Consider the following 144,179-nt stretch of genomic DNA (forward strand, 5'->3'; position numbering starts at 1 on the left):
TCGATGACGTCATGCAACGTGAACGACAACGTGGTTGCCTAGTTACGGTACGCACACCAAACGCAGGTCGTTTGTGAGGCGGCTGGTTATGATGTTCATGTGCAACAATGTGTGTAACGAAAGCTACTTATTTTAAAGTCAAAATAGTTAAAGTTTATAGTATAACTATTGTTTAAAGTATTTTATGCTTATTTTATACTTATGTATGCAAATCAAAAATACCGCGATGAAAATGAACCATGCTTTTACTATAGTAAAAGTTTTGTAACCATATTTCTTAATAAAGTTAACATTTGTACAGCCACAGTATTACTACAAATAAGTCAGTGTGGTTAAACTATGATTAGTGTAGTAAAAGGTGTTTATTGTCATAAGGGTTTAAGGTATAAATCTAAGACAGAAACATAAAAAGAAATACATAAAAAGACACATGCATGACACAGTACTACAGCCATGGTACTTTATTTTCACAACATCAACCGAATATTACGAGACAATGAAAGATAACTTTAATTACGGTTAAACATTTGAATTCTTACACTTAAAAGGTGAGGGCGCATCTCGGCTGCTGCCAGTGCCGGTCTTTCCTATACGCAAACTAGGCAATTTGCATAGGGCCCCGCACCACTAGAGGGCCCCCTTGATCTCAGAATTATTTAAAACCATTATATCAAAGAAAAATTATTATTATGTTTAATGAAAACAAGGCGCTATAATTTAAATAATTTGCAAACTTCCGAATTTATGCGGGTTTTTAAAAATACTTAATGATTTCTTAAATCAGTGATATACTCGGACAACATGCAGGCAGTCTCTCAATCCGAAGGCTGCAGCCTTCAGAGGTCACATTTGTAGGCTGCATATGCGTCATAAAAACGTATTTCAGAATATTAACAATTATAATGTTGACTATTATTCTTAGTTAATGGTTAATTGTTATATTATGTTTATGACTTGCAAATGAAATGCTCATTTAACTCAAATAAATCAGGCTTGATGACGTATGCAGCGCGCATATGCGACATCCGGAGGTTGCAGCCAAGGCCGCCTTAATGCACGGGCTTACCTGGGCTGAAGCCCAGGGGCCTCCCAAGTTCAAGGGCCTCCCAAGTTTGCGTTCATGACGAGCTGAAAATGTCATATTGTTTTGTAACTTGTCGGGTTTTCTGTCAATCACTCTAATTGCACGTTACATGGCTGCTGATTGGTCCGTTGTAACTTAACGTGAAATAAAATGTTAGACGTAACATTTTTTATTCCGCGTAATGTAATTAAGTGCACGTTGTCAAACTTGACATTCCTGCACGTTAGACTGAGTGTGACAGAGAAACAGGAAATAATCCACCAACAAATGAAAGAGTAATTTCTGAAATTTCATAATACTAGTGATGCAGGTCTCTCTCTCTTTCGTGCGTGCGCTCGCTCGTTCGCTCTCTGTGCTCGTTCAGCTGAGTCTCTGGCATGCAGAAGTCTCTCCCACCGTGCACAAGATACTGTGGCGCTAAATTAAGAAAGGAGTTCCCGCAAATAATGCTGTTAGTTGTTATAAAGTTTAAGTTTACTCGCGTTTATATCAGTGACGCGTGTGCAGCTGGAGTGATGTAGTTTGACGCGACGTCAGCTCACAGTACACACACATCTGTTGGTAGAAAGACGAGAAAGAGACGCAACGGTAAGGTGCAAGTCTAAAGCAAAGAGCGACAAAACCATCTCAAATGATCATCCCCTGATAGCACCATTATAATCTCACTATCTAAAGATCTTATATACAGGTATGTTCCCTGTCTGTCTTGTGGATATTCATACTTGGTCGTTTTACATGCTTATGTATGCATAAATACTAAATACAATGCATACTATATCTTCAATAGCCTACAAAATAAATAAATGATTAAAAAACAAGATTCTGTCTATAAAGACTTATCTTTTGTTATCATTAATGCATTTAACAAGATTCTGTCTATAAAGACTTATCTTTTGTTATCATTAATGCATTTTCACTTTAAAACTAACTTTAACTTATTATATTTTTAAAACTGTGGTGAGCATTTAGTTAGTGAGTGGCAATTTTCTGCAAATTATATTCCAAAAACTATATAAACATAAAGCTTATAAACATATAAACTTTCACACATTTTGGTTTTATTATCACCACAAGTTGCTGTGTGTGGTTGTTAAATAAAGTCTTGTGTTTATGCTCAAGTGGGCTCAGTGATATGTTAATAACAATATTATGGTGTTTTCTGGGTCAAAGAGGGAAAACTCACTGTTGTCTTGAAAGAAACTAATGCATTTTGTGATGTAGATTACCTAGATATTACACTTAAAAAAAGAGACTATAAATCGAGGGGAAGGGGGGCCTACAAAACAACTTAGCCCCGGGGCCTCACATTAGGTTAAGGCGGCCCTGGTTGCAGCCTTCAAATTTAGAAACGGCCGCGTGGATGATGCAGAAGAGTGATTTGGTAACGATGCGCATATTATATGCCCACCATTGATTTAAAACAAAGCTATCCGTCTGGGGCAGAATAAAGGGGAAAAAACGTGAAGCAAGGAAACAAGATAAAGGATTTGCGCGAGCAGATTACATATATAGTTAATGCAAAGACGCATCCACATGCGTCCTAGCATGGGGCGATGCAAATGACGCGAATTGGGTGACGCAATTGCCGCGAAAACACGCGCTTTTCCCTTTGAACTTCAAGAACGCGCTCTCGCGCAGGATAATTTGACATCATGAGAGAGAGAGAGAGAGAGAGAGAGAGGTAAGAATGGTGCCCACCTCGAGAAAACTTATTAGAAGACTTGAAATTTGTAAAGGATTAAAGTATATGTCACTCGTTTAATTAGTATGTTAACTGGATAACACTAAATATAACTCATTGTATAGTTTAACAAAATAATGTATTTTGATTACACAAATCAAACCTAACTATATGATTGTTTTCAGCTGCTGACCAGCATAGGGAATCTCTATGGCTAATTTATAAGACATGTTGCTGATACAGTACTGTGTGTTGTACCTTATCTTGTTAATTGAGTCTTTTTGGGCATCTTATGCCTAGAATTATTTAAGGAGATTGATTCTTTTAACTTCCTTTAAAGTTTGATCAATTGTGCATAATGACATGTGCAACAAATGGATATAGAGTGTCAAACTCATAGATTTGCAATATTTAAAATCAGACACTCTTTTAAAAATATTTGGGGTCAACCTCTATGACAGCTTTAAAGGGACACTTCATCATTTTGCATCATTGAAAGAAGGAAGTGCAATATCTTTGTTGAGGGAGTGAGACTACAAACACCCCTTTTCTTTGTAAAATAGGCACCAAATTCTAAATGTATGTTACATTTCCACTACAAATATAACACTTTCAATAAAGATTAATGTTTCTACGGGTGAAATGCTCTTTTAAAGCTGAAACTTATCAAATCCTATCAGAGGTCCAGAATGTCATTGAAACACACCAGTGGCTTTACTGTCATCAGTATTAAACATGTTACCCCTCGAAGTACCCCTCCCCACAGAGCCCCCCCCCCCCCCCCCACACATAACAAATCCCAATTTAACCCCTGTGTATTAACAGTATGTATTTATATGTAATTTAATTTGATTCATTACATTTATTTAGATCAGGTTAATTTTTTAGTGCTTCTCACAGCACATTTTAAATCAAAACAACTTATCAGCAAATACATGTTTCATGTTATAATCAGCAAGTTTATCAGTCAGGGTTTCAAAGTAATGTGCATATGGGAATAATATACAGCTATAAGATAATACACTATGTGGTTAGTTAACAACTAACTAACAGCAACATTGACTGGGTTTTACCCAGATAGCACAGGTACGTCTGTGAGATGTCTGGTAAAGATCTGAAGATCTGGAATACATCTGGTGTGTAAAAACATCTTATAAAGGAAAAGAGCTGCTTTACATACATTCTAAATCAAAAACGTCTTGCAGACATCTTCAATATGTCTATATGACATCTTTTAGGAGACGTCTCACAGACGTATTGCAGATGAGAAAACAATCTAAATAAGACATCTTGCAGATGTAAACGCAGACATCAAATAGACGTCTCCGAGATGTATGTGTGCTATCAGGGTCTGAATGCACTGACAGAGGGCCCCTCACAAAGCTTTGCTTAGGGCCCCCCAGCATCTAGGACCGGCACTGGCTGCTGCGTCTGGCTGCCATATTTACATCACCACAAAGCTCCTCCCTCCCGCACGCAATGGGTTGTGGGCAATATTAGCCGTTAGAGTGTGGATCGATCTGCACTTCGAAATCTAACCGGAAATAGTAGACCATCTGGGTATCTTTGGGATACTCATTTCAACATACTACGTTTTGGGACGTACTAATTCTAGTTTCAAATACTATTTAGGACGGATAGTATGCGAATTGGGACTCAGCATGTATGATTTTCAAACTAGTCGGGTCACCTGTGGTTTCACACTGCGTGATTATCTGGGGAAGGGTTCAGTCGCTGCTGTTTCAGACTGCATGATGGATTGGCGACAGGGGTTTTCATACTGCATGACTTTACCGTAAGAAGAATCGCCGTTAACTTTTTCCCGGTCCGCAAACTACGTCTCACAACCAAACGCACGCGAGAAGTGACGCGAAGGAAACAACGCGAGGTCACGCGTGCAAGACCGGAGTTCTCACGTGAGACTGGGATTATTATTAAAAATGGTCACCCGCAAGAAGTTTACCATACAAATTGCATGTGCGCTCATTTGCAGCAGAAAGAAGAAGAAATAAAAATTATGAAGGAGGAAATGTTTTGAGAGACTCCTCCCCGAACTTCCAGCTGTCCTGTATGTTGCTCTCTCATTGGATGTAGGTCATCGCCGATGTTATTGTCAGTCAAAACACATTTCACACGGCATGATTTTGAATAGCCGACCGGTCCAGATATTTAGCATTCCAAATATATCACGGGTGTCGGCGACTCTTCGGCGATCCTCTCAGAACGCGTCTTTTATAATTAACACTGTGTGATTATCACTCGCGTGCACGAGCATCGATTTGCCTGTGATTTCGGCCATTTGTCGGCGATTTCTCAAAACCTGTCGGCGAGTCAAAATCAGGGCTAAAATCGTGCAGTCTGAACTCGGCATAAGACTCTACTTCAGACCAAAGTGAGAGACATTTCACACAAACCACTGAGAGGAAGTCATCATGAAACACTCCCTTTAGCATCCTCATGTGTTGGGTTTTGTATTTATATTCATCAATCTAAGCTACAGTCAAACAATAACACTGACAGAGTCACAGAAACTGATGTTTAGTTTGATCTGCCAAAATAAAGTCTGCATAGGTTTTATCCTAAACCACTGACCCACATAGTGTTATGAAGACATTTTGTCCAACATAATTTCTCACTATGAAGCCATAAAATGTCAATCATGTTGGTTCTGCTATAGGCCACAAGGCACGGGCAGCTCTGAAGGCCTCGTCTATATGTCGATCACGCTTATACAAACATAACCTTTGTTTTTGAGGAGTCATGTATTGTTTATTGGTCTCTCTGTTGTGTGGCGCCCTCTACTGGAAAACTTAAGCTTGAAATCTATTTAAAGAAATCAGAAATCTATTTGAAGAGTGCTGGTGACAAAAGGTTTATAAGGCAGAGTTCTCCAGATAATGGTGGAGACACCAAGGATAAAGTGGTTCCACTCATGATAGCATGAATAACTTTACTAATGTCCAAACAAGGTGGAGTTAAGTACATGAAAGAATATGATAAGAATTGAAGGTCAGCTTGGTAATGTACGGGGATACGATGATGCACTTAATCTGGAGTACTTTTGTGCCATCCGATGGCAGGGGTATCTCAGTCCTTTGTATGTTCATTGTTTCTGCTAAACCAGATTTCTCTGCATCATAGCAAGCAAATTATGTATTTCTGTGGTGGGTTGCGTCCCACTGGGTCTGAATTGATGCGGTGACAGATGTGCAACAGACCATAAAACCATGCATTGTTTTGATGCTGCAAAAAGAAATATGCTTAATGCAGGAAGCATGTATAGACTGTATGTTTTGTATTTGATCCAACAGTCCAGTCGAACCATACAATATTTTGCTGGAAATGTATCTGACTCTCAGTAGAAGCTGTACTCGTAGGAAACATGGCACAGCTGTGGACAGGTGGTGACACACCTTGTTTTTTAACCCTTAAACAAATCAATGCAAAGTGCATGGGGGTAAACAAAAAGCCAAGTTTACATTTGATAAACTAGAAACAGAAACTGAATTACTATAATGTGAACGTTATGCTTTTTATTTTAATAATGTTTTGATGTTTATTATTAGCTTATATTACACATTTTCCAAATAAATTTTTTTTTAAATTCAAACCACAGTCCCTTGAACACCCATTAAACACAAATGGTCTAGAAAGTAAATGATTTTTCAGATTTGTTCTTCAGTTCACGATTTGGGATTGCTGCAGGAATTCAAATAAAGAGTTTATGAATGTTAATCTTATAATGAGAGGTTATCATGTAGAAATGACCCTGTTATTCTGAAAACATTCATTTCAATTTTGACCATGGGTGGCATGCAGAAGCAAACAGTGCCAGTCTTTTTTTTGCTTGCGATTCTTTTTGCGGGCAAAGCATTTTCAGACAATAGTTTCAGTCTCAAACATTGTGGCCACAGTCCATTCATTCATTTCAGCCCATGCATCACATTTTACGTTAAAGTCAGGCCATAGAGGGTTTTATAAGCAATCCACATGAATACAGTCATGTTTATAAGGTACTGGACTGACATGAGTGCATTTGAAAATTAAAACATTAACTTTTCATCAAACAGTGCATTATGCGCATTTAATTTTGTCAAAACAACAGCAGGTACAAGTTACAACAACAACAAGTTTAAATCACTCAACACAAAATTTTTACATTTTAGGAGACTGTCTTTAAACAAACTAAAAAATTAAATAAAATAAAATATCAATAAATATTTAAAGTATACAAGCAAGTAAATAAATAAAAATAAATAATAGGGCTGGGATTCACTCATTTGCCGATTCAATACATATTGCGATTGTGTGGGTATTGGGATTTGTTGTTTCAATCTGATTTTTGTTTGCCTAATAAAGGCTAAATAATTGAAAATACTTAATCATTTGTTTAAACAGACTGTATATGAGTCATATTAACAAAAACAAAGCATTAGGCCTACATCTTTCTGAATTTAATTTCAGGAGCAGACCACATACATAGTGCATATTTTAAAGTACCTTAAATCATAAAACTATACCAAAACCCTGGACTTGAATATAATATTCAAATGTGCAACAAAATGAGTATAACTAATCTCTGAAATAAAATAAAGTGCTATGTTAAACTGTTCCAATAAATAAATAAGCCACTGAAAAATGTATTTAAAATTTAACAACCAGTGTTAATTTTGAAAGCAAATTCTGATATAGTCTTAGTTTTTTGAATAACACACCATTTAGTGTTAGTCTTATTTTAGTCATGTGAAATCTTTTTGTCTTAATCTAGTTTTAGTCGACTAAATATCATAAGACTTTTAGTTTTAGTCATTGGAAGTATCCTCAGTCTGTTATGGAATGGCATTAAGGTTTGAATATGCAATACAGACACAGATTTAATGGTTGTTAAAACATGCATTTTATTTTATTCTTAATGTCAAAAACACGGACCATGGCTTTTCACAAAAGATAATCTCACATAAAATAAGCATAAGGCCCGCTCTACCTAAAAAATATACATGGTCCCTGAAAAAGATATGCATTCTCCCTGAATGACATCAGACACAGACAGACACACAGAGAGAGAGAGAGAGAGAGAGAGAGAGAGAGAGAGAGAGAGAGAGAGAGAGAGACACACACTCACTCACACACACACACACACACACACACACACACACACACACACACGTCATATAACAGCACAACATCTACTATAATAGTAATGTTGCACATTTAATTCAATTTAAGGACATTGAATATTTATACTCAGTATTAATTCAGACAATACAATCAATACAGTTCAAGAGTGTAGTCCTTTAGTTTCATTCTAACTTTAGCGAAAACACAGTGGTTTATCTAAAAAAAAATAACCTTAGCGTGTATGTTTATCTCATAGACTGTAAAAAAGATGGACGTAGTGTCCGTGACGTCACCCATAGGTTTCTGAAGGTCGTTTTTGAAGCTTAAAGTAGGCGATGCCTGATGTCGCCATCTTGGCCACGCGTCACCACGCATCACTCGCGGATATCCGAAAATGGGTCTCGACTCTTGCTCGACTCTAATGACGGCAGTGTTTAACCGTCACTCAAGTGGCCACACCCTTAATTATGCAGAACTTTAAGGCTTAATATAATTTAAACGGATGACTTACAAAAAAATTCACCCCCGTTATCATGAAGGGCAAAATTAGCTATACAGACCAAAACACTTTTTGTACAAGGCGGTAAACATTATTTTCTACTGTAAAGGTGGCCATTTTAACATGAAGGGAAGCGCGCTGTACTAGCCCTGAAAAGTGAAGCCAAAACGTCTCGATCGCCCCCAAGTAACTGGTCCCAATATAGGTCATAAACCCCGCCTCCCCATATTATTCAATGGGACTTGAGACCAACTAAAAAATTTTAATTACACTTCAATTATCTTTTTTCCGAAGCTGGTTTCTGTCATTTACTGTAGTTTGTATCACGCTGATGTAAATTCAAATGTTTGTTTTAAAAATAAGTTTGTGTTTAGTTTGATCACGTCATGATTTACAGCTTTGATATCGTGTGATGTGCGCATTCTGCGACAGCGGGGTCTTGATTTCGCGGCTTTACTTCCTGCTCACTACGGCGCAGGACTGGTCACGAAATCGCTACTGCGCAAACTTAAGATCCAAGATGTCAGCACCTTATTGGGACACTGGCGGCTTCACTTTTCACCAATGTAAGAAAGCGAACAGGCGTCGTCCATCTTTTTTACAGTCTATGCATGGAGGTCTATGGGAATTGACTCCCTTTTGGAGCCTGCCTCTGGAGGCCAGTCGATGAATTGCAGTTTAAATCACTTCTGTATTGGCTTCATCAGAGAGATCGGAAGGTTGCCCCTCAGTTTACCTTCGCATGCATTTTTGGATGAGTCGTCTTTACAGGCAGCCTTGTTGTCCTTTTTGTAAAGTGTGACCAGATTAGACATTACCTTTGACATTTTAGTTGTCAATGAGACATGTCTTCGGACAGGGTGCACTGCAAAACGTTAGCGTTGTGCTAACAAGCGAAGTGAACTGAAATCAGCCAAAGCTGGGTAACTAAGACTGTACAACTAAATATAATGTAAACAACCTGTTGTGAAAACAAACATTGCCGCGGTTTTTAAAATGGCTCTGCTGCAGTGCTGCTTCTGCATAGATACTACAGCAAGGTCCTGATTGGTTAACGCAGCACGGAAATCTGCCGAAGTTAAGATTTTTCAACTTGAGCGTTTCCCGCGGCAACGCTGAATTCGCTCGTACCGCGCCGCAGGATAATAATCAGCGTGTAATTGCGTCTTTGCATTGACTTAACATGTAAATCACCCGTGCTTGCTGCCTCTACCGTGGCTGGTGTAAACGCAGCATAACATTTTCGTCTTATATTTATTTGTTGACTAAACTGCCAGTTATATTTCGTTACAGTTTTCGTCATCATATCTGACTCTTATTTAGTTTTTATTTAGTTTTCGTCCGTGAAAAAGGTTCGTTGATGAATATTTTTCGTTATCGTCTTCGTCAAAGGGCGCACTTTTATCCAAACCAAACCATGCCTCAGCACGATTGTCACCCCTCCCTTCTCCCCGAGATGCACGCACTCACACTGTACTTTTATCGATCCGGGCGCGCTTTCGTTATTAAGATGCGGTTGTTTTGATAAAAGCAGGGAGGTAAAGCGCTGTCTTAATGCCGGAACCCACAGTAATGATAAGTCTGGGTTTTTTATTATTAAAAGTAAAATAATTAAATATATATCAATTCTGAGGTAAACAAATCGATTCCAAAATCGTTTTATAAATAAACCCGATACTTTGGTGAATCGATTTTTTCTCCCACCCCTAATAAATAATTTAATAAAGTATTAATAAATATATAAATTAGCAAGCAAGCACACAAATTAGTGATGCACCGATGTATTGGCCGCCGATATTAATCGGCCGATATTTGATGAATTTGAAACCATCGGCATATCGGCAATAGCACGAGAAAGGCTGATACCGATTGTTTAATAATTAACTGCATAAAGAAATCCATTATATGTAAAAAAAAATTGTTAATGTTGTTAATAAAATAAATGCTGAATAGCAAAAACCACCTTTGAAGGTTGTCATGCTGTCTTATTATATTTGTTTTAGCTTAATTTGTGCCTCTCTTATTATGTTGGTCAGTTGAATGTTAATTAGATCCAATCCATGTTCAGTAAAAATAATTTGATGCAGAAATAAACTAGCTAATAGACCAACTCTATAGTATTGTATACAAGTGTTAAATATGGGTATCGGCATCGGTATCGGCCAGAAGTTGTCTGTTTAAATCGGTATCGGCCCAAAAAAATCCTATCGGTGCATCCCTAACACAAATAAATAAATAAGTAAACAAACAAGAATAAATAAGCAACTGTCAACAAATGTGTAACTAAAGAGCATCAGAAAAGCTATTCACAACTTTTAAACAAGTACCTAGTATAGATATTACATATAGCATTATGGACAGCACTGCATCTTATAAAACATGATGCTTAATATACACGCAACAAACCACAACCCTATTTAATGCTATTGAAAACAAAGCTTTTGGGGGATGATGGAGGTAAAGTCTAGTCAAATTGTTGCACCATCTTCATGCCATTTTTATTAAAAAAAATATTTTCAGTGTGTTGTTGGCTGAACAATCAACACAAAGGTGCAACATATAACACAAACTTTTATATCTCCTAAAGCCTTGTTTTGTGTTTAATATACAATGGTATATGTCTAAAAGAGGTTATATATGTTAAATTCACTGTGAACATGCTCTAGATCTCTATTATTACTACTTGGTCTAGTGAGAACAATAAGAAGAACATCAACATTGCTAAAGAGTTAAACATGTAAACAAACAATCTGATTCACTTTCAAATGCAACATTGAATATTTATAGTTATGAAAAGAATTAAGAGTAACAGAAGTTTGTTTGCCTTTTTTTCAGGTGTTTGGTTTCTGGGTTCTGCTTGTCCTGCTTGATATTGACGAGGTTTCACTGCAACAGCTGTTGATGAAAAGAGAGAATAATGCAGACACACAAATACATAACTGAACTACAAAACAGAAACATTTTAAGAAATACACTCTTAATAGCCACAAGAAGATTATTTTAACAATATGAATTATAAAAGAAATTGATCATACCTTTAACCTGAAGCGTTATGTATTGCTGTACATTTTTGGGATCAGGACTGTCAGGGATGAAGCAGCAGTAGACTCCTTCATCACTTTGTTTAAGATTTGTAAGCTTGAGGGTGAAGTTACCTTTTATGAACTCTTTAGGAAACATTTGGGTTCTGCCACTGTAGTCAAAATCTTGCTCTTTAGTGGACTCTTTGCCGTTTTGTATGTCATAAACATTCTTGATGTCATTATATCTCCAGTGTACTGTAAGGACTTGTGATGATGAATGGCAGGGCAACAGTGCTGAACTTCCAACGAAACCCTGAACTGTTTCTTGAGGAGATGCTGAAAAAACACATAAACAAGTGTCACTTTAAAAGTTACATTTATTTAGCAAAATGTCTGAGTGAAAAAATATATTCATTGCACTTGATTTTATTCAACAGGATTTGACTGAACAGTGTGAAGTACACTCACTGTCAAAAAAAAGTAATCGGTCAGTGTGCAAAACCCTTTAAAAAGGTCCAGATATGTACCTTTTCAGGTACAGATATGTATCTGATACCAATATGTACCTCTGAGGTATGCACTTTCAACCCAGTCTCACGTTGATGCGTATAAATAGCACGAAGTGTAAAAATCGTGCAATACATACGCCAAATTCCACTTTGGCGTGCATATGATACGCCAGTCCTTCCCATTCACTTAAACGGTGCATCTTTTTTTGTCGTTTTATTTATTGGTTTCTCAATTTTTTTCTGTTTTTTAAACCATTTTCGCTTGGGTTTAGGGTTAGATTTCAGATTTGCTTAATGAGGTTATTTAATATACAGGTTTCTCCATGTTTTTGTCCATATTTAAGCCATGGTCAATTGGAGTTGGGGTTAGAGTTGGGGTTTGGGTTAGGATGTCATTTTTATTTAAAAAAAAAAGTTGTTCTAATCCTACACCCAAGCGAAAATTGTAAAAAAGCAAAAAATGTGAGAAACCAATAAATAAAACGACAAAAAAAGATGCACCGTTCACCCCGGATTTGCACCGCACGAGTCTGCGGCGCGTTGCGGCTCCGAGGAGGCAACCGTAACTGATCGCGGTCATTCTAGTCAATGCTTGTGTTTACATCAGATGCACCGTGGCACGTTTCAAGAGTGTCCCAGAAGCTGCTCTACGCGCCGCTTCGCTAAAGATAGGTGCCTAGTCTATTTTTGACGTGCGCCGCGTTGAAGCCGCACCGTAAATATAAAATAAAAGTCAAAAATCCTGTCAATTTCAAAATAAACATCTCGTGCAGACTCCCGTATTTCACATCATCTTGCTCACAGGCACTGTATGTGAAATAAACATAATTGAGGATGTGTTTTAGACGAATATGCATAGCTAAATACTTTAATATTTGTCCATCCTAACTGAATTTTTATGTTTATTCACTTTTTTACTACAGAACAACAAAATAGGACAATGCAAAAAACTAAACAATATACAGAATGAATCCTAACAAAACATTAACATTTAACCAACTTATCCATGTTATAACGTCTGACAGGAAAATCACGTGACGTTCTACTGCTGCTCTTCTGATCCACTTCTTGTGTGAGTTGGCACCGCGTAGAAGACGAAACAAAGCCACCTTGGAGCCGTAACGGGCCGCAAACTCGTGCGGTGTAAATCAGGGGTTAAGTGAATGGGAAGGACTTGCGTATCATATGCACGCCAAAGTGAAATTTGGCGTATGTATTGCACGATTTTTACACTTCGTGCTATAAATACGCAACTCCGTGAGACTGGGCTGCAAGTTAAGTGAATAAGCTGGTTCAAAACGCAGACACACTGAATCAGATTAAAGGCTTATCTCTTTAAACACCACATCTAATTCAGCTCCAAAACATATGACACAATGCATGTAGTTAGCTTGATTATTGCTATTATACTGTATGGATTGTTTATGGCTTTTGTAATTTGTGCTGGCTTTATGGAAAGTACAATTTTGTTTTGCATACACATGTATAACTTAAAAAATAAATACTTTTAGGTGCTTACCCTTATTAATAAACAGCACAATGAAACAAATGCACTGCAGACTGCAAAACAAACACCAAGGATTGGCATAAGATAACAATACAAGCATTAACGATGTGTAAATCATTTAATTTGTCCCTGTGGGACTGACAGACTTTAATAACAAGTGCCGTACAGAGACATAGATGACAAACATGGATGATGAAACTTCTGGTTACCAAAGACTATATAACGTTATATTAACAAACAAAACCAGCAAAAGTGTGATCATAGTAAGTATAAATTTGAAGCAATCTGCCATTCTTAATTCAAAGTCAAAGTGCTGCTTACAAATGCAGTCAAAATTGCCAATATGATATTCTGGTCCTGACATACATGTAAATATATTTGATATTTTACGAGTTTTAATCGTAAACATAAGCTTAATTATTTAAAATATAAACGTGCATTTACTGTGTACCACAAATAACACACAATTTTATGTAGGCTAGCTTATCAATAAAACACAATGATGAATATGTGATACAGGCCTCTTAGGCCATATGACACCCCTGCACAGGTGCTGATAAAATATTGATATTGCTCGACAGTATTGACCTCAATATTGTTGTTTTCTCGCTTCAGTTTTAAAGCGTTTATCATATATATACGAAACATGAATTAATATCAAATTAAATAAATTTGTGTTATGCAACAGGCGGGCAGTTTGAATTCAGTTAATATCATGTTTTGTTGTATAATGCAGTTCAAATTAGGCGATAAATATGTGAAAAATATATACAAACCGAATGTAAGTAAAACCAATCAAAATACAGTAGTACCCTGGCAAATATTTCAGCAAAGCATACCTTTTCGTCGTGATGTACATATTTATAATCATATAAACAGATGTTGAATATGTTGAAGCCGTGGGTGGATGTGCGACATGAATGTGTGGGCTAATCCCAGGTCAGTGTTGCCAGGGTTGCGGTTTTCACGCACAATTGGGCTATTGAGAAAATACATTCGCGGGAAAAAATTCGGAGCCGTGTTTTTTGGGGGGTGATAGTTTTATAATGTGCCACGGCCGCGAAAATGTTTATTTGTAGATTTATAAAAGGATCATTCATTCGTTTTCTAATTTACATTAATTCCAGTATGCAATACTTGGCAACCTTGGTTTAGCTAGTGTGTGCTGTGCACTTAATATCACGTTAGAAACAAGACATTACCTTACATGCGGAGTTACGTCTATACTTGGAGTTTTGATGCGGTGGTAAATTATAATCTCCATGTTTGTTTGTTTGTTTGTTTGTTTGTTTCTTAACGCCATGCATCTTATATTCTTGAGAGAACTGCTTCCACACAGTTTATCCAAAGACTGTGCCAACCTATAGTCCGCAGATAAAGCAATAAACAAGTATAACTAATGCCAGTGAATTAGGACAACAGTGAATCTGGAGAGAAAAGAAAAATTAAGTATTTTTTAACAAATATGCAAGCATTTGTAATGTCTTTGTCTTTGTGAAGAATCGGAACATGTTCTTGTTTTTTTGTTTATTCATATTTACTGATCATATATTAAAGAATTTATAATTCAAAATGCTTCAAAAATATCAATTTATCATTCATCCATCCATATACAATGCCCTCTAGGTTAGGCTACAGTATAAAGACAAAACCGCCCGGTTTGCTGTGGAGGCAAGACATTCATAAGAAGAGGCAAATTATACATTTAATTATAGGCACATATGCTTTACCAACACATACATGCTTTATCAACAAACAACAACATTTTATACTGTCTTTGGTTGTCTTCAAATCCTCATTATGACATCAGCTCATCACTTAACACTCCAATGGTCTCAACATAAATTGTATATGTTAAAACATGAAAAATAAAATGTGACATTGTTGCCATTAGCTATATTGAGCATAGCACATACTATTTTCAATGGGTATATATGCGGCTGAAACAGATAGCCTGGTGCTTTCCAAATTTTTCAACATTAACATTTTAATAACACATTACAGCCATGGCCTTTAGAAAAAAATATTTTTGAGGAATTGAGTAATGAATGTGAATACTTTTGACACCAGTGTTAATTGGCCACAAATTGCTTTACTCCTTCTAGAGTTTTTATTATGTTTTTTATTAGATAGTAGCTTAAAGAATATGGTGAACTGAACAACAAATCAGAAAACAGAAAGAGAAAGGAAGAAGAGCAGGGCTTCAAGTATAGCTAACCCTTATGTTTTTTTCTGGTAAAACTGTAGTAACCATGTTTTTTTTGTTTATTGCTTACTATTAGCAAAACCGTAGTTTTACTACACTAACCATGGTTTACTTATGGTTTTTGAAAGCCATGTTTTTATGGTTTTTTTTTTTTATAATTGTAGTAAAACTATGATCAATTTCCGTAAGGGAAACGATACATAACAATACATAGCTCTGAATTTAGAAAATAATAATACAAAATTATACAAGAACACCAAAAGGTGAGCATAGATTTATAGTTTTAGTAGCTTGTAAACGTGCAATTCTTTCAACTGTCTACATACCATAGGAGAAAATTAGCTTTGGTTTAAATACAATGTTTTGTAGTAAAAGTAACCACAGATTATATTTGCTAAAACTATAGTTTACCATGGTATTTGTAATAAAAGTGTGGTTTTACAGATAATTATCAATCTGCCAAAAAAAACCTATAATAAAACCATGGTTATTTTTGTATTATAACCACTTTAAAAATCAAAATTGTTAACCCAGTTTTAATTTTTTAAGTTATTAAAATGTGAAACCAAAACTAAATAGGCCTACCCTTTACAGTGGCGCCAAAAGCTTCACATATAAGCTAAACTGAAAATGTCTGAATATTGTTGCTAAGATAAGGACATATCAAGCCCAGTGACTTCTGCAGAGCAATGATAACAAACCTTTTCTCAGAAATACCCTTTCTGTGCCATTTTACAGTTTAACCAACGGTTTTAAGTTGATTTTATATAATCTAGTCTTTTCTTAAGTTCACATGCTCAAGCTACAGTATAATCTTATATCCAATAAAATATACAATGTTTCACTATTGCCTGACAATTTCAATGCCTCTTTCTAAGTATTGTGCTCCTGCTTGTATTATAGCTTTCTTTAAATAAGTGATATTTTGTTATACAGGGGATTTTAACATTGATAATGCTGAGGATCCCAAAATATGATGATTCTTTTGTGAGGGACTGCTTAAATATCCATCTATATTTTTGGCATAATAAAACATTTAAACTATATAAGATAAATGGTAATATTGTTTTTTTTTTAATAAAGACAACATATTGTTTAGAAACCTAAATAACTGGCTACACTTGTGATGTTGACTATATAAGCCTGAAACATTTCCATGGAAAAATACAAGAGACTGATGTTTTATAGCACTTTTATACTATTATTATTATTATTATTATTATTATTATTATTATTATTATTATTATTATTATGGTCATATATTCAAAGTTTTAACATTCTAATCATTTGAAAATTGTTAACATTCTGATAATAGTAAACAATAACCTCTAAATACAGTATAAATGTGTAAAAATGACGTGATTGACATGAATGCGAACTTCATTTAACAAAACGAAAGATTATTGAAATAAATAATAATAATACAATTAAAATATTTAAATACGCTTAAAAATGATTATCTCGCCACGCTAGTGGGCGCTACAGTTTTTAGAATATTTACCCGCCGCAGCAGCAGAAGAAGAAGAGAAACAGGAAGAAGACGGAAGAGCAGTGTTGTGTTATAAACAAAGATGCTCACTTCTTATTGCACATATTGGTAGTTTGCTGAACAGCATGATTTATTCGCAACTTTATCAGTCTAAATCTCATGCCTGATATTTATAAAGCGAGTCCAAGGCAGATGTGTGCTGTAAGTATTTAATTTGTGAAGTTTATAAGACAGATACTGTACTGTAATATTGTTGTCCCATGAGTGCAAATCTGCCAGATTAAACATGCAGACATCTGCTCGATCGCGTTTCACGTCATATTATCTCTTCAGGATCTAGACTAATTTTGTATGATTTTATATTAAATGCATGCATCTGTAGTGACTGTCATGTTGTCATTTAAACGACGTCACAAAAATCACAGCCCAATATAGAAAGAGAGAGAGAGTAGCAGTTTGTGCTATAGTTGTAATAAATTATTTTTGTGTATTTCAAAGTTTTGATCTAATCTGATATAAGAATGATTCAAGATATTAGTAATGACAATGACATTCTTTTGAAGCATTATAAATATATATATATATATATCATATATACTTAGTCTGTGAAAATCCATTTAAATTTATTTTTGTACTTTACTGTTTTCTACATTAAATCATTTTACGTGATGTAAAGAAGAACATTGTGTGAAAATATAACATTGACATTTATATTAATAATGTATTTGCACTTGTATTGCTTATATTTTTGTCAGATGGCAGTCCCATTCAGAATCCCCAAGAAGAAGCAGCCATCAGATGCATCCAGTTTTGATATGCAGTCACCACTGTCTCGACTGCAGGATAGCAGCTCACCGAAGGTAAAATGATGTTGTGTTTTGTGATGATGTCATCGTGCACTAACAGTAAAAGACTCGGATGTAAATTCAGTCATGTCTGGTGAATCGTGTTAGCTTTTACAAGTGACACAGTCTTATTTTATGTAATGTCTCTTTTGTTTGCCAACACATGTCTTATTCACAGAAACTGTGGGGATCTGTCACTCACAATGGAAGAACAAATCATAAATCCAGTTTTTATAATGGAAATATGCATTCAAAACAAAGCCAGAGGGGTGAAACTGTGAGGTAAGATGTTGTTTGTGATATCTTTAACTAATAGTTATTCATGTTTATAAACTCTGCTAGTGGTTTAAACTGAAATCGCCACTAGATGGAGTTATTGGTTCAGTTTGTAATGACTGGTGTTTGCTAAAGCAAGCATCACTATTTCTCATCCTCTTATTGTTCATAGGTTTTGAATGAGACCTTGAGAAATCGCATTGGGTTAAATTAAGGGAGACATACTATAATTTATTTTTATCTATTTATGCATTTGTTAAACACTTTAATGACTTACAGTGCATTCAAGTTACACATTTTGGGTCAGGTTTTAGATTAATCCAGAACTAGGTCTTAGCTATATTAGGACATTTAAGTAGTTTTTACAAACCTTATACCTTACTGGTGTGCATCTTGAGACAAAATAATGGCACTGATATGTTAAAGGTGGTGTGTGTAAATTTTAGCAGCATCTAGTGGTGAGATTGCGAATTGCAACCAACATCTCCCTTAATTTCAAAATGCATACAGGACAGACATGTTGTAGTCTAAAACAACGTAATGATGACTTGAGCTCTATAGGAGTATAAACATGACAGTGACTTCCATGTTAGAAGACCCGTGGTGTATGTAGATAAAAACGGCTCATTGTAAGGTAATAAAAACGGTACAGTTCATTATGTAAGGTCTTTATACACCACTGATAATATAGTTACGTATATCATATTGCATTTCCATCAAGAGACCTTTTAAGATATGGCAGGGCAAGATGTTTTTAAAGTAGGACAGCTCAAACATGCATTTTAATCTGGGACTCGGATAAGCCCTGTTCGGGAAACCGCCCCTATATCAGTATGTGTGTTTACTGGGATCGAACCCATGACCTTTGTGTGGCTAACGCAATGCTCTACCTATTAAGCTACAGGAGGAACACATCTGATATGACTGGACTGTATAATGCACATGTGCTTACAATTTCGCTTGCATAATAAATTGAATGTCCCTGTTTATGTGACTTACTCCAGAGCCCACTGTGGTGGTTTAAATGCCTTGAAGAAATCAGGCTTATTTTCTTCAGCTCACACTTAAGGGTCTTAAGGGTCATCCATCCAATCTCCAAACCCGCTCGTCCTGAGCAGGGTTGAGGGGGTTGGAGCTTATCCCAGCATCTCGCCCTGGACGGTTTCAGTCTAGATTGAATTTTTATCAGATAAAAAAATCATAGATTTTTCACTAGACCTTTTTTCACATCTTAACTCTTTCCCGCAAGCATTTTAAAAAAAAGTTGCCAGCTAGCCCAGCATTTTTTATGATTTTTACAAAAGTTTAATGCCTTCCAGAAAATGTTCTTCTTAAAAAATATATATATATATATATATATATATATATATAAGCATACAATATATCAAATGAAAGAACTGATCTTCAGTTTCCAATATGGGTAGGTTTCTTCAAAAATACAACATTTTGAGGAAAAACCTGAGATAAATGCATTCAGAGCGATTGTCAAAACATACACAGAGTTTAAACTGTTTGCCCTAAGGGGATACTTCTGGGTTTTATAAGTTGGTTAAGGCCACCTGGTGGATAATAGCGGTAATACGGATTGCCAGAAAATCTCGTCAATGGCGGGGAAAGCGTTAATTCATAAACACACACAATTTGTGAACTTGGAATTCGTCAACATGATTTTTAAAGCATTTTATATGTAAGGCACATAAACATTTATCATTACCTTATTTAAATAATGGCACTTTGTATCTGAATATACATCATCTTTCTGTTACAGGTCTCCGGAAACACGCACTTGCTCAGATAACATTCACAGAGGACCTGCACGTGAAAAAATCCGCTTTGCACTAAACAGGCAGCCTATAAAGGTCAATCCTGGTAGATTCAACGGGACGCCATGCAAGGTGTCCGAAACAGCCAGCTCAAGGGTCCAATGTCAAACCCCCACCACAGGCAAAGAATTCACAGGAAATAACAGGTGAGGGCCTGAACCCCGGGCACAGCAGATATGCCCATGAAATTTAATTTAGATTTGAGGCTTTGCTATAAAGTCTCATAATTTAAGTATGATATTTAAAGCATCACAGTTTGACATGACCTTACTCAGTCAATATTGAAGATATCAAGGCTATATTTTCACAGAAAACAGGAATAGTTTACCAAAAATGAATGTAAGCATAACCCTCAGCCTTAATCCCTACAACTGTCACTGAATGTGAAAGAGCAACAATATCCTTCTCTTGTTGTGTTATATTGAAGAAAGAAAGTTATATGGGTTTGTAACAACATCAATTGTGGACCGCAGACTTTTGAATGTGCTGTGTTTTAGTATCTAGCGGGTTTTATAACACATACTGTATGTTTTTCAGATGGAGACCCAAGAGAGCGTCAGACACTCTATGCCATGATGAGAACCATATGCGGGCCTCTGAAACCCCCTCCTTCAAGATTCGTAGGGGTATGTTCATGCCAGATCTGAACTGCATCAGATGCTTTGTGTCTGGGACGTTATATAAGCAATGCTTACTTGGTTTATTTACAAGCAATCCTAAAACCACATTAAAAAAGGTTTGAGATAAATACATATAACACACTATAAATGTAGCATTTTTATGTGCAACTCACTAGCCATCTATTCCTGGAGGCTAACTGCTCTGCACATTTTATGTCTCTCTTATTTAACACACCTGATTCAAATCATCAGCTCATTAGTAGAGATCCCTATGAACTAAACTGAGTCTGTCAGATATTAGAGACAAACAAAATGTGCAGAGCAATGGGCCTCCAGGAACGGAGTTGAGAACCAGTGATCTAGAACACCCTATCTAGAACTACACAGCATCATCCTCACAAGCGCTTAAACCACAATAGCAATGCCCCAACTACCCAAAATATCATATCAACGTGCTAGCAAACCCTAAAAGCACTGTATAGCAATGCTGTAAGCAACCAGAACACAGTAGAAAACAAATAGCAACATGCTAACAAGTCCTCATAACACCTTAGCAACTCTGTAGCAACAACTTAGGGACCACCTGAAGTACCCCGGCAACTAGCAACTGCATACCAACATGCTAACAAGCCATCAGAACACCTCAGCAACTCTGTAGCAACATCTCAGAGACCCCAGAACCATAGCAACACTCAAAGAACCCCCAAAAATAAAGAAAAGCCCCAGTATCCATCCAGAACACACTAACATTACACCCTTAAAACACCTTAGCAACTGTAAAGCGGTGTCATAAATACTCAGAACACCATATAAACTACATAGCAACATGCTACCGAGCCTGTAAAGCAACTCCATGAACACCCCAAACACACTAGAAACCACATAGTAACATGCTAACAATTCCTCATAACACCCTAGCAAATGCAAAGCAACATACTACCGAGCCTAGCAACACCCTAACCAACCTTGACACGCAAGCAGTGGCATAGCAACGTCCATACAAGCCCTCAAAACACTGTAGCAACTGTAAAGCAATGCTATGAACACCCAAAACACACTAGAAACCACATGGTAACATGCTAACAAGTTCTCATAACACCCAAGCAACTGCATAGCAGCACACTACCAAGCCAACTGCAGCTTGACAATATATAGCAACACCCTAACCATCCTTGACACCCCAGCAGTGGCATAGCAACGTCCAAACAAGCCCTCAAAACGCTGCAATGCCATGAACACCCAGAACACACTAGAAACCACATCATAACATGCTAACAGTTCCTTACAACACCCCACCAACTGCATAGCAACATACTACCGAGCCTAGCAACGCCTTAAACCAACCTTGACACCCAAGCAGTGGCATAGCAACGTCCAAACAAACCCTCAAAACGCTGTAGCAACTGTAAAGCTACTCCATGAACACCCAAAACACACTAGAAACCACATAGTAACATGGTAACAATTCCTCATAACACCCTAGCAACTGCATAGCAACACACTACCAAGCCTATAGCAGCTTAACAATATATAGCAACACCCACCCCAGCAGTGGCAAAGCAACGTCCAAACAAGCCCTCAAAACGCTGTAGCAATTGTAAAGCTACTCCATGAACACCCAAAACACACTAGAAACCACGCAGTAACATGCTAACAATTCCTCATAACACCTTAGCAACTGCATAGCAACATACTACCGAGCCTAGCAACACCCTAATCAACCTTGACACTCAAGCAGTGTATAGCAACCTCCAAACAAGCCCTCAAAACACTGTAGCAACTGTAAAGCAATGCTATGAACACCCAAAACACACAAGAAACCACATAGTAACATGCTAACAATTACTCATAACACCCTAGCAACTGCATAGCAACATACTACCGAGCCTAGCAACACCCTAACCAACCTTGACACCCCAGCAGTGGCATAGCAACGTCCATACAAGCCCTCAAAACAATGTAGTAACTGTAAAGCAACTCCATGAACACCCAAAACACACTACAAACCACATAGTAACATGCTAACAATTCCTCCTAACACCCTAGCAACTGCATAGCAACACACTACCAAGCCTATAGCAGCTTAACAATATATAGCAACACCCACCCCAGCAGTGTAATGGCAACGTCCAAACAAGCCCTCAAAACGCTGTAGCAACTGTAAATGCAACTCCATGAACACCCAAAACACACTACAAACCACATAGTAACATGCTAACAATTCCTCATAACACCCTAGCAACTGCATAGCAACATACTACCAAGCCTAGCAACACACTAACCAACCTTGACACCCCAGCAGTGGCATAGCACGTCCAAACAAGCCCTCAAAACGCTGTAGCAACTGTAAAGCAATGCTTTGAACACCCAAAACACACAAGAAACCACATAGTAACATGCTAACAATTCCTCATAACACCCTAGCAACTGCATAGCAACATACTACCAAGCCTACCAACACCCTAACCAACCTTGACACCCCAGAAGTGGCATAGCAACGTCCAAACAAGCCCTCAAAACGCTGTAGCAATTGTAAAGCAACTCCATGAACACCCAAAACACACTAGAAACCAAATAGTAACATGCTAACAATTTCACATAACACCCTAGCAACTTCATAGCAACATACTACCGAGCCTAGCAACACCCTAACCAACCTTGACACCTAAGCAGTGGCATAGCAACGTCCAAACAAGCCCTCAACACGCTGTAGCAACTGTAAAGCAATGCTATGAACATCCAAAACACACTAGAAACCACATAGTAACATGCTAACAATTTCTCATAACACTCTAGCAACTGCATAGCAGCACACTACCAAGCCAACTGCAGCTTGACAATATATAGCAACACCCTAACCATCCTTGACACCCCAGCAGTGGCATAGCAACGTCCAAACAAGCCCTTAAAACGCTGCAATGCCATGAACACCTAGAACACACTAGAAATCAGATCATAACATGCTAACGATTCCTTAGAACACCCTACCAACTGCATAGCAACATACTACCAAGCCTAGCAAGACCCTAACTAACCTTGACACCCCAGCAGTGGCATAGCAACGTCCAAACAAACCCTCAAAACGCTGCAGCAACTGTAAAGCAATGCTATGAACACCCAAAACACACAAGAAACCACATACTGTAGTAACATGCTAACAATTTCTCATAACACCCTAGCAACTGCATAGTAATACACACCCAAGCCTACAGCGGCTTAACAATATATAGCAACACCCTAACCAACCTTGACACCCAAGCAGTGGCATAGCAACGTCCAAACAAGCCCTCAAAACGCTGTAGCAACTGTAAAGCTACTCCATGAACACCCAAAACACACTAGAAACCACGTAGTAACATGCTAACAATTCCTCATAACACCCTAGCAACTGCATAGCAACACACTACCAAGCCTACAGCAGCTTAACAATATATAGCAACACCCTAACCATCATTGGGACCCCAGCAGTGGCATAGCAACTTCCAAACAAGCCCTCAAAACGCTGTAGCAATTATAAAGCTACTCCATGAACACCCAAAACACACTAGAAACCACATAGTAACATGCTAACAATTCCTCATAACACCCTAGCAACTGCATAGCAACATACTACCAAGCCTACCAACAGCTTAACAACAAATAGCAACACCCTAACCATCCTTGACACCCCAGAAGTGGCATAGAAACGTCCAAATAAGCCCTCAAAACGCTGTAGCAACTGTAAAGCAATGCCGTGGCAGCACACTACCAAGCCCTCTCAACAGCTTAACAATATATAGCAAGTTAGCAACCCCCTAACCATCCGGAACACCCTAACAACTGCATGGCAACACACTACCAGGCCCTCTCAACAGCTTAACAATATATAGCAACACCCTAACCATCCAGAACACTTTAACAACTGCATGGCAACATCATAATTAGCTCCCAAACACCTTAGCAACTTAGCAGTATAGCAATGGGACCACACAGAACGCATAGCATCATGATGGTGCCTTTGGCACAACAAACACAGAAAAATAGAAAAATTTGGTTATCGCGTTCTCTTGGCGGCATTCTAAGTTTTGCCAACGACACAAACACTATGTGGCATGAGTGTTTCTGCAGGAACCAGAAAGAGTCTTGGGTTTCTTCTTTATAAGTTGGATCATTACACTAAGTAAGCAGTTAAAGTAAATTGTAAACTTTGGCTGGGATTAGTAATGTAGACTACTAATAAGGGAAAAAGACCAATTTTTAGGCCATATCGTCTCAAATTAGGCACCTTAATGATCAGCGTGTCTATTCCTTTAGTCTGTCTCTCCATAACGCTTCAGGCGGTACGTTTTAACATCTCGCAGCTGTCTCCCATGACCCTTATTCACTCCCGCTCTACATAATATTGGACGCCATCAGGGTTTTCCTGGCTTAGGATCGCTGATAAATAAACAAATGCTTAGCTTTATGGATCTGTTAAAGTGGTCCTCCTGCTCTTTTTCTCAAAAACTGGCTTACTCTATCGCACCGTGTCCACTTCTGCCCTTGAGGATTAAAGCTATTAACCCTGTTTCATGGCTGGTGTGACCTCTGTCAAGGTGGAGAAACGATACTTGGTCAGCAAGGCCATTTTATTCAGTATGTACCGGGGACTGCATAAAGAGGAAAACAGCTGATAGAAGTTTATGTGCTGCTTGTAAAAGTGGTACGTTTCTGTTTTTTTAACAATGAACTACGTCATTCATCTATGACAGACGCAGATTCAGGGAAAACGGAGACGAGTGGGTTTTTCCGTAAGGAAGAGGATATTGAAGAAACACAAGGGCCATCTCAAGTGACGGAGACGCAGCAGCCGTCCAATACCGAGGACATGTTGCAGATATCAAAGACTGACCGCAGATTAAAATCTACAGCTTCTGTTTCTTCTGCGGAGGTGAGGTGATATTCAGGTTAAACACTCCAGCAGTTGCACTATTAAATATATCCACTATAAGAGTTTTTGCAGTCTTACCAATACACACAGTTTTTTTTGTGACCCTGTCTGCGAAATCCAGGTTAAGTCTTATATTTTAATTATTAAGAGCATCAAGTTCAATTTTGCTTTAAATTCAATCTTTGTCATGACCTTATTAAGTCAATATTGAAGATATCATGTTTATATTTTCACACATTGTTCTTTACATTATGTAGGATTATTTTATGTAGAAAACAGTAAGTCACAAAAATTACTTTAGCTGGGTTTTCATAGATGCGGTCATATGCATTTCCCAGTAGCAGTTTAAACATAAAGTGGCATGGCATCTTAACTACATACAGAAGCCATTGGGACGTGCCACTTTATTTAGTTTCTTGTTTACAGTGGCTAGTCAAGCGGCACTTCTGGTGTCATGTGGCTCATGCCACTGTGTTTAGTGGCTTGTCAAGTGACACTTCCTGTGTCTGGTGGCCAGTACCACTGTGTTTAGTGGCTCATTGAAGGCACTTCCGTTGTCCGGTGGCCCGTGCCACTGTGTTAAGTGGCTCATTGAAGGCACTTCCGGTGTCATGTGGGTCATGCCACTGTGTTTAGTGGCTCGTCGAGTGGAACTAACAAAGTACGGTGGCTCATGCCACTGTGTTAAGTGGCTCGTTGAAGGCACTTCCGGTGTCATGTGGCTCATGCCACTGTGTTTAGTGGCTTGTCGAGCTGCATTTCCGGTGTCCAGTGGCCCATGCCACTGTGTTTAGTGGGTCGTCAAGCCTTATTTCCGGTGGCTCGTGCCACTGTGTATAGTGGCTCGTCGAGCTGCACTTCTGGTGTCCGGTGGCTCATGTCATTGTGTTTAGTGGTTCGTCGAGTAGCACTTCCGGTATCCGGTGGCTCATGCCACTTTGTTTAGTGGTTAGTCGAGTGGCACTTCCAGTGTCTAGTGGCTCATGCCACTGTGTTAAGTGGCTCGTCAAGCTGCATTTCCGGTGGCCGGTGGCTCATGCCACTTTGTTTAGTGGTTTGTCGAGTGGCACTTCCAGTGTCTAGTGGCTCATGCCACTGTGTTAAGTGGCTCGTCAAGCTGCACTTCCAGTGTTCGGTGGCTCATGCCACTGTTTGTAATGGCTCGTCAAGCGGCACTTCCAGTGTCTGGTGGCACGTGCCACTGTGTTTAGTGGCCTGTTGAGTGCCACTTCTGGTATCCGGAGGCTCATGCCATTGTGTGTAGTGGTTCGTCGAGTAGCACTTCTGGTATCCGGTGGCTCATGCCACTTTGTTTAGTGGTTTGTCGAGTGGCACTTCCAGTGTCTAGTGGCTCATGCCACTGTGTTAAGTGGCTCGTCAAGCTGCACTTCCAGTGTTCGGTGGCTCATGCCACTGTTTGTAGTGGCTCGTCAAGCGGCACTTCCAGTGTGTTTAGTGGCTCATCGAGTGCCACTTCTGGTGTCCGGTGGCTCGTGCCACTGTGTTTCGTGGCTCATTGAGTGCCACTTCCGGTGTTCGGTGGCTCGTGCCACTGTGGCACTTTTTATTATATTTTTTTATGTAGTCATTTAAAATGTAGTCTGTGTGGCATGATTTTATATAACCAGTGCCAATGTGTTGTATTTAATAAAAATGTATAAGAAATTTATAAGAAACTCACAAATATCACAGAATATTTTATAATATTCGATGAACCACTAAACACAGTGGCATGAGCCACTTGTCACCGGAAGTGCCACTAGACGTAGTGGCACGTGCCAATGGCTTCTGTGTGTAAGATGCCATGCCACTTTATTTTAAAACCTCTTCTCTGTATTTCAATACATCTGTACATTTGGTCTTATCTGTGTTTTTTTCTTTTTACTCCAGAGCACAACAAAGCACTGTAAGAATGGAAAAGTGTCGAATGAAGTGTCCACGTTCAAACCGTCCAATCATGAAGCCAAGTCTAGCGCAGGCCGTCACGCTCAGGAAGAGGAATCTGGTTTAAGGACCTCTAAAGAGAGAGCTGCCCTTCCTCCTTTGCCTGTCCGAAAAGACCCGCTGGTTTCACCTCCAGGCGCCGCCAAAAGCGAAGACCCCTTTACATCATTTTATAAGAACAGATTGAGCAGGAAGTCCCGGGTTCTTGTCAAGACCTACAAGAGAACTAAGCCCAGCTCCACCGAGCCAAGTATGTCCTTCTGTGTTTCGTACAGTATATTGTTTTTCAAAACTTCTCGCTCTTGTTATATATACTTTTATATAGGGCTGCACGATAATCGCGGAAGAATCGCCTCCGATAATAAATGGGATTTTGCCTAGCTTTTCAGTGAAAAATGGCTTTGTGTAGTAAATGCTGCTCCATCTGAAAGCAGGTGATGGCGATTTACTACTTATCAAGGCTTTACTGACGAGATACGCATGACAATCGCATGCGATTTATTGTGCAGCCGTACTTTTATACACTCCAGAGTGATAAGCAGTGTATTTAACAGGCACTACTTCTCGCACACCCAAAAGCAGGTCTTGTTAGATGAATTGCTATATAGGGCATTTGGCGTGAAACTTCAGACACATTTTGGATACGCCTGAAACTAATATTACATCTTAAAAGTTTGAAAATAGCCTGTTTTGAGTCTACACATGAGTCACATTGTTCAGATAGGCGTGGTCTATTTTGAGCTGTTGTTAGAGAAGGGTGACCTCATAAAGATTAATGTCTTGAAGTGTGAAGCCTGCAGAATAGCATCATTCACCCTTACAATCTAGATTAAAGCAATCCTGACCTCAAGGTCCGGGTAAAGCCCCTTAAACCTCTGTCTGCTGAAGAGAGACAAAGATACAAATACCTTTCATCTCATCATGTTTAGGACGGCAGTTTCACTCTTCTTAAACATTTAACTCTATGCTTAAAGTTGCTGTTATCTGCTTATCTTATGTATTTGTTGGTTTCTGTATTTTTACTTGCTTAGCAAAATATATAAAATGTGTTAGTGGCTTCAGATGGATGGATTGATTGATTGGTGGAAAGGAAAAGGATGGAAGTGGAGAGACGGAAAACAAGAGTTGAATTTAAAGAGAGGATTACACGTGTCCCCATGTCCCGCTCAAAGCCCATTATGGTACCCAGCCAAGACTTTCAGTACAGAGATAAAAACAAAATGAATATTCTACAAATACCAAAATGGCTTAGGCGATTAAAGCTTCAATCCTTAACTTTTTTGGGGGTCAAAATAAACAAAAAAAACTTGAGCAAGCACATTAAAAGTTAGTGATCGAAACTTTCTCTTTATTTTACCATTTATTTATTTATTTGTTTTATCTTATTTATCGATTTTGTGTGACATAAATTTTTAGCAAGAAAAATAAGGTTAAATAAACACTTGAGTTAGAAAGCACATTGAGAAGCACCCATAAAAAACAGGGAGTCTTCAGTGCATGGTTTGTGGCTAGAAGGGTCACAGCTATGGCCAAAATTTTGTGAACAGCAAAAAGTGTCTGTTTTCATTCTGATCCTACCCCCAAACCTAACCATAAACCCAACATTTTACAGGATTTAGGCCGTAGTTGTATCCTATCTAGCCAGAACCGCTGTTTTTCACCCCAATCCTACCCGTAAACCGAACATCTTGCAAGATTTGGCCGTAGCTGTATCCTCTCTAGCCAGAACCCAGTACAACCACAGCTCACATGGGTAATTAAATTCAATGAGATTTTAAACCTTTTAGTCTTCATTTTAAATAGCCTTGACAAGAAAAACGTGAACGTTTTGGAATACAAATATCCAATGTCTTTTAATCAACATGAGGTCATAAAAACGTGTAATATAATAGAATTAGCACATATAAACTGTTTACTAGAGGATACGTCTCACAACTCGTGCATCTTTTAACAATGTTTTCCTCAGTGGAAAATTTCCCATCAGATGTTTATCTAAGAAGCGAGTTTGTTTTTTGCCCTCTATAATTCCATGTTTCAACACATGCGCGATTTTCCTTGCATTAGGACATGTGCTAATGCGGCTCGTGTTCCTGTAGCTAATTGGTAAATCAATGCATTAGCAACACAAAGATTGTCGGTTCGAATCCCAGGGAACACACATACTGATAAAAATCTGTATCTTCATTGTACTGTAAGTTACTTTGGATAAACCGGCCTAATTTTGCATAAATGTAACATAATGGTCATAAGGATCATAACAACCCTTACTGTTAAAGATTGGTGGTCAAGCCTGTTAGCTTAACAATGAAATAGCAAGGATCACAATGGTTAAAGGACTAACTTCAGTATATCCTTCTCTTCCCAGTTGTGTTATCCAGTGATGACGACGGATCAGATGAAGTCAATGAAGCACCACGAAGCTTGCGAGAGCAGCAGGTATCGGATGCTCTCAGGGATGCCCAGGTAACGGACCAAGCCTTTGTGTATTCAAGAATTTGCCTAATTTGTGTGTTTTATACTACATTCACACCAGCCGTGGTAGAGGCATCAAGCGCGAGTGATTTCAATGTTAAGTCAAGACGCGTCTGGAACTCTTGTGGCGCGAATTAGGCGTTTAGCGCGGCGCAGTAGACGCGATTCTGCCTCATTTGCGCGTCTAGTTCTCGTGAAAGGCACGATTTTGAACATTTTGCATTTCACGCAAATTTGCGTCTGATGCCCGAGCACTTGCCCCTCCCACAAGAAGCGTATTTTGCTCTGACGCGCATCAAATGCTTGCTTTTTCCGCGTGTCTACTTTGCTCTAGATGCGCGAATGCATTCAAAATGTTCAAGCGGCAAATTAGATGCAGTAGACGTGATTTTGATGCCTCAAATGCGGCTGGTGTGAACCCACGGTAAGGAAGTCCCAAGACGTAGCCAATAAGTTAAGACTGTGTGTTAAGGACTAGTCTGACCAACTAGCAATTAGTTAGGTCCAAACCATAGACCGTAAAAAAAATGGATGAAGCAACATCGCTTCCTTCCATGGTAATGAATTGAAACCAGGAATGTCTGACCATGAGCGCTGCCATGTGGCGTGAAAACATCATTGGAGCCATTGCATATGTAGAAGGGATCGTCCATGAATCCAGAGGCGGAGCCGCGATATCAAACTTCCACCCAAACACTCACGCACCCAATTCAACGACGGCAATCATAACGATATATGATTATAACATATATCAGCCTGATAACAACTACCTTAAAGAACCCAAACCATCTTTTAGAAAATTTTATTGGAAGTGTAAATATTTTTTATTTGGAGCCGAGTCCCGTTTGTTTGCATGGAGAGGGTGGGGTTTATAACTTGTACTGCAGCCAGCCACCAGGGGGTGATCAAAGAGCCAGCGGCTTCTCCAAAACGCTATAAATCCATTACAATAGTTTTCAGAAAAAGTATTTTTTTTACCTAGACCCAAACATTTTGTGAATATTCAATTTATTCTGTTAAATTTATTTATTTTTTTGTCAGTCTGAACATGTTAAATAATGATTATTAAATCAAACAACAATATTGTTGATTATATATTCAAACTTTTTTTTTTCAAAACGCTATAAATCCATAAATTTTTTCCATAAATTGATGGTTGGTCTTTAAAAAACAAAAAACACAAATAAGAGAACATGCAACATTTAATGCAGAGGCCGAGGCGCGATATTTCAAATTTCCCCCCAAACGCTTGTGCGCCCAATTCAACCACGTCAATCATAGCGATATATGATTATTACGAGAACCAAAACCATCTTTTAGAAAATTTTATTGGAAGTGTAAATATTTTTTTATTTGGAGTCGAGTCTCGTTTGTTTGCAAGTAGAGGATGGGGTTTATGACTTATTCTGTAGCCAGCCACCAGGGGGCTTCTCCAAAACGCTATAAATCCATTACAATAGTTTTTAGGAAAAGTAAATTTTTTACCTAGACCCACACATTGTGTCAATATTCAATTTATTCTGTTAAATTTATTATTATTTTTTTGTCAGACTGAACATGTTAAATAATGATTATTAAATCAAACAACAATATTGTTGATTATATCTTCAAAGATATATTTTTTTCAAAACGCTATAAATGCCATCCATTTTTTTCCCATAAATTGATGGTTGGTCTTTAAAAAACAAAAAACACAAATAAGAGAACATGCAACATTTAATGCAGAGGCCGAGCCGCGATATTTCAAATATAATCCCCCCAAACGCTTGTGCGCCAAATTCAACCACGTCAATCATAGCCATATATGATTATTACGAGAACCAAAACCATCTTTCAGAAAATTTTATTGGAATTATAAATATTTTTTTTATTTGGATCCAAGTCTCGTTTGTTTGCATGGAGAGAATGGGGTTTATGACTTGTACTGCAGCCAGCCACCAGGGGGCGATCAAATAGCCAGTTGCTTCACTTTTCAAGATGTATGAGGCACATCCGGTCTAAACATTCTTACTTTTCGGATTGAAGATCAATCTACATTTTTATATAACTGATTTGACTCTTTCCTCGCCAGCGATTGCCTTAAAAACTCGGCATTGTCAGGGAAGCGTTTGGCGGGGAAAGAGTTAAAACAGTTATGATCTGTTTTGAAGAAAAATTATTGTAATACTAGTCTATGCAGCCGGCCACAGAAGGCAACCAGACAAACATACTCAGACTTATATTAACCATTCATAATGTTTACTAGTCTTTTGAAGTTTTTTTTATTTGACCTTGTTTACAAATATTCATGCAAAGCCTTTAAACATGTTTATCAGAATTGCTATTCCTTGGCCGAGCTGGAAACAGCTTCATTCTTGCATGTTCTGTTTTGTGATGGGCGGACAAATCAGTTATGGCAAAATGGCATAAAAGTGTTGTGACATTTGAAATGCAACATATTGGATTTGCCCTCGATTTCATCACTGAAAGTGACCCCTGGCTCTCAATCAAAGAGTGGGGACGTTTGAGGTGGATTAGGACAATACGACTCAAGTGTTTGTCAACATAAGCTGGCGTGCATATACAAAGTTCGACATGTGGCTGAAATGAGAAACTCATCAATAACATCTTTGTCTCTCTCTCTCTCACTCGATTAAAAAAAGAAGAATTTTGTTTATTTTTAATTCTGTCCAAGGAAAATGAAAACCACAAACTCGGACGAGCCCGGGTCAGTCACCACATGACTGGAGAGCATATTGAGATGAATCGAGGCTGATTGAAATAAATTGGCTTACTCGTGTCCGTCACTTTCCGTTGCAGTTTTGGCAAGGCTTTTAAAAACATTTCGAAGCTCGCGTATGAAATGTTGAGAGATATTTTTGGCTTTTTCGGTTTTCACGAACTATCATGTAACCGATCAATCTTGGGGTCATTGGGTTGTTTTTCATCTCTGTTTTTTCTCATGTTTCAGACTGAGAATCAAAAGAAGACAAACACAGGAAGCGAGAAGTCAATGAGCAAAGTAGAAGTGCCCTCCATCATGGAGTTGCCCTTCTCCACCCTTCATTATGATACAGTAGAGGCGCAGTCTAACGGGACCATTGTGGTAAGAAAATGTTTAAATGTATGAAAGTTACACGGCCAGTTGATCATAATAGTTTCCATTATACTTTTCTACATCACACTGGGTAGCTCCACCCACCATTAAATCTCATTGGTCCAGCCTCAGCTGGCTTTGTGTTAGGTTGAATTGGTGATGCCAAATTGTCTTTTTCCCAACTTGTGTTTACTTTAATTGCTTCTCATCATGAATATAGCCATAGATGCTGGAATGGCGTTAAATATAAATATGAAATCTCATTGGTTCAAAATCCTGCTCTACACAACTGTACAGTAAACATCAACGTTGCACTTTGATTCATTTTAAGAATTTAAATGATGTTTGATCACTGAGCGGGGAGTGTGCAATATCAGTATATTGTATAGGGAATAGCTATAAATGCGTCTTATCCAATCATATATTTCAGTTTTAAGTTGGTTACTTTGTGAATCTGTTTTTCCACCAATGCCAATACAGAAAATAAAAAATAGGGATGCACCGATATGGAAATTTTGGCTGATAACCGATAACTCTTTATATTTTGGGGCCGATAACCAATATATATATAGGCCGATAAATATTCATATTCATTTCACAATGAAAAACTCCCAGGCCGCGGACATCTTGTCTTTGCGCTAGACTAGCACTCTTCTTAAGCCCGCAACATGTGTCATCTTCGTGCTATGTCACAGAAAGCACCAATCAAAACTCCACATGGCCAGCAATGAGCAAGTAAGTGGTTCAACAAACCAAAATAATCTATAATTTATCGTCTTTCATTTATCGGCCTAATTTTGCTATCAGACCGATAACCGATAATATTAAAAATAAGCAGTAATCGGCCGATAACGATATGATGGCCGATATATCGTGCATCCCTAATAAAAAATTTAGCAGCCTTGAATATTTAAGTTTATATAAATTGGATGTGCAAATCATTTTTACTTACTATTTAATATTTACACTTACAATTATTTTTTTTTACTGTGCATGAGTTGCTGTAACTTATAAAAATGAAATTGCTTCATTTGGTAAGTTAAAGTGTTGTCAACATTTTGAAATTGTAAGTTAAAATTACTTATTAGAGATGATATTAAAAAATTCCACCGATATCAATAGCCGATTATTAATTTTTATCTGCCGATAAAATTTTTATCTGCCGATAGTTCGGTGGTTATATTAACTTGTGTTACCTCAATTCTAAAATTTACTTGATGTTATTCATTCATATAATATATTGAAAATTAAACTGGTGATAAATTCATTGCATTTTCCTGTTCTCTTTTGATTGACAGGATATATAATCCATTACTATCGTCTGTTTTATCGGTACCGATTATTTGCCAATATACCGTTGCATCTCTAAAACTTATACTTTTATAAAAATATAAAATAATTTTTAAAATATAAATATAAAAATTTAAGGCAGCTAAACGTTTTTACAGTGTATGTTTTATTTGTAAATGTTTTAATTCACTTGACTGTCCATTATGTACTATAAAAACACTGTCAGAATTTTCACAAACAATAACTATTATTGACATACCTGTATTGTTATTGTTACTGATATATTTTCATATATAATATTACTGCAATGTGCAATTTTACCCCTTGACAATTACCTTTTAAAACTAACCCATTAGCTTGGTAAAAATAGTAATAGTGAAATAATTCAATTAAAAAATTAAGTTTTATTTTTATATACATTGAAAATAGTAAGCTACAAAATACATTTTTATTTTGCAAATCCTCCAGCAACAATAAACATAAATGACACAATATAAGCATAAATATAAAGACAAATAATTAACTACTCTTCTGGACAAATAATCAACTATAAAAAAGAATGTATGTATTTTGCATCAACTCGGAGATGTTAATTCAATTATACCTGTTTCTTTTGTAAATGAAGGGCACATTAGATTAGGCCTGTTGGTTCTCCTGGGTTTTCTCTTCTTGTTCTCCTCGATCTGCTTGGATTATTTTCCAACACTTGCTTCCAGGTCATTCTCTCAGTACACTGGCCAATCACGCGTTTCAATTTTTGTTGTTGTTTTTTTAATAAAGGACATCTGTTATTGTAGTAAGTATTTTAATTGGCTGTCCCAGCTACAAACCGCAAAACAACAGTGAGCCAACATCAGAATGCAGATGTGATTAGAGACCATTTGCACAGAACCAATGTTCACGTGCCAGTAAAATCCCAACTATTTCTGAAACACTGCAAAGCGCCAGAGACCCGAAGGTCGCGTGTTCATTAGCACAACAACTGTCTGTATCCTAAATTGGCCTTGGTAGTGGTATACGGCACAGATTATTACTGTTGATCCTAAATACTTCAAAAGAATATTACAGTGAGGTATTTAGTTTTTTCATCACAAAATTAAAGGGATAGTTTACACAAAAAAATCTTAATTTTTGTCATAATCTTCTCATCCTCATGTTGTTTTAAACCTGTATACATTTCTTTCTTTTTTTAATGAACACAAAAAACATATTTTAATAAATGATGGTATTGGAATTGAATTCCAATGGACACATGTGTAACTTAGGTCAATGTGTCATGCATTTGTTGTCTTTATCATTATTAGCACATCTTATGAGTGAATGCAAGTTTATTGAACACTGTTTTATGTGACTGCGTACTTGTTTGCTGTTCCAGCTGTGGCAGTATAATGACACAGTTTTATTTGTTCAGTCTGTTCAATATCTCGCGGTGTATGCTCTTTGCAGTTACAAGTTCAAGATACTGCCAGTTCTTTGTGAGCCATGTTTGTCTTTTCTTTTAATTGTGATGTTTTCTCTGTCTTTCTCTTTTATAGATCACAGATGAAGTCATTTCAATACCACTGAAAGGTATTTACAACTAGAATCAGTTTTTTTGTATTTTGAAAAGAAAATTTAAAGGGACAGTTCACCCAAAACAGCTACAGTCATTTTAGTAAGGGAAAAATAAAAATCCCAAAGGAACATGCATGCTATGCTATGAAGTATGCTTTGAATAAGCCGCTTTACATAAGAGTAACTACCAAATTCATAAATGTAATGTATGTAATACAATGTAAATGCAGCTTGGGAGACTTGAAACAAGCAGTTACTGTGCGTTCACACTGCTGCCGGCGAGAGCGTCAGAGTGGCCGGAAGTCATTTCTTTTTTTAACGAGAGCTGGCGGCAAGCTTCAGCGAGCAGCTGCGCAGCATGACTTGGACAGTGTGAGCGTCGAGGAGAGTGAAATCAGCATGGTAATGTGCTATTGCGCGGTTCGGCAGAAACCAATGGGAAGACAGAAACCATCGGGGCAACCAATGGGAAAACGGCAACCGTTAAAGGCGACCAATGGGAAGGACGAAACCGTCTGCAGCAACCCATCGGAAGGTGGAACCCATCGGCGGCAACCCATCGGAAGGCGGAACCCGTCAGCGGCAACCCATCGGAAGGCGGAACCCATCGGCGGCAAACCATCGGAAGGCGGAAACCGGTCTGCGCCATCCAGTTGGAAGGCAGTAACCGGTCTGTGCCATCCAATCGTAAGGCGAAAACCATCGTAATCTGAAGGTGGAAACCGTTGGTGCCATCCAATCGGAAGGTGGAAACCGTCGGCGCCATCCAATCGGAAGGCGAAAACCATCGGAATCTGAAGGTGGAAACCGTCGGTGCCATCCAATCGTAAGGCAGAAACCGCCGGCGCCATCCAATCGTAAGGCCGGAACAGACTGCGCCATCCAATTGGAAAGCGTAAGGCGGAAACCGTCGGTGCCATCCAAACGGAAGGCGTAAGGTGGAAACTGTCGGCGGCATCCAATTGAAAGGTGGAAACCGTCTGAGCCATCAAATTGGAAGGCATACGGCGGAAACCGTCGGCGCCATTCAATCGGAAGCCGGAAACCGTCGGAGGCATCCAATCGGAAGGCAGAAACCGTCTGTGCCATCCAATCAGAAGGCGTAAGGTGGAAACCGTCGGTGGCATCAAACCGGAAGGCGTAAGGCGGAAACCGTCGGCGGCATTCAATCACAAGGGCGTTAGGCGGAAACCGTCGGCGCCATTCAATCGAAAGGCGTTAGGCGGAAACCGGCGGCGCCATTCAATCAAAAGGCATTAGGCGGAAACCGGCGGCGCCATTCAATCGAAAGGCGTTAGGCAGAAACCGTAGGCGCCATTCAATCGAAAGGCGTTAGGCGGAAACTGGCGGCGCCATTCAATCGAAAGGCGTTAGCCGAAAACCGTCGGCGCCATCCAATCGGAAGGCGGAAACCGTCGGTGTTTAATTTGGACTGTATTTTTGTTTCTAGTGAGCATTACTAAATGATTTGGTAACCAGCATGCAAATTTTTTGCAAATTAGCGAATAAAATTATGAAAAATGATGACCAAAGAATAGTTGAATCTTTTTAAACTATCAAAAGACACAATAGCAGTTTGGTGGTTGTGTGTGTGGTGCTGCCCCTTGTGGTGAAGCAGTGTAATTACACACAGATTAGATTGGTGCACAGGCTAAAGTTCTTTGACCCTTTCACCTATTTTATCGTGTGACAGCTGTCCTCAACTGTCTATGACCCTCTCTCTTTCAGCATTAAGACGGCTCAGATTAAAGCTCTATTTATGGATGCGAGACAGAGGAGGTGCAGTGAACGTATTTGCTTGACTTTAGTCACCCCCGCATTACCGTGTTCAATAGTTCACCTGTGAGCGTGTGTAAGATGCTTATGTTGGTTTCAGACGGCGCTCTGTTCAGAGCTTTTTTGTATGCAAACTGCCCTCTCAAAATAAAGTAAATAAAAAGCAAGTCATCGCAAACAAATTGTGCAAACAAAGTCATCTTGTTTCAATAGCAAGTACAGAGTTTTATGAGGCTGTTGTTAGTGAGCGGTTCTTAAAGGATTAGTTCACCCAAACAGTGCACGTCATGCAATTACGTTCAATTTAATGGGGACTGGATCTCATAAGCTAGTTAACGGACGAAACTGCATTGTTTACATTTATTGGCAGACTTTTCTTTTAAAGACCCTGTGAAGTCAAATTAAGTCTCTTCATGTTTATCAAGGGGGTTGATAGGATTTTGTCCAATAAAAATGCTCACTAGAATGATTAAGTTTCTCCCCATTACGAAAGTCTGTATATGTTACTTCAAGATCGATTCGAATGATTGTACAGTCATCAGATCTCGAAGTTAATTTTATGCCATACACCAATCAATCTGCGTGAAGTTGATGGATCAAAGCTGCACAATATCGTGTCATACACAACCATACATTATTGTTAAGATAACTCAATGCTCATTCTTTCAGGTGCAGGTGAAGAAGGGGAGATAGCCATAAGTGTGGCATGCCTAGAGCTACGTTTGTTTGGCGTTTGGGATGGTGGCCTGGCTCACGATGGCAGTTTGTTTTCGAGTACCGAAGAGCCCGCCCCCTCTCTCCTGTTCCTCGTAGTATCGGACGCTCAAGCCAGACTCATTCAGAAAGAGCTATCTGTGATACACTCTGTACATATCTCAGGTCAGGACAGCACTGGACCATACTGGGTTAACCTTAGATGTTTTTCATTTATGAGCCTCTTTGGGATAGCTGGGGTAGTACGGATTCTTTATGGAAAACGGGGTTCCTACGGGTCCTTGAAAGTTTGTGAATCTGGGGGAAAATTTCAAGGCCCTGTGAAGTTTTTCAAAAATATACATACATAGATACAGGTCATTGAAAATGCTTGAATCTATTTTATGCAAGAAGTTTTCTGAAAAAAAAAATCCATATAATCATAAAAATTCTAGACTTTTTAAGCAGACGTGCTAAACTGTTCGCTTTAAATGCTTATATCTTCTGTATGCAAATGTTGATACCAAAATGCTTTTTTGCATAGTTGTGTTTGACACATGAAAACGTCTCGGGTTACGTATGTAACTGTTGTTCCCTGAGAAGGGAACGAGACGCTGCGTCTCCCTTGCCATACTTCCTGCGTCCCTGTAACGCCGTCTTTGGCAATATTTTAGATAGTGATATACTTCCTGGCTCCCACATCACCCTGTCTTTGTCGTCAAGCCTCACCATTGGTTGAATTTGATATACACATTCAGACGCACTTACCCCTGAAGGCGTCCCCAAAGTCCCTCGAAAGGGAACTGTAACAATGTATCTTAAAAGGTAACACGATGTAACCTCGCTCTCACTTACAGTACAATGTGTCCCCATATTTAGTCCTTGAATTTGAGGGTATTGGTCCTGGAAAGTCCTTGAAAGGTCCTTGAAGTTAACTAAGATGTGGGAAACCTTTGAAAAGGCCATTTTTAAAAAGCAAACATTTTAACATATTATTAATGTATTGGGCATTTTACTAGCTGTTAGCTTAGCAACATACTAACAGCAGTGTCTATTGAAATCAATTTTGAGTTGATTTTACTGTGTCTGTGTCAAACGTTTTTATACATTATTGATAATAATCATAATAAACAATCTTTCCAACGTATAATGGTGGAAGTATTCACATAAATCAGTTGGTAAAGTGTTGTGTTAGCAACTCAAACGGCCCAGGTTCGATCCCCACATATAATGCAAGACCTGGAATGGGACATCAACTAGTAGCTGCATGTTAATACATTTACCACAAGTTTCTTTAAACGGAGAACAGGTGTGTGTTTGGTCGAAGTATTGGCCATTTAAAGGATTAATTCATTCAATCTGTTTCTAATACTGTTAGCATTGGAAACTTATCTAAACAGGTGTTGTTGGTTTCATACTGAAACCATTGTGGCCGCCCACTGAGCATTTATGGATGGATCAACAACCATCTGATTCATATTAAATGTTGTGTATAAACTAATAAATAAAGTGAAAGTAGGAAATGGGTCAACTAAATTAATTAAAAAATGAATGTGGGAAATGTTTTTCTCTGTCTCTCCTCAGGTCAGGCTTGTCCTTTCTTGTTGTTTGTGTTGGCCGACCATTTGGGAGATCTTCAGACGGCCATGTTGGAATCTCAAATGGACATGATTGGTCTAAAATACGGTCAAACCGCTTTGAGTAACCCCCTGAATTGGGCAGATGGCCTGAATCGGCTTCATTGCCACCCGCAGGGCGTAAACCTTCTCTCTCTACTGGGACAAAATGTGGAGGATGCGGGACAGGACACTGCAAAGGTAGGTTTTTTACATTTAAATAAATCATTTTTTAAATCGGACATTGGGAAATTGACATTCTTGAACATGCCAAGGACTGCTAGGGTGGATATCACATGTGGCCTCAGATGTGTGCCAATCACATGGATGCATTGCTCTTCATCCAGTCATAGATCTGTTCATCTTCAATAGCTTGGCCAGATACTGTCAGGAACCTGAGCACAGATGTGATAGAGGCACCAGAGACATTTTTAGGGCCCCATATAAGTGCAGGAATGAGGTTAGCCATGGTCCATAGAGCCCGTGTTGCTTGAGGTATGAAATAAAGTTGGCTGGTTTAGTGTTAGTAGCTCCCTGCACTATGGAAGTGTCCGTTCTGTCACTTTCTCCAGAGTGTTTATGAGCTGGTTGAGGAGTCATGGCTCTACTCGGAGGTACTAGGACTACGGTGCGTGTGGGCGCCTGTGCCTCTGGGGTACGGGCCGTTTCTTTTTCGTTTGCCGAGCGCGCCAGCTGGCAGAGGTGGAAGTAGGCCACCTCGCTTTCTCCTTTATGTCTTTTACGAGCTGGCTCGGAGATTAACAGAGATCGAGCGTAGCAATCCGGCCCAAACGTGCGGCACGTGGCATTTTTGTTCTCTCTGCTTCTCATTTCTGCACATTTTCTTGATCAGCTTTGGCTGGATTTACACTGCAGATCTTGGTGCCCAATTCTGATCCACATTTGCCAGCGTTGCATTTTTAATGACTCACAACACGTCTTGACATGCGATATCATATCTGATCTGTCCGCTTACATTACAGATGCAAATGCATGTATCCAATTCATATCCAAATTATTTTCACATATGAATGAGGCCTGAAATTGTTTCGGAGAATTTCGGAATCTGTGAGCTTTTTTTCCTGCTTACACATTCGCGGGTCATATCCGATGGAGGGGGAAATCTAAATTGAATCACTTCAAACAGGCATTGTTAATTCAGCCTATTATGTTGGGTGTCATAAGCTAAATTTTTCCTGTCTGCGACCTTCGAAAACGACTGTTGCATTTCGCCCCCTAGTGGCAGTCGCACTGCATTTTCAGTGTTTGCCGTAGGTCAACACTGCACACAAATCAGATTTGCATCTCTTATTAGACCCGGTGGGTTAATATATGTCTTCTGAAGCCAAACAGTATGTTTAATAGTTTCTTATATTTAGTGATTGATCTGTTACATTTAGTTTCTATACACTAGATCTGTTTTGTTCTGACCTGCTTCACTTATTCCCAACAGATGAGCGCAGGTGAAACTAGCAAAGATCCAGCGGTCAGGAGACCTCTCCGCAGTCACAGCCGTCTGCAGAGCTTGCCACGCAGGTACAGACAGAAACAGTCATGGTCAAAACCTGGCTTTTGTCTTTTAAATCAGGTCTCGTAGCCAGAATAAGTTCATCTTTTAGCCAACCAGATGAGCTGTACATGTCATGTGACGTATCATTCTATACTAGACTAAAAAAATAAGTTTAATTCATATGGGGCTGCCACTAAAGATTTATTGATTATTGAAAAATTAATCAATAATTTTTCAGATTAACCATTTAATGGGATAAAAAACTAAAACAATTCTTACATTTATTTTTACTAAGGTCTAGTCCACACATACAAGGGATTTTTTTATAACCGTGTTGTCCCCTACCTCAAAACAAATCTCATCGTCCACATAAACATGCAAAAAAACAGTATGAAGCAAGCACTGTCAAAAGCATGTCAAACCAACAGTTGACGATATATCCCTAACCTTAGAGACATTTTGGCCAATCAGAAGTCATTGCAGAGTCTCACCTCGGCACGAACAACAGAGTCACAGGCCAAAAACTCTGGTTTCACTGGCAACACGACAATAAGTTTCTGAAAATCTTCACCCTAGCAGTTCATAAAAGTACGTTTTCAGTCACCCGATACTGCATTTGCGTGTGGACGAACGGCCAAACCGCATAGAAAAAGTTATGTTTTTGAAAATACACATGGAAGTGTGGATAGGTGCTAAATTAACCCTAAATAAAAGTTTGTGTGTTAAAATGTAAACTTTACTGACATATTATGTTGAGTTTTGCCCTGAGAAACACAAATTACAAAATTATTGGCTAAATTACAATAATGTAATTTCCGTAATGACGAACGCAATCTACCGAGAACATCGCAAATTAGCATATGCTTTTTTTAGCTGTGACAAAAACGGTTTGGCAAGAGGAAAAATTCAAAAATCTTATTAAAAAACTTGTTTTAAAAGCATTCTTCAGGTATATTTCAATGCATATAATGTATTTACCGGTATGTTGATTTTATGCAGTACAAAATGTAAAAATATTATGAAAGTTAAGACTGAATGGACCTGAAAATGTCAAATGGTGTAACTGCTTAATGTGCCAAAGAATGAGAAATATTAAATATTTTATACACCTTGATGGCATGTAAGCATAATCATCAAAAAAAATTAAAATCATTTTAAAATATTACAGGAAAATACATTTCATTAGTTATTTCTAAATGTAAATTTTAATGCGTTTTTGTCAGATTTTTCGGGACATATGCTGAAAACAGCTCTGTTTTCTGAATAATCTTTGACTAAATTTATGTAAAAAAATCATATTTATTACACTAAACTAGATGATTATATTTTATTCCCCATTTATTATGATTACATTTATATTTTCATGTAAAAAATACCAGTTACACCAATTGACACAGATGGTTACACCACATTGACATTTTTGCAATTATCCGCCAAATATTCTTTCAAAATAAAATAAAACCAGAAATTTTAGACTTGGTCCTCAAAAAAGAGAATTAGTAATCTGTAATCTGCAAATTTATTTAGAAATTTTAACCCCTTGACATTTAATTGAACCATACGGACACAAAATAATTAACGTCACGTCATTGATCCTAACACTCTCCTCCCATAAATTTAGACCAAATTTAGAAGGGAAAATCCTACAAATGTATAAGCAATAAGGTCAGTCGCAAATATAATTATCTCCACGTCTTTCCAGTGCTAATTTTTCATTGCATAAATCCAAATAGTAATTTTTAACGACGAAAACGCTTGCAAATAATCTGGAAAAAAATCTTTAATTTTTACATAACATTCAACGAAACACAAATATTTGTTTAGTTTTTAAGCAGTATAACTTCTTTAAATATCCATAAAACAAGTACCGAGATGTAAACACTCTTAAGGGGATCGCACACCGGCCGCGCAGCTCAGCGCCGCGCAGCGTCGAGTCGCGTCCAGGACAACTCGGAGGTATTGTAAACCGGAAGTGCACATTAAATAGCGTGAGCTTTGTCAGATAGCGTCTACTTCAAAATGAAAAAATATACGTTAGCAGCCAATGTTAATCGTTAATGATTTGGGACAAATATGATGTTATTTAATGTTAAACTATGTGAGTGGCGCTGTGTGGCGCGACAGGGATTTGAGCAACTTCCTGAGTCACAGCTGGGCGGCGTGGACAGGCGCCACCTGGCGGCACCGGTGTGCGTACACTCATAGAAAACAATGTGTTCGATTTTTTTTAGAACGGCGCTGAGCTGCGCGGCCGGTGTGCGATCCCCTTTAGTGTTGTACACAACTTAATCAATAGTGACATTTGTTGGCGATGATTTTCATAGTCGGTTATTATCAAATTTATCAATTAGTTGTTGCAGCCATACTTGATACTGTTTGTAGCTCTTCAAAAAGACATTGACTGGTAAAACATCTGTTACAATATGGTGAAATTATAGTAAAGTACTATTGAATGGAACTCACTAGCAAAACATCCTTTTTGGTCTTTAAACTCCTATTTTATATTAATGCAATAATTCGTACTTCAGCCATAACTTAGGAACCAAAAGAAATATGAAACTTCTCATAATTACTCGCCCTCATGCCATCCCAGATTTATATGACTTTCTTTCCTCACTGTTTTTCGGAGAGGAAAGGTTAACATACCACTGACATAAACCTTTCCGTTGAATTGTTGAAGTTTCCATAAGCTTAAGCAATTGAATTTGTAAGGCATAATTGATGCATCACAATTAGCACAGAGGGTTATATTGTTGGAACTTCATTTTTTTGGCCAAAGCTGAAGTTACAGTAGACATTTTCCACGCAGACTGATCCAGTACCCACCTCCCCCCTCCAAGGGCGGCATAACTGTCACAGCCGAAGACCTGGAGTGCCTTAAAGATGGCGAGTTTCTCAATGATGTCATCATCGACTTCTACCTCAAGTGAGAGCTCACCGAAATACTCATGGGTTGCCTGTTTGATTTGTTTTGGGGCTGTACCAAACACACTTAAAGGAGTACCGATAGGATATCAAATTTGAGCTCTTCATATGTCCTCTAACATGTTTTTTGAAGGTACTTGATGTTGGAGAGAGCCGACAAAGATGTTGCAGAAAGATCTCACATCTTTAGCAGTTTCTTCTACAAACAACTTACTCGAAAAGACAACAGCTGCCTAGAAGAAAACGGCAAAACGTAAGAAATTGCTAGAATATTTGTTAAACTTTTCATTTCTTCAAAATGAAAGAAATTTATTTTTGTGTTTTTGGGTGAACTGTACCTTTTATTAGATTAGAGATCTTGTAAGTTTCACGCTGTTGGTTCCACAGGGTTCGGCACAGACGACATCATCGAGTCAGAACTTGGACCCGTCATGTGGACATCTTCAGCAAGGACTTCCTCTTCATACCTGTTAACCAGGAGTAAGTGCCATCTGAACCACACACATGTACAAGCCAAACTTAACTTAAGTCAGGAGAAGCCCCAAACTATATCACACATGAACTCCTCTGTGAGTACAAAGTACAGGTTTTCCCCTTTCCCAGTTTTTCCTCTCATTACAAGGAAACGAGGCAGAAGATGACACAAAACGTGCCAGGAGGCCACCAGCCGAGCGTGCCTTCAACGTCAGACCGTTTCATAAATAGTTACGGCGTCCCGAGCGCACTTTACAGGCTGTTCTTTAGGTTTCAATAGGAAAGAGGTAGCGAGGTTTAGTGTCCTGCTGTGTTTGTTTCCTGAGAACAGTGAGAGATGTTGGATCGAGGTTTAAAAACGAGGGAATAAATCTGTGCAATGAGGTCAAGCGACGCCAAACTGGGAGAAAACGGCGAATTCTCGCATGGTACTCGGCGTTCTCGTAAAACCTAACGGCCGCTTAAAGACGCACATGCTTGCGTGCTTCCGGACGCTCTCACGCACACGTGGTACAACATGGCACAGAACAACACAGCTGCTTCACAAGTTTGGGAATGTCCTTTATTTCGGTGGAGCTTTGGGAAACTGTCAGCGGCACACATTTAGACTGTTAGCTGTACGAGGGCTGGGAAATGGATTAAGTATTTACAATTTGGAATGACGTATTGCATTTACAAGATGCGCAATTCCTGTAGCACAAATGTTGCAGGTTCAGTTCATTTCTATAAATCAGTGTCCGACTGAAAGAGTCGAATCTCAAACTGTGTGCATATGGAAGTCCCCTTGCGACATTTTTTTACTTATTAAATTGTTTTTTTTTAGTAAACGTATTTGCTATATAGGTAAATATTGCATTTTATAACTATAAATTATACAATTATTACCTATAAAGTTGTCTGACTGTTTCTACCGTAAATGTTTTGAAAAACCGAGCGCTTAACGTTTTTGTTGTATAACCGTTCTAACAATGATTGCAAAAGCAATACGTTTATAAATGAAAACTAATCATATTTTAAACGTATTTATCTAAATGAAAATGTAAACAAGCAGATCTACGTGATCTGGCTAAATCTAGATCTAAATCTGGCTACATCTAGATCTAAATCTGGCTACATGTCGATAACTTGTGACAAAACATGCATATGACAACTAACGACAGTACATGCGAAAATAAATTAAATTTATGCAGTTATTAATGTGGTGCCATATTTAAATGTTAATTTGGCTAACAAAAATATTTTTGTTTAACTGAAGAAAATAATAGACGTCTTAAATTATGAGTAAATTTTATTTTTGGGTGAACTAGTCCTTTAATAATAGTTAAAATAATTGTTAATATAATTTTAATTGGATTGCCGTCAATGCAACCCAAGGTTCGCTCACAAAACACTGATGCTACGTATACACCAAACGCGGGGCATCACGTTACTCGCTATTGATTTTTTGCGGAATTTAACTTTGTGTCATGCAAATTTCTCGCTCGAGTTGAATATTTTCAACTTGGGCGAAAGACGCGTTTGGGTGCGAATATCGGGTTTTTCGCAGCAAACGCGGTGCCCATATCGTGTCATTCGCATCGCCCCACGCAAGGACTCATCTGATCGCATCTTTGCATTGACTTTGTATGTAATCTACTCACGCAAATCGTTGAACTCGCGTCTGGTGTGAACCCACAGTAACGTTACATTCACACGTGGCGAAAGCGTTGACGCTTGACGAAATTCTTGTCTGAAGCGTGGCCAACAGCCAATCACAGTGGCCGCAACACATGCTCCAGTCTTGCATAAACGTAATTGGCTGGCTCGCACTAGGTTATTTGCATAAGGCGATCTGATTGGCTGACGCATGCGTTGGTGCTTGAAAAGTTGAGAAATGTTCAACTTTTGCTGCGAGCAACGGCAGTGACACGAATTTGACGGATTTACAATTCAGTTCGGCAACGCATAACGTCCCTCATTCATAGTTAATGAAAGCGCTAACGCTTTCGCCCCGTGTAAATGTACTGTAAGTTTTACTTCCGTTAGGGTTAGTCTTTATCCGTTTTGTTTTTCTCCTTGTCCAGGGCCCACTGGTATCTGGTGGTGATCTGTTTTCCTGGTCTGGAAGGGCCCCGGTATGTACAGTGGGGAGGCAAAGCTGCGTCCCAGGCTGGAGGCCAAACAGTGAATGTGAGCTCAGCAGGAGAATGTCAAACAGGTGTGTCATACACACACATACACATCACTACACAAACAAAGACACACTGTTATTCATCAGTTTTGGCATTGTCAACTCATGCATTTAGTCTTCATGGGAAGAAAAATGTTACAGTAATGCCAACTTTTTTGTTATAATCAATGTTGTTTACTAACTTCAATTGTGCAGTTTTGCAATGGCATGCATGCTTTTAATACCCCAAGAAGTTATAAACCAAGTTTTAATCCAGGTTTTAGGTTAACACGGATAGCAGCAAAGACTGGCAAGACACAGAGAGCAATGTTTTTTCCAGAAAGACTGTATGTTCACTAAAAAATGCTGGGTTGTTTTTAACCCATGCAGTGTAAATATTGGACAGAACACACAGCTGGGTTAAAAATTACCCAAATGGTTTATTTTAACCCAATCGATGGGTTATCAACTCATGGCTGGGTAACAGCAACCCAGCTATGGGTGATTTTTAACTCGGCGGTGTCCCTACTGAAAGCATAAGCTGGTTGCTGGTTTAAGGTGGCAGTAGCTGGTCGAAGCTGGTCCTTTCAGCCTGGCAAACCAGCAAAGTCCAGCTAGACCAGCTTAAAAAGTGACCAAAACACAGCTAGACCAGCTTGATACACCAGCAATACCAGCTAAAACTAAGCTGGTAGATTTTTCAGTAGGGGTTCTGTCCAATATTTACTCAGCATGAGTTAAAAACAACCTGCAATGTTTGTTTATGATTTATATAGCTTTTAAATGTACCTTTTTATAATTAGAATTTATTTTACAAACTCAAAGCCATAATTATATCACAAATCCAGCTGAGACCGACATAATCTGGTAGCTGGTTTAAGGTGGCAGTAAATGTTCGTCCCAGCCTGGCAAAGCTAGTGACTCAACTGGTGTTTTGGCCAGACCAGCTAAGTCCAAGTAGACCAGCTTAAAAAGTGACCAAAACCAAGCTGGGAGACCAGCTGAAACCAGCTTACCAGCTTATGCTGCTTTTGGCTGGATTTTTTTATTAGGGATATCACCTTATTTACAGACTTATCGCATTTGTTTTCAATACCATGCAGCCCTTGAACTGAAATATGTTTTTGTTTATGTGTTTTGGGGGCGTGGCTTTAGAAGAAGCACAGAAGGGAGGGGTGGGTTGAATGGAAATAATTAGCTGTGTTTAAAACAGTCGTGAAAGGTCTACAGACACTCAATTTTTATACTCTCTTTTTCAGAGTACTTACATTTTAATTATGTGTTGGTATATAAAGACAGTTTAAACACATTTGAAAAAAAAGTTTTTTAGAATTTATTAGACTTAAACCTGCATACTCTGCCTTTAACATTTGTTTGACATTGTTTCTGTTCTGTATATCTAGGTAGTTCACATCAACCAAAGAGCAAAAGTTCAAAAGCCAACAATCAACCGGTAATGCCTTCTCTACACACCCACATTTACTTGGCTATACAAATAAATAAATGTTTATATATACTTAAGCCTAACCCACATAGTTACCCTAACAGCAAACTTCATTATATATTAATATATATAATATGCAATATTTTTATAGGTTTTTTTTCAAATGAGGATGTCACCAAAAGGCAGTTTTTAGTTCAGGCTTCATCATCTGCAGAAAAATTAAATAAAATTTAAATGAATACAGCATAACAACTCCAATATACTTTAAATAGAAGTTGCATTATGGGCTTCACAATTGTGACAAAAATCATAATTACCGATTATTAACCTTGATATTGTAATTGTGATTAATGTAATCGATTAACAGATTTTACATTGAAGTTTTGAAATGTTTTATCCATTTCTGTGAAGCAACTGCATGGTAAATTTGCAACATCCCAAACTAAATAATATGGTGTAAATCACAATGAATTATGGGTACGAAAATCCAAACCGATGGCTATAGGACTTATCAATTTTAAAATATCAAATTGACGGCTGTAATTAAGGCTTTTGGTGATTTATGTAATTGTTTCACACATAATTGTGCAACCCTATGATCCAAATTTGGTCTTTTGTGTATATATTTAGGGAGTGTTGGGATCACTGTGCCGTACACGGCACACCCCCTCCCTCGGACGTGAGGCTGGATAAACGTCATTGTAACTTTGAAGCATTAAATCTTCAAAATGTTTGGACATTCGGTACATCGTTTGAAAGCTTAGACTCTCAGGATTCCATTAAGCCCACACACTAAGCATAAGATGATTTATAGCAGTCATAAAACTGTAATGTAGTTATTAGTTACCTGAACCCGAGCGGGCCGATTTAGGTTATTTACTTACCTTCAAATTCTTCCCTTTAGCCGCTTTGGTGAAATTGTCCAAAACAAATTGTTCATAAATCCCCAAAAGTCCAAGGAAATGGAATATCCAAGCCTTTTTATACAAAACGATTTGTTCGCCCAGGTTTTTGACCGAATTACGATGTAAATACTGTAAACAATTAGTTCACTACCAGAAAATCGTTCGACTCTCACTTCTCATTTAAGACTTACACGGCGTTTATTTTGCAACGTCTGAGGAACAAATACGCCCCCTTGTGGATTTTTTTGCCGTTTCATAAGCGGTTAATGTTTTTTCTGTGTTTTTAGGACTGCACAGTACTCCGCTGCACAAGAGAGACCGTCTGCAGGAGGTAAGAGACTAATCTTGCATCACTACACTTTTGCCATCCAGCCGCCACGTTTGGATCTATGTCTGGTTTATCCATCATGGCAATCATTTAATTAAATTACGGATCATCAATAAAATGTGTACAAACAGCTCTTTTAATAAAATAAGAAAGCTGCCGGCCTTGCAGGGGCGGTGATGGATAAGTGCCATACACAAACATGACATGTTTTTGCAGGGCCGCATGCAAAACATCCATTTCTTTTAAAGGTTTAACTGAAAAGGTTAACTCATCTCTCTCTTTGTCTCTCTTTCTGGTTCAACTTCAGGCCATGTATTCTGGTAATGGACTCTCTAAAGCTCTCATCCCACCAACGCGTCTACGCGCTGCTACGCGAGTGAGTCATTTATTTAATCGTCCATAACTTTATTGATCTTTGTTTCCGTTGATGTGTTTGGGCAAGTTTGATGCCAAATGTGTAAGTAAGAGAGCGCTTGCCCTTTGATTTACCTGTGTGTGATGTACCGTCTCTCAGGTACCTGCAGGTAGAATGGGAGGTTCGGAAAGCCACCCCTCGAGATTTTACAAATGAAAACATAGGAGGGAATCTCTGCAAGGTCCCTTTGCAAGACAACAGCAGCGACTGCGGCCTGTATTTGCTGCAGTATGTGGAGAGCTTTCTGCAGGTACTTATGTAGCTCTGTACAACAACACCAACGCATTTTAAACTATAAATTAAGAGTTTTGTTGCAAAACGAGATAAATCCATTTTTTAACATTTTTGTCAAAACGTGTTTATTATTATGTTATCATGTTATTATTTTGTTTTATGGTGCTACTTAGCTGCATTTTTTAAGTTATGAAGGTTTAAATCAAAACAAACCAACTCCAGTTGAATTGAAATTAATTGGAATGCACAACCAAAAAACGAGATTTCTGAACAATTAAAAAAATGGTGGTTATCTCGTTTTGCAGCGAAACTCTTCAAATATTACCTGTGCAAACTCCGAACTATACAAAAGTCAGTAAATTAGATGCCAGAACTAAACTTTCCTTTATGTACCGCAATGCTTTTGTTGTACCAGTATACCGTGCAACCCAAATCTGAACTCACACGCTCCAATTTCAACACTGAACCCATTTTGTTCCAACAATACAGACTTTTTTTAAACATAACTGTGGTCTTAGTCGCCTTAATGCTTAATGCTGTCTAACCTTTGACTACTAAAGAAACATTAGTTATCCAGGTTACTTGACATTTATTGTTAAATAACGGACACAGGTTGTGATCACAAGAACATTTTCTGGGTTTTCATTGGCAACTTTGTGCTAAATCCCAATTTGCATAGCTCTACTATGCACATACAATGCTAGTAATGATAAAGTATATACTTTTAAATACAATTTAAACCCAGTATGTTGTGAAAACATGAGAATGGTTAAAGCATGCACACTGCAAAATGTTGTTATAAACCGGTAGGAATTTTTTATTTTGATAAATGATGAAAAGCACACACTGCAAAAAATTATTTTCAAGAAAAAAAAATTATTTTCTTAAAAATCTTAAATTAATATGCTTTTCCTTCATGAGCAAAACGACTCAAGAAAATAAGTCTAGTCTTTAGACCAAAATTAGCAAATTTATGTGATTTTGTGAATAAAACAAGCAAAGAAATCTGCCAATGGGGTAAGCCAATTTTTCTTGATTTTTTCTTGAATTTAGTGTTTAAGAAAAATTTTCAAGATTTTTTTGCTTACCCCATTGGCTGATTTTTATTTTATTTATTTTTTTGCTTGTTTTATGCACAAAATCACTTAAATTTTATATAATTGGTCTAAAAACTAGACTTATTTTCTTAAACCATTTTGCTCAAGAAAAAACATCATAATTTAAGATTTTTTAGATATTTTTACTGAAAACAAGACAAAAATACTAAAAAAATATTTTCTAAAATCATTTTTTGTAGTAGGAGTTTTTATTTTGATAAGATATTTTGATAAATGATGAAAAGCAGACACTGCAAAAAACAAAAAACATATCTTAGTATTTTTGTCTTGTTTTCAGTAAAAATATCTAAAAAAAATCATAAATTAAGATGTTTTTTCTTGAGCAAAATGATTCAAGAAAATAAGTCTAGTTTTTAGACCAAAAATATCAAATTTAAGTGATTTTGCGCATAAAACAAGCAAAAAATCTGCCAATGGGGTAACCAAAAAAATCTTGAACATTTTTCTTAAACACTAAATTCAAGAAAAATTTGCTTACCCCATTGGCAGATTTTTATGCGCAAAATCACTTAAATTTGACTTATTTTCTTAAATCATTTTGCTCAAGAAAAAACATCTTAATATAAGAATGTTTAGATATTTTTACTGAAAACAAGACAAAAATACTTAAATTTTTTTCTTGAAAACTTTTTTTGCAGTGTCCCGTCAACTCTGTGCTTTCCATCATTTATCAAAATATCTTCCTTTGTATTCAACAAAAGAAAGAAATTACACAACCTTACACTTTGTACGTTTATTTAGCATAATCGGTGTAATGTGGCATTTACACAAGACGCAGAATAGGGGGCATGCGCTAGTGATTTACATGTTAAGTCAATGCAAAGATGCAAATAGGCATCCTGTGGCAGCGTACGCGCGAATGGCACAGTGCGAATTGGACGGAAGGCGCGGTGCAGAGCGCACAGCGCGAATTGTGTGCGTTCCGCACGATTTGAGCGTTGCCGCTGGAAACGCGCGAGTTAAAAAACTGAACTTTGGTGGATATTTGCAACGTGTTAACCAATCAGGAGCTTGCTCTAGTACTGACACGATTACAGGGAGCGAGCGGAGTCGCAGAAGCCCCTCCCATGACGCGCATTTCCGCAGGAATGTCTCAAATGACTAGAATTTCATGCGCAAATGAAGTGAGTAAACTCAAAATGTTCAAGTGTCCAAGTACGCGGAAATAGCAAGTTTTTGCTGCCTCTACCGCGGCTGGTGTGAACGCCACATCAGACATATGCATGTAAACACACTAACTTTTAGCAAAAAAATGCATACTTAGAAAGACAGTTACACTAATCCTTATCTACAGTAGCATGCTTGTGAATTTTTTAAACTTTGGTGCAGCTGACAACTGTATTAGTTCAATGTCAACTTTAGTGCATTAACATATTAATGTATTTTATGCCTTTCTGTGTCTATTTCTACCTAGAATCCAGTGGTGCACTTTGAACTCCCGCTGCGATTGGAGCACTGGTTTCCACGGAATCAGGTTCGCAGGAAAAGGGAGGAGATACGGGACCTGGTGCTACAGCTGTACCGCAGGCAAGGGGGCGAGGCTGAAAAGAGCATCCAATAAAAACAGCAGGATGAATCTGTTTTTTTGTTTTGTTTTTATTAGTTAATGTAACAAAGAATATATTTATAATTTAAGTTTGTATTTATTTTTATTAAAATGGCTTTTAAAGTGTTTAAACGTTAGAATACTTTAATAAAAAAGGAGCTGGATATTTTGAATCGATCTTGATTTGCTTTACTTATTTTAATAACAATGACAGTGGTTATGATAGAAATATAACTAAATAGAAATTTTAAGTAAATACAATGATCCAGGATTTTTTGCAGACATGCACTGCAAAAAATGGCTTTCTTACTTAGTCTTGTTTTAAGTACAAATATATAAACATTCTCAAGTCAAGATGCAAAATGACCTGAGAAAATAAGTCTAGTTTTAAGACAAAAAAATAAGGGTAAGATATTTTTTTCTTGATTTTTTTCTTGAATTTATTGTTTAAGAAAAATTTTCAAGATTTGTTTGCTTACCCCATTGGCAGATTTTTTGCTTGTTTAATGCCCAAAATCACTTAACTTTGATATTTTTGGTCTGAAAACTAGACTTATTTTCTTGGGTCTTTTTGCTCATCAAGAAAAAACATCTAAGAATTAAGAATTTTTTGATATTTTTACTGAAAACAAGACAAAAATACCAAGAATTTTTTCTTAAATAATTTTTTGCTGTGTAAAAAATAAATTTTATAAAATTGGGTAAGTCGCGGTATTACAGATTAACCTCATAAAACCTCATCAGGAACACGTTTTTAATGCAAATGTTTTCTCATATTTGACGAGATAACTCGTCAATGGCAGGGGAAGAGTTAAGTTCAATGTTGTTACAATTCTAAAAACAACGTTGTGACTGCTGAGTTAGCGTTATATGCTAGTTAATGCTATATGCTAACGTTTATGCTGAAGTGGTATTATTGACGTTACAGTTACAGTCATTGGATAATTTTTTTCAGCAGGTCTATGCTGAAATAAACAACAACACAAACTTAACACTCAGAAAAGTCCATTAACAATCTCAGAATGATTGATGATTCCTCAAAATTGGTATCTTCATCAGGCTTTGCACACACACAGAGCTACTGAAATGAGCCGCCCTGAGAAACAGCCAATCAGAGCAAAGCTCAGCATTATTATTCATGACTCTTTCAAATAAGGTAATAATAGACCATTTCACTCTGGGAACCAATCCTAGGGTTGTATGGACATGTAAAACCGTCATTGGATAATTTTTCCACTTAATAAAGTCACATACCTTCTATGTAGGTATCAGAGAACAATTTAACAGATTATATCAAGGCATTCTTTGGCACCTTTAACCAAATCAATTTGTGAATCAAACTCACTGGTTCTGCTGCATGGTTGTTCTCAATTTGATCATTACAAAAACGACCAATATGTCTCTCAAATACACTTGGCTTATCATTAAAGTCTGACATTGTGTCCGATTTTGCGCAGCAGTTTCCCCATTGACGTCTCATTCAGTAATATTAAAATATCAACCACAGCTGCCATCACTAAACAATCATAGCGTTCCCCGAGGCCTCAAGTTGCGCTGGAATTCCCATAATGCCGTTATTTGCTCCATTAAAGAAAGAAGGAGCATAAACCAGGCGTTTTCCATAGAGAACACAACAGTGGATAAAATTGAAACAAAGCATCGCTCTGCTTCTTTTCTGCTTGTATGAGTTGGCCAGAGCTCAGCTGGACCGCACACGCCCTTCTGAAATAATAATAAACATCATAAACTTTATTTATCCAAGGTTTTCTCCAACCTGGCATATACTTGAAATGCTTTTCAGTAATGGAAAACCATAAAGCGGGGAACGATGAAAATAAATGCACGATTTTCAAGAAATGAAAAAAGCAAATCAAAGTGGGCCTACGCAGGCACAACATCAACCCCTGCTGAGACACCTTTAGCATTTCGTTTGATGACCAGCATTGAAGGGTTTTTCAAGAAAATAAGTATAGGTTTAGACATATGTGATGAAGTGGATGCATGACGGGGAACAATTACATTTGTGGCATTCGATGCAGACCTTTTGTCTTCAGCGAGAAGAACCAAACCACCTTCAGTTTCACAAGGGTTTGTATATTGCAGTGGGATTTAGGTTCTTGGTTTGGCTTTCCTCTAATCAGATCTGACAATGGAAGTATAGCCAAGCCCCACTGATGTAACTTTACACTATACGGCCCTGGATTGGTTAATCTGGACTAGAGGATAAGATTAGAGCCGAATTATAGTCTCTTAAAAGATGAGATGCCACCCCCCACTGGTTTTAGTCTCAGTTATTGAAAACAAGGATGCTTTGTATGTGCATCTTGTTTTATTCAATCTATTTTTAAATCATTCAATGCAAAAAATGAGTTTCTTACTTAGTATTTTTGTCTTGCTTTCAGTAAAAATATCAAAAAATCTTAAATTAAGATGTTTCTTCTTGAGCAAAACGACCCAAGAAAATAAGTCTAATTTAAGTAATTTTATGCATAAAACAAGCAAAAAATTCTGCAAGCAATTTTTTTTTAATTCTTGAATTTAAGAAAAAAATGTAAGATTTTTGTTTTTGTTTTGTTTTGCTTGTTTTTATGCACAAAATCACTTAAATGTTATATTTTTGGTCTAAAAACTAGACTTATTTTCTTGGGTCATTTTGCTCATCAAGAAAAATGTTTTTGCTTGTTTTATGCACAAAATTACTTACATTTTATATATTTTTTGTAGTGCTGGGCAAAGATTAATCGCGATTAATCGCATACAAAATAAAAGTTTTTTTTGCATAATATATGTGCGTGTACTGTGTCTAATTATTATGTATATTTAACCACACACACATTCATATATTCATTTCAGAATTTTTTTACTTATATATAATTTCTTTTTTATTTTTTTTAATATAGAATATATAAATAAATATATATAAACATGTAAATGTTTCTTAAATACAAACATGACTGTGTGTGTATATATTTATACATAATAATTACACACAGCACATACTCATATATTATGCCAAAAATCACTTTTATTTTGTATGCGATTAATCGCGATTAATCTTTGCCCAGCACTAATTTTTTGTCTAAAAACTAGACTTATTTTCCTGGTTCGTCTTGCTCATCAAGAAAAAGCATCTTAATTTAAACATTTATAGATATTTTTTACTGAAAACAAGACAAAATACTAAAAAAACAAATTTCTTGAAAATAATTTGTTGTAGTGTTGACAGTGTCATTACATTATTAATGTGTGGAATTATTTCATTAATATTTTAAAGTTTAGTTTATCAAAATTATTACACGGTGCTCTGGAATGCTTTATTCTGATTGGTCACTGGCAAGATTTATTCCCAGCTAAAATCACCTGAAACTAATAACAGCTATATCCAGATACTTGTGCACGTGCAGTTTACCCAAATGAGGCTGTTTTTAGTGTCAGGTGGTTGTATATATTTTAATATCTGAATCAATATAAAAAAAGGAGAGCTGTTCATTTAACAACTGCGAATGAAATGTAAGTGTCTTTGCTAAATCATATTTATTAGCTACTATAAATGAGAGGGTTAAAATCTCAAATTTCTGACTCACTGGATGATAGCTCAGATCGCAGGGCAACCATCCAGCAGCTTACAGTACTTTCATCCTTTAAATGACGTCTAGCATTGCCCCGTAAGTCCAAAGAAAGCTGGCGGTTTGCGTTATAAATAGGCAGAGCGTCTGATACAAACAGTGGAGGTGTTGGAGTGCTGTCTGTGATGACCTGGTCCAACCTGTCCCTTCACTTTCTATTCATTCTTTTAATAGGGCACCAATCGATGCCCGGGCAAAGCTACCTAAATGCTTACACAACTTCCCGTTGACGTAAGCAGTTACAGTAAGGTGACTTATGACTACAAACGCTTATTCTGAGAAGCACATTTTAGCTTGACAGGATCAGTTTGTTTAGTTATGAATACTTTGAATGACATATAAACACTTTCAAATTAATAAATTATTAAACACTGCAAAAAATGACTTTCTTACTTAGTATTTTTGTCTTGTTTTCAGTAGAAATATCTAAAAATTCTTAAATCAAGATGTGAAAATCAAGAAAATAATACTAGTTTTTAGACAAAAAATATACAATTTAAGTGAATTAATGCTTAAAACAAGCAAAAACATCTGCCAATGGAGTGAGAAAATTTTACTTGAATTAAGTGTTTAAGAAAAAAGAAATCTTATTTCACAGTTTTTTTTTCTCACCCCATTGGCAATTTCACTTAAATTGTATATTATTTGTCTTAAAACTAGACTTATTTACTTAGGTCATTTTGCTCATCAATAAAACGCATCTTAATTTAAGAATTTTTAGATATTTCTACTGAAAACAAGACAAAAGTACTAAGTGAGAAAGTCATTTTTTGGAGTGTATGTGACATTGTAAAGGTTTTTCTTTATCATCGAGAGGATAATGCGATCATCCACCACTGTTATCCTATATAGACGTACAAGATTTTTATGTTGCTGAGCTCACTAGTGTGTTATTTTTTTAGTCAGGATGTACCAAATTGTTGATCTGGCCACTCTTAATGTTCCTGCTATCTCGCTGATGGATTTGTTGTGTTATTGAAACCCAAATATGGTCTGTATCACTTGCATGGAGATCTCTCTGAACCGAATGATTTGGGTTCACAGCCACAGCTTCCAAATGCAAATGCCATCCTCCATTTATGAGAATATTATTTAACAAAATTAATACCTGTCTTTAAAAACAAATGTCCCATTACTTTTGAGCCCTTTAGAATGTCTGTAATTCCTAAATCCTTTAGCCAATATGGATGTGAATACCCTCTTAGTAAAGCTGAGAGTGTGCACTGTAAGCCAATATTCATAAAATTGACTGTAACTGGAATACATTTTGGTAAACAGCTAAAATAACACAAAATGTGCCTCTGTGTCCAAATATTTATAGAACTGTATCAACACTCTGAGAAAAATGACGAATTCATGTGAATTCGAGGAATGACATCTGTGACCCTGTACTATAAAACCAGTTATCAAGTTGCACAAGTTTATTTGTGGAAATAGCCAAAAATACATTTGAATGGGTCAGAACTATCTTTTTTTAAGCCAAAAATTATTAGGATATTAAATAAAGATTATGTTTCATTAATTTTTGTTAATGCATTAGTAATATGCACTGCTAAGGATTTCATTTGGACAACTTTAAAGGCGATTTTCTTAACACTTAGATTTTTTACCTTTAGATTCTATATTTTCAACAGACTGATCTCATGGAAAGTCGTGTTATAGTCACGCAAAATTTGATTAATTTATTTGTGTCCATGGCACGAAATTCAGCTTTTTTGGTTGCTTGAGCACAAATGTCTTTTTCGTGACACTTGAATTTCTAGAAATAGTTTCTTGTGTCTGTTGTACAACTTTTTTTTGTATCTTTTTATGTATTGTTTTCTCGTTGTTTTTTACTATTTTCTTACCAGTTGGGGTTGGGGTTATAATCACTTTCTGTTACATTTTTAGACATCCTAACCCAAACCACAACTCCAGTCGAGAATAGTTTTAAAAGCGGAGGAAAAACGTAGAAACCAATACATAAAAGTACATCCAAATCCCAAATCTAACCCCAACCATAAGCGACAATGAATAAAAAATAGGGGAAAAAAAGAGAAAACAATACATAAAATGACACAAAAAAAGTTGTGCCACAGACACCAGAAACTATTTATAGTGTCACAAAAAAGACATTTGTGCTCAAGGCATGAAAAAAAGCTGAATTTCGTGCCATGGACACGAATAAATGAATAAAATTTTGCATAACTGCACGACTTTCCGTAAGAACATGTTGTTTTTGAAATAGTTGTTTCATGGCCAAATATTGTCCTTTCCTCACAAACCATGCATCAATAAAAAGTATTTATTCAGCTTTGACCACTGGGACACATTTTGTGAGAAGGCATTTAAAAAATATATGAAAACATTTTAAATAACCCTTTTTGCATTTTTCAGTACTTTTTACAAAAAGAACGAAGAAATACATGCATGTTCTCAAATATAGTCATGCAGGGCACAGTTTAGGCATAATTTATTCAATTTTGACAATTTAATTGAAAGGTATGTCAATAGGTGTGTCAGATGTCAAGTAGGATTTGACCTGTTACATCTCTGTTATCCTTAACCCATCCAGCACCACTCACCCACCATCCTAAATACCTTTTACTGTCAAACAATGGATTCGAGTCATCCATCAGGTCACTATTCAGACCACCTGGTTGCTGTCATGTTGGCGTGTTTAAGTAGTTTGTGCAAATCCTTTTCACAATAGTACAAAGCTTCTCAATCTATCTACCTATAACTGTATGTATTGCTCTGAATGGACAAAACTATAATGCATTAAGGGAAAAAAATGGGAACAAGTATGTTTGTGAATACAGTTTTTCAGTACATCATCAGTTATCTAAAGACTTTACATTGTAACCTTTACGTTTTGTTGCTCAACAACACTACAATTTCATCAGCCTATATACACACTGCAAAAATGATTTTCAAGAAAAATTCTTAGTATTTTTGTCTTGTTTTCAGTAAAAAAAAATATATAGAAAATAAGTCTAGTTTATAGACCCAAAATATCAAGTTTAAGTGATTTTGTGCATAAAACAAGCAAATAAATCTGCCAATGGGGTAAGCAAATTTTTCTTGAATTTTTCTTGAATTTAGTGTTTAAGAAAAATGCTCAAGATTTTTTGCTTAACCCATTGGCAGATTTTTTTGCTTGTTTTATGCACAAAATCACTTAATTTGAAATTTTTGGTCTATTTTTATTGGACAAAAAATATCAAATTTAAGTAATTTTGTGCATTAAACAACCAAAAAAATCTGCCAATGGGGTAAGCAAAAAATCTTGGATTTTTCTTGAATTTGAAATATTTTTGAAATTTTCTTGAATTATTTTTGGTCTAAAAACTGGTCGTTTTGCTCATCAAGAAAATACATCTTAATTTAAGAATTTTTAGATATTTTTACTGAAAACAAGACAAAAATACGTAGAATTTCTTTTTCTTGAAAATAATTTTTTCCAGTGTATTAGTGTTGTCACAATATAACCTTTGTTGTTTGGTTACATTGCTATATATACGGTATATATAAGTGGCTGAATAGTTATTCTCTTGTTGTGCTTACAAGTTTTTATTGTTTAATTTAGTTAACTAACTCTATATAGGTTGAAATAACAGCTTTGGTTTTATCCTCCAGCAACCACTAACAAGCGGTTGACACCTCAGCATCCCCCCTGATTTAAAACCCAATAAAGATGTTGTCTCTGTAAACTGTGTCCGCTCCACGTGGTTACTGCAGACGCCATTGTGGAGTTATTTGTGCATTTATTGCAACCCTTAAAATGTCCTCGCACAACTGGGGTCGTAGGATGAAAGAAAGCAATATTCGTATTTAAACTAGGCCGTGAATTACAGGAAATTGCCTGCGGATCTGAATCTGGGCGTCCAGACGGATTGTACAGGTGGGCTATAAGTGAGTATCGCTGACTTCTCGACAGGCTTTATCAGAAGAATTAACAAATGGGATTAGTGAGCAAGAAAAATCTTCCCAAGAGCCATCTGCTAAGCCACCAGCTCAAAGCTGCGTGATCGCAACCCTCCACAGCCAAGAAAGCATTTACGATACACTCACATTAATTTAACTTGAAGTTTTGATAACTGTATGAGTTTTGGTGGGACGGGATGCCCGAATTACAACCATAAGACTGATTTTCTTTAAGAAGTACTAAAAAGAAGGATTAATGATGCCTGATGTATTGAAATACATTTGGTGGGCTTTGATTTTAACAGGACACTTTTATGTAAACACAGGTATGTATTTACTCTACATAAGAGTCTTTAAGGTGATGCTTGCTGTTCGTGACCATAACTCTTTTTGGTCTCCATCAGATGCAATTGATGCAAGTCACAGGGATTATTTGGCAAATGGATATACAACGATTTTGGACACCAATAACTCATCTGCCGCAGTTAAAGGTGAAACGTTGGCCCACGAATCTGTAAAAGAGTGGAAAAGCGCTCTGTCCCGACGAAAAAGGGACTTGCTGTTCCCCAGTGGAGTTAAACTGTGTTCACACGAAACCGTGCAGCAGGCGGTGCAGAATCATTTGAAGTACTTCAACCTACGAGGTAACTTTGGCTTTTTCACTTGTTTTTGAGCGATTCTGGCGTGGCTTGCGTAAAAAGTCATCTTTGGTGTGGATGGATGCTCTTTGAGAACGTTATGTGAGAGTTGCAACAGCAATGAGCTCATACCGCTTTACTTTTCGTCAATAATAATGAACTATGCCAACCTGACCAATTTCATTAACTTCCCGCTAACCACACATATTTGACGCACAGCTCTGAAAATCCAGAAACACACTGTCTCTTTGTCTCTTTCTGACATGTAATTATGTGTAAATACTCGTGCAAGAAGACTTTTCCACAGCATGATCTTCCTATCACATAGTGTGTAAAGTTATATGCAATCGAAGTATTAAACCTTGTTGGCAATAACAAGACCCAGATGATCCTAGCAAATCTAATTATGACAATTTAAGAATCAAGTGTTGCCGTTGATCTAACATAATGGTTATTTAAACTGTGTGTCAATATATTTAGTCATGTCATACCATATTACAGTGCACACCTCGTAAAAATGCATAAACATATCTGAGAGCAGGTTGGATTGTCCTTGGATCAAAATGAGTAAACAAGGTTTTGGACAATTATGTGGTGTCGTCAAAGAAGCAAAAATGGTGGGATGCATGTGTAATACAAAATTTACAACTAAATGCAAGTAAATGCTAAAGTAAATCGCCATCACCTGCTTTCAGGTGGAGTGGCATTTACTACACAAAGCCATAGTTCACTGACAAGCTGGGCCATATCGCAGTTGATGCGTCCATGATATTTAATGCGAAATTGCCCCCATTGTCGGTGAACTACAGCTTTGTGTTGTAAATGCCACTCCATCTGAAAGCAGATGACGGCGATTTACTACTACTCAGGGAACTGGCTTTACTGTCGAGATTCGCGTGTGATTTATGGTGAAGCCCTAGTTTTAGCATTTCTTTGCATTAAGTTGTACATTTTGTATTACACATGCATCCCACTGTTTTTGCTTCTTTGACGGACACCACATAATTGTCCAAAACCTTGTTCACTTATTGTGATCCAAGGACAATCCAACCTACACTGCAAAAAATGATTTTCAAGAAAAAAAAATCTTAGTATTTTTGTCTTGTTTTCAATAAAAATATCTAAAAATTCTTAAATTAAGATGCTTTTTCTTTATGAGCAAAATGACCCAAGAAAATAAGTCTAGATTTTAAACCAAAAATATCAAATTTAAGTGATTTTGTACATAAAACAAGAATCTTGAATCAAAATCTTTACAATTTTTCTTAAACACTAAATTCAAGAAAAATTCTAGAAAAATTTGATTACCCCATTGCCAGATTTTTTTTTGCTTGTTTTATGCAGAAAATCACTTAAATTTGATATTTTGGTCTAAAAACTAAACTTGTTTTCTTGGGTAGTTTTGCTCATCAAGAAAGAGCTTCTTAGTTTAAGAATTGTAGATATTTTTACTAACTTTTAAAACAAGACAAATATAATAATTTTTTTCTTGAAAATCAATTTTTTTTTTGCAGTGTGCTCTCAGAAATTTGAATGTATTTTTACGAGGTAGCCAATTCGTATGAATTGGTACAACGTGAATTATAAAAAACGTATAATTATGAGAAAAAGCATTGATGAAACCTAACCCCGCCCCTAAACCCATCATCACTATTGCTAAAGGAAATTGAACCAATAGGCTGTTTACACCTGGTATTAACATGCGTTTTGCTGACACAGTGTTCAGCACGATCTTTGGGCTTTTATTGACTACGTTTACATGTACATATTCAATAATCAGCGTAAGGACGTAATCGCACTAAGATGTTATTTTGCTATTAACTTCTTCACTCCTGTTTACATGCAGTTTTTATTTTCGGATTATTCGCTAATGATTGCGCCAATTATTCACACACAACCCAACGCAGAGCACAAATGTTTTAAATTACTTACGTTAAATTACTTTTCTCCAATGAGGGGGAGAAGGGGCGAATTCGGTGGGAAGGTTTTTACGAATTACTCCACAGCACTTACTGTATATTAGCTGTGAGCAGACAGTGTCAATCAATGTATTGGATATTGAGAAAACAGCAACCATAAATGTAAAGAGATGTAAACAGATATTCCTCCTAACAAACAACCTTATTTCTTAAAATAAGCCCAAAGAACCGCAACCCGTGATTTTTTAACGCGACTTGCAAAAATAAGAAGCCCAAAGTCACGTATTATAAGTGGAATTGGCAACTATGTAGACTGCTGACAGAAGTTTTGTTGACAAAGTTCATAAAAAACTTCCTCATGTCAAGTTTAAAACGAGTTCACACTCAAGCTGCGTGACAGAAAAAACGCACTCGCACTAGATGCGATTAAAGTGTTTACATACTGTGATTAAAAATGCCGCATGCGACCTGTGTTAATACGATTATACTTGCTACGATTATGAGCGTAATCACATTATTTTTATGGAAGTTATTGTGTTTACATGAGGTACAGTAAAGTATATTAACAATATTGCCAAAATACTATTATAATCGCATTATGAGGGTGCATGTAAATGTGGTCATTGATAAAACTGAAGCAGCTGCCCTCCGCCTATTTATTTTTGTTTCATTTTGCGAGCGTGTGAAAGTTTTGCGATGTTATTTCATAATTTGTTCTGAAATATCAGAGAAAGTTTTAACATATACATGTACAAACATTGTGTAATATGTTTACTAACAACACAAGCAGCTGACTCTGACCTAATAAGAAAATTCATGTACAGTAAAGAAATTTGCATGGTCAGTTTAACAAATTTGTTCACATTAGTTAACTAGAAATAATGCACGAATTATCTTAATTATTTTTCGTCTTTATTTTTATAAAAACAAAACTTCATTTTCACTTTTAGATAAAGAAAAATATCTATTTTAAAATATGATCTCACTTTTAGACCCCAAAGTATATATTATCGTGTATATATTTTTATGTAATAAAAATTCTGTCATTGTTTATAAACATCAAATGAAGAATTTCAGTCTCTGTAGCAACTTGAATTTCAGTATGTCCCTCAGCGTGTGGCTTTAGAAGACTTGGAATATAGCAGACAAGTCAATTGAACTGCGTTTTTGAACCTGACAGCCTGAGTTTTAACCTTGTTGCATAAATAAGGTAGCCAAGAAATTCAACTAAACAAGTTCTTATGAGCTCCATGAAGTCATTTGCGGGTTTCGAACAACATTAAGGTTAATGAGTAATGACAGAATTTTCATTTTTGTTTTGGATGAACCTTCCATTACTCTTAATGAAGATGTGTTTCTCACGAGATGGCTTTGACTTTAGGAGTCTCAGGTGACGTTTAGGCCCTAAAAGAAGTCAAACGTTGTCAGCACGTATTGTTAAAGTGTGGGAGGCCGCAAAATTCCCCATTTTTCCCTCTCGCCCTCCTGAATTCCCCACTGCTACCGTATCCCGTTTTGAGACGGTGATCAGATCCTTCGCTCTGCCAGGAAAATTGTTGACCTCTGCCCTCCCGCGCATTAGAGCTCTGGTAGTCATCACGCAGTGTCAGTGTGGTGGGCAGATGGAGGTGGAACGCATCAACTGCGGCCGCAAAACGTTCAGAAAGAGTTAAAATCCCCCATCTGCGCATTTCATTTTCCACTTGCAGGGTACATTGAGAAGGTATGCGGCACATACCGAAATAGTCATTTTGGTTCACAAACTGAGAAATGAAAGTCGGAATAAGTGACGTATGTGCATAAGGATAAGAAATGTTTCCATTATGTTAGTTTTTGCTTTCTTTATTTCTGTCTTTTCTAAGTCATAAGTGGTATCCATTATTAGAGATGTCAGTTTCCACTAGCAGGGTTCTTTCGGCAGATTATTTCTTTTACTATAATTATACAGTAGTTCCTACTGTATCCTTTACTCACTTCTCCATCTTTTCTTCTGAATGTCTAACTTTGTTTTCCAGTCAAAATATCCTTAATTGAGATACATTTACTTGATAAGCAAAGTGTCTTAAAATTTTAAGTCTTGTTTACTGAACTAAATTATGGAAATCAAGAGGTTTTTTTTACTTAAAACAGGCAAAAATATCTGCCAATGGATATTTTTACTTGTTTTAAGTGTAAACCTGTTGATTTTCATCATTTATTTCAATAAACAAGACTTAATATCTTAAGCCACTTTGCGCACCAAGTAAATGTATCTCAATTTAAGAATTTTCAGATATTTATACTAGAAAAAAAGACAAAAATACTAAGTAAGATATTATTTTTTTGCAGCAAGAGCTGCATTTTTGTCTTGTTTAAATTAAGATGTTTTTCTCGAAAATCATTTTTTGCAGTGTAAGAGTAAAATATGCACTGCAAAAAATGATTTTTAAGAAAAAAATTCTTATACTTTAGTCTTGTTTTCAGTAAAAAAATCGAAAAATTCTTAAATTAAGATGCTTTTCTTGATGACCAAAACGACCCCAAAAAATAAGTCAAATTTAAATTATTTTATGCATAAAACAAGCAAAAAAATCTACCAATGGGGTAAGCAAAAAAATCTTGAAAAAATTTTTAAACACTAAATTCAAGAAACTTTAAAGAAAAATTTGCTTACCCCATTGGCAGATTTTTTTGCTTGTTTTATGCACAAAATCACTTAAATTTGATATTTTGGTCTAAAAACTAGACGTATTTTCTTGGGTCGTTTTGCTCATAAAGAAAAAGCATCTTCATTTAAGAATTCTAGATTTTTTTACTGAAAACAAGATTAAAATATAAGAATTTTTTTCTTGAAAATAATTTTTTGCAGTGCAAAAAAATATTTTCAAGAAAAACATGTCTTAATATTTTTGTCTTGTTTTCAGTAAAAATATCAAAAAATTCCTAAATTAAGATTTAAGAATTTCTTGATGAGCAAAACGGCTCAAGAAAATAAGTCTAGTTTTTAGACCAAAAATATCCTTTGTGCATAAAACAAGCAAAAAAAATCTCCCAATGGATTAAGCAAAATTTTCTTCAATTTTTCTTGAATTTAGTGTTTAAGAAAAATGTTCAAGATGTTTTTGCTTACCCCGTTGGCAGATTTTTTTTTGCTTGTTTTATGCACAAAATCACTTAAATTTGATATTTTTTACTTATTTTCTTGGGTCATTTTGGTCAACAAGAGAAAGCATCTTCATTTAAGAATTTTTGGACATTTTTACTGAAAACAAGACAAAAATACTAAGATTTTTTTTTCTTGAAAATCATTTTTTTGCAGTGTGCATAGTTTACTCTTACAAAATTGTCGGACCATTATTATTGTGTGTGTAACTACTAAAACCTGACAAACCTGAACAAAACCTCCCTTATGGGATGTCCTCATTTGTAAAACGCTATTAAAGTAATAGTAAAAAATATGTAAAAAAAGTGAAAGTTTTTGGTTAGGGTTAGGTTTAGTGTGTGGGAAAGGTTAGGTTATAGTATTTATAACTTGTATAACACAATAGAAGTCCACATTTTAGTGAAGTAAACGTTTGTGTGTGTGTGTGTGTGTGCGTGTGAGTTTGTGCATATATACATGAATACATGCCTATGTTTGCATGCATGTGTGTATCTGTACTGTATATGCGGTGACCCAAAAAGCATTTAAGCCTTATTTAAAAATGGATTGAATTTTATTGCATTAGATACGAAAACTCTAAAAACTGAAACTTGTGTTAACGCCATTGCCAATATGGCTAAAAAAACTTTGTTTTGAAAGGTTTACTATTGTCTATTTACAGATATCTTTTTTTGTAATGCGTATAAAATGTATTCTTTCCACAAGTATCCATTACTTCTTGTGTATATTTACATTTTTGCGTGTACTTCAGTGTGCCAGGAGACGGTGTGGGAAGCTTTTAAGATCTTCTGGGATCGTTTGCCAGGGAAAGATGAGTACCAGATCTGGATGCAAAAATGTCAGGATGGTAGTGTCAGTGTGTATGACATTGGCAAGACCTTTAGCGAATCGGCTGAACACCTCACTGTCATTGAAAGGGTAAGAAATACCCACTTTAATAAAAATAAAAATGTGTTTTCACTTATGAGTTTAATATCTTAATAGAAATTAATATAAGTAGTCTTACAAATTAAACATTTTTGTTGTTTCTAGAGGATAGGAATGGCTTCAACGACAACAAGGTAAGAAATGTAATGTTAATGTTTATTCTTTTATCGGACACGTCTTATACACTGTTAATAATGGTCCAAAGCTTTTACTGGGGTGGACCTTTTCAAAAGTACACTGAAGATTCAACTCAAGAGTGCATACCAGCACCATAGTGGTACATATTGGTATTAAAGAGTGCATATTAAAACAGTGTAGTACATAAATATTATAATCATTTAGTTCAATGATGGTATTACCATTATTTATCAAAATAACACCACTATACCTTTTGTAAGGGTAATCCAGTACTCATTGGGGGGTTTCCTGGACAGAGTTTATACTAGTCCAAGACTAAAATGCATGTTTGAGCTGCTTTAATGTAAAAACACTTTGTACTGGCAAATCTTAACAAAGCAAACTTTGGGAGTGACATAAAGTCACCCAACAGCAAATGTAAAGACTGAGAGCATGAATGATGTGACTAAAAGTCTGCGTTTTTCCAAAAACAAATTGTACTTTTTTTCTAAAATACATTTAAAAACATTAATATTTTGTTGTTAAGAAATCTATTATTTTTAATTTTCTTTGCTGTGTTTATTTATTTTTTCTATTTTAACCAAGTTTTCCCATTTTAATTTTCAGTAAATACATGCCAATAAATGATCACTTTTATTAAGAATTTGGCAGAAATGTTGTCGGTAGTTGACAAAATTAAACAAAAATTACAATTTTACACATACCTATAAATATTTATTGATATGGTCTCTTATTTTTTCTGCGGCTGTATCAAGATGCACACCAGTATTGTTTTTTGTACGGTATGTTTGTAAAAACTACTTTAATGTCCTAATATAACTAAGGCCTAGTGTCCTGGATTAATCTAAACCCTGTCTGGGAAACCACCCCAAAAGGTTTACTTCTGCATTCCATCAGACACATAAGAATACATTTAAAACAAAAGTTTAAGGCCATGTCGAAACATTTTATACATAATCATGAATGCAAAGCATTGTTTCACGACAACATTTTTCATTACCAAATTCCATTATTTCTAAAATAACAGTTCATTCACTGATGAATCTAAATGTTTTATCAATCAAACAATTCATGTATTTATCCTATAATAGTGCCCCCACCAGCCCATGGCAGCCTGAATGCAGGTAGGACCGTAAGGGCCCCAAAAATCTGCAAAAAAAATCATACTGTAGTACTTTTCAGCAGCCTAAATATATTGTGCATAAAATTTTGTTACAACTGTGATAAAAAATCATCTGCCAATGTCCAGTGTGAAGCTCAACTTGACTTACTTATAAATAAACATCCTGAAAACATTTGAGCTCAGACGCACATCTGTCAAAAATGACGGCACATAATATATGTTCAACAAATACCTTCGCTTTAAATGCCACATCGATTTTTCACCAAAGTCCTCAAAGTGCATGAAAGATTAATTGGATGAATGACAGCATGCAAAACAACTGTGGATCACATTTAAACTTTGGTCCCTTTTGTGTACAGTACTTGGACCAGAATACAACCCAAATGTGACACATTAATCACTGTGTGTGGTTCAGTTTTTTATTTTTGCAATACTTTTATCATTTGCATTGTTTCTAGTTGCATCATCACAGATTTTAAAACCTTTTACTATGTCTGTTCCAAAGAAGTGGATTTTTTTTAGAAGATAGGGGTTTTGCAGCTTTAGTCGATGAAACTACTAAAGTGAAATTTGTGAAAATGTCAACTAATGACTTCAATAATTAATCTTTTTATTGCCATTAAAGTAAAATTACTAAACATAAACCTAAAGGCCTGATAAAAATGCTCATTTACCAGAAAACATGGTAACCGCACTTAGAGGGTTTTGCATCTGAACTCTTTCCAATCTTTAGCCAAGAAGCTAAACTAGCTAAGTATTAAATAGACACTGGGATTCGCAGACAAACCCATTAAAAGTCAATGCTTCATAGCAAAACTGTTTGCCTTTTTAGTCCCAGCTAAGGCTAGTTACCTTTAGAGAGCACTTTTTAGGTCAGAAAAATACTTTTTGTCAAACAAGAATTGATGTACTTTTGACCATCAGAAAGATTCATGATTGTCTTCTTTCTCTCATTAGACATCAGACGACAACAATCTCACCAACACAAGCAAATGTGGTCACAACCCAGCAAGGTCAGTCCAGTTCTTTATACTGTTTGAAACATTGATCTTTTCAACAAAAGATGTGTCTTCAAAGTGTCTTGCGGTAATTTTGCTGACTGGCTTTTGGGGTTTGTTGAATGAAGCTATGCTCAATCATCTGTATTGTTACTGTAAACATGGAAACCTACCGTTGCAGTTGTGTCGACAGAGACCCATTGCTCTCTGGCTAGAGATATACAGTACAGCGCTCTCAGAATAGACGCTAATCCATTATAGTTACTCAGTGGTTGCTAATGAAGTAGATGTGTTGGGATCTTTACATTCTCCTGTTAAGTCAAGTGTAACTAATCGTTTGAGCATGTGCCTGCCTTAAACATCAGTCCACACTTGACTTTGATATATTTTTTGAAAAAAGTTGAACTGATCTGTGTTTCTGTAAAATTAGGAATTAGGGGCTTTATGGGAGCATTTTTAATTATGATTTTAATCATATTCATAGGTAAGATATTAATATAAATATATGATTTGTCTTAATTTGAATTATTGCCCATACAGAAAAGAAAATCTCTGGCCAAAAATATATTTTATAATAATAAATTGTATTAATTTCATTCATTCATAACTTGCATGAACAGAAGACAGAAAAGAAACAGGAAGAAGAAAATGTTATAATACCTGTCACTTATTTACGCACATGTAAAAAAACCACTACATGAGTAAATCAATTATATAATTAAAATTATATATATATATATATATATATATATATATATATATATATATATATATATATATATATATATATATATATATATATATATAAATGAATCTAGATTAATCCCATACAAAATAAAAGTAATTTTTTGCATAATATATGAGTTTGTGATGTGTGTAAATATTATGTGTGTGTGTGTAAATATATATATATATTATGTATAAATTACATATATACATTTAAGAAATGTTTTATTTAAATATTGTTTTTTATTTATATATAATTTGGAATATATAAAAATATATATACACATGTAAATGTTTCTTAAATACCTACATGAATGTGTGTGTGTATTTATATTTACATAATAATTACACACAGCACAAACTCATATGTTATGCAAAAATTATATAAATATAATTTACATAAGTAAATGTAAAAAATATACTTAATACATTTTGTGGAATGTTATGCTTAACTTAATATAGTTTTGAATTTAGAAATATATTTAGTTTTAACCTTCATATATTAACATATATTTCAAAATGTATTTCAAGGACAAATACATTTCTAATTTTACATCCCATATGACAAAAAATATTTTTTGCTTTAATATATTTTAAATATATGCTAAATAAAATTTATTTTATAAAGTATATTTTTGAAGTTGAAACTATATTTAATGTTAATCTTTTAAAACTGTTATGTTTACAGGTTCGTAATATAAACAAAGTTTTTCTTCCAATGAGGCATGAATATATTTCCTTAGATTGAAATATATAGAGGACTAAATGGATTTTTCATTGTTTTAAAGTGTATTTACTTTTAAAATATATTTCAAAATATGCAGAAAATGCCCAAATATATATATATATATATTATAGGTGAAAAATTTATATTTGTAAACATATTCTAAAATATATTTCAGCAAATATGTTTTTTGGCCATTTTTGTATATTTTGAAATATTTTTAAAATATATATTTTTTGCCGTATTGGTGCTTTCACATTCTTTGACATGACCTTAGTACAGGGATGTGCATTCCTGGTTCCGGATGGCCACAGTCCTGCAGAGTTTATATCCAACCCTAAATAAACACACCTGAATGTCATTTCCAAGTAATCCCAAAGACTTTAACTCATTTTTTCAGGTGTGTTTGATTAGAGTTGGATCTAAATTCTGCAGGACTGTGTCCCTCCTCGACCAGGAATGCACACCCCTGCCTTAGTAAATCAAAGTTATGTTTTGTATATTTATATTATGTAGGATGATTTTATTTAGAAAACCGTAAATCACTATAAAAAGACATTAGCTGGGTTTCCACATGCAGGGTCGCATACGATGCTAACTTTCTTTCACTTTCCATCCATCTTTCTCTCTCCAGTCGGCATTGTGCTTCATGAGGCTTTAACAGATTCACAGGACATTACATCGCAAACCACCGCAGATCAAATCCAAAGTACCACTATAGCTACAAAGCCTAAAATGATCACCCCAGACAATGATTTTACCACAACCTTTGAGGACTTGGGGATAAGCAGTAATACAGAGCTTACAAGTGAAAAACCTAATTCAGAAATTGAACAGAAGGTGGGACCGGACACTACTGAAGAAACGAAGACCGCAGATTATACCATTCAACATACATCGCCTGACGCTGAGCCTGATAGCACATTTGAGCCTGAACTTCTCACAACCTCGCCAGGGATAAGTACTAATGCTCCTACAGTAGTGCCCACTAAATCCCATAAAGAGCTTAATTTAGTAACCAAACTGGAAGTGGGGGAGGATGCTACTGAAAGTCCTGTTGGAACAGTAGATGTTACCATTCAGTATGTAGAAGTTGTTTCATCAGAAGATACTTTGAGAACTTCAGTTGCTTACAAGCCTGATCTTCCCGCAGAGCTTAACTCACCGGGGATAAGCACTATTACACCTGCAGTAGTCACTTATGAGTCCACAAAAGACCTTACTTCAGAAAGCGAACTTGATGTGGCACAGGACATTACTGAAGGTCCTGTTACATTGATGGTCACTCATAAAACACTAATAGATTCGTCTTCAGTAGATGTTCAGGGTGTCTTACCGGAGAGTCCTGTAGAGACAACTCCTATAGCTCTGGCAGAGGTTTCACCTGACACCACCACAGGATGGTTGAATGGTTCAGATGTGCCAGAAATGCTAGCATTGACAACGCTTACTACATTACATAAGGCTAATACAGATGATACAAGAGAAGATCCCCTTGAGGACACCTCTGTTGCGAAGGACGTTACTGCCGTAGTAACGTTATTTAACAGAGATGATAAGGAGACACTTCACGGTAAAGAAGACAAGTTTGTACCAACAGTAGGATCACTAGTTGATACCACAGAGAGTATGGTTGAGGATATCATAACCATATTACCAGAAGTTGTTAAGGTGACGACTAGAGAAACATCAAAAGTTATGGAAGAAACTGAGAAGAACGACCTAGCTGACGTTTCACTGTATGAAGACACACCTACTGCTGACAGAGACGAATTTGTAGTTGAAGATGTGACTGCTATTGAGAAATGGGGTGTGATGACAACAGACATACCAGAAGTTACTGGATTTACATTTAAAGACATTGGGACAAGCACAGAAATAGTGCTTAACAACAAACCTAAAGATTTTGGGGGAGACACAAGTAAAGAGGATTTCACTGAAGCTACCAACTTCAATGAGTTTCCTGAAGTTATGACAAATGTTTTGGTTAAGGAGACATCACCAGAAACCTTAACCCTAATCACACCTGAGGCCACAACTGTAACAGGTCATGAAGTTACACTTGATACTGCTTTTGATAATGGTACTCCTGAACTGGACATTGCAGAGTTTGTTACCAAAGACATGAGAGATTCAGTAGAAAAAGAAACACCTGAACCTGGTGAAGGTGGAAAGGGTCCATACGAGATTCCTAAAGACACAATGCCAGATGTTACAGAGGTGGATACACGGACGACTGCCGTAGATACGGACACAAAGGTTTATGAAGTTACAGAACCATCTGAGATTCTTCAGAAGGTGAACATCACAGTAGACCTATCTGAGACCAGAGGAGACAGTTTACCTAAAGTCATAACAGAGACATTTACGGTTGTTACAGAAACAGCAGATGTCAAAACAAACACGACCGGTGTAATATCTCAAGTACCTGATGTTCTACTTAAGCCAAGTGAAGTAATAACTAAAACCCCAGAGGTCACACATCAGACACCTGTGTTCACATCTAAGCTCTTACCGGAAATAGTTTCAGAGACACCCGAGAAGATACCGGAGATAACAGACACGCCTGATGTTATATCTGACATGCCTGTAGACATACCTGAATTAGAGAAGGATGAAAAACCAACGCCCGACTTGAAAGTTGAGGACATCACAGTTGTACAAAATGATTTGACGACTTCCATTCAAAAAAGTTTTTCAACTTCGGTACAAACCTCATCAAAGGATATTTCGAATGACATTCTAGATGAAAACAACTTGGTAAGCACTTCAAGTTTGAAACCCCAAGTGCACTTGTTCTGTAAAGCTGCAATGAATAAAGCCCGAAGTATAGTCAGTCGAACGCACAACCTTGCAAAGTACATGATAAAAATTATTTTCAAGAAAAAAAATCTTAGTATTTTTGTCTTGTTATCATTAAAAAATATCTAAAAATTCATAAATTAAGATGCTTTTTCTTGATGAGCAAAACGATCCAAGAAAATAAGTCTAGTTTTTAGACCAAAAATATCACATTTAAGTGATTTTGTGCATAAAACAAGCAAAAAAAAAATCTGCCAATAGGGTAAGCAAATTTTTCGTGAATTTAGTGTGACATCAATACAACACAAATATTCTCACAGTCCAACTTGTCCTGAAAAAAAAGATGTTTGTAGATTGTCTGTGCACAACAGGGTTGATGTTTAACAAGCTTTTTAAGAAAATAAAACCAGACGGACAATACATTGTAAAAATGACCTTAGGGCTCTTAGGGTTAAGAAATTTTTTCAAGATTTTTTGCTTGCCCCCTTGGCAGATTTTTTTTGTTTGTTTTATGCACAAGATCGCTTGAATTTGATATTTTTTGTCTGAGGACTGGACTGATTTTCTTGGGTCGTTTTGCTTATCGAGAGAAAGCATCTTGAATTAATTTTTTGATATTTTTACTAAAAACAAGACAAATACTAAGAAATTTGTTTCTTGAAAATAATCTTTTGCAGTGTATGCAGGGTTTTAAAAATCTGGCGGTGCGCATACTTACTTTGCACTGCAAAAATGACTTTTTTAATTAGTATTTTCGTCAGTAAAATATATCTAAAAATTAAATTAAGATGTATTTTCTTGATGAGCAAAATTGAAAATAAATCTAGTTTTTAGACCAAAAATATCAAATTTAAACCAATTTGTGCTTAAAACAAGAAAAGAAATCTGCCATTGGAATAAGAAAATAATTCTTGAATTAAGTGTTTATGAAAAAAATAAACTTATTTCAAGTATTTTTTTTCTTATTCCATTGGCAGATTTTTTGCTTGTTTTAATCACTAATTTACTTAAAGTTTATATATTAATTTTTGATATTTTTTACTGAAAACAAGACGAAAATACTAAGTAAAAAATCATATTTGCAGTGCGGCCTTATTTTGCCTCTCTATCGCTATCTCTGTTTGAAACATAAAATTGCAGGTTACTTTATGTACTTATATTTAAAAATATTCATAAACAACTGATATTTCCTGTGAAATTTGACCAGACAGCTCAACTTACTGTTATGAAGCATGATAAGACAACGAGCATGGTTTTTATGTACTTGCAGCTTTATTTATTTCTTGTATGAAGCAACTTTTATTTTTAAAGCAACACTATGTATTTTCCGTGTAAGATTGACTTCTGGCTCCCCCATGTGGTTGAAAAGCGCAACAGTGCCTGGTATCAGGCACTCTTCTGCAGGCGGGGGGAGGGGAGGGGCTGTGTGCTCCACTCGACCACGTGACTTTCAGAGTGTGCTTGTAGCAGCTAGGAGGCTGCTCAGGTTGCAGCAACAGTACAATTTGTCCAGTTAAAAGTTGTTCTTTCACTGAAATAATTTTAGAGACATTATTTAAATGTCGAAAAACTACATAGTGTTGCTTTAATGTGTTTACATATACTTAATAATTGAGATAGTGTTTGACAGCATGTTGTCCTCTTGTATTTAGATTGGTAATGAAATTGATGATATCCTCGTCCGACCCATTCGTCCTGTGAGAGACCATAAGCTGGAGCTGAGCATTAAACTGAAAGGAGAAATTTATGATAATGCTTTAAGAGATCCATCAAGTTCCTACTATCAAAGCCTTTCCAAGCAGTTCATTGAGAAAGTGAGAAGCAACTATATTTTACTTTTGCATTACTGTGTACACTGGTGACAAATGTTGGGAGTGATGATTATTAGATTTCATAACCTTATGATTATATTTTGTTGTATAACATTCTCTTTTTCCCTGTAGATTGAAGACATTTTTGAAAGACTCCCAGGTTTCAAGAAAATATATGTCCTTGAGTTTAGGTAAAACAATACATTTGCATAATAGATTCCTGCATAGAGTTTAAAAACATCAGTCATTTCATATTGTTTTTTTTCTCCACAAAAAGTCCACAAAAGGACATCGAAGGGTGAGTACCTTAACTTTTACAACTTTCCCTGAAACTAAATCTTGGATCTACTGTACATTTGAATACACTAGGTTTGATTAATCTCAAATCTGAAATGTTACACCAGGGCCTGATAAATCCATCTACCCGTCCTATCATATTAAACAGCTGCCTGACCCATATCTCCTCCAAAACATTTAATGAGAAAGTCATGTCCCTAAATTTTCCATCCACCATATGTACTGTTTTTGTAGAGTTTTCCCTTAAATCCCTTTCTCACTGTTTTCTTAATATTGTTAGATGTGAGGTGTTCATCATCATTTCAATCTACTGATTTTCCAAAACAACCATAACTACTTTACTCTTTTGTGTTTAATGACCAATTATCACCCTAAGTTGCTGTGCTTAACACATGGCCGAATCTTGAGCTTGATGGGAAGTCATTAAGATGTGGGTTTATCAGCGAGTCTGTCTAATCCTCACAACGCAGTTCTTTTTTAAACCTTTATAAAGCGTATTAGCATGCACACAGTTTGTGGCATGCCAAGGAACTGAATTATAAACTAGATTTTGGTTTTCATGGGAGAGAAAATGTAGCTTTTTATAAACTCAGCAGGTCTCAAACCATTGCGGTATAAAACAAGTCAAAAATATAGGTCAGTTCTATGCACTCCCCATTGTTTTTAATTTACTTCGGTCTGGAGACGATTGCTGAGTAGTTTGTGGCATTTGGGTGCTAGTTTAACCGTAGACTGGGAGTTTGTTTTAGCCATTAGTTTTTATTACTAGGCATATACAGTCCAATTTTTTCGAGAACGACCTGAACCAAGCTGACCTACAATTTTGTTTTGCCCAGGTTTATAACAATAACACCATGCTGAACTGAATCAGAAAACTGAACCGGCGAACTAAACCGCACGTACTGTGTGTAGTGCACATTTTGCACATATAAACATGAACTAATAGCAAATGTCACCAGACTCCATTGATACCATCTGATGTATATTAAGATGATAACACTTTCAATCACATTAATGCGCAACAGCTTTAATTGCATAAATACGCAACAGTTTTAATCACATAAATGCACAATGGTTTCAATCGCATGAATGCGCAACAGTTTCAATCACATAAATGCGCAACAGTTTTAATCACATAAATGTATAACAGTTTCAATCACATAAATGCGCAATAGTTTCAACTGCATGGAGTGCATAAATGCACAATGGTTTCAATCGCATGAATGCGCAACAGTTTCAATCACATAAATGCGTAATAGTTTTAATCACATAAATGCTTTACAGTTTCAATCGCATAAATGCTTTACAGTTTCAATCGCATAAATGCGTAATAGTTTTAATCACATAAATGCGTAACAGTTTCAATCGCATAAATGGACAGCAGTTACAATTGCATAAATGCTTTACACTTTCAATCGCATAAATGCGTAATAGTTTTAATTGCATAAATGCTTTACAGTTTTAATCGCATAAATGCGTAACAGTTTCAATCACATAAATGGACAGCAGTTACAATATCATAAATGCGCATCACTTTCAATCGCATAAATACGTAATAGTTTAAATCGCATAAATGCACAACGGCTTTAATCACATAAATGTAACAGTTTCAATCACCTAAATGCGCAACCGTTTCAATCACATAAATGTGTAACAGTTTCAATCGCATATATGGACAACAGTTTCAATCACATAAATGCGTAATAGTTTTAATCACATAAATGCTTTACAGTTTCAATCGCATAAATGCTTTACAGTTTCAATCGCATAAATGCGTAATAGTTTTAATCACATAAATGCGTAACAGTTTCAATCGCATAAATGGACAGCAGTTACAATTGCATAAATGCTTTACACTTTCAATCGCATAAATGCGTAATAGTTTTAATTGCATAAATGCTTTACAGTTTTAATCGCATAAATGCGTAACAGTTTCAATCACATAAATGGACAGCAGTTACAATATCATAAATGCGCATCACTTTCAATCGCATAAATACGTAATAGTTTAAATCGCATAAATGCACAACGGCTTTAATCACATAAATGTAACAGTTTCAATCACCTAAATGCGCAACCGTTTCAATCACATAAATGTGTAACAGTTTCAATCGCATATATGGACAACAGTTACAATCGCATAAATGCGCAACCGTTTCAATCACATAAATGCGCAACAGTTTCAATCGCATATATGGACAGCAGTTACAATCACCTAAATGCGCAACCGTTTCAATCACATAAATGTGTAACAGTTTCAATCGCATACATGGACAACAGTTACAATCACATAAATGCGCATCACTTTCAATCGCATAAATACGTAATAGTTTAAATCGCATAAATGCACAACGGCTTTAATCACATAAATGTAACAGTTTCAATCACCTAAATGAGCAACCGTTTCAATCACATAAATGTGTAACAGTTTCAATCGCATATATGGACAACAGTTACAATCACATAAATGTGTAACAGTTTCAATCACATAAATGCGCAACAGTTTCAATCGCATAAATGGACAACAGTTACAATTGCATAAATGCGCAACAGTTTCAATCGCAAAAATAGACAACAGTTGCAATCGCATAAATGCGCAACAATTTCAATCGCATGAATGCGCAATCACATAAATGCACAATAGTTTCAATCGCATAAATGCGCAACAGTTTCAATCGCATAAATGCATAATAGTTATAATCACATAAATGTGCAACAATTTCAATGGCATAAATGCGTAATAGTTTCAATCGCATACATGCATAATAGTTTCATTTGCATAAATGCGCAAGGGTTTCAATCGCATGAATGCGCAACTGTTTCAATCGCATAAATGCGCAACGGTTTCACTCGCATAAATGCCCAACGGTTGCAATCGCATAAATGCATAATTGTTTAATTCGCATAAATGCGCAATGGTTTTAATTGCATGAATGCGCAACGGTTTCAATCACATAAATGCGCAATAGTTTTAATCACATAAATGCACAATAGTTTCAATCACATAAATGCGCAACAGTTTCAATCACATAAATGCGCAACAGTTTCAATCGCATAAATGGACAACAGTTACAATTGCATAAATGCGCAATAGTTTCAATCACATAAATGTGAAACAGTTTCAATCACATAAATGTGAAACAGTTTCAATCACATAAATGCGCAAAGGTTTCAATCACATAAATGCATAACAGTTTTAATCCCATAAACATGTAACAGTTTCAGCCATATAACAATTTTATTCACTTAATGCGTAACCGTTTTGAGGCCAGTCTGTGCCTGCCAGTGATAAGCATGTTGTAACAGCTTATTGATTACGAGGATCCACTGCTTATATATTTTTCTCTGTTCTTTAGAGGCCTGGCAGTAGTGGTGCACTATGCCGTCGTTCTTGAAGGAGATGCTGCAGGCATAAGCAACGAGACAATGGATTACATTAATTTGCATTCAAATAAGGTCGAGAACTCATTCACAGATCCCGAGGAGCTACCTACCGTGGTGTACACCATCACCGACTTCCGGAACTACATCACCGAGGCCCTCCACAGGGAAAATTTTGTCGGAAACTCGACCCTAGATGTGGACCCCGATTCTTTGCAACTGAAAAACGGTAGGATGTCTCGCAAAAGAGTGTTGAAAGTTCAACTGAATGGTTTCATAAACAGTCGGTTTCAAATTTGCGTCCTGTCACAGTGGTAAATTGCAAACTGTAGTTAAACAAAGCTGAAATACACCATGTTGACAACGGCTACATATCCTCCTACCATGCTTGCTCACATGTGGTTTCTTATCTCTGGCTTTGGCAGACTAATCTTGTGGCCCTCAGAGCCAATCTCTTTTGAAGAGACAGCAGTATTTGTATGCACTGTGCTAGAGTCAGTTTAAATATAATTTGATATGATTTGTCTGTTATGGCTTTACAGTGGAGACATTGCCGCCTTCCAAACCAACCAGCAGACCGCTTGACTCCAGCAACATGATGGTGAGTCTATGGACATTGGCAGGACCACCCAGTAAAAGGGTAATCAGTTCTTATTAAGAACTGCAGATTGTAGGACTTTCTCACCTCCGTGCAATTATTTTGAAGTGTGCATTCGAATACTTCAAAAGAAATCACTTGAAAAGCAGTAAATGTTAAAAGTTAAACGAGTCACACTAATGGCAATCATTTTAAAGACATTACCTTGCACTAAACATGGGCTTTCAGGGCAAGTCATTAAAGCACAGTTATGGGATAATACAGCAGGATTTTCCGATGTGTTTTCTTCTTTAGACACAAGTAAGCATGCTATTGTATGAACATTGTTTAGCTTTGGCACTATGACATTTTGAAAGAATCTGTTTTTAATATCAGAATGACATATTTATAACAAAGATCGTCTCAATTTCTTCACAGTCTGTACTGTAGTTTAATTAGACACATTCGAACAGCAAAACATGTCAATAATTTCCAAATTTACGCTCTCGGTTTTTCCCTTTTACATGTGGTGAAACTGCCACATTTTTCACAACTATTTTTTCAAAATGATTTACAGCCTTGTTTTGGCTGGTGCATCATGTCCAAGTCTAGGACATGTTCTTTCTCTCAGGTTATAGCAGGCCTATGCTTGCCTGCAAAGACACATGTTTGTTACTGATAGTTGCAAATAACAACATCTGAGATTGATTCTTTACCTGCTCTGTCCTTTTAAAGAAAGATCTTCATTGTTGTCCTTTTGGCAAAACAGCGTTTAGCAGATCAACTGTTTATGTGGAGGTTGCCAAACACAAAACTCTTCGGGGCAATAGTGAGGTCAAACACTAGTTTTCAATCGTAAATCCATTGTCCTGTCTCACAAGAAAGAAAAATCGCAAATACGTTTTCAGTTGTTTCCTAGACAGCAATGAGAAAAAATGATTTGTTTGAAAAATGATGATGTTTATGTTATAGCATTTGTTTCTTCTGCTAGGAAAGAGATTTGAATCATTCGGTGTTTTCTCTATTTTAACAAGAGATCTCACAATGTGCTCGGATAAAAATTTCAGTATTAACTTAAACATTTCTGTACGTTTTGTAAGACACAATTAAGATCTGAATTGTCCATGAAAGAGGTTTTCATCTGGGATACTAAATGGACCTCATTTAGGAAACACGAGGAGGATGAATTTCTGTGTAAATTGTTCATAAAACCAATATTGTTGAATTGAATGTGACAGTTTACGTATGAATGGTTTAACGAATGAATTACACAGAAATTCGTTCAGCTTGTGTTTCATAAACGACGTGAAGTGCGTGTGACCGCTGGTGATCATATTCCAGTAGCACTTCATTTGTTATTTATGTGAAAATAAATTCTGCGATTTATGTATAACAAGCCAATGTGTTCAGCAGAATACTGTCTGTTTTAGTTGGATGATGGAATTTGGTTTGATTGCCTCATAAACAGTAAGAAAATGGCCATGCACAGAATATAAATTGTTGCTCGCTTTTTTAACTAAATCTGACGCATCTGTTATTTACTCAAATATGCATCATTTAAAGCCCCACCTGGGATCAGGCCCTCAGGATGGCCTGCAGCACCAATATTCATGTGTGGTTTTTTGACATGCCCATGCACTTTTTCCTTGTCCTCTGTGATTTATGGCCAAGTTTGGGAAAATTTTTTCTACTAAAAAACTGAGTGTAGGTTTTTTTACTCTAGCCATGCGTTTGGGTCCTTGTCAGCATTGACCAAACTAGTGGGTGTTTAAAATTACAATTGCATTTATGGATTTAGAAGATACTAATTTTAAGTGGCTTACAACGGATTCAAGGTATACATTTTATTAGTATGCGTATTCCTCTGGATTAAACCCACAACCTTTTGCAATGCTAATGCAATGCTCTACCAATGCGTATATTGGGTGTAGACCTATATGATAAGATTTCAAATATTAGCTCTGACAACATTTGAAATTTATTAGGGAAATTCAAGTAGGACTAACTGTCACATTGGCCAGTGTTGTCCAGTGAAGCAATCGTGTAAAATATTATCTTGGTAACTTTGCTTGTAATGATGTAAATGATGTTGAGTTCATATTTATGTCAGCTATTTTTGTACGGTATATCTAAACCGTAAAGGCCATGACAACACAAGATGATATGCAAATAAAAAATGCTATAATATATTGTATATATTTTTTACTTAAACATGAATTAACTATAAATGTAACATTCAATTCCAGGACAATGTTCTTGCCTCAGAAAAACCACCAGACGTTCCTGAATTATCCAGCAATGACATCTATATCACAAAACATGACTTTTTTGACCCTCTTCGCACTTTTGATGGACAAGGTGACGACACAAATGTGAATGATGTCATCGTCTTTGAGGAAAGTTCCACAATTTCTCCTGCAGAGACGTCTTTAAAGAACTTGAATATTGAGCTTACATCTAAATCTGAGGCGTCAAGCGGTGTACCAGCTCGTGGCACAGAAAGTGAATCTATTCTTGAAGAGGAGGGATTTCTACAAACTGCAACTACACCCAGTACCATCATAGATACTGTAACTGAAGATGCCTTACCTGCAGAATCAATACAGAGGCCAAATGCCACACCAGTTCCCCTTGTAAATTCTCCCGGTGTGGAGGTTACAACTCTTGGTGAACTGACAGATCTGGGTTCAGGCTCAGGTTTCTCTGGGGATGAGCAAGGTGTTGACATCTGGCCCTGGGTGTCTGAAACACCCTATAAAGATGCTGAGGTACATAAACCCAAGGAAGATCCAGAAAATATAGATGGACCACTTGAGCCTCCTCACCAAGAACCGACAAGTGAGGACACATTCTTGGACAGGATTCCTGTGACGCATGGCGTTCATGCCAATCCTCACTACACAACAATTGACCAGGCCCCGGTGTTCTGGACTACGGAGACTCTGACTGTCGAGCTTTCCGTGCAGACACAAGTAGCACCTGATGATTATTTTCCAAATGAATCTACCACTATGGTTACACATGTAACCGAACAACCCTTGCTACGTGTCTACACCACAGCATATTCAGATGGATCACCAAGTCTTGATACAAAGAGTTCACCTGTTCATAAGGACTTCACAGAACGTATATCATCTACAGTGATGCCACCAAGCACAGCAATAGAGGTAAAAGAAGAGTACACTCCTTCAACAGAAAACAAACAGAATCAGGAAGATTTGGGTACAACAGTGGCCTCAACGACAACAATAAAACATATCCCCTCCACCACGCAACTGCCTGCAAACCCAAACCTTGATATTGTGTATGGGGAAAATATTATCAGTGTTTCAGAAGCTATTAGGGAACATAATGTTGACGTGTTACCCACAGTCCTATGGTCAGATATGGAAGAAGTTAAAATTCTAGATGAAGTCTTGGGCGACATCAAGATTTTGTCTACTGAAAGTTCAGTGACTGAACTTTCTGAAAAGGATTTATTTGAGGAGGAGATCATAGTCGCAACAACAGCCACTCCAACAAGAGTCACAGAGGGACTCAATTTAGATCATTCGACATCCTTAATTCCTGAGAAGGAGTCCCCGTTTACACGTGTATCACATTCATCAGCGGATGAGCATGAACTTGCACCCGTTTCAACTACAGAACCTACACACACACAATCATCTACTGATTCGTTTGTTAAAGAGATGTCTCCAGACAATAATATGGATGCTTATACTGCAACTCACTTTAGTATTCAAGAGGAGCCTATTTTACCTAAGAAGGCTGAAGATGGGGACTCAACTGGAATATTTTACTCATCCACAATTACTGTAATTTCAGAACAATCAGAGACAAACCCTAGTTCAATGACTCTACCGCCACTTTATCAACCAACTTTTACACCTACCGACCAGAATGTTGATGCAGAAGAAACTTTAAATGATTCAGGACAAGAAAACAGTACAAGAAAAGTTTTCAGCCCACCTTCTGAAACCGTGAACTCTGGGAGTACTACTGTTAATGTTCCTATTTCTGTTAACTCCAATACAACAGAAATTGATGTTTCATTTGACGCCTTCCCATATGATGGGTCAAGCGACGATGAAGATGGTGGTAGTGGGTTAGCTCATGGGACGGACATGGCAAGTATTGCCTTGCCAGCCAGTCCTGGCAGGGCACTGATAGTGTTTTTCAGTCTTAGGGTCACCAACATGATGTTTTCAGAAGATCTGTTCAACAAGAGCTCCACTGAATACAAGGCTCTCGAGCAGCGCTTTCTGGAGCTGGTAAGATATTTGCTGCTTAGATGGTATTCATAGGCAGGTTACTTACTCTATTGAGTGAAAAGCAAAGAATCTGGTCATATGTCATTAGGGACCACTGTCTCGTTGTTAAGCAGTGATGACCTTAGTCAACCTTGCAAGTAGTGGTGTAACGGTACTTCGTGCGATTTTGCTGGCTATGCTTTTCAATGAATTATGGTGAATACATCCAAAAGCCAGAGGGCGCTCTAATGTAGGAAGTCAATATGCACGAGTATATTGACTCGATATGTTTGATGAGTGTTGCTTTTTCAAATGTATGTTATAAACGACTTATACTCATTTCAATTTTAGATTTCTAATGATCAAAGAGTTGTAGTACCTGAAAGAGCTGTGCATAATATCGCATTTGCGATACCCAACAGTGGGTATTGCAAAATATCGTTACACCCCTACTAGCAAGTCAGATCAAATGCTAACTAAAAACATGTGTTAGCTTTACTGTTCAGTTATAATCACAATTGTGATTGACCTGTATTCTTAACTATTCTTTTCTTTTCCAAAAAATTCTAGCTTGTGCCATATTTACAGTCCAACCTCAGCAATTTCCAAAATTTGGAGATCTTGAACTTCAGGAATGGCAGCATTGTTGTAAACAGCAGGATGAAATTTGGAAAGCCAGTTCCCCATAGTGTGACGACAGAAGTGTACCTTATCCTCGAGAACTTCTGTAACACCGCTTACAAAACAATGAACCTTGCCATAGACAAATACTCACTAGATGTTGAATCAGGTAATTCATAGAACATACATATACACACAAAACATTGAAAGCAAACAGAGGTCAGGCAATACGACGACATGAGTAAAGAGTTACAGATACAATGAACGATATCGTTGGGATCACTTTCTGAGCGATTTCTGCTGGTTATACCCGCTGTTTAAATGCAACAAGAACAGCATATTTACACATTTAATGACACATGAACAACAAGCGTTTTTATTAAAGGCAATATGCCATTGAAGGTAAAGGATTTGCGCGAGGACGGATTAGCATAAAGTTATCGTTCAGTGGTATGGACGCTAATATAGTTATCGTTAACGTTATAATATGTGAACAGCCCTTCTGATAGTTGGGTGATTACATTCTGCGCATACATTGTGGTATTGTGTTTACATTGTGTGTGTGTGTGTGTTCTTTGCTAAGCTGTTTTATGTGTACACAACATCTCTCAATGCTCTCATTCCTGCGTTTAAATGCATCATGCTAAAACAACTGCAGCAAATGCAAACATATTATTCAGAGATCTGAGACGTAAGCTCAGTTAGGGGGCGTGCACACCAAAGCTTTTAAACATGGCTGAAAATGCCCTAACACTTTATAAAACAACTTGCAATTAGCATTAACGGACAAACATGGGTGATGCTTAAGGGGGCTTGCACACCAATGCTTTCACGCATACGGCCGGCATATGTTTTCAATTGTTTCCAATGTATGAATGGCGCTCGGCGGTTTTTCTGCGCTCATCGCTGAGCGCCAAGAATTTTTTTTACATTTTCAACTTTGGGTGAAAAGCTCAGCCCGTCAATCACAGTGGGAGAGGGGCGGTACAATTATCACAACAACCAACCAGTACAACCGCTGATAAACAAAGCAGAAGAATCACAGCAACCAAAGTGCTCACCTGAAGAAAGCTTGCAGTCGGCTTAAAAAGCTGCCATTCAACTTCCGCATGGCGTTTTCAGCCACGTTTAAAAGCTTTGGTGTGCACGCACCCTTACAGTTCTTATAAGACATATAGTTTGTATATACTGTATGTGTTTATGATATATTTTTCTTTCTGGTGTCTATAGGGGAACAGGCGGATCCATGTAAGTTCCAAGCATGTAATGAGTTCTCGAAATGTTTGGTCAATCGATGGTCGGGCGAGGCGGAGTGCGTTTGTGACGCTGGCTATTTTAGCGTGGATGGGCTCCCATGTCAGAGCATCTGTGAAATACAGGAAGACTTCTGCCAGAACGATGGGAAATGTGATATCATACCTGGAAAGGGAGCCATCTGCAGGTATGTGCTGCTCAATGTAAATTCTTAAAGAGATAGTTCACCCATAAACAAAACTTGTCGGTATTTAAGCAATTTAAAAAGCATATTAGTATATCCACAGTGTAATCTGTTTATCTAATATTATAGCAATGACTATATACTAGTCATGATATAATTACTTTAGTCACACATTTTATTCATTTTATTGTGTTTTTATGCCTAAATGAGGTCAATAGGAGAGTTTTTCAGCTGCATCCAATATCATCCACATCATTATTTGTGTTTAGGTGTCGTGTTGGTGAGAACTGGTGGTACCGTGGTGAACACTGTGAGGAGTACGTGTCAGAACCGCTGGTAGTCGGCATTGCCATTGCGTCGGTCGCTGGGTTCCTCCTCGTGGCCTCAGGCGTGATCTTTTTCCTCGCCAGAACTCTGCGAGACCAATATGACACGGATGATTCAGAAGACCCTTTGCGGTGAGAACAGAGCTTTAACAAACACCCTCCCAATGCTCTTTACAAACCCGCAGATCATGTTGTTTGGATGAAGGATTAGCCCTCAAGATAAGCAGAACTCCATAGTGGACTACAAATCTGGGTGGTTCAGTTAATTTTAACACATTGTACTGTCAGTCGCACACAAATTGCACGCTCATCTGAAGGCTATCAGGTTTAAAGACACAAATTGGTGGGAAAAAACATCAGGAATTGTTTACTCGGAAATTTGATTTGATTTCTTCGAACGCCCCAAAAGCAACAAATATGTGTAACGTATACCAGCATCAGCACATGATTTAAATTTGTTTATTTTAAACATTGAGTCATGTTTATTGGAAGTACAAGGAAGCTCAGTTCTGGTTCTGTTAAAAGTCCTACAAACTGGAACATTGTATGGGATGCAGGGGTGTATTTAAGGCAGGAGCGTTCACGTATTTATACTGCGTGACCTTGTTGTATGAAAAGACCTGAACAGACGTAATGTTCTTCTGTTCTTGGTAATTATGAAACGGAAAACTCTCGGGTATAAGATAAGCAGGTTGTTTCAATTATCTTTCTCGAACAAGATGTTCCTGTTCTTGTCATAAGTTTTTTCTTCAATTGATCATTATTCTGATAACAACATCACAGAAGTCATTTTAAAGTCTTTGTTCTAGATAAGATATACTGCTTCATATTAACTCAGAACGAGTCCCAGTAAGCAAAACTTTCTGTGTTTCATAAAACTAAGTTTATCTTAGTTTTGCATGTTCTCTTTAGATATAAACGTCAGCCATCTTTGTTAAATAATTTGTTTCCCTCACAAGCAGCAAGAGTAAAGTCCGAGCAGACAGACATGACATAATGTCTCTGCAGGGGATCTGTCATTGATCCTGATCAACAGGTTACAGTGGAATAAATACTCCTAGATTGTCCTGTGTCTAATCTATCTGACCCTGGGGCGAATATAAATAGGTGGGACAATCTCTTTGTTTTTTGATCCCACAGCAAAAGCGTATTGCCAAAGTTGGTCTTGTTGTGCAGAATTGCTGCAGTCTCAACAGTCACTGATGCATGCTAAGAACATTTTTATTTTATTGAATTGATTTATTAATAGCATCATGCTAAATCATATTATAATCGTGCTAAGACATGTTACAATCATTCTTAAGTCATGGTAAGTCATGACAGGGTTATGATGGAGTCATATTAACATCATGTTACAGTAAATGATTGCATCTTTCTAAATTGTGCTAGCATCATCGTTTTATATCAGGTTAAATATGCTTAAATGTTTGCTTCATTTTAAGTCATGTTAAAACCTGTAAGTATCCTGTTAAAACACATTGGCATAATGTTAAAACATGTTAAAATCATACATGTTAAAACCTGTTTACATTATTCTAAATCATGTTAAATAATGTAAATATACAGTTAAAACACATTAGCATAATGTTAAAACAAGTTTGCATCATTCTAAATCATGTTAGTATCCTGTTAAAACACATTAGCATAATATTAAAACATGCTAGCATCATTTAAACATCATGTTAAACATAACCTAACAAATTTGCATAATTCTAAGTCATGTTAAATCATGTAAATATCCTGTTAAAACGCATTAACATAATGTTAAAACATGTTAAACATGTAAAAACTTGTTTACGTTATTCTAAATCATGTTAAATAATGTAAATGTCTAGTTAAAACACATTAGCATCATGTTAAAACATGTTTGCATCATTCTAAATCATGTTAAACAATGTAAATATCTGGTTACAACACATTAGCATAATGTTAAAATATGTTTGTATCTTTCTAAATTATGCTAAATAATCTAAATATCTGGTTAAAACACATTAGCATAATGTTAAAATATGTTTGGATCTTTCTTAAATCATGTTAAACAATGTAAATATATGGTTACAACACATTAGCATAATGTTAAAATATGTTTGGATTTTTCTAAATTATGCTAAGTATCTAAATATCCGGTTAGAACACATTAGCATAATGTTAAAATATGTTTGGATCTTTCTAAATTATGCTAAATAATGTAAATATCTGGTTAAAACACATTAGCATAATGTTAAAATATGTTTGGATCTTTCTAAATTATGCTAAGTATCTAAATATCTGGTTAAAACACATTAGCATAATGTTAAAATATGTTTGGATCTTTCTAAATTATGCTAAATAATGTAAATATCCGGTTAGAATACATTAGCATAATGTTAAAATATGTTTGGATCTTTCTAAATTATGCTAAGTAATCTAAATATCTGGTTAAAACACATTAGCATAATGTTAAAATATGTTTGGATCTTTCTAAATTATGCTAAATAATGTAAATATCCGGTTAGAACACATTAGCATAATGTTAAAATATGTTTGGATCTTTCTAAATTATGCTAAATAATGTAAATATCTGGTTAGAACACATTAGCATAATGTTAAAACATGTTTGCATCATTCTAAATCGTGTAAATATCCAGTTAAAACACATTAGCGTAATATTAAAACATGCTAGCATCATTTAAACATCGTGTTAAACATAACCTAACAAATTTGCATCATTCTAAGTAATGTTAAATCATGTAAGTATTCTGTTAAACACATTAACATAATATTAAAACATGCTTGCATCATTCTAAGTCATGTTAAATACTGTAAATATCCTGTTAAAACACATTAGCATAATGCTAAAACAAATGAACATCATTCTAACATCATGTTAAATCATGTACATATCCGGTTAAAACTCATTAGCATAATATTGAACATGCTTGCATAATTCTAAATCTTGTTAAATAGTGTAAATATCCGGTTAAAACACATTAGCATAAAATTAAACATGCTTGCATCATAAATCTTGTTAAATATTGTAAATATCCAGTTAAAACACATTAGCATATTGTTAAAACATGTTAGCATCATTCAAGCATCATGTTAAAACATGGTAACATCGTGGTAAATGAACCTAGCCTAGTGATAAAACATGTTATAGCGTCATGTTTAATCATGCCAACATCATGTTAAAACATGTTAGTATTGTTGTAATATTGTGGCTTGAGTTTTTTGCTACGGCAAGCACCCCTCACGTTTGCTTTAGACAGAGTGTACATGTCTAATTTTATAGATACAATACAGAAATAAAAGAAAATGTTGGAAAGTGAGGAGTCAGAACATATGATGCTGGTCAGATTCACACTTGTGTCTTTTACATGAGCACCAAGGCACTTACCACTATGCCAAAGCTCAAATCATACCAAGCCCGGTAAAGCATGTCAGACTGTATTGACTGTTGTCTGTAAACTGACTTGTAATTTGTATTATCTTTTCAGTCATCTGGACGGCATGCCATCTCTAGAGCGAGCCACTAAATACAACCCCATGTTTGAAAGTGAAATAACATTGGGCTGCAATCAGTATTACCGTCGTTACCCAGAAGCCTCTGCTTACAGCAACGGCAGCGTTGAGAACTCCACAGACTTCAGCAGCGAGGAAATCAAACATATTTATGAGAACAGTCAACTTACAAAAGAGGTAATGACATGTATGAGTATGTCTGAGAATTAATAGGTATAGACGCCATATTTTATTTGCTTTGCCTATTTGATGTGGATGAAAGCTTAGTTTTAGGGGTGGGAGTTGTTTTGATATGTGGCCCAGATCCCCATTAGTTTTCATAATCCTATCCATGGCCAGAGGCCATTTTAATAAAAAATCACCTTTAGTATTTTATAGAAGAAACTTTGGGATTGAACAACATAAGGTTGAGTAAATTATCACAGAATTTTTGGGTGAACTAGACCTTTAAGGTTTGTTACTTACTTTGAAATCTTTATTTTGTATTTTTTGTAAAAAAGTTAGTTAAACTCTTAAATGTCCGATTAAAGGGATAGTTCACCCAACAATTGTAGGATTTTAGGGTTAGTTGTATGCAATTATGCAAAATTTAATGGTATTGCTATAGTAACTACAGGGTACATGTGTAAGTGTTACAAAAATTTGTAAAATTAAAGGAATAGTATGCAAGAAATTTATTTAAATGAATCATAAAATGGCCCTGATATGTCACCAGACATTAAGAAATCATTTTCATTTCAAATACTTATATCACTGACAACAGTGGTCCAGCCAGGATATTCTCATTTAAAAAGTGTTGTTGCAGCCCTTATGTTGATGTTGTCATGTTGTGTATTGGCCACCAGTTGTGTGATTGCAGTACCAGTTTTAGCCACAATCCTACATACTGTTCCTTTAAGTGTTACCAAAATGTTTTGTATATTGTTACATGTTACTTTAATTATTATTATTATTAATCATTAATTAAGTAATTGGAAAAACATTTAAAAGACATGACAATAGAAAAATGTCATAACAACACAAATACACACACTGTGTACAATCACCACTAGCCACAAAGTCTTTGTGCATGTGCGATTATTCACAATGTCTGCAACATCACTTTGCATGTTTAATACTGCCTACTGTGGCGGATATTTGAGGAAAATAATACTGAAGTTACTAAACACTCAGCATGTAACTAAAGCTGCAGTTTAGTTTTACAATGAATATGTCAGAATGTGAGTGACTGATATATCTTTGTACTTCAGAGTGATTTGCAATATGGAGAATTGTTCAACATTTCTCCTTGTCTGCTTTGCAAAACATATTTTATAGGTTATGATGATTCATATTGCTTATAACAGTGAGAGTTGTTTTCTGTACTAGTCATATTCATATTGCATGTTAAAATTAAAGGAATAATTCACCTAAAAATGAAAACTTTTATTTTTAAATATAAATGTAGATTTTCGCTAAATATCACTATTAATGTTGCATTGTGAAAGTGCTTTCTGAATATTAAAGTGCTGATATAAACTTGTACTATCCTTAAGATTTTGTGTCTTACAGTATCTTTAGTGTGGGACATGGTTGGTCTAGACATGTAGATGTTGAAGGAGGTTCTTGTTGTTACATAACTGTCTGTTTCTTGTCTTCAATCTTCCATGCTCACATGATAGGAAATCCAGGACCGTATTCGCATCATTGAGCTCTACGCCACAGACCGACAATTTGCAGATTTTGTCCGACATCACCAGGTGTAAGTGGATGTACCAATACACAGAGCTCAAACCAAAACAGTCTGAAAATAGTCCCATCACTGCAAAAAATTATTTTCAAGAAAACAATTCTTAGTATTCTTGTCTTGTTTTCAGTGGGGGTATCTGGAAATTCTTAAATTGGGATGCTTTTTCTTGATGAGCAAAGCGACCCAAGAAAATAAGTCTACACTGAAAAAAATGATTCATTCAATTTACTCCATTTTTTTAAGGTAAGTGGTTGCAATCAATTTATTTAAGCTACATTTAAACAAAAGTTTTTTATTCTATTTTACTTTACTAATCTTTTTTGTTTAAATGTAGCTTAAATAAATTGATTTGCAACCACTTACCTTAAAAAATTTAGTAAATTGAATGAATATTTTTTTCAGTGTAGTTATTAGACCAAAAATATCAAATTTAAGTTATTTTGAACATAAAACAAGCAAAAAAATCTGCTAATTTTTCTTAAACACTAAATTCAAGATTTTTTTTGCTTTTTTTATGCACAAAATCACTTAAATTTGATATTTTTGATTTCTAAAAACTATATTTTTTGGGGGTCGTTTTGCTCATCAAGAAAAGCATCTTAATTTAAGAATTTTTAGATATTTTTACTGAGAACAAGGCAAAAATACTTAGATTTTTTTTCTTAAAAAATCTTTTTTTTTTGCAGTGCTGCTATTGAAAGGTTACAAGGGGACTATTTTCAGGTACTGCGTAATATCATTGCGCCTGCTGCAGCCATGTTACAGCAGCAAGGTCCTTGATTATTACGCCAGAATGAGAGTATAGTTCCTAGCCATGTCTGGCTAGAAAATCACAGATTTTAATTTTTCGACGGTCTTAGTACACGATTTAACTACAGAAGAGTCAAGTTTTAAATAGGAAAAATATCATAACTCTTTGGTTATTTTTTTGCGCGATGCTAATGGCCTAATCAGATTCAATGGATTATGCTAAGCTATGCTAAAAGTGCTAGCGCCAGATCCGGAGATCAACTGAAATGATTTTAAAATGGTAAGAATCAAATGTTTATCTATAGGGGAGCTGGAAACTGAGCATATTTTCAAAAAAGTGAAGTGTTCCTTTAACAGGTTTAAAACCAATTAATAGCAACTATTTTAGATGATAACCTACTTGCTTGACCACCTCGCCATCCTAAATCTAGGAAAAAACAGCAAGTTTTTCATACAATAATTATATTTATGCAAAGTAGTGTAGGATATGTTCTTACACTGATGCAAAACTGTCAGTTATTAAACAAAAACATACCACAAATCAAATGTTAGCATGATCTTTTAATTCATTGCTAGTTGATTAGTTGGTCAATTTGGTCAATTTAATGTGGGTTCTATACAGACCACAGTCTGAAAACCACTGTTATTTCCTAAAAGTACAGAAAAATTATAATTTACACGATCACATAACATGATAAAAATGTATTTTATCACCTGTGACTTTGAAACTGGTGCCATCGTATCCAAAAACAGTATTTTAGACTGAGGTGTGAATTGAAAAATAATTTTCATGCCTGCGTCGATTAGTTTCTGTTATATCACAAAGAAAGCATTTCTTTTCGAGACGGCCCATTTTTGGATATGAATCGAAGTCTTTGTGCGCTGCTGGGTAATATGTCTTCGAAAGAGCTCAGTGTTCTGAGTTACAATAGCATGGCAAGACAAATCCAGACAGCAGGCCTGTTTTGGTCGCTCTACCTGTGCCAGGTGCCGTATAGAGTTCCAGACAGGTGTAGAGTACCAGACTGAAAAATTCAGGTTGGGGTTGAGTAATGTTTAACTGTCATACCAGCTGCGAGAATAGGGCAGATCATTCACTTTAGCTTGGATTTAGGCCACACACACTCACGCTCGGGTTCTGTTTTGAAACCTTGTGAGCTTCCTATGTAGTCAGCATTTTAAGTCATCATGTATATACAGTATGACATTTGTTCAGATTATGCCGCTTACTAAGATATTTTCTTTGGTAGCACTTTATTTCGACAGTCCACTTTAGACATTCTACATGTCAACTTAAGCTAGAAGTACAGTTCAGTTTTTATGCAAGTGTCCTCATACCGGCAATTTTTTTATAACTTCTTATGTGTGGGCAATGCATGCTCGTACATAAGAATGCATTATGTAGTCAAGAAGTTGCATTGCACTTTTTCGCAATGCGAATGCGTCAAATGTCTGTGTACACATACGAGTCAAATAAATTATGCATTGCAAGGCTGTGCATTCGACCATGAGCGTACATTCGTGTACAGGCAAAAAAAACTATACTCCGGGCTAGGGGTCGACCAATTATCGATCTGGCCGATTATCGACGTCGATATTAAGCATTTTTCCCATTATTGGCTAATTTTAAAAGCTGATTTGCCAATAAAGTAATGCAATTTTGAAATGCACTATTTGGCTCTGATGCAGCCAATGATTTAGTGAGAGCTGTCGAAACACGGGGCATTCAGTTGCCTACAGCAGTGCCCGCCCACCGCCCATCTGATTTGTTTGGAGTCACAAGCAGTGTTGGGGACAAGCCGTGAAAAGTGAAGCCAAAATGCCTTGATCGCCCCCCAGTGACTGGTCCCAGTATAGGTAATAAACCCCGCCTCCCCCATGTTATTCAATGGGACTTGAGACCAACTAAACAATTTAATTCTGGTTTCTGTAATTTACTGTAGTTGTTATCACGCTGATATAAATTCAAGTGTTTGTTTTTTACAATAAGTTTGTTTTGCAAACTAATGCTATAAAAATAGTGGTGTCACGTCATGATTGACAGCTGTCATATGCGCATTCTGCGAGAGCGGGGCCTTGATTTTGCGGCTTTACTTTCTGCGCGACTACTGCGCAGGACTGGTCCCAAAATCGCTACTGCGCAGACTTAAGACCCAAGATGTCAGCGCCGTATCGGGACACTTGCGGCTTCACTTTTCACCAATGGAAGAGCGGGCGTTGTCCATCTTTTTTTACAGTCTATGGTTGGGGAAAGTTACTTTTAAAAGTAATGCATTACAATATTAATTTACTGCCCAAAAAAGTAACTAATTTCGTTACTTAGTTACTTTTCATGGAAATGTATAAATTAATAAAGTAATGCGTTATTTTACTTGTTTCTTCAGAAAAGTAATATTATTACATAATGCACGTTACTTGTAATATGTTTCCCCCAACACTGGTCACGTGTCCGGCCAATCAGGGCAAGAGGCTGAAGACACCGCTGAAAGCACAGTTTTGAAGTAAAACCATGGATTTACAATACAAATAATAAACAATACAACAAAAACATCATGGTTACTACACTAAATGTTTGGTTACTGTAATAAAAACCATTTATATTTTTTATTGTTAATATTGTAAGATATCATCTTTATCTGACAACATACATTACATACAACTTTATAAGCCATCAGTTAAACAAATAATTTGATATATAATTAAACTTCTGTCACTTATCTGAAGAAGTTTGTTTTGTTGGTATTATTCAAACCTTTTAAAAGAGTTTTGTGTCTTCATCGCAGGGCACTTGACGCTCGACGAGAGAGCTCTTCCAAATAAAGCTGAAAACCAAATCTCCGTTCAACCCAAGATACTTGAAGTTTTTAAACTAATCAAAACCCTTTGAGATAATGTACAAAATAAACCTTTAGCAGTAAATCATTACTCAATGCAGTTGTATGTGTTTGTATCATAAATGCATATCATTATATTCATTATATTACACACATTACTACATTTGATATTTTAGGTGAATTAGGAAAGTCAAGAAGTATAAATTCTGTGATCTTATTTGCAACATTTGACAGTGACATAAAGGTCAAAGTTTCATGCTGAGAGGTGATTAAATGCCTAAATCACATGAAAGCATCTTTAGAGTATTAAAGATCAATGAAAACTAATAAGACAGGTTATTTTATTTGGGTCATGCATGCAAGTACTGTAAAAACTGCATGGTGCAATTAAACCCAAACATAATTACAAAGCCTCAGCAGTTATTTTAAAGATGCAGTGTGTACATTTTAGCGGCATCTAGTGGTGAGGTTGCGAATTGCAACCAACTGCTCACGCATAGAGAAGCTACGGTAGCCACCACTGGACTAACATGTCATCGTTGGAGACAACTTATTAAAAAGGTTTGTCCGTTAAGGGCTTCTGTAGAAACTGGCTGCACAAAATGGCGACTTCCATGTAAGGGGACCCTCGCTGTATGTAGACAAAACGTCTAATTTTAAGGTAATAAACACATAACGGTTCATTATGAAAGGTCTTTATACACCACTGATAATATAGTTTTGTATATTATTTTGCATTTCTGTCAAGAGATCCTTTTAAAAATCACACACTGCACCTTTAAGATCAACTTTATAGTTTACGACGTTATTTGCCTGAATTACATGCTGAATGTACTGTAACTCTGGTTGTTTTATGCTCAACAGACACTTGCCTTTTGTCTTGAATGCAAGAAGAGGTCCTCATTGCCACATTAGACTTTGCGGGGATGTAATCTGCAAAGATGTACAGTATATGGACTAAAGATGTGATTATATTCTTTTATGGACATGCTTTGAACCATTACAAGGATGGATATACACTTTGGAGAAGTATATGAATTGTGATCTTATTTAGTAAAGTTATGTATTTGTGTTTTTATGTGGATTATGAATATACTGTACAGGATGTTTTGCATGAAGTGTTAATGTTTATTGTTTGTGTTGTTATGGCCACTTTGTGTAATTATACAACCCTAGACATTTCGTGGTACGAAATATTTGATTTATTTATTTATGTTCATGGATACGGTTTTCCTCTTTTTTTCAAGTCATTGAGCACGAATGTCTTTTTTGTCAGTCAGCACGAATTTCTTTTTGAAGAGTTTGGTTCCAAAACGCAATAAATCAATTTTGACTAATTTGGGTAAAAACGTGTTTTCTATACCAAGAAAGTGACAAGATGAAAAACACTATTTTCTGTTACAAACTTCCACATAGCACATTAAGGTTATAAAAAACATAAAAAAATTCAATTCCATAATTTGATTTTCAAAGATTTATTTTAAAAAAACTATTCTTTTTTCCTGCAAAATGCAATAAATCCATGAAAAGTTATATAAAAATGTGCATTCATCTTTGCCATGTTATATTCATTTAGTTGACTAGTGGTATACACAGATTAAAAAATAAACATTAATGGCATTAATCAAAACTTACTTTTTCATATTAAGAACACTGTCATTGCTGCGGTCATCTTGGGACGTTGTCGCTAAACTTTTTTAACAGCGATCAGCTGTAAAATGTTTTGGTCCTGCTCAATTTTCATTGACTTCAAGTAAAATAATGTTAAGTTTTTCATAAGATCCCCTGGGTTCAATGTGTTAGCATGACAGAAGCTTGATGCTGTCTTGTGAGAACCAGCAACAGACGGCATTTTTCATGTAAATTATTCAATTTTTATGGCTTACGTTTCTTCCCCGCCACAGAAAACCACCACAGGTTTATCAATGCCATCAAAAGTATTATTTTGTTTTTGCTTGTTTGTTGATCACGAAGTAGATGACAAAACTAGGATTCTGTGTGTATTCAATGCGCCACCATTATTGTTTTCAATGCGTGGAATGGTACGCTGTGATTGGCTAAGCAGATTAATTGCATTCTACAGGGAAGGAGGACTGGCGTTTGTCGCGTTTTGGAAAAAAATAAAAAATGACAAAATAACACGACGGATATCAGATTTTGCGCAAAATGAAGAATTGACTTTTTAATACTACCTGATACAATACTGATTTTGGAGGTAACTCATTTTTTAAAATGGCGTTTGTCGCATTTTGGAACCAAATTCTTCATATATATTGTTTTTCGTGTCCCCAAACATGAGTTTTTTTTGTGTCATTTTATGTATTGTTTTTTTTACCATTGTCGCTTGGGGTTGGGGTTAGGATGTCTGAAATATAACAGAAAGTCATTCTTACTCCAACCACAAACAACAATGGTACAAAAATTGAGAAACCAAAACCAATACATAAAAAGACTTGTGCTCTGGGACACGAAAACGAACTATAGTAATTCGTGCTAAGTGACACAAAAAAAAAGAGGAAAATCATGTCCATGCAGACGAATAAATTAATAAAATATTTAGTGACTATACTGTACCACAAACTTCCTTGAGATTGGGTTAAATTATATATTAGCTACATACATTATATCACATGAAATGATCAAAAAACTATAAGAACTGTTAGAGCAACATGAAGAGTTTCGTTGCAAAACGAGATAACCACCGTTTTTTTAATTGTTCAGAAATCTCGTTTTTTGGTTGTGCATTCCAATTAATATCAATTCAACTGCAGTTGGTTTGTTTTGATTTAAACCTTTAAAACTTAAAAAAATACAGCTAAGTAGCACCATAAAACAAAATAATAACATGATAACATAATAATAAACATGTTTTGACAAAAATGTAAAAAAATGGATTTATCTCGTTTTGCAACGAAACTCTTCACATATATATTTAAAAGTTCCTCTCTTTTTTAAATGGAAAGTCTGTATTTTGTATGGTCTTTTCATTTGTCAGTGCCTTGACCTGATTGTTACTCTTCATGTACATGTGGGACATCGTTTATTATGTCCTGAAACACGGACTGACTGACTGAAGAGAGAACTGTATGCAATAGTATTTTAACAAATACAGAACAGAATACTTCATGCGTATGTTTGTAATTTCATAATTTTTAATTTGACATGTTTGGCCATCGCATATAATCATTTGCAAACTGAGCTTTATTGACCGTGGATTTTCATCAAATAAAATTTAGTTTAATTTTCAAATGTTTTTTTTAGAAATGTGTTTCGTGTTTAGCGTCTTTTTCCAGCGGATGTAATTTTTTCTACTTTTGTAAAACATTTGACACACGCAGACAGAAAAGTTTTAAACACGTTAACGTTAACATCTGTCATCACAACAGATTATATTTATGTATATTGCTTTCCACTGTAATTTTCATTGGTTACAGCACAGGTCCTATTTTCTCAATAAAGAATAGTACACAATGTTTTGTTTCGTCGTTTCTTAACAGTGAGGAAATAATTACGATACTTTAATGTCAAAAGGTTTGTATTAAAGTTCAAAGTTGTACATTTAGTCCAACAATTATGAATAAATGGTATTGTTACATGACACAAATTCCATGTAGAAATCTTTACATCTTAAATGATAACTTGTTTGTTGTGACCGTTCCAATATTTAAATAGTGTTAGCGAAGCCTTTCGTTTGCAGGTTTATTTACTTTTCTGATGAAAAGCTCTTTCAGATGTTGTGAGTCTGTTCTTTGTCAGATTAACCTCTGTTCTGTGTTCGATTACCTCAGATAACATTTGCGTCTTGGGCCAGACACCGGCCACTGCTAGGCGCATGCCAACAGCTTACTCAATAACAGGGTTGAGCTGCTTTAAAATACATGTGGTTACGTTAAAGATGGTGGCTATTAGCTTATAGTCATTTACTTAATGTTTTTATCCAATGATTCTTCTTTGGCAGTCACCATGACTGATAGCAGGTCCACAAGCCTTACATAAGTAAGACAGAGATAGTCCCAGTACTACAGTACTTGACTTCTGGAAATTAGGCTTCACACGTTTTTAGCGATCCATTAACAAACAAAATTGGGTTTAAATGGTACCACGTTGTGTTGGGGGGGCATAACTTGATGTCCAAATCACACAAAACCACTCAAGATGTCAAATCGAGATGTTGTTGACAAGATGGCCGCTTGTGTACAGTTTAAATCAAGGGTGGGCATTCCTGGTCCTGGAGGACCACTGTCCTGCCAAATTTAGCTCCAACTCCAATCAAACACACCTGAATGTCATTTCCAACTCGTACTGAAGCCTTTGATTGGTATTTTTCAGGTGTGTTTGATTAGGGTTGGAGCTAAACTTTGGAGGACAGTGGCCCTCCAGGACCAGGAATGCCCACCCCTGGTTTAAATTGTAGTGTTAGTAATTTTTGTACCGTACTAACACATATTGGTTTTGTTTTTGGAGTTGATAATCTATCAAACATGCATTACTTGATGTGGTCGACTTTATGTGGGGTTTTACCTATAGAAAGGATACAGCAAACGTATAAATCACATTAGATGTTGGGTCTAGGGTTAGGTTTGAGGGCAGTGGCGACTGGTGACTTCTCTTCTGAGGGGCGCAAATTCAAAATATGTGTTCGGAGTATCATGTCTGTTGCTCGTCATGCCAAAATATATGTTCGGTTTTTCAAAATATGTACCTGCTGCACATGCGTCGAAATGGTTTATGATAAAAGAGACGAAATACTCTAATCTAACACTAAACTCTGATTACACATGAGATTAAGCGAGTATATGGTAAACGTGAGCATCTTTTTTAGTATAATGCAAGTATGCCTGTAAGTTTACATAACGCTCCGAAACACATAAGTATTTTAAAACGACGAGCCACACACATGACAGGTTAAATACATGTTGTGACGAGTTTTGCATCATGCACCCTCTAAAAAAAGTCACCGGCCCCCACTTTTTGAAGGTAAGATTGGGATAAAACAGTGGTTATGGCTCTATGGGATACAATATGGCCTAAATCCTGTGAGATGTTGGGTTAAGGGTTAGGTTTGGGGTAGGATTAGGATAAAAACTCATATTACACCTATTGCAGGTCACTGCCACCAGGGCGATGCACAAAACACGTGCGTCTCATTCAGAGGCGAGAAAGCGCATACATTTCCACCATCTGCGAGTCTCACTGATCACTCAACAAACCAACTGTTAGTTAGTTTACTAAATCAACCTACTTTTCCCCTGTTTTGATGTTGTGGTTTACTATCCAATCTCATAAAGTTGTAACTGAAAGGTTATGTAATATTGGTTTGCACCGGGTTATGGAAAACGGATGTCAGTACTACAACACTAAGACTGCAACTACTCCTGTTTATCCTGGGACTGGCCGGAAAGTCAAGGTCAATGAGAGGACAGGGTTACCAGAGACACTCTTTTTATCTTCTTGTTTTCTGCTTGCTTTTTCCATCACCTTCTTTCCTTCCCTTTCTCGGTCTGTGCCAACTCTTTTCGACCGTTGTTCAGAAGACTCAGTAAGTGCCCTTTAATAACACAACTAGAGTACTTGTGGCAGCCCCGGGTGTATTAGGTAAATCTGCCAAACTCTGCTGGAACAATTGACTTAACCTTTGGATATGCAATGACTGTAATGTGCGTGTCTCCTTGAACACAGCCCTACAAATGGAGACGGGAGAGGGAATCTCCCACTTGTTGAGAAGAGAGCCTCTGTTATGTGGAAAAGTTTCTTTCCCTGCAAAAATCTTTAACTGATAAAAATAAACTGATTTGCTGGATTTAGGTGGTCTCCCACCCTGATCACCGTAGCTTGAATGCTTGTTTAAGAGGTTTCTGGGCCTGGCTAACCATCTAAACCACCTGAGCACCCGCTTGGCTGAGTTGAGAAACTAGTTAGAAATGTGGTTCAATTACCAAGTTGGTATATTTTATGTTTTGAACTCTTCTCTTTAACTGTCTAATGCTTTTATATGGTTTTCTGTTTCGTTTCCAACTTGCTGTCTTCGTCCTTTCATGCAAACCTTAAGTAACTCAGCAGTGGCCTAATTGGGGAAAAATGGCTGGGACGTCGCATTGGTGCTGGCCTTTCCGACAATGGCCTCCAGTGGATGAAATGCACAAAATGCAGCCTGGACCTCCAAAACCACAACACGTTTACAGTCAGCCCCCATCCAAAAACTAACTCCCCCTATGAACTATTACAGCAGAACCATGGCAACGCATGCACAACACGGGCTCGGGAATGGCCGAGAAGTGGCTGCGTTTCAAATCACGCACCTCTAAAACTGGATGGCGACATCAAATTAGCTCGTGGGAAAGAGGAACATTTGCCGCAGCAGCTGTATGGGTGAATCATTAATTTACGTAGCGTGGAAATGTCATGAAGTGTAAACGCGTAGCTGCCTTGTCAAACCCATAGTGCTGGGATTAGACGCCAGTATTAATGTCAACATTCCCCTGGCTGTTTATTTGTAAACCCGAGAGAAGTTTTGGCTTGCGCTACCTTGATTGATGCCCATTGTGTCCATGGCTCAACTTGAGCTCATGAATGCTGAGTTTGCACAGCTGAGACTACAATAAAGTCCTTGAGGCGAAGTTTGGTTTGGGAGGCCAGCAATTCAAAATCTGGCTGCGTATGTGATTGATCCATTGTTGGGACACACTTGCTTTTGACACCAGCGTGGATAGATGTGTTTGCAACATATCCCATTCGTTGATTAACCCCAACAGACGCACTGCTGCATACTTCATGTACAGTATGTGGAGACAGATGTGTGACGGATGAAGCATTGTGAGGTTCTCTTGAAAGTTTGGGAAAGCTCTTCGGAATGGTGGCAACGTTGCTGAAAGAGAAATTTTAATGCGCAGGTGAATGATGTGGTGTTTGTCCTTGCATCTCCTCCATCCTGGTTGCCACGGCTCTTGCAATAACCCATCCGTTAAGATGATTTAGCAATCAGCTTAGATGTAGAGCAGTGCTTTTTCTGCAGCTTTCTGAAACTGGCTGATTTATGCAAAGTTGTGTAAAAGAAAGAAAAAAAATAGTGAGGTTTAAGCTAATTGGTTAATTACATTACATAGAGAGCAATATTTTTTAAAGGTGCTTAAAAGGTGACATTTTTCAACATGAATACGACTTCCAAATTGTACACTGCAAAAAAAAAAGATTTTCAAAAAAAAATCTAAGTATTTTTGTCTTGTTTTCAGTAAAAATATCTAAAAATTCTTAAATTAAGATGCTTTTTCTTGATGAGCAAAACGACCCAAAAAAATAAATCTAGTTTTTAGACCAAAAATATCAAATTTAAGTGATTTTGTGCATAAAACAAGCAAAAAAAAAATTGTTTAAGAAAAAGTAAAAAGTAAACTTTTTAAAGATTTTTTACCCCATTGAGAGTTTTTTTTTCTTGTTTTAAGCACAAATTCACTTTCATTTTTTATTGTTGGTCTAAAAACTAGCAGTTTTTTCTTAGATGATTTTTCTCATCAAGAGAATGCATCTTGATTTATGAATTTTTAGATATTTGTCCTGAAATCAAGATAAAAGGAAGAAGACCACCAGTTTAAGATTAATGTTAAAAAATTGTGTTGCGTTTTATTTATCAAAATGGATGTTTTTCTAATTAAAGCTTTGGTTCTCTTTAAACGTTGTTATTTCAGTAATGGACTAATGAGTAAAATAAGCGGTGTTTTAATTGCTGATAGAGTATGATGCATGATCACTGTAATTTAAAAAGTTTTTTATTATAATAATTTACAAATATACAAAAAAACTTTATTTGTAACAAACAGGAGATAAAGAATTTACAAATGTAAAACGTTTCAGCACTCGGACAACTAGTGTTTTGAAAAATATTACCTAAAAATGGTTCTCATCTCACCATATCCAGAGGTACAAAGTCATCATATACAATAAATCTGTGAGGTAGCATTAAATAAATATATTTTAAAAAGCAAATAAATTTTAAAAGCAAATAATACATTTTAAATCTGCTTACCAGGCTACAGGTGAAGCAGCTTTTTGTGCCTTCTAAAGTTCTGTATTTAAATTTACGTACATTTTGACTTTTATGTCCAAGAGACTGAATAGTAATCTTTTACCTTTAAATACTTAAATATTTAAAAACCGTGCCGCTGCGCATCCATGCGTGTTAAAAGTAAATGTGCGTTGTTTATAGGCGCATATTACTAACACGCTCTTTAAATAACAAAAACAACATTGCGCCATTAACTTTAGACTTCAGACTAGACCAGGTCAATAGCTGTAAGTCTGTGACTCCATAACTGAACTTATTCTTGTTATACAGTATAATTAATGAGCCCAGATTCAAAGCCGTTAAACGACGACATCGTCAAAAATGAGATGATGATATTAACCAAATGCTCTCGGCATGTATAGTTTAACAAATACTTTCAACAACCAGCCACTTCAGCTTCACCCACGTCCCGCCTCTTTACCCATTTTCAGTTATCCACGAGTGATGCACGGTGACATGATGCCAAGATGGCAACGGCAGGCCCCGCCAACTATTATATAATATATTTCTTATATAATTTTGTGCTGGGCAAAGATTAATTGCGATTAATCGCATACAAAATAAAAGTGATTATTTGCATAATATTTGTGTGTGTATTGTGTGTAATTATTATGTATTTTAGCCACACACACATACATATATTCATTTTAGATTTTTTTATTTATATATCAATTTTTTTATATAAAAATATAAATAAATATATATTCACATGTAAATGTTTCTTAAATACATACATGAATGTGTGTGTATTTATATATGCATAATAATTACACACAGCACACACTCAAATATTATGCCAAAAATCACTTTTATTTTGTATGCGATTCATCGCGATTAATCTTTTCCCAGCACTAATATAATGTAATATTACTTCTTTATTTCAGCTTTGTTTTAATCTGCTACTTTTTTAGTTTTCAATTAAAAAAAGAAAAACCACAGATGATAGCTCTTAAATATCTCAGTTATTATTTTTAAAAAGATTAAATGGAGAGCAATTGGAAACCTATTAAACCGAAGTAATTTTACATAATTGGTACTCTTAATGCATTTTAAAAATTGGCTCATTTCTTTCTATTTTAATTTCTCCTTAATTTGATATTCTATAAATATTACTTGCACTATTTTTACTTCACATTAGTCTACATTGCAGTTTGTCATAATATGCAGCTATGCTCCAAACTCTTTGGCAGAATTACTTAAATGTGCTTAAATTGAGATACAAATCGAGTCCACAGTTGCTCAGCAATTTGGCCAAGACAGGCAGGCAGGCAGGCAGGCAGGCAGACAGACTCATTTTAAACCTGTGGTGCTGTCTAGCCACTGTAAAATTTAGCCAAATAAAGGAAGAAAAGGAAAGAAACGAGGCAACATTTGACGAAATGTAATTTTTTTCAGTGTGTGACATTAAGCAGAATTTGAGTGCCTGAGCAGAGGGCAGAAAGACAGAGACAGCAGCACGTGGCTGGATTATTTCTCTCTTTCGCATCTCACGTGCCTGTGAAGAATCAAAGCTGTGAGCCAGTTTATTAGCTGAATAGATCCAACAAGCAGACTTCCATCCTCGGGGCTTGGATTGGGCAAAGTGTTGTGTTGAGTAATGGTGTTGTGGAGAGGGTGTTATGCGTGATGAGATCATGCAAACGTATATGCATACAGTCGCATGCACATGCGATCACGTCAACCTGTCCTGCTAGCCGTTGACATGTTTTACCCCATCTGTCAAAGGACAGTGGTGTGTTTGAAGAGGTGATGATAAGACAGCGCAATAACATCTCTGTCTGTGAAACTTGCTGAAAGACGCTATTCTGTTGGCCCTGACCAACACCATATCACAACCAATTAACAGAGAGGTGAGCAAATGATGGAATAGCAATGCATTAGGCGATGAGGAAAATCTTACACAATCCTGCCGGGAGCCGTGAGCCACCCTGTGGGATTTCTTGCATTACTGCCATGCAATACAGTCCCGGGGCGAGCAGAGACGGAGTCTGAACTTCTCAAAAAGAAGGATGTTTTGAATATCCTTCGCGACGCTTGCTGTCTGTGTGGACTTTTCCGCAAAGCCCGCGGAACCCCTTCAATGAAATGTAATAAAAACACAGCAAGATTGATTGACCCCATTACATAAGCGATACTGAATTTATTTGTTGTTTCATTGATGGAAGATAGGTTTAGTTATAGTAAAATACTGACTACAACAGAGTTTAAGTTAATGAGAAAATGAAATCAAGAGAATCGCACCTGTGATCAACAGTGCCAGATGGGATCAAGGCTGGGAAAGGCAACATGTGTTGTGCATTCTTTTTTTAGAGACGCATCTCAAGGAAGGGGTGGGGGGTTATGAAATAAGATTTCAATATTACAGTAAATGTTTTACTGATTAGTAGTTCCTACACAAACATATATACAAATACAAGTTTGAAATTTGTAACCATTTTACTGAATGTAAATAAAAAGCACTGTTAGGAACTCTGTGATGTACTTTCTTAGATTTATACATTGTTAGTGTTATTAACATGTTATTAACTAGAGTGGATGTTTATCCTTGAAGAGGACGTACAGTAAGTGTTGCTGGCAAGTGCATTGGGGTTAGGGACTAGGGTAGGTAAGGGGAATAGAATATAACAGTTTGTATGGTATAAAATGCATTGCATCTATGGAAATGTCCCCATAAGCCACGTATGCCCACGTGTGTGCGCGCGTGTGTGTGTGCGTTTGTGTATGTAAATTAATACAATTTTATTGTATTTAATTGCTAAGGTGTTCTGAGAGTTTTTAGTTGCTGTGGTGTTCTGATAGTTTATTCAGTATGCTACTGTTTTGTAGGGGTGTTAACAATAATCGATTCGGCGATGCATCGCAATGACGCATGCACGATTCAGCATCGATGCAGCAAAATGCCATAATCAATTATGGCACCTATTTATTTTCTGGCCTCGAGCGGACAATAAAGTTGTGAAGTTTCAATTCCTTCCGGGGGCATAACAACAACAATCAAGATGGCTGAGGTGGAGAGAGATGACCGCGATAGATGGGTAAATAATGGAAAACGGACACATTTTGGATTCTAAGAAGTTAATGGGAAACTAGACAAGACTTACGCTGTCTGTAAAATTCTCATCTCAGGTATATAATTGTCATTGTCTTAAAGCTGCTAAGCTTCCGTTTTTGTTGAGAATAGTTGCACTTGACAATTTGCCTTGTTGTGTACAGTAGAATTCTGATGCATCGCAATGCATCGTAGAATCGAATTGAATTGAATCGTTACCTGGTGAATCGTAATTGAATCGAATTGTGATGGCAGTGCCAATGCACACCCCTACTATTTTGTTGCAAAGTTCTGAGTTTTTTCAATGCGTTGCTATGCAGTTGCTAAGGTATTCTGAGAGTTTTCAGTTTGTTGCTGTGCGGTTGCTAAGGTGTTCTGAGAGTTCTCAGTATGTTGCTATGTGATGGAAAAGGTGTTCTGAAAGTTTTTTTTCAGTGTGTTGCTGTGCTGTTGCTTAGGTGTTCTGAGTTTTCAGTGTGTTGCTGTCTATTTTCTATAGTGTTTTTTGAAGTTTTCAGTGTCTTGCTGTGTGGTTGCTATGGTGTACTAAGAGTTTTTAATGTGTTGCTATGCAGTTGCTGAAATGTTTGGGGAGTTTTCAGTGTGTTGCTGTGCAGTTGCTATTGAGTTTTTTTTTTTTTTTGAGTTTCAAGTGTCTTGCTGTGTGGTTGCTATGGTGTACTAAGATTTTTCAGTGTGTTGCTATGCAGTTGCTAAGATGTTTGGGGAATTTTCAGTGTGTTGCTGTGCAGTTGCTATGTTGTTCTGAGAGTGTTCAGTGTGTTGCTATGCAGTTACTTAAGTGTTCTGATCGTTCTCAGTGTATTTCTGTGCACTTGCTAACGTGTTCTGAGAGTTTTTTGTTGTTGCAAAGGTATTCTGAGAGATTTTTTGTTGTTGTTGTTGTTGTTGTTAAGGTGTTAAGGAGTTTTTTATTGTGTTGCTATGTAGTTGCTAAGGTATTCTGAGAGATTTTTGTTGTTGTTGTTGTTGTTGTTGTTGTTAAGGTGTTAAGGAGTTTTTAATTGTGTTGCTATGTAGTTGCTAAGGTATTCTGAGAGATTTTTTGTTGTTGTTGTTAAGGTGTTAAGGAGTTTTTTATTGTGTTGCTATGTAGTTGCTAAGGTGTTCTGAGAGATTTTTTCAGTTGCTGAGGACATCTGAGTGTATATTTGCTAAGGTGTTCTAAGAATTTTCAGTGTGTTGTTGTGCGGATGCTAAGCTGTTCTGAGTTGTCAATGTGTTGCTAAGGTGTTCTGAGAGTGTTCAGTGTGTTGCTATGCAGCTGCTAAGGTGTTCTGAGAGTTTTCAGCATGTTTCTATAAGATGGAAAATGTATTCTGAAAGATTTTTTCAGTGTGTTGCTATACAGTTGCTGAGGTGATTTAAATGTCATTTTGCAAAGTTGTTCTGAAACTGTTCAGTGTGTTGCTGTGCGGATGCTAAGCTGTGCTAAGAGTTGTCAGTGTGTTGCTAAGGTGTCCTGAGAGTTTTCACTGTGTTGCTATGCAGTTGCTAAGATGTTTGGGGACTTTACAGTGTATTGCTATGCAGTTGCTAAGATGTTTGGGGAATTTACAGTGTGTTGCTATGCAGTTGCTAAGATGTTTGGGGAATTTACAGTTTGTTGCTATGCAGTTGCTAAGATGTTTGGGGACTTTACAGTGTGTTGCTATGCAGTTGCTAAGATGTTTGGGGAATTTACAGTGTATTGCTATGCAGTTGCTAAGATGTTTGGGGAGTTTACAATGTGTTGCTATGCAGTTGCTAAGATGTTTGGGGAATTTACAGTGTGTTGCTATGCAGTTGCTAAGATGTTTGGGGAGTTTACAATGTGTTGCTATGCAGTTGCTAAGATGTTTGGGGAATTTACAGTGTATTGCTATGCAGTTGCTAAGATGTTTGGGGAATTTACAGTGTGTTGCTATGTAGTTGCTAAGATGTTTGGGGAGTTTACAATGTGTTGCTGTGCAGTTGCTAAGATGTTTGGGGAATTTACAGTGTATTGCTATGCAGTTGCTAAGATGTTTGAGGAATTTACAGTGTGTTGCTATGCAGTTGCTAAGATGTTTGGGGAATTTACAGTGTGTTGATATGCAGTTGCTAAGATGTTTGGGGAATTTACAGTGTGTTGCTATGCAGTTGCTAAGATGTTTGGGGAATTTACAGTGTATTGCTATGCAGTTGCTAAGATGTTTGGGGAATTTACAGTGTGTTGCTATGCAGTTGCTAAGATGTTTGGGGAGTTTACAATGTGTTGCTGTGCAGTTGCTAAGATGTTTGGGGAATTTACAGTGTACTGCTATGCAGTTGCTAAGATGTTTGGGGAATTTACAGTGTGTTGCTATGCAGTTGCTAAGATGTTTGGGGAATTTACAGTGTGTTGCTATGCAGTTGCTAAGATGTTTGGGGAATTTACAGTGTGTTGCTATGCAGTTGCTAAGATGTTTGGGGAATTTACAGTGTGTTGCTATGCAGTTGCTAAGATGTTTGGGGAATTTACAGTGTACTGCTATGCAGTTGCTAAGATGTTTGGGGAATTTACAGTGTGTTGCTATGCAGTTGCTAAGATGTTTGGGGAATTTACAGTGTACTGCTATGCAGTTGCTAAGATGTTTGGGGAATTTACAGTGTATTGCTATGCAGTTGCTAAGATGTTTGGGGAATTGACAGTGTGTTGCTATGCAGTTGCTAAGATGTTTGGGGAATTTACAGTGTACTGCTATGCAGTTGCTAAGATGTTTGGGGAGTTTACAATGTGTTGCTGTGCAGTTGGGATGGTGTTCTGAGAGTTTTAGTGTTGCTAAAGTGTTTTTTGTTGCAAAGGTATTCTGAGAGGTTTTTTTTGTTGTTGTTAAGGTGTTTCAGAAGTTTTATTAATTGTGTTGCTGTGAAGTTGCTAAGTTGTTCTGAAAGTCTTTGTTGCTAAGTTGTTCTTAGAGATTAGTCATTGTGTTGCTATGTCATTGCTTTGTGGTAACGTTCTTGTCCAAGTCAAAAGAGCCCCCTAATCTGAGTTATTGAGATAATTATGTCAGTACAATGAGTTACCAAGTTTTATTCTAAGGGTTAGGTTTGTTCAAACCCCCTACTTAAAGTATGAGGAATAGCAATAAAATAAATTTGTTAAAGTTATTAGTAAAAGCTATAAGTATGAGCAGTGATTACTTTTTCAGAAAGTTTTATGAAACATTTAAAGAGTCTAAATGCCAAGTTTTCCAACTTCAGTATACCTGAAACACATCATCTCATTTCATTTGTCAGATATTTTTCCTTTAAGTATCCACCTCAGAGGAAATGTAGCCAAGGTGTAAAGCTGCCAAATTCAGTAACATAATGAAACCTCCCAAAGGCTGCAATTGCAAGCATCGGGTAGCAAGTGTATAAGAGCTTTACTTGGGAAAACACACACAATCACACACCTCTGGACGGCATCTGGTCATCTCAATGCCAAAACAGGTGAATGTGTTTGAAACCATTAAACATGATGCCTGGAATTTCCCTCCGCGGAGAAAGATGTAAATTATGAGATGGGGAAGCCAGTTAGTGAATGGACCTTAACAAAACAACACGAGGAGAAACAGGAGACGCAATGAGAGAAGAAGAAATTGATTAATTGTAGAAGGAATGTGTGTACTGCATATTGCCAGGCACCTGAAATAGCAAAGATGACAATTTTCCCAGTGGAACGGCTGACTGTTTACAGGAAAACATGAATACAAACAGCATGTCTAAGACTTTTTTCTTGCTAGGACATAAATACAGTGTTCCTCCCCAATCCTAATCCAATAAATGTTGCCATTTACACGTCAATCTTTTCAAACAAAACTGGAAAAGCAGTTTGGCTGTTTGTTTAAATAACAGCTGCGTTTTTGGGGTCCTTTCAACGCAACTTTGGATTGAAATAAAGCCTTGGGTAAACTATGAAAATGCGAATCTGTGATAACGGGGACATCATTTGCATATGTTAATTCAGTCTATAGGCATGCGTGAGTATAACCAAAACAAAAATGGCGGTCTGCAGGACTGTGTTTGTGCTACTCAAGATCCTGAGTTTATTAATGGTTCTCCAGCAAAGTTTATAAAACTTTGTCACTTGTTACTTACCTCATAACCCGTCTGAACCGATCAATGCTTTTCTGTCTTTATTGTTTGTATTTATCGCTCTAAAGAAGAATGCATATAGTATGTGTGCTGCCGTGTTGTGTTTCTTAACAAAGTAACTTTGCCATCTACGGGCCTGGCATGCATAATACTATTAGGTGTTCGTGGATCCATGTAACCGCAGATCTTTTTGACAGCAGTGTCATGTGTACGTGAAGTTTTTTAAAAACAAAAAGGAAAACGTTACCGTTTTATATTACATCGTTGTCAAGCGTGTCGGTGAAATTTATCACTGAAGAAATAGTTCACCCAAATATGAAAATTCTGATAAAATGTATTTACGCTCATGCCATAACAGATTTATGACTTGTTTTTCTCAAGTCTAACAAATAATTTTAAATTAAAATGCTGCACTGCAAAAAATTAATTTCAAGAAAAAAATTCTTAGTAAAAATATCTAAGTTCTTAAATTAAGATGCTTCTTGATGAGCAAAAGTACCCGAGAAAATAAGTCTAGTTTTTAGACCAAAAATATCAAATTTAAGTCATTTTTGTGCATAAAACAACAAAAAATCTGCCAATGGGGTAAGCAAAAAATCTTGAAAATTTTTCTTAAACACTAAATTCAAGAAAAATTCAAGAAAAATTAGCTTACCCCATTGGCAGATTTTTTTTTTTGCTTGTTTTATGCACAAAATCACTTAATTTTGATATTTTCTGGTCTAAAAACTAGACTTATTTTCTTGAGTCATTTTGCTCATCAATTTTTTCAGTAAAAATATCTAAAAATTCCTAAATTAAGATGAGAAAAATGAAAGGAAAATAAGTCTAGTTTTTTTTAGACAAAAAAATATAAACTACGTAGATTAGTGCTTAAAACAAGCAGAAAAAATCTGCCAAATCTTGAAATAAGTTTACTTTTTTACAAACACTTTCAAAAATTGTATTCCATTGGCAGGTTGTTTTGCTTGTTTTAAACACAAATTCGGTTTAATTTTATATTTTTTGTCTAAAAACCAGACTTATTTTCTTATGTAATTTTGCTCATAAAGAAAATACATCTTACTTTAAGAATTTTAAGATATTTTTACTGAAAACAAGACAAAAATACTAAGTAAGAAATTCATTTTTTGCAGTCTGTTGTCTACTGTAAGGATCAACAGGGCAAGCTCCAAAAAGCAACAAACATCCATCAAATAAGTAATCCAAATGACTCCTGTGTTAATACAATAAAGAATACAATTGTGAGAGAATATAATATTAATATAGCCTTTATAATATTTTGTGCTAATCTGTATGGTGTCACCATACCATGTTTTTGTGGTAAAAGTGTAGTAATGATGGTTTTCTGGTGTATTGACTTCTATCAGCAAAACCATGGTTATTTTGTGGTAACCATGGTTTTACTTAAGTAACCATGTTTTTTTTAACTGTAGTAAAACCATGGTTAATTTTCGTAAGGGTAGATACATATTATATCGTTTGTTAAAACAGCTAAAAAATATAAACAGTTTTCTCTCTCGTCTCGCCCATTGAAGACATTGGAGCCATTTGGATTACTTTTATGATGTACGTACTGTATGTTGAGCCCCATATACTGTAAGAAGAATGGTGACATTTTAAAATAAAAATATTTGTGTTCCACTGACTAAAGTCAAATACATCTGGGATGGCTTGAGTCAATTGGATATAAATTTTCATATTTTAGTAACCTATTCTTTTAAACTTCTTAAATTGTTTTACCGGCCACCTTTCAGCAGCTGAAACACATGGAACTAGATCCAGATTGACTCCAGATTGTGCTCTAGATCCAGCAACAGCAGCCTGTCACCGGGGAAAAGGCTTTTTGAGAATCACTCCGCAAAGCCAAGAAGGGACCTGGAGGCTTTGACTGCATTGTCTCTTCATTTTCTGTAGTAAAGAAAGACGCAAGCATAATAAATCAATCAGAAATGCGATGAAGTGTCGTGCCTCTGTTTTTCTCGTCAAGTGGCTTTCATGACAGATACTTTGATTTTCTTTCTAACTAAACCTTTGCTGATTTATCTCCGTGTGAGGTTTAGTCTGTGGCACACACTTTACGTCTTCATGTGTCACAGTTTCACATTTCTGGCCCCTGTGCATTGGGCCTCACTGCCCTACAGATGTACGGTTCAAAGCACGACAACGTCAGCCCGAGCGCTGCGATATTTCGATAAGAGAACAACTAACAAAAACCACATTGAACGAGAAAGATTAAACAGACCAGTGATCTGCAATGTTGTCTTTGTACTGTAGTCCTCTACGCAGATAAGGTCTGTAAAACTGAGTCTCAGAGCAAATGTTTATTTCCATAGTGATTATATTTCCATACACAGTCGAATGGAAAGTTTGTTTCAATGCATTAAAAGAAAGCCTCAGCTGGCTTGTATCAAACGTGTGAAAAACTTGATCTCGTCAGAACAGAACTGCAATTTCGGTTTCTAGCACGATTCTCTGATTGATTCTGGGAGAGTCAGTTTTTTCCTCACTCTTTCTTTTATGCCTTTGTTTTGGTTCGCTTTCCAACTTAAAGGCGGACCGAGTGGCGGACAGCATTCTTGGTGTATTGATGTGGAATACGACTGGAAAATTCTGGAAAGTAGTAAGACTGTCCTGACTGATTTTTTATTCTCAGACTTTCATGTTTGGTTGGTATTTGTTAGTAATAATTCATGTAACTGCTTGATTTAAATGAGCAGTGATTAAAATCTATACGATACGCTTTAGTGTAAACGTTATGACGGGGTTAATAGCAGATGCATAAAAGCAAAAGCTTCAGCGTGTGTATGGTGTTGTACCAAACAGTTAGTGGTGTTTGTCATGCAAAAGTTTGGGATATTTGGTACCAGAGCTGGGAATCAGCAATGGTTCAGTTTTGCATGCTGTTTGCTTCTCATGAAGAAAAAACACTCTTAAAATACATAAACAGTGTGTATTTACTGCTCTGCTGTATAGTGGTGGGGTTGTGCCGAATCAACAGTTTGCTGGGTACCAGCCCTCAACCTAACCCTAACCCATGGGTATTTTGTTGGGTAAATACAGAGGGGCAACCTTCTGATCTTTCTGATGGAGCCAATATGGAAGTGACTTAAACTGCAATTCATCCACTGGCTCCAAAAGGGAGTCAATTCCCATAGACCCCCGTGTTAAAATGGCTAACAGCCTTGTACAAAAAGTTTTTTTGCTCTGTAAAGCTAATATTCAACCGTGAGGTGGGTGAATCTTTCTGTAACTCATTCGTTTGAATGATATTAAGTTCTGCATAATTAAGGGCGTGGCCACTTGAGTGACAGGTGAACTGCCACTGCTGTCACTAGAGTCGAACTTAGGTGGGCGTGGTTTCAGCAACCAGCCACCTCAGCTTTACACACTCCCAAAAGTGCTATTACGCCATAAAATATAGTTCCTCTTTTAAATCCGCATAGAAAAGCGCTACGTTTTATTTTGTACCACCAAACTTGCTCGTATAACTACTCGTCTTAAATAGGAAAAACGTTGATGTGTTTGGTCACTTCTAACTTTATCTCTAAATGGTACCATTGAATGAATGGGGCTAAGCCAAATGCCATCGAAGCGTCGCACCACGCTCCAGCGCCCACGCGCACGCACACAGACGACAGAGGGATGCACCAACAGTTCGCAGTCAAGGCAATAACACACCTCAATATTGAAAATGAGCAGACTATTCCTTTAAGTGCACATACTGTAAAATAATGCGCAACCAAAATTATACACAAAAATACGTTAACAAAAATATAATTCAGTACACATAGTATATACAGTATATTTTCAGTGGTGTGGAATCAAGGACCTGAAATTGTTACTTAGAAACAAAACTGGTTCCTGTATCTCACTGGGTAAAGCATGTAGTGGCTAGTGATGGGGACGAGACCGCCTGCCGAGTCCGAGTCAAGTCCGAGTCTTTGAAGGGTCGATACCGAGTCCGTTGGTTTTCAAATACAGTCGAGTCCGAGTCAAGACCGAGTCTTTGAGGAAGCAAGTCTGAGTCAAGACGAGTCCTTTAGAAGTCAAGACCGAGTCGAGACCAAGACCATAAAAACATATCAGTTTTCATATTTATGATTTAATATCACCCCAGTTAATAATCAACAGTTAGGCCTACAGACTAAGCTAGATTGGGAATTGTTTAGAGGAGCAGTCCTAACATCTTAATATGGACTATGCTTTTACTATCATTAAAAAAATCCATACCACATGCATCATCTTCTGCCTATTTTTCTAGAGATAAGGTCATGTATTGGGCACTGTATGTCACTGTAAATGCATCTGTCAAATGCATAAATGTAAACAATTCCCATCCCTATCATTTACTCAAGAGTTTTGCTTGCTTTATAGCATACAATTAGAAGAATTGTATCTGCACTCTTCTAAAACTTGTTGTTTTTCTCCCCACTTATTCTTTATTCAGATTGTGATGAACTTTGGCTCCATAAGGTCTCCATTGCAACCTCCAAAACATCCTATTTTGATTTCTGTACTTTTCCTTTGAAGGACACACGTGAGTCCTGAAAACATCGATCCTCATGAAAAGATACATTTCAAAGTTCCCATCTTATACCACACTCTTGTTTTCCTACTCTCTTGCTTCGTTGCTCAAGGATCCCACCCTTTACCACGTGTGGAGACATTCACAGCTTGCTTGAAGGACAGCAGTGAACCTTTTAAAGGAAGAACACCTTCAGTAAAGTTTTGGACATCGAGAGCACCCAGTGTCTAAACTGATGTCCTGTTTTCCCTTAGTAGTTAAGCCGAAGCCCATCCAGAGTTCAAGTCTTACGAACTTTTGGCTAAGCTGCACAAAGTTTTTAGTGGTTCATATTTTGAGGAAATTCTTTATGAGGTTACGATCACAGTGAGTGACTTGGACGTCTGCCTGTGGAAAAGACGGTATAGTGCGGTGATACGGGCCTGCAAAAGCAATGTTCACTCTTCATGCTGCGAGAGCCACGTGTTTATTCTGTTTCTTGGCCTTATGCCCCCTGCAATTTGGAGAAACGCCGAGCGTCCAGCATCTCTCCAAATATTTTAACAAGATCTAAAGCATGCCATTGCTTTATGAAAGCTATTCATCTATATCTGACGCGTTTTCTAAGTTGCCGTTGTAAATGCCATAACTGAAATAACAGCTTCCTTCAGATGAATGGTTCAGCAGATGTGAAGGAGCTATATACTTTGTTTGGTTTGATTATGTAATATGTTGCCGTAATGAGGTCATGGTTTCATCTTTACGTAATATGACAGTGTCCGCTGATTGATACTCGAATTAAAACCATAATATTCTTACAGCTCGACGTAACAGGATAGTCAGGTGCTTCCTGGATCTCAGAGGCTTGTGAAATGTAAGCTCTTATTTAAAGAGGCCTTACTACGGTGACCGGAGAGGTGTGTTTATGAACTGCTCTGTGAGAGTGGCACCTTATGTAATGTCGGACGCCGGACCGTGAATCAATGTGAACCTCATGGTGGGATGAGAAACAAGATACTTTTCACCCAGCGAACCCTTCAGCGGTGCATTGGAGAGTGATAAGAAACAGGAAAGCACACAAGAACGTCCAACAGGATGGCTGGTGATATTTGTGGTTATGAACTCCATAGAGTTGACGTTTGGCTTCTGCATTTGTGAATGTTTTGGGTGGACACCATTTGTGATGCTACTTTGATTACCACCAAAACAATTGTAATACGAATGCGCAACTCATATAAATTCAATTATTTTCTGTGGTAATGGCACTCCACTTGCACAGCTTACCAACAAGGTCTACTGTACATGTACTGTAGGAGACTGGGAATAATGTTTTTATGCACATCTGTACAGAAGACAAAACACCATTACAATGAAAAAAGAACCTCAAAATATTATGAGGAGCGGAAATACATCATTGCGTTACAGCTGTTGTTCCCATGTGCATTGCTGCTGGGCTCTGGCCAATCTGGGCGTCCATAATGGCTCTTGCAGACTTGACTATAAACGACAAACAGAGCTGCCAATTTTTTTTGCTCTAGCTGACCATTGGAGATTCTGGGATGGTAAAGATGTACAAAAGTAACAAAGAGGTTCAACTTTATATCCCAAAGAAAAACAATCAATCAAGACTATTGGTTAAGTGATAAGGCACCAGCCATTTGCTATACATTTTCTTACAAAACGGATGTATGTTGATCTCATTACCTCAGAAAGCACGGATGCTAAGTCTATACTGCCTGATAGCCTTATAAATCAAGCATGAACTTGGCACCGATCTGCTACTTTAGCTTCTTTTAAGCACATAGTGGCTTTAACATAAACATGAAGTCCAAATGACTTCCTTCAAAGTATAGTTTACCCAAAATGAAAATGATGTACCCGCCTTGTGTCGTTTTGTGAAACAGAAGAGAAGAAATTGTGATTCGTGCCATCAAAGGGAAAGGTTGCTGATGCAGTCACGTTACCGAAATAAATGTATTACTAAATGTACTAAATGTGTGTTTTTTTTTCATGGCTTATTTTAACAAATAAAAATCATAAGACTGGCCTCAGATCTGTAGTATAGAGAAATATTCAATGTGAGCCCAGGCCTTGAGTCATTCAGTAGCAGAAAAACTAATAAATAACCACAAAACTACACTTTAAGAAAGGATGTGTAAATTTGTTTTGTGTTATGCTTTTAACACAATATGTGTCATTTTTGTGTTGATTGTTAAATCTAACACAAAATGTGCTGTTTCAATAATAACACAGAGATATGTGGATTCTGGGACAACGCATGTAGTGTGTTAGTCAACTGGCGGCCCGTGAGCCAAATGTGGGCCTCCAACCATCTTTATCCGGCCCACCGCAACACCTTTCGACTGTACATGACAAATGACAAAAAAACGGAAAGAGAGTCAGAAATGAGCTGCGTGGGATGCAAACCATCCAAGTATCGAATCCAATTTGAGCTTTGGATGCATAAAAAATAAACTTGTGCAACTAAACGGTATGAAACACTGACTGGAAGTGATGTATTTTATTGTGTTCCAGTCAAAACGTTGTGTGCAGGATGAAAATTATGAATCCTTTTTTGTTTAACTTTATCATTAACACTTGAAACTTTTAAAAATGATTGATTACTGATAAGTTAATTATTAAGTATAAATACATACGTAGATTAAAGGCTCTGGTCTTGACACAGATTTACGATTAAACTGAATTTTCATTAGGACTGCCACTAGGGGGCGAACCCCGACCGTCGTGTCTGATTGTAGTGTACAACGATAAGGCGGTTTAGCATATATATCATTAAAATATTAAAAAAGAAAACAAGAAGTGCAATTTTAGTCAGGAGAAGACTGACTCTATGTTGTGAATACTTGAAATGTTACAATTAATGAAAGTTAAACTGTTAAAAACAAAAGAAGTTTAAGAGCTCTACGTGTGTTGATTATTTACACTTGCACTTTTTGTGCAGTGTTCATAGTTGAACTATTTAAATTTGGTTCTTGCAATGTTAAACTGCAATTATTTTTAAAATATTAAAAAAGAAAATATGAGTTTTCGGTAATGAAAAGGCTGGATACAAGAAGTGTGCATCTTTTTTGAAAATGCACGTTTTTTATTTATGACCTATAACAAAAAGTAACAATAAGTAACATATACATATACATACATATACATATATATATGTTACTTATTGTTACTGTTAAATTTTTTTTAGCGTTTTTTACTGAATTTCTTTTTACAGTGCCAGATTTTAAAAATGTAAATATAATCCGGGCTAAATTTTTACCCATATTTTACCTTTTAAATATTTTTTACTTTGACCTCATATATATAAATTACAGTAATTTTCTTTAATACAAAAATACAGTTTTTTTGTAATTTTACATTAGTTGAAGACCCCTGCTCTAAACTAACACTGGTGTGTTGTTTTTAATATCCGTTCTTAAAGTGTATAATAAAATAGCAAAACTAAGCTAGTTTATTAGCAACAGTGCTAGTAGCTAGCAATGCTACTAACTGCATTTTTAGAAGCATAATATTACCTCATTTCTTTTATTAAAAAAAAAAAGGTTTAGCTTTCCAGTAACAATATTTTCCAGAAATATATAGCTACAACGCTTTTGACAATGCTACAACACTACTGTCACATTGTGTTTGTAGCCTTTTTACCAAGCTACTATAAGTGTGGGAAAAAATTGAACGCGTTAACCTCTTCTGCCCTTACCATAATAATGAAATATGGCAAAGAAGCAAAATATCTATTGCACACCAGCAGGAAAACGAACATCTCATCATCTAAGAAAACATCAGCTGTATAAATAAATACATAGAGAACTCGTAGTGAAATAGAGACGTTGCTAAAACGTCATAGGAAATGTTCTTAGGAGGAAATAATGTTCTATCTGATACCTCCATTTTTCCCTTGGATCAAGTTTTTATTGGCTTTTGCAATTTATAATATTATGTTTTGTGGTTTCACATGTTGTCAGAAGGTTGTAATATAGTTTTATCAGATTTCATTGCGTTGGGATACAACTGCCATCGTTATGATGATCTTACATTTTTGAATTCAGCAAGTGGAGCAACTGCATAATAACGTGAAAAAATGTTTTTATTGATGCAGAATTGCTTAAACAGAAGCACCTGGTGTTCCAGAGAAATGAATAGCCCCAAGTGAATCTGTGAGTTCAAATGAGCAAGGAGGGTTTATACTGGGACCAAAATCCACATTAAAATAATGTGTTTTTTGAACTAAATCTGATTGCATTTCACCATTAAGGGTGACATATACGTTTAAATGAGGTATGATCACTTTTACAACCCCACAGCAACGCCCCCTACCATCATCCATCATGTTTTCCACAGGTAAACACCACCACTTACATGTAAAAATATTTTCTATAGTTTGGTTATTAATCTATTGTTTTATGTGCAAAATGCTTAATTTCATCCTGCAGGTTTAACAGCTCTGGTCCAGATGCACTGTAAAGGTTTTGAAGACATACCTGGATTTTTAGAGAAGCTTTGTAAAAACATTCCTCATCATACTGCTGTGTCAAAAAGACAGATGTCAAGATTATGATCTCTGAAATCCTGTTGTTGAAGATATACAGTTTTGATGAAATGAATAAAAGTATGTCTGGGACTTAGGCAACAGTTTTACAGGCAAATAAATATAAAAAGTTTAAGAGTATAAACCCAGACAGTGTTGAATAAGAAGAACCTCATCTAAGATTTACAAAATGGGGCTTTTACTTAAGCCGTAATACAATATTTAATGAACAATGTTTATTTTAGTATCTAAACAAAGTCCTTTTAGAGAAGTTGCACCACTAGGCGGCCATATTTGCAATGCAATGATGATTACTTGTTTTAAAGGACAAGTTCGGTATTTTACACGTAAAGCCCTCTTTTCAGACCGTTCATGATGAAATAGAACGGTTTTGACTGAAATTTCGACATAAGCGGCTACAATCCTTCCTAAAATGCATTAAACTTTGGTTTACAAAGACGTGAAACTCACCAAGTGGTCGGGGGTGTTCACTGGTGTGCTCACACAAAAATCGCTGCAAAAGACGCATTCCAACAGGTTTTATCGTAGTTTTTGCCAATTCCATTGACTTGTATTAGATGTGCTGTGAGGTAAGGTATTACTCCGCGGCGGGAACTTTGTTTGTATTCTTGCAATTGGGAAAGGCGGATTATCGCCACCAACTGGGCTGGAGTGTCTATTATTCAAGCTCTCAATGGAAGAATGTACGGGTGTGAGGTGTTTGGAAAAATAGGTCCACGAGTTTACAACGAATGCTAAAACAGCTGTTGGAAAGCATCTTTTGCAGCCATTTTTGTGTGAGCATATCAGTGAACACCCCTGACCGCTCTGTGAGTTTCACGTCTTTGTAAACGAACGTTTAATGCATTTTAGGAAGGATTGTTCAAGTGCACCTATACACCCATTGCATAGGTGGGAGGTGAAACAACAAACACCCGAAAATTCTCGGGGCAGCCGCATATGTAGAAATTTCAGTCAAAACTGTTCTATTTCATCATAAACAATCTAAAAACAGGGCTTTACGTGTAAAATACCCAACTTGTCCTTTAAAGGGGACATATCATGAAAATAAACCATTCTCTGCAAGCATGTGCAAAAAAAGCTAATTGAAATTTGGCTCCCCTTGTGATGTCAGAAGGGGATAATACCGCCCCTTAATCTGCACTATTCAACCACGGCACTACTTTAAGGACCAATTTTGTACGAGTTAAATGAGAGAGGTACAAAGCATTTAACTGTACCCTTAAAGATACGCAATAGGTGCTTAAGGTACAGTTATGTACCTAAAAAGGTACAACATTGTATTATGTTTTATATACCTGTTAAGGTACAAAACAGAAACTTAGGGTACCACCTGGGTGTGCCTCATAGGTCTTAAAAAGTGAAGCCTCTTGCTCTTTGATCGCTCCCTGGTGGCTGGCTGCAGTACAAGTCATTAACTCCGCCCTTTCCATTCAAACGAATGGGTCTCTGCTCTAAATAAAAAAATTATTTACACTTTTCCGAAAGATGGTTTTGGTCCTTTAGTTGTTATCACGCTGATATATGTTCAAGTGTTCATTTTTGTGATAAGTTTTATTTTAGCTAGTAATTTGATGCTATAGAAACGGGGCGTGTTGTTACGATTGGCGTAGTTGAATTGGTCGCATAAGCGTTTGGGCGGAACTTTGATACCGTGGCTCCGCCTCTGGCTCCACGGACGATTCCTTCTGTGCATGCCTTCCCTGCTTAAAAAAAAACAATAGACACCATCACAGAAAATCTTTTGGTTTTATTGGGAATTTTATTGGTCCTAATGGAATATGGCCCAAAACACACCACAGTGTATTGGTCTTTGTTGGTCTCTAATGGTACGTATTGGTTCTATTGGAATATGGCCCAAAACACACTATAGTTGTAGTGTTTTTAATGGTAAAATGTAAAAGGTGTTTATCTCATATGGTATGTGATGTTTGGAATCAGCAAGCTTTATTCCTATTGGTATTTTAATGGAAACCATTAGAATTTTATGAAATGGTTTTATTGTTTTTTTCAGCAGGGTTGGCTCCAAACTTATGTTTTACGCAACATGACAGCGACAATGGTCGGACATTTTTGGCTTCAATTCATTACAATGGCAATGTTACATCGTCCGTCTTTTTTTAAAGTCTATGGTACCACCCCAGTGACAGATAAGATACAGGTTTGTACTTTTTTTTTGACAGTGTCAGGTACCGTTGGTGGCTGGTGCCTAATTCTCTTCCGACGAGGCAAAAAAATTTGTTCGGGGTGGTGTGTGTTGCTTGTCATGTCAAAATATGTGTTCAGTGTGTCACTGGAACCTATGTGCATTGTGTGTCATGTCCAAATACGTACCTGCTACAGTACATACGCCTTGAAGGGTTTATGATAAAAGAGACGGTCACGTCTCGCAAGACACTTACTTAACACTAAACTCTGATTACATGAGATTAAGCGAGTATCTAGCAAACGAGCATCACTTTTATCATAAACCCTTCCGAAGCATCTGTAGCAGGCACATATTTTGACATGACACGCAATGCACAGGTTTAAATGATGCATGGAACACATATTTTGACATGATGGTCCATACACATAACGATGTTTCGATTTGTGCCTCCCCAGAAAAGTCACGAGCCCCCACTGTCTGGTACTGTACTTCTGTACTGTGATCGGTCTTATATCGGTTGTTCATTGGCAGGTTCTCTGTCTGTGATCTGTACATATGGTCTGCAGACCTACTTCATTTATCTTACACAAATGCAAGATGTTACAGATAAAATAAGCTTGCACTGATTCCAAACATCACATACCATATGAGATAAACACCTTTTCCAAACACGAGGCCTCCTAAGGGTTTGCCAATAGCTACATCTATGTGAAACAGGCAGTCCCATTGTGGCTACCATTCTGTATGACAGACAGCTGAAACAGAGCTGAAGACACTGACCGGAGCCGGTGATGAACTTGGCTGCTTTCATGTTGATCTTACAGCGTTTGGAAAGTATCTTGGACTGTAAGGGTTTGATGTGTGGAACATCCTGAACATCCTCAACCTGGAGCAATGATTAAAACATTGAATGTCTGTCAGCACTCTGTCAGGGGTTTCTGAACTTCTCTCCTGTGCAAAATTAAAGCTCGTAACAAACGTAAGACCCTTCACAAACATGTTTTGTTGATATTTTCAGTTAGAAAACACATCATGCTTCAAGCAATGGGTTATGCATCATTTACACATGAAGTAATCTTATTGGTGAAGGACGTGTGCTGTTACAAATTTTAAGACGTTATTGTGTTTTAAGAGGGAATGAGTTATAAATTAACATGCTGCAGGGAAAAGCCTGTACTGTATATAATTTGCAGCAGAGCATAAAACGCAGACAAGTAAAACACCAAAGCATGAATCAAACTCTGAAATAAATTGAATGGAAGAAAAAAAACATGAATACTACTAATACTGTGTTTGACCCCCTTTCGCCTTCAGAACTGCCCTAATTCTACGTGACATTGATTTAACAAGGTCTTTAGAAATGTTGGCCCATATTGATAGGATAGCATCTTGCAGTTGATGGAGATTTGTGGGATGCACATCCAGGGCACGAAGCTCCCGTTCCACCACATCCCAAAGATGCTCTATTGGGTTGAGATCTGGTGACTGTGGGGGCCATTTTAGTACAGTGAATGATGGCCAATTTGCACTAAGGGCCCTAAAGTGTGCCAAGAAAACATCCCCCACACAAGGCATGATGGATCCATGTCATTCTGTTTACGTCAAATTCTGACTCTACCATCTGAATGTTTCAACAGAAATCCAGACTCATCAAACCAGGCAACATTTTTCCAGTCTTCAACTGTCCAATTTTGGTGAGCTTGTGTAAATTGTAGCCTCTTTTTCCTATTTGTAGTGGAGATGAGTGGTACCCGGTGGGGTCTTCTGCTGTTGTAGCCCATCCGCCTCAAGGTTGTGTGTGTGGTGGCTTCACAAATGCTTTGCTGCATACCTCGGTTGTAACGAGTGTGTGACAGTGCAGAAACTTTCCGCCACTATATTTTTGCATTTTTCTCATTATTATTCATATTTGCTTCCGCGAATCGTCTGGCACCAACAACCATGCCACGCTCAAAATTCCTTAAATCACCATTCTTTCCCATTCTGACATTCAGTTTGGAGTTCAGGAGATTGTCTTGACCAGGACCACACCCCTAAATGCATTGAAGCAACTGCCATGTGATTGGTTGATTAGATAATTGCATTAATGAGAAATTGAACAGGTGTTCCTAATAATACTTTAGGTGAGTGTAAATATTATGTAGGCTACATGTATTTTAGAAAATTAAAAATACACCATTATTAGTATAATTATTATTCTTATTATTATTAATAATAATAAAAGAAATCACCAAAAAACAACAGTCAAACATGTAATTTATTTATCCGCATTAAAATAATAAACACAGCATAATCAGAGTATATTGAAATAATAAAAATATGCTTTTTAAACAAATATTTTTTTAATATTTTTTCAAATATTTTTTTTAATAAAAGTCCCCCATTAAACTTCATACACAATGCATATTATTTTTATTATTGATGTTGTTGTTGTTATCATTATTGTTATTATTATGATTGTTATTATTATTATTATTATTAAAAGGAACCATCAAACAATAATAAAAAATATAATTAATTTATCCACATTCAAATAGTAAAGCATATTCTTATTTAAACAAATATATTTTTTAAAGAAACTATTTAATAAAAGTCCCTCATAAAATTTTTTACACAATGCTTATTATTATTATTATTATTATTATTATTATTAATAAAATGAATCATCAAACAACAATAATAAACAAAAATATAATTTATTTATTCACATTAAAATAATAATAAACAGCATAATCAGAGTATATTGAAATATTTAAAATATGTTTTTATTTTAAATATATATATTTTTAAGAAACTATTTAATAAAACTACCTTATTAAACTTTACACACAATGCAAGTTACCCACTATGACTAGAAAGTACTGAAATTTGTAAATTTGAAAAAAAAAATGTAAACAATTGTTAGTTCAATATTAATATCATGTATGTCTTTGTTTTAACTGGGAAAAATGGTTGGCAGAACCGCTGAAACAATAAAACACAATACATATATAATACACAATAAACACAAAATAATCTTAGTATACTGAAATAATAAAAAATATTTATTTGATAAAAGTCCCTCACTAAACTGTATACACAATGAAAGTAACCCATTATAACTAGAAAGTATTAAATATAACTGTTTTTAAACAAACATAATGTAAAGTTTTAAATCTTAAAGGTGGGTACTCAAAATTAAGTGTTCATTTGAGTGAGCTAATTGACTCCATTAGCAGTCAACCAGTTAGCAGGTAATTTTTTCAACTAACCATTATTTGAATATTTGCTTTAATTCTTTCCACATTTTATTCTTCATAACTTTTTGCTCAGTGTTAATACCGTGTATGTCTTTGTTTGCACTGACTGACAAGACTGTTGGCAGAACTGCTGAATGAATTTATCATGCACGTGTGAATGCCAGACTCCGCCCCTACCTGGATGAACATCTTCTGCAGTTTTCCGACCTTCTCTAACTTTCCCCGCACATGTTATTACCTCTTTTTTCATAATTATGTTTATTTTCTTTTTGAAATGAAGCAGCTCTCTGAGGCCTAAAGCCACACTTACTGCGTCTGTCTCCACTTAGCCCGCCACAACACACACCCAGACTTATCCAACAAGCAGAAACAAGACATAAAATGACCAGAAATAGCCATGCTATTATAAAGCTGGACAGTAACGCACCTAATAAATACGTGACAAAGCTCAGCACTGCACTGGGCTTTTAATAAGTTTCTGATGAACTGTGCCCACTCATTGAAATGGACTTATGTAACGCTCCGGGCACATTGGAAGGAAATCCATGATAGCTGAATATCTTCCAAGCGCTGATCTACATGTGCAAGTCAACCTACAGGAGTGGTTAGAGGGGAAAATACACATAATAGTGGTGAACCATCGTTTCCTCAAAAGTACTCCAAGAAAGCGCGGGAGCTTTTTATCTATTAGGTAGATTTATAATGGCCAAGCGATTATTTTGCTTCTGTTTTCAAGGAGAGCCTGGTTTTCCCAACATTCCCTCATTATTTACTTTCCCTCATGTTGTTCCAAGCCCACACATATGAAGAAATGTTAATGATGTAATAATGAAAGTGTTCACAGGGAAAGCACATAGTGACCAGGGGAAAGCACCATAAAAGTAGTTAGTATCATAAATTCACACAAATTCTATTTAAGTCTAATTGGGATTTATGTATGAGGAGAAGGTTAATGATGTTACATTTGAACCGATGCTTCGGAGTTTGTGCCAAACAAAAATGAGCGTGCCAGATGAAGCCTTGATTTAAAGCTTGCCTTGTTAGCATAGAAATCACGTGACCAATGACAAACAAGGCTTCACTTTGCGTATCAGGGGTGTGTTTCTCGAACAACGGCATAACTCGCTGCTGAACCACCATAGTACGATGCATAGTTGGAGAAACTAACTACCTTGTCACGACTGTTTCCCGACAGCATAGTAACTTTGTCGCACATTCGTCGTTTAAACCATGTTGGTTTACAACATAGTTGATGATGTCACGTGGGAGGTGGAGTACTAATTAATTTGTGCAAATCGATTTAATGTCAGCTTACTGTTGTAAATAACATATATTGCATTGGAAGACTGATTATGTTATCGTAATTTAGTTATCTGTTGTTTTTTTTTTTAAATATATTTAATTCATGCGTAAGTTCCCTCTTACGTCACTCTCCCAGGTATTCCCCAGGGTCTTAAAGCAACACTAAAGAGTTTTTGCTCTTTGCTCCCCCTACAGGTTGGAAGTGGAATTGTCCATTACCACTGTCAAAGCTGGCTCTGATTGAATTGAAGGTCTGCCGTAAAGCAAGTTTTTGTAGTTTTCATTTGAACTACAGGACCGCAACCCGCCGGTTGGAAACTTCTTTAGTGCGGTTTTGGCCGATAGAGGGCTGCAAAGCGAATGTGAAAGTGCCGTTCACCCTGTTTTGAGTGGATGAACAACTGAAACTTTTTTGGAAACGTTATTTTAAGGTAGTGTTGCTTTTAAGCTCGTAGGACTGCGCACATGCAGCACTTTAATTCTGTTTACAAACTTAAAGATGTAAAATAAAATTTGTATATATTTAGAATGATGGAAATAGAATGTATTACATGTTTTTTGCATATTTTATTTAAAAGCACGATCAACGTAAGTCTACATATTATAATAACAAGGAACGATGTTTCTAACGACAGGTGAAGACCTTTCGTTCAAACCGCACAAGTTTGCGATGCAGCTTGCGAATGTTCGTTTGAACTATGGTTTCGGGAAACGGCAAATTCTTGACCTTCGTCAGTAACGACGTAACTTAGGACAGAAGTTGGCTTACGATGCTTTTGGGAAACGCACCCCAGAACGTTTGAACCCTAGAGTGTCACGTTTGAAATCGTTACTACAGTCTCCAGTGTGTGTGTTCTGAGTATTATGTTGTTAAAAATCACTTCAAACTGTCTTTATGTCTGTGGGCGCCCATGGACTTTAAATCGTTTAAGATGTAAAAATCGCCCAGTGTGTCCCAGGCATTAGTCTATTAACTCTTTCAGCGCAATTGACGAGTTAATAGACTAATGCCTGGGACACACTGGGCGGTGTTTATATCTTAAACGAGTTAACTCGTCAATTAAAAAAAACACTTCCCTGCCAATGACAAGCTTTTCCAGCAATCCGTATTTCCGCTATTAACCACCAGGTCATGCTCTTACACAACTTATAAAACCCGGAATTATCCCTTTAGGTCAAACAGTAATGCTGTGTTCACACCAGCCGCGGTAGAGGCATCAAGCGCCAATGATTTCAATGTTAAGTCAATGTGAAGATGCGTTAACACGCATCTGGAGGTCTCGCAATGTAAATGAGGCGTTTAGCACTGCGCAGTAGACACGATTCCACGCGAATGGCACGCGAGTTGAAAAATTTGAACTTTGGCGGAAAAACACGCTGCGTTAACCCATCCAGAGCTTGCTCTGGTAATGAAGTGATTACAGTAAGTGAGCAGAGTTGTGGAAGCCCCTCCCATGATGCAAATTTCTGTGTGAATGTCTCAATGACTAGAATTTAACGCACGACTTTCACGCTTTTTCACGCACGAATGAAGCGAGTAAACTCAAAATGTTCAAGTGCCAAAGTAGGCGCGGTAGACGTGAATTTGATGCCTCAAACGTGGCTGGTGTGAACCCAGGATAAGAACTCTGTGTACGTTTTGATCATTGCTCTGCATAGATATGTACACTAGATGTCGCCTTGGCTATGGCAGTTCATTGGACCGAATGCGTCAACTAGAGCCGCCACCTTGAAACAGGGGGACCCCGCATCAGCGTCATTGTAGGCAATGGTGTAAAGGAAATAAAATCACCATAAATCGCCATGAATGGGATTTTCTTGGTTTTCTTTTGGTTCGTTTCATCAGTCAGACATATATTTAGCATTGAGTCCAGAAAAAATTTAAGTTTTGATATTATGAATGCAAAGTGCTAGTAGGCCTAACATCAATACGCAGCACAAAAGTCCGGCATCGTCCATGAATTCGAAGTACAGGCGGAGATAGCAGCTTTACCTAGCTACTTCCTATGACAAGACCCCTTTTCCAAGATGGCTGCAGTTTTGTTGCATGCTTAGAACCCCAAGGCGACATCTAGTGTATATATCTATGATCGCTCTTACTCTCATCTCTATCAAAAGTCCTTCACAAAAATGCAATTACTCAAAATAATTTTGCTCAAAATTTGGTATTTTTTGAAGAAACCTACCCATACTTGAGAGATGATAAAAAGATACAAAAAATAAGGTAGGCAGAATCTTTTGTGAAAATCATAAAAATGCTGGCACTGGCTGGCAACTTTTATTTAACAATGCTGGTGGGGAAAGGGTTAAAGATGGATAGTATGCGAATTGGAGCTTTGAACATGAAGTACACTGGTTAAGTAAAATCCATCAGTGTTTTTTCCTTGTTTATTTACTTTTAAGACCCAAAGCCTCGTCCTTAAGTGTGTCATAGCATAATTGATTCAGTCATAACTTTTAACAAGCAGTACTGCCAGTTTCCTTGTGACCGCATCAGCACAGATAGTTGTTTGAGTATATTATGTATTTTTGTGGAAATGTGAACTTTGAGAGCATTTTGTCCTTGGCACACTTTCTTTTTGAGGAATATAATAGCTGCACATTATAACATTTAGAATTCTTTACAAGGTCCATGAGTTTCCAAACTGAACATATTCAAGTTTTACAACCAATTGTAAATAGAAACCCAAATATTTATTTTACAAAAAAGGTCACCAGTATTGGTCAAATCCACTAGTAAAGATTTTGAATTAATTTGGGTAGGTGCCGTGTTTTCAGAACTTTCGTGGTGAGGAGATACAAACCTTTAGTACTATATGTCTTCATGGATACATGGAAATGACAAGTTATTGGTAAGCATTAGGTTTAATGGGCTGATTAATAATCTTTTTTAAAACAGTGGTTTAAATATTTTTTGTCATGCCAACAGAGAAAAAATGTTTAACTCTCAAACTCAAGGTTATTTATTGTACACCGTTTTATTGGCATATTTTTATCACCCAGTTTAACAAGCTTTAAAAATGTTCCCAATTTTTAGTGTTAGCCTCACTGGGATATTTGTTTCTTCTCTTTCTCTAGTCCATTAAATTGAAACATAACCTCAAGCCTAAAATGTTCTTGTGAAGGGCCATGGGTGACAGACAAGGTCAGTGTGAATAATCTCTGCAACCTTCAACAAACCTGAGTTGAGATTAAATTTCCTGTTAAATGGGCAAATGTCTGTAGTGGCTTTGTCAGTGGTATCATTGAACAACGCAATGTATAAAAATGGCTACAGTTTTAACTCAAGGAAGAGGTTTTGGCTTTAGACCAGAGATAAAACATTCCTTCCCTCTTATGTCTGACATGCAGCATGAGTAAATGAAAACAGAACATGTCTTACATTGAACTGAGGACCTGATAATTGTACAGCGGTAGGCCTATAGCAATTTTATCCTAAGATTAAGATTCATTACGGGTAATCCAATTACATGGGCTGTCCTAACTATAGATATAAATAAGGTCCAAAATGTTTTGTGACTGGGTCATGCAAACCACATTCAAAGGCAGATGAAAATGCATGTGGATACTCATGTTTATCCAATACAAACGTAATCCTCATGACTCCTAGTTACAAAGCAGATAAGTGACCCTGGACAGCAAAACCTTAAGTTGCACGGGTATATCTGTAGCAAAAGCCAAAAATACAATGTATGTGTCAAGATTTTTCTTTTATGACAAAAATCATTAGAGTAAAGATCATGTTGCAATAACATTGCAAATGCCATAAATATTTCAAAATTTTATTTTTGTGAGTGGATGCAGTTCCTAATGATTTGGAAAACTTAAAAGGCGATTTTTAAAATATTTATATTTTTTTGCACCCTCAGATTCCAGATTTTCAAAAAATTGTATCTTACCCAAATATTATCATATCCTAACAAACCATACATCAATGGAAAGTTTAGTCAAACAACTGTCAATTGATGTAACCTATTTTAACACTCTAAACGCATGGCCTAAAGTGCATGGCTAACAGTCTAAAAGAGCGTGTCCGAATCCACTTTTGCTAATTTCACTACTGGAAAAATGGTTTGTGCGCCTAGCACACAGTATAAAATGATTGTTTCTATTCTCGTAACAAGTAATGGGTGTGTTTTGGGCATAATGTGCAATAAATCAATGAGAGTCTCATCTCCCATCCCCTTTAAAAGTCAATCCCTATTTAGATGATGGAATTTGTATTTCTTTTCGTAATTTTTTGTATTGAAATTGTTATGTTTTTGTATTAAAACCTTTGGTTTTTCAAACCCATAGGCGCGAATGCATGTTATTTAAACAACGGGGCGCTGAACGTGAAAACGATGCACCAGATTGAAACTAGCAAAGAACACTTGCTCCAAGTGTATGATAGGGCCCTGCATGTTAATGTATGTATTTGTTAACTTTACCTGTTTAACTATACACGTAATGTGTCTGTTTTTAACTTTAAAGCCTGAGGCAAGTTTGCTTGTGTACTTGATATTAATACGTGAAGCATTAAGATTTGTTCTTAATACAATTGTACCACATAAATTAATGCACATAGACTACAATTCAGGTATATACAGTAGGCTATGGGAGAAACAAATACTACTGTAATTTATCATGCAGTGGGACTTAGTGAGTAAAGGACCCTTCATTCACCAGTCATCTAATAACCCAAGATGGATCTTTATAATAAATGTGGCTTTAAAATATTCCAGCATGGCTGTGTTTAGAAGCGCTGGTAACCGAATTGCTGTCAAAATCATTGATGAACCGAAGCCACTATGCTGCGTGGTAAATCATTTTCATCCAAACAGATGGATAACAAGTCCAGATGCTCCTAAACTAACTTTCCAATACATTATTTGATGGCCTGAAACTGTACCAAGCATCTGGAATTGTGTCAAGACCTACTGCAAGGGTATCTGAATGTGGTGTGCTACAGACCACTGATTAAATTAAAAGACATAAATGAATGCTTGATGTCCTAGTTTGTAGCAAAACCAATCTCAGCCTACCATCAAAGTCAGTCTACCAACAAATCACCACTAAAAAACTCAATATGTGATTTGACTTTAGGCATTTTCAAATGAGTTAAAAGAAACGGATTTGGCCAAATGGTTCAAGAGTGGCCCATATGGGTAACATCTGCAAGTATTTTCCAAGCACAAAAAACTTGCTGACCTATAAAATCTTGAAAAAAATGGTGGTAGATTATTTGACTGACTGGTTTGTTTGTTTTCTTGGGGTTATTTTCTTTCTTGCTTGATTTGTAGGGTTAAGGTTAAGATACTCAATATAATATTCAGTGATGCTTACTGGCTTTTAAAAGTGCTGTAAGCGATTTGTATTGAAATACCATTTATGAATTGGACCAGGTGGTCAGTGTCATAACAACACCATTTATCTGCAGAAAAGCATCCTGTTATCGTTGTACCTGACAGATCAGGTGAGTTAGTAGCCATGCTCGTTGCCAGAACATGCAGGGGGGGGGGGGGGGTTGGGCAGTCAAGGACAAGGTTGAATCAACATTGATTTACCTTTTTGATTTTGCAAACATTATTTCAACCTAATTTCAACGTTGATTTTTAAGCATTGTATTAACCTTTTGCAACCGTTTAGCATTAACTGTTGTATCAACGTTGTTTCAACATTGAAACAAGAACTGACATTATTTCAACCATATTGAAAGGTCAGACATATGCCTGCTGGGTAATATTTATTTATTACATATTTCTACTATTAGCTTGGTTTTTATGTATGTTAATAATTTAAACAACGATAAAACAATCAACAAGTAAAATAAAATAAACAACAACAAAACAGTTTTGAGTATACTATATCAAAAAATAAGCCCTTCATATTGTTTTATCCATTGCGGTAGCCCTTGCTTACAAAAAGATTGAAGACTCCTGATATAAGGTATTATCGCTTATGATTTGATTTGTTGAGTGCATTGCCTGCATGAGTGCAAAAACGAAGAAAACTTGTCGTCTTAAATTAGCTAATGTTAGTTTTTATCCTGTTTATGAACCAAGATTGCTTGCTTATGCTTTGGGGCAATGGTGATATTTAGTTGACCACCATTGAGAGACTGAAGGGGTCAGATCCCTGCTAAAAAAACAGCATACCAACAAGACCAGCATATGTTGTGTTTTGGTGCTGGTTTGCTAGTGAACACCAGCTAAACCAGCACCAGCATTAGCACCAGCTAAACCAGCACCAAACCAGCATTAACACCAGCTAAACCAGCATTAGCACCAGCTAAACCAGCACCAAACCAGCATTAGCACCAGCATCCCAGACCAGCATAATTCCCATGCTGGTCCATGCTGGTTTGATGCTGTTTTTTTCAGCAGGGATACAGAATAAAGTTAATATCAGGGCTGCCAACACTCACTTATTCAGTGTGACACTCACGCAATTTACCCCATTCTCACACCACACATCCATTTTCTCACGCAGGCATTGAGATCCCTGTGATATGTAATGAAAGTCTATCTCTACCTGCCTCAATCAGCAAATATATGCACTCGTCAATCTCAAAATTCAATGTCAAATCAAAGAAGGTCGAATTACAGAAGCTGAATGCGAGCTACAAACTGCAGAGCTAGTGCACGTCTGCGCGATCAGGTTGTTAACGGTGGTAAAGGAGCAACACACGATGTACAGGTAGCTAAACCAGTGCCGGTGTTCTGTCTAAGTCTGTTCCCTCTATGTTTCACTTTAATGTAGTGTTTGTATAGCGTTTTCATCACGTTACATTTATTATTTAGATATATTAAAAGTTTTAATGGCTTGGCCAGTGTTCGAATTTATCAAAGATTATGGGGGGGGTCCCCTAGCTAAGAACCCCAACCCCCCATCCGGCCAAAGCCCCTGTCATGAAACTTAACTCAAACCCTTTGTCAGGATCCTGTCAGAATCATGTCTTGAATTATATAGTCTTTGTGACAGGGTCCTGGCAGTACCATGTTTTATGTGGGAGATGCGTGGTTTTAGTATTGATTTATTCTGACCACGCATTTCCCGGCTCTCGTCACTTTTTCCCCAATCCCTTACTTGTGATTTGTTTCAGGTCTTTGTAATTTATTTTGTCCTTATTTAAAGTCCTTGAGTTTGATGTTCCTTACTCGTGCGTTTGTCTTTCTTGTGAGTTTTGTGACTATTTATTCCTAGTCTAGTTTAGTGTCAGTTAAGTGTCAAGTCTCTAGTTTATTGTCAAGTTTAGTCTAGTCCTATTAGTCTTTTGTATTTAAGTCTTTCTAGTTGTTTGCCCCATAATGGGTTTTTATTTAATAAAGTGTTCATTGATTTTCTATCCCCCTTCTGCAATTGGGTTCATTTTCCGCAAATCCTGACACCCTAACCATTTTTTACCCCTCAAATTAGTGTGAAATAATAGATTGACAAGAATTTTTTATTCAATCAAACAATCTGTCAATTCCTCCAGAAAACAGCGTGAGGCGCAGTTTACATTTATTTCAGACAGAAATTAATTTATTGCAAAATTGGGACAAATAATGGACAGTATTGCTTTGTGGCTGCGCAGCACAAGAAATGTTAATTCATGTAGTATTTTCATTTTAATAAAAAACCAGGAGACACCCCTAATTTATATTTTTGTGTTTTATACGCGGGTCCCTCAATGCTTATATAGATGGTCCGGGAACACCCCAGTGCCCCCTGCAATTCGAGCACTGGGCTTGGCTACTGGGATGTAACAAGTAAACTGTGTGAACGGTGCGTGTTATGTGATCTTTAATAACAATGTTATTGTATTGAGTGCACAATGTTTGAATAACGCTTTGGAAAAGGGAGTCGGCCGGCTACCAAAACACACTTGTAGCAAATCGGCAGTAAAGCGCTTGTCGGCAGCCCTGTTAATATAGCAGTTTCACAGGTTTATAACCGCAAAATTCAAAATCATAAACATCATCACCCTTATGCTGTTTCAAAACATAACAATTTTTCATTTTTAGATCAGGAATTAAAGATGCTTCATGTCAGTCAAGTTTAAAATCAGTGCAGTTTTATGAATTGGGTTATGCATGCTAATACAGTATGTCATGACTTCAATGGAAAGTAAAAATGAAATTTATTAAATATAAGCAGTCCATCCTCAGATCTTGGTTTCAAATATAGTTATGGTTAAAATGTGTTAATATACATTTGTAAAAATACAAATATGCATTATATTGCATATATGATTTTGCATTATACAAACATAATTGTGCATGAATAAAATGCATAAGAAGATAAAATACCAAATGTAGGACAATGTTATCAGCTATCCACATGTGGTTTTTACTGTCCACACTCCAGTCAATAGTGGTAAATGTGTGCTAAAACAGGTTTGACCCTCGGTTCAGTACAAAAGCCCTCAAGTGAGAGACAATAAAATCTGACTCCGCGGCCCCTTCAACCATGAACATGTGGAACATGTAACTTTCACAGATTTATGCACAAGATGTCCAGATCATTAACAGGCATTGAATCTAATCTGGATCTCAAACGCAGAACGAATAGACACTCTGTCCTACATTTAACCTACTTTTCCTTTCGACATGCAAATAAACTGCTGAAAATTGAGATCCAGCACGTTGTTCCTACGAAGAGGATCAGGACATTTCTTTTCAGCCAGATGTGCATCTGGTCCACACCAAACCCAAGGGCCGCCCCTTGATTTCCCTTTTAGGAAAACAAAACAAACACTTGCCAAGGCCAGCATCCACTCGCACACCATAATTGATATACGTCAGCAAGACGTAACAGGCTGAACGTGCTGTTCTTGAACATCCTCACCTGAAACCCTGAAAGGTAACAGCTGTTAGGAAACATGTTTAGCTGTTCACTGCAGAAGATATAAGCCATGTGCCATGGGTTAGAAGACAATGATTAATGGTGAACGAATGAAGGTTAATGATCCTGAGCAAATGCTGAAGGGTCAGAAAAGGAAACACGGCACCATAGAAGGACGAAATGCAGAAATGATGAATGGACGTCAGAAAGCAGGTGTGTATCCTCAGAGGATAATGAGTAATAAATATGGCCGAATGCCTGATTTCCTGACTCAGCAGGGATTTTTTCAGAAGACTTTCGATTTTGTAGTGCATGCATGTTAAACTCTTTCCGAACCATAGCTGCATGAAATTTCCCATGTTTTGTCATCAGTTGAACTTTTTGAATACAGTTTTCCATCGGAACCTTGCTAGGAAAACCCTTCTGATGCAACTTACGCCGGGGTCCAAGCCAAACCAAGCTGGTTTCAACTGGTTTTGCTGGTCAGCGAGCAATGTATTCTCTAAAATCATTATGTAATCCATTTAATAATTGGTGACACTGGTTGTGAAAACCCCAAATTTTTGTAATCATCCTACATAATGTAAAGTACATTCTGTCAAAAAATAACCTTGACTGAGTAAGCTTGTGTCGAAGATTGAAATCAGCGTGAAAACAATAATTGATCTCAAACTGTGATGCTTCTAATCTCAGAATTAGATTATGAGACCAGATTTTACAGACAGGCTCACATTTTCCAGTTATTTTATGATGTGCAATAGAAATAACTTTGAATTGATCAATGTTCCCCAAGTCTCTTCATTAAGCCCAAGTTGGAAGACCAGAAGACCAGCTTAGGTAGTTTTTCAGTGAAATCCAAAATGTAGCCAAATAATGATACTAACTTCTCTAAACTACCCAGTTGGCAACTTCTGCCAACTCTGAAGCCAGACCTAATTGCCCGTCTTTGTAGTATATTTAACATTTAAAAGGCAGTTGTTCGCTCAGTTGAACGTATCTCCTGGTTAATCAACCGTCTGGAGTTTGATGAAAGTGAGCGGAGAGTGTTGCTGAAGGTTTGCAAGAGTAATTCAGTGCCGCTTTCAGCTACAGTTAATCACCGTGAAATGTCTCACAGATGGAACTAAGAGCGCTTCTACGGTACGTACACATCTATATATCAAACAGGCTTGATCATCCCATGAGTGGCTTAATATGTGTAGTGATTTTGAGGCTCACATTGAAACGTTCGAATCAGAAATCTGCCATTAACCTGCGGCGTCATTTTCCATCTGCGGTTGTCATGCATCTACGGTATCAGATCGAAACCAGCTTTAAAGAAAAAAATTACTCAGTAATGAAAATTCACCACTTGCATACTCTCGTTTTGTTCCAAACCAACCACCAAACCACATAATTTTCTTTCTCCATAAACCATAAATGTAGACGTTGGACAGCATGCTGATTTTTATCATTCTATAGGGGCTAAAATTGATAAAAGTAGTTCAGATAATACACATATATAGACCTAAATTAAATTATTAAATTATTAAAATTCTAAAAGATTATTATTTTCAACCCAGTGTTAAGTCAAAAAGGGACAATCCTAGCCTTTTGGTTAAAACCACCCAGCATTTTGGGTTAAACCAACCCAGCATACTGTAGGTTACATTGCAACCCAACTAAGGTTGTAATGCCGCAGATACCACAAAAAAATTGGCATTGGAATCGGCAAGTACTTGATCCCATGTACCGACATAAGACCTATGCCCAGTATAGCTAACACCAAAGCTAACATTGCAAATCAGAACTCGTTTCTTCTTCACTAAGAAGAAATGGAAAGGTGGGTTGTTTTAACCCATTGTTGGGTCAAATATAAAATTTTCTTGAGTAAAATTTAACCCATCGGCTTGGCTCAACCCTTTTTGACCCAACGCTGGGCTAATGTTAACATGTGAGAGGTCACAATCACACTTATTACAAAACCAAATATGATAAATTTTCTCCCTGCTTGAAAATATACAGCTGCACAACATGCGAGCTGGTGGAAAGCTTACGTTTGTCCTCAGTCTAGATTTCTGTGAGAGCTTCTTTTGCAAAGGAGGGTCATATCAGACCATATCGATATAGACAGTATTGTCTCATCCTGTATCCTGCTGGGAAAAAATACTGATATATTACCAAAACTCCTATGTAAAATAAAATACAACAAGCTCAAACCTGACGCACATTAATTTAGTCCATGTCAGCAATACATGTGAAAAGGAAATTCAACCTGACAGTTAAATCATCTCACTCATGTCATTCATAATTTACCTGCATGCACATTTATGCATTTGGCAGATGGATTTATCCAAAGCAACTTACAGTGCATTCTGTAAATGTGTTCCCTTGGAACTGAACCCATGACCTTTGGGCTGTTAACACAATGTTCTACTGAGGTGGAAAGGCTTATAGGTGTTTGTTTCTTCTTAAAATAAGGTAATGGATTCATGTCGCACTCTTCTAACTGATTCCATTTGCCCAAGGCTAAAAGACAATGGATGTATTGTAAAGCAAAGAATGATTTTTCCTTTCTAAGAGTCTCAATTTGCAGGCCAGGCATGGGGAAGCTGTTATATAAGCCGTGATTTCCCTGACACACACACTACTGCTGTGTCTTTCCTGTAGTTTCAACACTCATTATCTTGATGTGTAGCAGGAGAGGCCATGAGCGGATTGTAGGTCGCATATGTGGGTCTGTCCCTCTGGTGATGTGGACACTTGGCCAAGACATCTTGTCTATTTAAGTTCATGTTCATGTGTGCTGTCCAGCACTAAGCCTGCTTTTTTAACATAAATACTCAATATTGTGCTCTGCCAAAAAAAACATAGCACAGACATCTGGTGTCCCAACAAGGTTGAGAAGTTAAACAGCATCATTTTATTGGTTGACCAGTAAGACCTAATCAGCACAAACCACCCTGGAATAATATGGAAATTGAAGGGAAATTAAAATTTTATCATGAATCATTTAACCCAATGTCGTTCCAAACCAGTTAGCCCTTCAATTGTCTCTGGAATAAATTTTTTGATATTTCTGATGAAGAGGCTTGTGACTGTCCAGCAGACTGATATTTAACCGACATTATTAAAGCCCCCCCAAAAAAATTATAAGACATTTGCAAAAACGTCCATATGTCCATATGTCAGTGGTTCAATCAGAATGTTATGAAGTGACGAGAACACTTTTGTTTGCAAAGAAAACAAAAATATCAACTTGATTCATTTACCTGTTATCCTTGTATGCGCATTCATGGGCAGACTATAAGTTCATGGGGTGACCTCCTGACATAGTTGCCAAGCAGCCGAGTTCACGCCGTGACCTACTGTAATAGTAGCCAAGCAGCCAAGTTCACGCTGTGACCTTCTGATGTAGTTGCCAAGCAGCTGAGTTCACGCCGTGACCTCCTGACACAGTTGCCAAGCAGCCGAGTTCACGCCGTGACCTCCTATAATAGTAGCCAAGCAGCCGAGTCCACGCCGTGACCTCCTGATGTAGTAGCCAAGCAGCCAAGTTGACGTAGTTGCCAAGCAGCTGAGTTCACGACGTGACCTCCTGACGTAGTTGCCAAGCATCCGATTTCACGCCGTGACCTCCTGACGTAGTAGCCAAGTAGTGGAGTTCACACTGTGAACTCTTGACGTAGTTACCAAGCAGCCGAGTTCAGGACGTGACCTCCTGACGTAGTTGCCAAGCAGCCGAGCTCACGCCATGACCTCCTGACGTAGTTGTCAAGCAGCCAAGCTCACGCCATGACCTCCTTACGTAGTTGTCAAGCAGCCAAGCTCACACCATGACCTCCTGACGTAGTTGCCAAGCAGCCGAGTCCACGCCGTGACCTCCTGATGTAGTAGCCAAGTTGACGTAGTGGCCAAGCAGCCGAGTTCACGACTTGACCTCCTGACGTAGTTGCCAAGCAGCAGATTTCACGCCGTGACCTCCTGATGTAGTAGACAAGCAGTGGAGTTCACGCTGTGACCTCCTGACGTAGTTGCCAAGCAGTCGAGTTCACGCCATGACCTCCTAACATAGTTGCCAAGCTGCCGAGTTCACACCGGGACCTCCTAACGTTGTAGCCAAGCAGCCAAGTTCACGCGAGACCTCCTGACATAGTTGTCAAGTAGGCAAATTCACACCATGACCTCCTGACGTAGTTGCCAAGCAGCCGAGTTCACGATGTGACCTCCTGATGTAGTTGCTAAGCAGCCGAGTTCACGCCGTGACCTCCTGATGTAGTTGCTCATCAATGCATAAATGAAGAAAACGAATTGATGAAAAAATGTGTTCTTTTTGGTTATATAGCAGTCTATTGGACTAAAAATGTATTTTGAAGATGATAGAAGAACTTACATGTTTGAAACGACATGGGGTAAGTGATATATGATTACATTTTCATTCTGGAGTGAACGATCCCTTTAATGCTTTTCTAAGGTTGTCTTTTTAGTAGTATACACTATTTAAAAATAAATTAAACGTTTAAATTGGAATTTAGTGATTAGCATTGGGTAACCTTACAAATGTATAACCCAGAGAGGTGTCGGCATACCACGGTTCAAGCTGAAGCACTGTCAAGTTTGTTGTTTTGTTCAAAGGTAAATCATTTGACCTTAGGGCAATGGTTAAAGGGCAGCATAACTATTTGAGGCATGCTACTTGAAGGTTAAAGGTTGACAAAACGAAGCTGTTATGACCTGATTCTGGTGTACAAGTCTTTTCTAATTTGTCCAAGTCCAGCTCTGCCTTTGAAGTGACTCATTAAGCATTTACAGGGCAGTCAAAAAGATGCACAGAGTGGTACCAGCTGTAGAAAACACATTTATATGCAGCATATATGCAGGAGTGATGACGTCCAAAGATTTATAACACTAGCCGAAAGTACTACATGTTTTGCCGAGTTCCAGTCTTGTTGGCAAAGTAAAATCTCTAAAGGCGACTGTAGCTTCAAACACCTTACAAGGGACATTTTGTGTTTTGAGTCACGATGGGCATGCACTCGTAAATCTTTGTTAAACTGTTCGATTTGACTTGCTAGTAGTTTTTCCCCAAAAACTTTTTGGAGCACGGGATGTTCTGGAAAGTGATCGCTTGTTTTATGGTCCTCTGTGCTGATGATGTAGTGGGAGACATGCTAGGTTGTAGTTGCATAATTTCTGGCAGAAAAGAATGGGCGGTGAAATTCATGAATGTTTCTTTGTTCACATCCTGTGGGTCAGGCGAGACTTGCAGGAGTGGTTGCTTTCCTTCTCACGTCGCCTGCATTGGCACGTGCTGGAAGCACTTGTAATTGTAATCACTTTCCAGCCCCCACCCCAGTTTAAGCCTCTGTCCCTGAAGGTGTGCCATCTTGGCATCTTGGCGAGGCTAGACGCTCTTCTAGACGAGACGTAATGTGGAGCAGTTAGCATTGGGCATGTGCTTCTGTCAGCATGTGATGACATGACAGAAGTATACTGTACGCTCTCCAGCAGATCATATCACTGAAGTAATGGTGTCAGATGCCATTTGCATCTCCATCTTAATTGCCCTTTTGCTCCTTATTTCATTCCCTTCTTGGAACCCAAAAATCCATCAGTACAGTAGTTTGTTATAGTAGGGGTGCCCCATGTCATTGGGTCCGATGTAATTTTGGAATGAACAAAAACACATGTACACACCCACTTACACTGAAGCTGCAGGGAAAAAGTGTGATGGTAAAAAAGTGAGAGGGAGTATTTGGGAGAGAGACACCAGTAAATGAAAGCCATGCTCGCCCCCCACAAGTGAGTGTGTATGTAGATCGGCGAGGGTGGGTGTGATTGAAGCTCACATCAGCAATCTCCTCCCTCCCCAGTCACTATACATCCAGGAGGACTCCTCACACGGACTATCACTCAGCAACTGCACACAGTGGGCTGAAGAAGTCCTGAGCTGACACCAGCAGAAGAACTAAAAGCAAAAGACTTAGAAAATTTTGGGCAGCATCCCTCCTCGACTGGAGTCAGAGCACCATGGCAGGCAGCACTCTCCTCCGCTTGAGCCTCCTACTGACGCTCGCAGGAATTCTTCTCTTCGCATGCAGCTCTGCGCAGAGGGTCCGAGGCAAGTTCAGCATCACACTCAAAGTGGAATGCCCTACAGCATGTTTATGCATGTTTACATGGTGCGCTTTTGTGTTTGAGAATGCTGTGCATTTCTGAATAGTAGATTTAGGATTGGGGTGTGTGCAAAGATATTTGAGAGCCAGTGGAGTTGCAGGTATTAAGAATTAAGGTTCTTAATTCTTTTTTTTTTTGGTGAGTTGCATTAACCCATTGCATTTGTATTGCAAGTTATCCTCGATTCACATGCAACAGTTTAATTTTTATGCATTTTAAGAGAAAAGCAATGCATTTTTACACTTGCAGGTGCATTTGTGAGTGCATGGGCTGCTTGTGTGTAGCATGTAGCATGTATTTGACTCTTTTTGTTATAAATGGATTGAAGCTTAACTATGGAAAGGAAAAGATTTGGATGACACAACGTGCAATTTGTCCAGTGTTATCTTCAAAAAGTGTAGAGTAAGATGGTAGTCTTGTTTGGCTGAAGTGGTGTTGGTGAATGTTACCAGCTAAAAATTGTCCAAATTCAACTAACAGCTCAGCAAAGGCAGCTATAAACCATGAATCACTGTCTATATTCTAGTTCTACAAAATTGTAATTTTGATTGACTAAAATGTGAAACAGGCTTGCAACAATACAGCAATAATTGTTACCTCATGGCGTATTCTGCTTGCCAAAATCAATGTTTCTCTTGCGCATGTGTTACGTGTGCGAGCATGTGTACGCCGTGTAGTCTTCATGATGACGCTCAACTGTGTGTGTTCTTGCGCGTATGTGTGTGCTCATTTTAAAAAAAAACAACAACGTGCATTTGTGCATGAGCGTACTGTACGTTTAAACACACACTAAATCATTGCCAGAGGTCTTTGTGCGTGTCTGATGCATATCTGTGCAAGATCTCATGATCCCCGCATCCCTGTGTGCTCAGATTAGCTACGGCATTGGTAATACAAGCTCAGAGTTCATTATTAACACTCATTCATCAGCTATTAAAAACCACCTCCATCTACAATGGAAAATTTGTCTGTTCTGGCTCACTGCCCAGTCTCTTGAGCATCATTCAGCACAGATAGTCAATCAAAACCATCAGAGATCTCCGCTTATGATAATGGGTAATGCGGTTTCCTTATAGAGATTAACTGAACAAAATGCAGAGAGTTTGAGGCAACAAGTCAATAGATTTTGAGTGTTTCAAGATGCAAACTAATTATCTCTAGAATTTGATTTGATAATTCACCCCATAAAGGGAAACATTAGGCTGTCTTGCTTATTCACCTGACTCAGACTAAGCTTCTGCTTGTTACTGTACTTTCATTTGCCTTGGGCAAAATTAACATATGCAGGCAGCTGGGATGTAAATGGAAGTGCTGGAAGTTGAAAATGCAGATAACTAAAGCCAAAAACTTTAGTTTAAATGCCATTATATGAAATGTTACTTCTATGAGAAATGTTGAGAAGATGTCTAAGGGTTAATACATTACATTGTACCATCTCAAGCAGCATTCATAAAAATATATTGGACTATTCTGAACTTGTAATTGGGTAGTGCAGTTGTGTACACTCTAAGAAAAAATGTACAAACGTTGTCACCAGGAGGTCCTAATATATACCATTTTGGTAAAAATATGCACCTTTGGGGTACCGGTAGGTACCTCTAAGGTACCAATGTGTACCATTGAGATACCAATGTGTATCTTTAAGGTACCAATATGCACCTTTTAGGTACAAAAGTGTATGTTTTAGATAAGGTACCACCATACCCTACTGCAAAATCCAGCTAAGACCAGCATAAGCTGGTTAACAAGTTTTAGCTGGTCTCCCAGCTTGGTTTTAGCTGGTTTTCCAGGTGTAGCAAGCTGGTTTAGCTGTGTTTTGGTCACTTTTTTAACTGGTCTTATTGGACTTTGCTGGTCTGACTGGAAGACCAGCTGACACACCAGCTTTGCCAGCTACTGCCACCTTAAATCAACTAAACCCAGCTACCAGCTTATGCTGGTCTTAGCTGGATTTTTCAGTAGGGCAATGACAACTTTTCTATCTTCTTGTACCCTTTTTTTCTGGGAGTATACCTTTTAAACTCCCTGATTTTGGTTTTAGATCACTAATGCTCAACACTCAACAATATGACTTTCAGAAATATTAAGAAAATAATAATAATAAACAGTTTTTACGGTTTTATTATGTAGGAGAGTGGAAATCTTATAGAAAATAAATATTTAGAGCCTGTTTAATAAGAGTAGATCTTGCCCATTTTTGAACTTGGCTCCTTTTGGAAACTCAGATGTCACTTTCTTTTCATTATGACATTTTAAATGCTCACTATTTTTTAAGGTTAGAAATTGTGAGGTGTACATCTAAAAATTTGCATACTAGTACAAAATAAAAGCATACTAAACTTGAATACTAGAACAAAGTCCCATTTGAGAGATGCTAGCAATAAAGAATTGTTTGTGTATTAATAATATGAACAAATGTCTAGGTAAGAACCTCAGAAAAGTTATAACAAAACCAAGTACAGTAGATGAAAGGATTGGAAAGGAAAGAGGACGGCAGCTGTTGAGTGTAGAGATCAGTGCTGTTGTAAATGTGACTGGAAGATGAACGATTATCTGATGTCTGGGAAAACCGTAGATTTACGTCTCCTCCGGCCCTCAGGTGATCAACTCCTTCTGAAGTTTAGTGCTTGGATATTTTGGTCATGTTTGTCCAAAGATGTGGAGCAAAAGAGCTGTTAGATTTTCCATGAAAAGCGATTATTTATGCTTAAGCGACTGCTTGTTGTAAATGAAAAATCTTTTCTAATTTTCCTAAATTAGTTTATTTAAAATCTTAAACATGGAGACTTCTGAAGAAGAGAAAAACACAGTGGAAAAAGAACACTTGAACCCGTTTATAAAATAAATCCCTTGATTTGATAAAGTGAACAAATGCTGAATGCACTTTGGCAAGTGCCCTGCGTAACGTGGCCTTTGTCCAAAAGAATGGCTGTGAATCAAGTAGGCCTTTATAAAAATCAATGCGTTTGTAAATTACGTGGAACAAATGCCAGACGT

The 144,179-nt window shown here is 36.9% G+C and overlaps 3 protein-coding genes across 6 annotated transcripts; 2 read left to right on the plus strand and 1 right to left on the minus strand.

The window, feature by feature from the left end:
* Positions 1 to 6,830: 6,830 nt before the first annotated feature.
* Positions 6,831 to 14,397, minus strand: LOC141359350 (myelin-oligodendrocyte glycoprotein). Its single transcript, XM_073861647.1, has 4 exons — positions 14,261 to 14,397; positions 13,434 to 13,474; positions 11,418 to 11,741; positions 6,831 to 11,277 (listed from the first exon to the last, which is right to left on the minus strand). Exons 1-4 carry the CDS (start codon positions 14,290 to 14,292, stop codon positions 11,144 to 11,146), a joined length of 531 nt encoding a protein of 176 aa, XP_073717748.1. The 5' UTR covers positions 14,293 to 14,397; the 3' UTR covers positions 6,831 to 11,143.
* A 2,743-nt stretch (positions 14,398 to 17,140) lies between these two features.
* Positions 17,141 to 53,147, plus strand: senp7b (SUMO specific peptidase 7b). 2 transcript variants are annotated; one of them, XM_055218074.2, is made up of 22 exons: positions 17,141 to 17,317; positions 17,872 to 17,976; positions 18,140 to 18,243; positions 20,006 to 20,206; positions 20,598 to 20,686; positions 25,411 to 25,589; positions 27,480 to 27,783; positions 29,899 to 29,996; positions 32,956 to 33,090; positions 35,907 to 35,940; positions 38,371 to 38,580; positions 39,979 to 40,211; positions 41,464 to 41,546; positions 44,330 to 44,446; positions 44,579 to 44,698; positions 44,833 to 44,925; positions 46,983 to 47,116; positions 48,472 to 48,521; positions 49,705 to 49,748; positions 50,053 to 50,121; positions 50,260 to 50,410; positions 52,927 to 53,147. In XM_055218074.2, exons 1-22 carry the CDS (start codon positions 17,276 to 17,278, stop codon positions 53,071 to 53,073), a joined length of 2,742 nt encoding a protein of 913 aa, XP_055074049.2. In that variant the 5' UTR covers positions 17,141 to 17,275; the 3' UTR covers positions 53,074 to 53,147. The 2 variants fall into 2 exon arrangements, with proteins under 2 accessions (XP_055074049.2, XP_055074050.2); XM_055218075.2 differs by lacking the exon at positions 20,006 to 20,206.
* A 7,432-nt stretch (positions 53,148 to 60,579) lies between these two features.
* impg2b (interphotoreceptor matrix proteoglycan 2b) lies at positions 60,580 to 96,703 on the plus strand. Of its 3 annotated transcripts, XM_073861726.1 has the most exons (20): positions 60,580 to 60,916; positions 60,995 to 61,234; positions 67,041 to 67,207; positions 67,322 to 67,350; positions 68,446 to 68,478; positions 69,435 to 69,490; positions 71,560 to 73,685; positions 75,380 to 75,541; positions 75,671 to 75,729; positions 75,816 to 75,836; positions 79,192 to 79,445; positions 79,759 to 79,817; positions 82,040 to 84,064; positions 84,614 to 84,833; positions 85,895 to 86,105; positions 86,372 to 86,560; positions 89,905 to 90,106; positions 91,591 to 91,670; positions 95,192 to 95,257; positions 96,105 to 96,703. In XM_073861726.1, the coding sequence occupies exons 1-19, from the start codon at positions 60,847 to 60,849 to the stop codon at positions 95,226 to 95,228; spliced, it is 6,240 nt and encodes a 2,079-aa protein (XP_073717827.1). In that variant the 5' UTR covers positions 60,580 to 60,846; the 3' UTR covers positions 95,229 to 95,257; positions 96,105 to 96,703. The 3 variants fall into 3 exon arrangements, with proteins under 3 accessions (XP_073717827.1, XP_073717825.1, XP_073717826.1); XM_073861724.1 differs by having other exon boundaries at positions 60,580 to 61,234; XM_073861725.1 differs by lacking the exon at positions 68,446 to 68,478 and having other exon boundaries at positions 60,580 to 61,234.
* Positions 96,704 to 144,179: the final 47,476 nt, after the last annotated feature.

The sequence above is a fragment of the Misgurnus anguillicaudatus genome, chromosome 23 (assembly GCF_027580225.2).
Source record: "Misgurnus anguillicaudatus chromosome 23, ASM2758022v2, whole genome shotgun sequence".
Classification (NCBI taxonomy): Eukaryota; Metazoa; Chordata; class Actinopteri; order Cypriniformes; family Cobitidae; genus Misgurnus; species Misgurnus anguillicaudatus.

What these genes read in the sequence shown, in the direction of transcription:
- LOC141359350 (XM_073861647.1), bottom strand. Translation starts at nt 14,292, where the DNA reads ATGATTATAAATATGTACATCACGACGAAAAG. An exon ending in TGTGCTGTTTATTAATAAGG is followed by an intron (nt 11,742 to 13,433) that starts GTAAGCACCTAA and finishes GTGTTTTTTCAG; the next exon opens with CATCTCCTCAAGAAACAGTT. An exon ending in CATAACGCTTCAGGTTAAAG is followed by an intron (nt 11,278 to 11,417) that starts GTATGATCAATT and finishes TTTCATCAACAG; the next exon opens with CTGTTGCAGTGAAACCTCGT.
- senp7b (XM_055218074.2), top strand. Translation starts at nt 17,276, where the DNA reads ATGCCTGATATTTATAAAGCGAGTCCAAGGCAGATGTGTGCT. An exon ending in GAATTCACAGGAAATAACAG is followed by an intron (nt 20,207 to 20,597) that starts GTGAGGGCCTGA and finishes TATGTTTTTCAG; the next exon opens with ATGGAGACCCAAGAGAGCGT. An exon ending in CTCCTTCAAGATTCGTAGGG is followed by an intron (nt 20,687 to 25,410) that starts GTATGTTCATGC and finishes CATCTATGACAG; the next exon opens with ACGCAGATTCAGGGAAAACG.
- impg2b (XM_073861724.1), top strand. Translation starts at nt 60,847, where the DNA reads ATGATGCCTGATGTATTGAAATACATTTGGTGGGCTTTGATTTTAACA. An exon ending in TGTGGTCACAACCCAGCAAG is followed by an intron (nt 69,491 to 71,559) that starts GTCAGTCCAGTT and finishes TTCTCTCTCCAG; the next exon opens with TCGGCATTGTGCTTCATGAG. An exon ending in TTGACTCCAGCAACATGATG is followed by an intron (nt 79,818 to 82,039) that starts GTGAGTCTATGG and finishes ATTCAATTCCAG; the next exon opens with GACAATGTTCTTGCCTCAGA.